General features: G+C 49.5%; 5 protein-coding genes, 12 non-coding genes and 1 pseudogene across 17 annotated transcripts; 16 read left to right on the top strand and 2 right to left on the bottom strand.

Moving 5' to 3' along the window:
- Window positions 1–6398: 6398 nt before the first annotated feature.
- OR6D24 (olfactory receptor family 6 subfamily D member 24) lies at window positions 6399–7340 on the top strand. The gene has a single exon (NM_001391143.1). The coding sequence runs from the start codon at window positions 6399–6401 to the stop codon at window positions 7338–7340; it is 942 nt and encodes a 313-aa protein (NP_001378072.1).
- Window positions 7341–27169: 19829 nt separating this feature from the next.
- Window positions 27170–38860, top strand: OR6D21 (olfactory receptor family 6 subfamily D member 21). Its single transcript, XM_001493698.4, has 4 exons — window positions 27170–27228; window positions 28237–29579; window positions 36385–36466; window positions 37585–38860. The coding sequence occupies exon 2, from the start codon at window positions 28239–28241 to the stop codon at window positions 29235–29237; it is 999 nt and encodes a 332-aa protein (XP_001493748.4). The 5' UTR covers window positions 27170–27228; window positions 28237–28238; the 3' UTR covers window positions 29238–29579; window positions 36385–36466; window positions 37585–38860.
- On the top strand, window positions 37601–41079 carry OR6D18 (olfactory receptor family 6 subfamily D member 18). Its single transcript, XM_001493682.6, has one exon. The coding sequence runs from the start codon at window positions 37624–37626 to the stop codon at window positions 38554–38556; it is 933 nt and encodes a 310-aa protein (XP_001493732.4). The 5' UTR covers window positions 37601–37623; the 3' UTR covers window positions 38557–41079.
- A 20762-nt stretch (window positions 41080–61841) lies between these two features.
- OR6D22 (olfactory receptor family 6 subfamily D member 22) lies at window positions 61842–62804 on the bottom strand. Its single transcript, NM_001391139.1, has one exon. The coding sequence runs from the start codon at window positions 62802–62804 to the stop codon at window positions 61842–61844; it is 963 nt and encodes a 320-aa protein (NP_001378068.1).
- A 12467-nt stretch (window positions 62805–75271) lies between these two features.
- LOC111769817 (5S ribosomal RNA) lies at window positions 75272–75387 on the top strand (annotated as a pseudogene).
- Window positions 75388–77937: 2550 nt separating this feature from the next.
- LOC100061806 (olfactory receptor 6S1-like) lies at window positions 77938–78870 on the bottom strand. Its single transcript, XM_001493617.4, has one exon. The coding sequence runs from the start codon at window positions 78868–78870 to the stop codon at window positions 77938–77940; it is 933 nt and encodes a 310-aa protein (XP_001493667.4).
- Window positions 78871–93231: 14361 nt separating this feature from the next.
- Window positions 93232–93350, top strand: LOC111769789 (5S ribosomal RNA). The gene has a single exon (XR_002802613.1). It is a non-coding gene; the product is annotated as a 5S ribosomal RNA (ribosomal RNA).
- A 4067-nt stretch (window positions 93351–97417) lies between these two features.
- LOC138919150 (5S ribosomal RNA) lies at window positions 97418–97536 on the top strand. Its single transcript, XR_011429111.1, has one exon. It is a non-coding gene; the product is annotated as a 5S ribosomal RNA (ribosomal RNA).
- A 4067-nt stretch (window positions 97537–101603) lies between these two features.
- LOC138919149 (5S ribosomal RNA) lies at window positions 101604–101722 on the top strand. The gene has a single exon (XR_011429110.1). It is a non-coding gene; the product is annotated as a 5S ribosomal RNA (ribosomal RNA).
- A 4065-nt stretch (window positions 101723–105787) lies between these two features.
- On the top strand, window positions 105788–105906 carry LOC138919148 (5S ribosomal RNA). The gene has a single exon (XR_011429109.1). It is a non-coding gene; the product is annotated as a 5S ribosomal RNA (ribosomal RNA).
- Window positions 105907–109970: 4064 nt separating this feature from the next.
- LOC138919147 (5S ribosomal RNA) lies at window positions 109971–110089 on the top strand. Its single transcript, XR_011429106.1, has one exon. It is a non-coding gene; the product is annotated as a 5S ribosomal RNA (ribosomal RNA).
- A 4066-nt stretch (window positions 110090–114155) lies between these two features.
- LOC138919145 (5S ribosomal RNA) lies at window positions 114156–114274 on the top strand. The gene has a single exon (XR_011429104.1). It is a non-coding gene; the product is annotated as a 5S ribosomal RNA (ribosomal RNA).
- Window positions 114275–118341: 4067 nt separating this feature from the next.
- Window positions 118342–118460, top strand: LOC138919144 (5S ribosomal RNA). The gene has a single exon (XR_011429103.1). It is a non-coding gene; the product is annotated as a 5S ribosomal RNA (ribosomal RNA).
- A 4065-nt stretch (window positions 118461–122525) lies between these two features.
- LOC138919114 (5S ribosomal RNA) lies at window positions 122526–122644 on the top strand. Its single transcript, XR_011429046.1, has one exon. It is a non-coding gene; the product is annotated as a 5S ribosomal RNA (ribosomal RNA).
- Window positions 122645–126708: 4064 nt separating this feature from the next.
- On the top strand, window positions 126709–126827 carry LOC138919143 (5S ribosomal RNA). The gene has a single exon (XR_011429102.1). It is a non-coding gene; the product is annotated as a 5S ribosomal RNA (ribosomal RNA).
- A 4066-nt stretch (window positions 126828–130893) lies between these two features.
- LOC138919142 (5S ribosomal RNA) lies at window positions 130894–131012 on the top strand. The gene has a single exon (XR_011429101.1). It is a non-coding gene; the product is annotated as a 5S ribosomal RNA (ribosomal RNA).
- A 4065-nt stretch (window positions 131013–135077) lies between these two features.
- Window positions 135078–135196, top strand: LOC138919141 (5S ribosomal RNA). Its single transcript, XR_011429100.1, has one exon. It is a non-coding gene; the product is annotated as a 5S ribosomal RNA (ribosomal RNA).
- Window positions 135197–139256: 4060 nt separating this feature from the next.
- LOC138919140 (5S ribosomal RNA) lies at window positions 139257–139375 on the top strand. The gene has a single exon (XR_011429099.1). It is a non-coding gene; the product is annotated as a 5S ribosomal RNA (ribosomal RNA).
- Window positions 139376–141437: the final 2062 nt, after the last annotated feature.

Genomic DNA, 141437 nt, shown 5'->3' with positions numbered 1-141437 from the left:
TAAGAAATAGTTCAGAGAAACGCCGTATACCCTTTATCTAGTTTCCTCCAACAATAAGAGCGTGAAAACTACAGTACAGTATCACGACCCAGATATTGACGTTGATACGGTCAAGAAATAGAACACTTAGAACCACGGGGATCCCTCATGTTGTCCTTTTATAGTCACTCCCATTTCTTTCTCAACCTACCCCCTCCTTAGCCCCTGTCAGCCACTAATCAGTTCTCCATTTTTACAATTTTATCATTTCAAGAATATTATATAAGTAGAATCAAATAATATGTAAGCTTTTGAGAATGGTTCTTTTTCACTAAGCACAATTCTCTGGGGACGTATGCAAGTTGTGTGTATATCAATAATTCATTCTTTTTCATTATTAAGTAGTATTTCACAGTGTGGATGTACCATAGTTTGTTTAACCATTCACCCATTGAAGGTGATCTGGGTTGTTTCCAGTGTTTAGTTATTACAAATAAAGCTACTGTAAACATTTGTGTGCAACTTTTTGTTGGAACATAGGTTTTCATTTCTCTGGAATAAATGCCCAGGAGAACAATTGCTGGGTTGCATAAGAGTTGCATGTTTAGTTTTTAAAGAAGCTGTCAAGTGTTTTCTAGAGTGTCTGTACCATTTTACATCATCTTACATCCCTAGCTGCAATGTGTGAGAGATCCAGTGTGTCCAGATCCTCACCAGCAGTTGGTACTGTTGCTATTTTCTATTTTAGTCATTTTGATAAGTGTGTGGTTGTATCTCACTATGGTCTCAATTTCCATTTCCCTAATAGCTAGTGATGAACATCTTTTCTTGTGCTTCCTTGATATACAAATATCCACTTCAGTGAATTTTCTCTTCATTTTCTAATTAGATTGTTTTTTATTCTTTAGTTTTGAGAGTGTTTAAAAATTTGTTCTAGATGCTAATCCTTTGTCAGAGATGTTATTTCCAAACACTTTCTCCAATTCTGTAGCTTTTCTTTTAATGCACTTAAAAAGGTCTTTCATGGAGCAAAAGTTAATAATTTTGATGAAGTTTAATGTGTCAGTTTTTCATTTTGTAGATTTTGCTGTTGGTGTCGTCTAAGGACTCTTTGCCTAGTTCTAAATATTGAAGATTTTCTCATATTATTTATAAAAGTTTTATAGTTTCATGTTGTACATTTAAGTCCATGAATTATTTTGTGTTAATTTTTGTATCAAGTGTAAGACTTAGGTGGCAATTAATTTTTTTTAAAATTAGCATTTTAAAACAGCAGCATTTGTTGAAAAGGCTCTTTCCTCCATTGGGTTACTCTTGCATCTTTGTCAAAAATCACTTGAGCAGATTTGTGTGGGTCTATTTCTGGGTTCTCTATTCTGTTCCATCGATCTATGTGGCCACATTGACCCATCAATCCACTAATATTGTGCAGTCTTTATTACTGTAGCTATATAATAAGTCTTGAAATGAAATCCTCCCATGTAATGCTTCTTTTTAAAAATCACTTTAGGTATTATGTATCTTATGCCTTTCCATATAAATTTTAGAATAAACCTCTCTATATTTATAAAAGATCTTCGTGGAATTTTGATAAGAACTATGTTAAACTTGGACATTTATCTGGGAAGAATTGACACTTTTAGTATGTCGAATTTTCAAATACGTAAATGTGGTATGTCCCTCTATTATTTAGATCATCTTTGATTTTTTTTTTTGGAGGAAGATTAGCCCTGAGCTAACATCTGCCACCAATCCTCTTCTTTTTGCTGAGGAAGACTGGCCCTGAGCTAACATCCGTGCCCATCTTCCTCTACTTTATATATAGGCTGCCTGCCACAGCATGGCTTGACAAGCCATGCATAGGTCCACACCGGGATCCAAATCAGTGAACTCTGAGCTGCCAAAGCGGAACATGTGAACTTAACCACTGCGCCACTGGGCCAGCCCCTTCTTTGATTTCTTTCACTAGTATTTCGTAGTTTTCAGTACATAAGTTCTGCACATATTTTGTTAGATTCACACTGAAACATTTAAATTTTTCTTTGTTGAGGAAGATTAGCCCTGAGCTAACATCTGCCACCAATCCTCCTCTTTTTGCTGAGGAAGACTGGCCCTGAGCTAACATCCGTACCCATCCTCCTCCACCTCATATGTGGGATGCCTGCCACAGCATGGCTTGCCAAGAGGTGCTGTGTTGGCACCTGGGATCCGAACCTGCGAACGCCAGGCTGCCAAAGTGGAATGTGCAAACTTAACCACTGTGCCACCGGGCCAGCCTTTGAAGCATTTAATTTTTATTGAGTGATTTTAAACAGTATTGTACTTTTAGTTTCTATGTCCACATGTTCGTTGCTAGTATATAGAAATGCAGTTGATTTTTTGTATATTGATTTTGTATCATGCAATCTCACTAAACTCACTTATTTGTCTCAGGAGCTTATAAACTTTTTTGTAAGTTCCTTGCGATTTTCCAGATAGTCATGTCATCTGCAGATGGGGACAGTTTTATTTCTTCTTTTGGTCTGTATGTGGTTTCTTTTTTTTTCTTGTCTTATTGCACTGGTTAGACTTCCAGAACTCTATTGAATAAGGGTAGTGAGTGTATATCTTTGCCTTGTTCCTAGTCTCAGGGAAAAGCATTCAATGTTTTACTATTAAGTATAATGTTAGCTGTGGGTTTTTTTATAGATGCTTCTTAGCAAGTTGAGTAAATTACCTTGTATTCTTATTTTTCTGAGAGTTTTAACAGGTGTTGAATTTTGACAAATACTTTTCTGCATACAATGATATGATCATGTGAATTTTCTTCTTTAGCCTCTTAATGTGATGGATTGCATAGATTGATTTTCAAATATTGAACCAGTTTTGCATGTCTGGAATAAGCCTCACTTTTCTTTTTGGTGATTTTGTGCTAAGGATTTTTGCATCTGTATTCATGAGGGACATTTGCCTCTAATTTTCTTTATGTGCTGTCTTTGTCTTGTTTTTGTATCAGGGCAGGCTACGATCTAAGTTATGTCCCCCCAAATTCATATACTGAAGCCCTAACCCTTCACACATATCTATATATTGGATATAGGGCATCTAAGGAGGTGATTAAGGTTAAATGAGATCACAATGGTAGAGCTTTGATTAAATAGAACTGGTGACCATATAGGAAGAGGTAGAGAGCCAGCCCTGATGGCATAGCGGCTAAAGTTCAGCGTGCTCCACTTCAGGGACCTGCTTCACTTCCCAGGTGTGGAACCACACCATTTGTCTGTCAGGAGCCATGCTGTGGTGGCAGCTCACATAGAAGAACTGGAAGAATTTACAACTACACACACAACTATGTAGTGGGGCTTTGGTTGGGGGGAAGGTAGAAAAAGGAGGAAGATTGGCAACAGATGTTAGCTTAGAGCAAATCTTCCCCTACTCACAAAAAGTAAGGTACCTTTATTCTGAACTCTTAAAAGCAAACGTTGCCTTGCATTAAAAAAAAAAAAAAGGTAGAGACACCAGAGTTCTCTCTCTCTACCACATGAGGACATAGCAAGAAGATGGCCATTTACCAGCTAGGAAGGGAGCTCTCACCAGAACCTGAGCATAGATGATGTGATCAGTATATATTCTACAGGCACTTGAAAAGAATGTGAATTCTTTGTCCTTGGGTAGCATGTTCTATAACTGTTGGTTAGAGCCTGTTGGTTGATGGTGGTGTTGAGTTCTTCTATATCCTTATTGATTTTCTGTCTGCTTGTTCTATCAGTTATTGAGAGAGTGATGGTGAAGTCTCCAAATATAATTGTTGATTTGTCCTTTATTTTCCTTTCAGTTCTATGAGTTTTTGCTTTACATATTTTGCAGCTCTGTTATTTGGTGCACATATTTAGCATTGCTTTGTCTTCCTGGTGGATTGATCCTTTCCTCATTGTATAATGTTCCTCTCTGACTTTGGCAATTTTCTTTCATCTGTAGTCTACTTTGCCTGATATGACCACTCCTGCCCTCATCTGATAGATATTTGCATGAAAAATATTTTCCCATCCTTTTACTTTCAAATTGCCTATATTGGCATATTGAAAGTGAGTGTTCATAGACATTGCATAGTTGGATCATAATTTTTAATCTACGTTATCAATATATGTTTTAATTGGTGTATCTAAACCATTCGCATTTAACCTAATAACGTAATTTTTGATGTCTTAGGGCTTAAGCTGGCCATTTTATGTTTTACTTTCTGTTTGTTTTTCATTTCCCTGGTTTTTTTTTTCCCCGTGCATTCATGTGGATTACTTGAACTTTTTTAGAATTCCATTTTGATTTACCTATAATGCTGGTGTTCTTTGGCACTGCTTTGGCAGAAAAGGGAGAACTTCACCTTATTACCACCAGGTGGGGGTCCAAATTCCCCGATTGACTTGTCAACTTCACTTTAGTAATCTAATCCAAATAGAGACTTCATAAACTCTGGTAGGATTATATGTGCTCCACTTTGAAGATTTTCAGGGAGGACAATGCAGACATTTAGGATTCCATATTATTAGATTTGCATACATAAAGATAGAGTAACTATGGTGTTTGTATTATAATTTTCCATTTCCAACAATGCCCACTTGGCAGCCACCAAGTCTCCGAGAGGGACATTGATCTCTAGATGGCCTTATTATATCTTTTAATGAGGCCTGATGTGTTTGGGGTCTGCTTACTGGTCCTAGTGGATCCTGATTGGTGTTAAGAGACAGTCCAATATGAACTATATGATGGGGAAAATTAACTTCACTTTCATCTCTGCTCCCAATGACGTGTGCATTCTCCCCAATCTGGAGAGGTGAGGGAGTTGTAATGCATTCTATCTGCCCTGCAATGCATGTCAGAAAAATACTGTGTACAAGGGACCAGTGTGATTGAGGAAGGTATTGTCTCCCACCATTCCTTGTAGCATTTACCCAACAAGAAGGGTTTCCTGCTGGTGGTGGCTCCTGCAGGAGTAGACTGGGAGTCTGGGGACCCTGGGGCCTGCAAGCAGGGTATGAAAGCATTTTGAGATTCCAAGAGAAATCACTCCCAGAGTCCAGTAGAACTTTGTGGGCAGTATGTGCTCTTCTTTCTTTCCCAGGATTTCATCAGGCAAGATTGCCATGGCGCTATCACTTCAATTTATCTCAACTTTGGAAAGCTCTGCATTCTTATGAAGAAGGATGCTTAGTAGCCACGGTGCATATGTTGAAATTTCTCTGAGACAAATCAGGGTCCTCTCAAATGCCGTTGTTTCTTTCTTTTATTTTTTTACATTTCTAATTGCCTAGATGAGCATTTTGGTTTGTTCGAAGAGTGAAAAAGAAGAGGACAGTGTTCTGGTTACTGGGAGCTGCATCTGGGTGAGAACATGGCAATTTTGGGTAATTTTGCTGTTCATTTTATTGTAAACTGAATCAGAGTCTGTTCCTCTTCAAGCTAATCTTGCTTACTAAAAGAGTGGGGGTTTGGCTAAATCAACAGCCAATTCAGAGATGTGAGGTGAACTCTAGTTGACCAGAGTGACAAGGGCTCACATAAGAGAAGTTTGTGGATTTAAAGAGTGAAAGAGGATATTTTATTTAGGTGGACAAAGGGAGGAGAGAATGAATCAGAATATAATTTGTGGGGTTAAGGCATGCAACCCCTCTTTCTATCCTCAGGCTGGTGTTCCTTAAATATAGGGACTGAAAGGGTCAAAAGACAGAGATTCCCCCCTAGACGGACCACTTGACACACAGGGGAGGGAAGATTCTCTTCTACTGAGTGGTCTCAAGCTCTGTGGCAAATGGCCTGGACTGGGTCTCCCACAATCTGATTAGAGTCCATCTGCTACTCTTCTAACCTAACTCACTGTAGAGGGCTGTCACTAGAGCCACAGGAAGTTCTGCCACAAGTGATTTTATGTCCTCAAATATGGGTGACAAATCTTAAAGATAACACAGAGGAATATTTTTCTTGTGAGATGACAGAATCCATGATCATAAGTTTGGTTTTAAGGCTACAGTTTTCCCTTTGCAATATTCACCTTGTGGATGCATGATAGAAGTGGTATCTTACCAGGAATGGGTTGCATGATCAGATATATAACTAAAAGAAGGACATTTTTTCCTGCTTGGCAATAGACTACATAGGAAAATGACTAACACTGTGAAAATTACATTATCCTTTATGAAAACCTGGAGGCATAGCACAGTTCTTATTTATCCAGGATTTTAGGCCGTATTTAACATAAACATAATCAAAGATAAATATCGCTTATTTTTATTTAATAATGGGCATAAACTACAATAAAATATAATGTTTAAAATAATAAAGTCCAGTCACCATGCCTATACTATTTTATAAGTTTAATAAAATAGAGTTCTCCGTTTTTTAGTCATGACAGCCTGCAAAATAGCACAAAGACAGTTGATTGAAAAATGGAAAAGTCAATGATAGGGGATGCAAGAAACAGGACAGCAGTCCAAGAATTCACCCTGGAGGGCTTTCCATCTGTCCAACCCCTTGGGAAGGTTCTCTTCCTGGTGCATCTGCTGGCATACCTGGCCTCCATCATGGGAAACACACTCATAATCACCATCACTTGGGCTGACCATCGCCTCCAGACACCCATGTACTTCTTCAGCAGTTTCTCCTTTTGTGAATGCTGTTTCATAACCACTGTTATTCCTAAGTTGCTGGCCATGTATCTGTCAGGGAGGAAATCAATTTCCTTTGCTGCCTGCTTCACACAAGCCTTTGTCTTTCTTTTCGTGGGGACAACCATTTTCTTCCTCATGGCTATATTATCCCTGGATCGGTACCTGGCCATTTGCAAACCTCTGTATTACCCGACTGTCATGAACCCAAGGATGTGTTTCCTCCTGGTCACTGCCTGCTTTGGATTCTTCCTCATGGTGGTTCCAGTTATTTTGCTTTCCCAGTCATCCTTCTGTGGCCCCCATGTCATCCCTCACTTCTTCTGTGATTTTGGGCCCTTAACTAAGCTCTCCTGTTCTGATACCAGAGCTATTGAAATGTTGGCCTTTGTCTTTGTTTCATTTACCATTTTAACACCCCTTATAATAACCATCATTGCATACAGCAACATAGCAGTCACAATCACGCGTCTTCCATCAGCCAAAGAGCGACAGAAAGCTTTCTTCACCTGTTCATCTCACCTCATTGTCCTCTCTCTGATGTACAGCAGCTGTGTTCTGATATATATGAAACCAAAGCAAACAACCTCGCTGGACTCCAACAGAGAGGCTGCACTTGTGGACATAGTGGTGACCCCGATGCTGAACCCTGTGGTCTACACTCTGCAGAACAAGCAGGTTCACCAGGCTCTCAGGGATGCTCTGTCCAGGGTTAGATTGTAGAGATAGAACACAAACTCTCAGAGGGTGAATGCACCGTCTTCATGTAAGCAATCTCCCTCCTATTTCCAAAATCTACTATATGGACTTACAAATGTGTTTTTAAAGGTTCTGTTTGTTCATTCTTAGAATAGGGCCTAATTTATCTTTCAATCCAATATAGTCCACTATTTGAAAGCTCTAATGTTCTTTCTTATATTGGGATGAATTTTTCTGCCTTGATCTTCTTTTCACTACCTTTAGATCAAAAGCATTCAACACATTTTAATGAAGAGCCTCATATAAATGACTTTGTTTGACGCATGTGGAATCTCAAATTTGGGAAGATGTGGTTTCAAGTATCTACTTGTGGGAAGTGCAAGAGGATGGAGAATGGAATTCACAAGTATTAGGAATATCAAATTGGTTCATGGATAGATATGACATGGTCCTTATATTGAGTTTTGAAGGACACACCAATACATAACTGTCATGGTATTAATAATTAGTAAAATTACTTGTAGCGACTCAATATAATTGTTTTCAATATGACTATTCTGTATATAAATAGAATAGGAATGTTTAAATTTAGTTCCCACTATGATGAAAACATATAAATGCCTCAGGTTCAATCTGAAATTTCCCATTGGTTTTCCTGGTTTTCCAGGTTGATTTTAGTACCGAAGACCCGAAGATGAAGCACCACAAGAAAGAAGCATTATAAGTTGTGGAAAAATGAATTAAATAGTTAAGATTGTTTCCCTACTACAAGAAAAATGTAAAGGAATTGGGGGAGGGAAATTTAATCAGAGTTGGAAAGAAGTCTTATTGTGAATGTAAAGTCTCTTCAAATGAAGCTACAAACAAGTGTCTTCATTTGTGGAATGAGAGGTTTGATGTGCTAACCGCTGGATGTCCTTTGTTAGTACTAATGACACTATTGCTACCTCATGTGACACATGAGGTACACTATAATGGAACTAAATTTAAGCCTGACAGAGAGAAGACAACGGGATGTTTTAATGGAAAAATTACAACTGTAACCTAGTTTTCCAAGATTTTCGTAGGAAATGATAGATTTGGAGACAAAGTGCTGTGAGAAAATCCCTGGAGCGGGAGGTTGCTTGGCATGGTCGGTTAATGGCTATTATCATGCTTTGCTCTGACCACGTTATTCTGTGATTGCAGGAATGGTAAATGGCTGTGTTGTGAAGATTTGGGCACATAGTTATGTAAGAATTAGACTCGATTTTACTCAACTGACAGAACACATTTTGTCCACCCTATGTATATATAACAATTTCCATGTATTTTTTGTGTAGGCTTGTCTCTTTTTCTGACATTTGGGATACATTCTTTGCTTAAGGTATCACATTGTCAATGATTTTTTCCCCAGAATGCCCTGTGAACTGTGTGGTTATTGGCAACAGGGTCTCCCCATAGGAGTACACAGGGCAGTGGAGGTTGGTGAGAGCAGCTGGGCTCAGGGCGTGCAGGCGCACACCTAGGGGGTTTGGGAGAAGGTGAGCCCACTTGTGCAGGCTAGTGACAGGAGCCAGGTCTGAATCTGGGCCCATACACACCTGTTAATATTCAAAATATATAAGAAACTAATGCAAATCAATTACAACAAAACCCCAAATAATCCAAATATAATAATGGGCAAAGAACCTGAATGGACATTTTTCCAAAGAAAACATTCAAATGACTGTTTTAAGAAAGTAGTGAATACAAAATGTTCAACGTCATTAATCATCAGGGAAATGCAAATCAAAACCACAATGAGATATGAGTTCACACCTGTTAGAATGGCTCTTATGAAAAAATCAAGAGACAAGAAGTATTGGTGAGGATGTGGAGAAAAGGGAACCTTTGTATCCTGTTGATGTGAATGTAAAATTGGAGCAGCTGCTATGGAAAATAGCATGGAGGGTCCTCAAAAAATAAAAAATAGAACTACCATATGATCCAACAATCCAACTTCTGGGTGTATATCCAAAGGAATTGAAGTCCAGATATTAAAGAGACATCTGCACTCTCTTGTTCACTGCAACATTGTTCATCATAGGCAAGATATAGGAACAATCTTTGTGTCTATCAATGAATGAATGGATAAAGGAAATGTAGTATATACATCCATGGAATATTATTGAGCATTAAAACACAAGGAAATTCTGAAATATATGACAACATGGATGGATGTGGAGGATGTTGTACCTAGTAAAATAAGCCAGACACAGAAAGACAAGTACTAAATGATCTCACTTTAATGAGGAATCTAAAATATTCAAACACATAGGACCAGAGTTAGAATAGTGGTTACTGGGGGTTGGGAGATGTGTAAACGGGGAGGTGTCAATCAAAGTATGCGAAGTTTCAGTACTGCCAGATGCATAAGTTCTGCAGGTCTGCTGTACAACATTCACCCTATTGCTATACTACTGTATTGTATAGTTAAGATTTTCTAAAAGATAGATCTTACATTATATGCTCTTACCACAAAACTTGATTGTGACGATGGTTTTGTGAGTGTGTACTCATCTCCAATCTCAACAAGTTGTATGCATTAAATCAGTACAGCTTTTTGTATGTCAGTCATACCTCAATCAAGTGGCTTTAAAAAAGCAAATTTCACTTCTCTGAGTCAAAAACTACATGTCTCAGATGAAAATTTTATTGGATGGGGTGAATAGAATGTTAGACATTGCAGATGAAAGATGAGTAAATTTGGAGATATAGTTATAGAAACCTTTAAAAATAAAAGACACAAAGACAAAAATAATCCACTTAAAACTGAAAGGAGTGTCAGTGTAGTATGGGAGAAATCAAGCAACCAAACGTGCATAGAGTTAGATTTTGGATGGAAAAGTGTATGTGTGTAGGGACGACGACAAAAACTACTTAAGGAAATAGTGGCCAAAATTTTTCTAGGTTTCATGAAAACAGCATCAATAGCCTCAGCATAACGCAAACACTAGAAACATGAAAAGACTGATAGCAAAGCAAATAACAATCAACTTGCTTAAAGCCAGTGATAAAGAGAAAATCTTCAAAGCAGCCAGAAGAAACAAAGACACGTTTCATACAGAGGAAGAAAGATAAAGATAATAAAGATTTCTCTTTGAAAATAAGGCAGTGAGACTACAATGGCACAATTTCTAAAGGACTCTGAATAAAGATCTGCCAATCTAGAATTCTATACTCATGAAAATATCTTTAAAAAATGAAGGCATACCACAGTTAAAAGAATTAATCACCAGCAAGTCTACAGAATAATAATTGGTAAAGTCAGTCCTCCTAAGAGAAAGAAAATTAGACCAGATGGAAATACGGAGCTATGCAAAGGAATGAAGAGCAGGAGACACAGTAAGTAGCTGGGTCGGTGTATAAGATTTTTTTAAATTATTTAAGTTTCTTTGAAAGACAATTGACTCTGTCAAAAAAAATAGTAACAAGGCATTGTGGGGTTTATAACATATGTATAAGGAAAATCTACGACAAGAATAGCATAAAGGCTGACAAGGCGGAAATGGAAGTATTTTATTATAATTTTCTTATATTATATGTGAAGTGGTAAAATCTCACTGAAGATAGGCGGTGACAAGTAAAATAGTTAGACTATAAGCCCTAAGGCAATCACTAAAATAAAAATCAGGGTTATAGCTAAGAAGCCCACGAAGGTGATCAAATGGAATCATCGCAATGCAGCAGTAGGAAACTTCTGGGCTGATGAATATTTTCATTATAATCATTGTGGTGGTGATTTTACAACTGTTTAAATATGTCAAAACTTATCAAAGTGTACACTTGAAATATGTCCATTTTATTGTATGTCAAAGATCCTTCAGTAAAGCTGTTTAAAAGACAATAAAGCTAATTACAATGGAATATTTAAAATGCTTGATTAATTCAAAGGAAGAAAGGAGAAAATAAGGAATATATAATGCTGGGGACAAATAGAAGGAAACGTCAAGACTGTAGAGTTAAACCTAACTTTACAATAATGAGATTAAATGTAAATGGACTAAGCACTCAAATTACAATAGAGAGAGAGATTACAATATTAGGTAAAAAGGAAGACATTGCTATGAACTGGTTATAAGAATAACGTTTAAATACACAGACCAAGTAGAAATTTCAAACAAACATCAACTTGTGTAACTATAGTAATATGCACAAAAATAGACTTCACAGACAAGTGTATTTTCAGAGATAGGTAAATCTATAGTGATAAAGAGATGAAACCATCAAGAAGACATAATGTACATATACATGCACACAATGATAGAGCTTAAAAATACAAGAAAGAACTAAAAGGAAAAATAAGAAACAAAATCCACAATGATAGTTGGAGGTTTTTTAAAATTTTATTTTATTTATTTTTTAATGAGGTTACAATAGTTTACAACACTGAAATTTCCGTTGTACATCATTTGTCAGTCATCTTGTAAGTGCACCCATTCACCTTTTGTGCCCACTTCCTATCCCCTTAGCCCTGGTAACTACTAATCTGTTCTCTTTGTCCATGTGTTTGATTATCTTCCACATATTTGTGGAATCATACAGAGTTTGTCTTTCTCGATATGGCTTATTTTGCTTAACATAATCGCCTAAATATCCATCCATGTTGTTGTGAATGGGACGATTTTATCAGTTTTTGTGGCTGAGTAGTATTCCATTGTATATATATACACCACATCTTCTTTATCCAGTCATCAGTTGATGGGCACTTAGGTTGCTTCCATGTCTTGGCTATTGTGAATAATGCTGCAGTGAACATAGGGGTGTGTGAGTCTCTTTGAATTGCTGATTTCAAGTTCTTTGGATAGATACTCAGTAGTGGGATAGCTGGGTGGTATGGCAGTTCCATTATTAATTTTTTGAGAAATCTCCATACTGTTTTCCATAGTGGCTGCACCAGTTTGCATTCCCACAAGCAGTGTATGAGGGTTCCTTTTACTCCACACCCTCTCCAACATTTGTTATTATTTGTCTTGGTGATTATAACCATTCTAACTTGTGTAAGATGATATCTTAGTATAGTTTTGATTTGTATTTCCCTGATGATCATTGATGATGAGCATCTTTTCATGTGCCAATTTGCCATCTGTATATCTTCTTTGAAGAAATGTCTGTTCATATGCCCTGCCCATTTTTGATCAGGTTGTTTGATTTTTTTTTTTGTAGTTGGAGGTTTTAACACCATAATTTCAGTAAATAATAGAAGAAAAAGGCCAAAAAAATCAGTAATTATATAGAAGATTTGTATGATTCTATCAACTAAGTGGACTTAACTGATAATTTTAGATTATTACATTCAGCATCTACAGAGTGCACATTCTTGTCATGTGCTCATGGAAATTTCACCAAGATTGATTTTATGCTGACTTGTAAAACAAATCTCAAAACATTTCAAAAGACTGAAAATATACAGAATATATTCTGCAACCACAATTGAATTAAATAAGAAAGCAATAACAATAATTTATCCAGAAAATTTCTCAATACTTGGATATAAGCAACACATTTCTAAATAACCCTTGGACTATAGAAAATACTACTAAGGAGATTGGAAAATATTTTGGATACAAAAAAATGAAAACACAATGTATTAAAATTTGTGGAATGCAGGCTAAAGCCATGCTTAGAGGGAAATTTATAGCATTAATGCTCATATTAGAAAAAAAGTTATAAAATGAATCATTTAAGTTTACAACTTTAAAATGTAGGAAAAGAAAAGGAAATTATACCCAAAGTATGCATAAAAATGTGAATTCATGTAAAAATGAAAGCACACAAATATGAATCAATGAAATCAAAAGCAAGTAAAAAATGTTAACAAAGCAAAAGTTTATTCTTTGAAATGACTCATAGCATTGTTACACTCAGCAAGACTGATCAAGAAAAAAGATATCATGCAATATTTGTCTTTTTCTGACTTTTTCACTTCGCACACTTTTCCTTAGAACCATGGATGTTGATGTGAATAGCAAGATTTCCTTCTTTCTCATGGCTGAGTAGTATTCCATTGTAATATACATAGACAGAGAACATCTTCTTTATCAATTCATCAGTTGATGGACACTTAGGTTGCTTCTCTAGCTTGACCATTGTGAGTGATAAACATGAAAGTGCGGGTACATCTTCCATATCTTGTTTTCATTTCCTTTGAGTATATACCCAGAAGTGAAATTCCTGGATCACATGGTAGTTCTATTTTTAACTGTCGGAGGAGGCTTCATATTATTTTCCACAGTGGCTGAACCAATTTACAGAGAATGCCTCCAATTAAATATGACTTACAAGACCAAGTGTTGGTGAGAAGGTGGAGCACTTTGAATTCTCATGCATTGCTGCTGAGAGCCTAAATCTAATTTTGGAAGCTGTTTTGCAATTTCTTATAGTGTTATGACCTATCCTATAATTAATTCAGTACTTTCACTCCAAGTTATATACTCAGGAGAAGTGAATGCTATGTCTTCAAAAACACTTATACAAGAATATTTACAGTAGCTTTATTCATAGTAGCCCTAAACTGGAAAGGACACAAATGTCCTTCAATGTAACAATGGAAGACTGTGGTGTACATGTATAATGAACTAATACTGTGCAATGTAAAAGAATAAATCATTGACATCAGGATGTCAGCAACATGGCTGAGTGAGCTGTTCCCTTTGTCTCTCCCCCTTTTGAACTACAACTAAATGGACACTCGCTGACCAACGGAGGAAGCCCACACAGCACAACAGGATGTCTGAGGGACACGTGAAGCTATACATCTGAGGGTGGATGGTCTGGCCCCCTAGGAAGTGGTGGAGATAGATGAGCACACACTGAACTCCCCCAGTAGCCCCATGCATGCACACAAATGCTTTCCAACCTGGTGCAAGCACCTGGAAAGAGGGAACACACAGTGGGGTGACCATAAGAGGAGGATGGGGTAACACTTAGCCCGCATTCATGGTCACTCTCCTGCTTAGAGAGGGAGCCAACTGTGCCCCTGTGCCATAAAGGAGCAGTCAAAGCCAAGGTCCCAACAGGGAAGACCCGCCTGCCAGCTCAGTGGCCTGTTGACTGAGGATCATTAACAGGGACCTCAGCAGATTTCTGCACTGGGGCAAACACTTCCCAGGCCCCTGTGAATGTTCACAGTGGCACTTCCAAAGAGGGAACGTGTCCCAGGTGGCTTCAGGAATAGGCACGGTGGGTTTGAGCCCACTGGTAATCACTTTATGGCTGGGAGGGGTAGCCCAGAGCACCCCTGAGGCACCAAAATGTGGCCCTAGCCTAGCAAGGAAGATCCACCCAACAAGGACAGTCCACACAGTGCCTGAACACATCCCAGGCTGAGGCAAGCACCATAATACCCCCACAGCTTCCAGCAGATGGAGTGGGACCAGAAACACTGCTCCTTCTCCCTCCTAGCAGTAACAGAGGGAATGTGCATCCTAAGAATACCACAAATACCCCCCAACAAAAGAATAGTTCATCAAACACCATGAGAAATTGCAGCAACAATTCAGACCAGAAGGAAAATGACAATTCCCCAGAAACCAACACTGAAGACACAGAAACATACAACCTAAATGACAGAGAATTCAACATAGCCATCATAAGGAAACTCAACAACTTACCAGAAAACACGGAAAGACAATTCAAGGAGCTCAGCAATAAAATGAATCTCTTCACCAAAGAGTTTGAAACTATAAAAAAAAAATCAAGCAGAAATTCTGGCTATGAAAAACACAATTAATGAACTAAATAATAATCTAGAATCATTAATAAATAGAGTTGATCTTATAGAGGAAAGAATTAGTCTTCCTGAGGATAAAAATGTAACAATTTTACAGGTGGAGGAGGAGACAGAACTAAGATTTTTAAAAAATGAAGGAATTCATTGAGAAATATCCAACTCAATTAGGAAAAGCAACATAAGGATTATAGGTATCCCAAAGGGAGAAGCGAGGGAGAAAGGAGCAGAGAGCTTGTTCAAAGAAATACTTGCTGAGAACTTCCCAAACATGGCTATGGTTTCAGATTTACAGATAAATGAATTAATTGAATGCCCAACTTTATCAAAGTAAAAAGACCCTCTCCAAGGCATATAATAGTAAAAATGGCCATAAGTTTGGGATAAAGAAAGAATATTAGGAGCAGCAAGGCAGAAGAAACTAACCTATGAAGGAAACCCTATCAGGCTTTCAGCAGATTTCTCAGCAGAAACCCTACAAGCTAGGAGAGAACGGAATGACATATTCAAAATACTGAAAGACAGAAAGTTTCAGCCAAGAATACTCTATGCAGCAAAACTTTCCTTTAGATACAATGGAGAAATAAAAGCTTTCCCAGATAAACAAAAGCTAAGGGAATTCATCGCCACTAGACCTCCCCTGCAAGAAATAATTAAAGATGCCCTCATACTGGCAACAAAAAGGCAAAGGTCTACAAAGCTCTGAGCAAGGAGATAAATAGACAGACATGATCAGAAACCTGTAGCTCTCTACTAGAACAGGGAGGCAAAGGCTCAAATACAACTTAAAAAAGAAAGGGAAAGAAAGCATCAAAAGTAATGTTAGACACTTCAATCTAGCCACAAACTCACAAAATTAAAAACAGAACAATATGTAACAGGAGTTACTCAGAAGGGGAGAAGAAAGGGAAGGAACCTGCTTAGGTTAACAGAGATAAGAGGCTATAAGAAAATAGACTATCACATCCCCAATATCTTTCATACAATCCTCATGGTAACCACTAAACAAAGAATCAGAGCAGAACCACAATTCACAAAATGAGAGAGAACTGAGAAAATCTCCTCAGAAAACCACCAAAATGAAATGGCAGTCAAAAATACAAAGGAAGAGAAACAGTGGAAACAGAACAACCAGAAAACAAGAGATAAAATGGCAGCATTAAACCCTCATATAATGATAATCTCTCTAAATGTAAATGGACTGAACTCTCCAATCAAAAGACACAGAGTAGCTGGAGGGATTAAAAAACAGGACCCAACAATATACGGCCTCCAGGAAATGGACCTCAGCTACAAAGACAAACATAGGCTTAGAATGAAGGGATGGAAGACAATACTCCAAGCTAATAGCCAAGAAAAGAAAGCAGGTGTTGCCATACTTTTATCAGACAAAGCAGACTTCAAGCTGAAAAACACAGTGAGTGATAAAGTGGGGCCGTATTTAATGATAAAAGTGACATTCCATCAAGAGGACATAACACTTATTAATATATATTCACCTAACACAAGTGCACCAAAATACATAGAGCAATTATTAACAGATCTACAGGGAGAAGTTAACAGCAACAAAATAATAGTAGGGGACCTCAAGACCTCACTTACTTCAATGGACAGATCATCCAGACACCTAGTCAACAAAGAAATAGTAAATTTAAATGAAACACTTGACCAGATAGACTTAATAGCCATATATAGAGCCTTCCATCCAAAACCAGCACAATATACATTCTTCTCAAGTGTCCGTGGAACATTCTCAAAGATAGACCATATGTTGGGTAACAAGGCAAGCCTCAATAAATTCAAGAAGATTGAAATCATCCCAACCATCTTTTCTGACCACAATGCTATGAAGCTAGAAATCAACTACAAGAACAAAACTGGGAAAGTCAGAAATATGTGGAGACTAAACAACATGCTATTGAACAACCATTGGATCATTGAAGAAATCAAAGAGGAAATTAAAAAATACCTGGAGACAAACAAAAATGAAAATACAACATACCAACTCTTATGGGATGCAGCAAAAGCAGTCAAAAGAGGAAAATTCATAGCAATACAGGCCCACTTCAACAAGCAAGAAAAATCTCAAATAAGTAATCTTAAAGTGCACCTAACAGAGCTAGAAAAAGAACAGACAAAGCCCAAAGTCAGCAGGAGGGCAATAATAAAAATCAGAGCAGAAATAAATGATATAGAGACCAAAAACCAGTAAAAAGGATCAAGGAAACTAAGAGCTGTTTCTTTGAGAAGATAGATAAAATTGACAAACCCTTAGCCAGACTAACCAAGAAAAAAGAGAGAAGGCTCAAATAAATAAAATTAGAAATGAAAGAGGAGAAATTACTGCCAAAATACAAAGGATTATAAGGGAATACTATGAAAAACTATATGCCTGAAAATTTGATAACCTAGAAGAAATGATGAATTCCTAGACTGATACAACCTCCCAAAACTGAATCAAGAAGAAACAGAGAATCTAAACAGAGCAATCACAAGTACAGAGATTGAAACAGCAATCAAAAACATGCCAAAAAACAAAAGTCCAGAACCAGATGGCTTCTCTGGAGAATTCTACTAAACATTCAAAGAAGATTTAGTACCTATTCTTCTCAAACTATTCTGAAAAACTGAAGAAAATGGAACACTTCCTAACACATTCTATGAGGCCACATTACCCTGTACCAAAACCAGACAAGGACAACACAAAGAAGGAAAACTACAGGCCAATGCCACTGATGGACTTAGCTGTAAAAATCCTAGCAAAATATTGGAAAACCAAATACAGCAATACATTAAAAGAATCATACACCACGGTCAAGTGGGATTAATTCCAGGATGCAGGGATGGTTCAACATCTGCAAATCAATGTGATACACCACATTAACAAAATGAGAAATAAAAATCACATGATCATCTCAATAGATGCAGACAAAGCATTTGACAAGATCCAACATCTATTTATGATAAAAACTCTCAATAAAATGGGTATCGAAGGAAAGTACTTCAACATAATAAAGGCCATATATGACAAACCCACTGCATCATACTTAATGGTGAAAAACTGAAAGCCATCCCTCTGAGAACAGGAACAAGGCAAGGGTGCCCACTCTCACCACTCGTATTCAACATAGTCCTGGAGGTATTGACCAGAGAAATTAGGCTAGAAAAAGAAATAAAAGGAATCCAAATTGGAAAGGAAGAAGTGAAACTTTTTCTATTTGCAGATGATATGATTCTATATATAGAAAACCCTAAAGAATCCACCAGAAAACTGCTAGAAATAATCAACAACTACAGCAAAGTTGCAGGGTACAAAATCAATTGCATTCCTATACACTAACAATGAACTAGCAGAAAAAGAAATCAAGAATACAATCCCAGTTACAATTACAACAAGAAGAATAAAATACCTAGGAATAAATGTAACCAAAGAGGTGAAAGACCTGTACACTGAAAACTATAAGTCATTACTGAAAGAAATTGAAGAAGACATAAAGAAATGGAAAGATATTCCGTGTTCACGGGCCAGAAGAATAAACGTAATAAAAATGTCCATACTACGTAAAGCAATCTACAGATAAAATGCCATCCCAATCAGTATTCCAATGACATTCTTCACAGAAATAGAACAAAGAATCCAAATATTTATATTGAACAACAAAAGACTCCGAATAGCCAAGGAAGTCCTGAGAAAAAAGAATAAAGCTGGAGGCATCACAATTCCTGACTTCAAAACATGCTACAAAGCTATAGTTATCAAAACAGCATGGTACTGGTACAAAAACAGACAAACAGATCAATGGATTAGAATTGAAAGCCCAGAAATAAAACTACACATCTATGGACAGTTAAGCTTTGACAAAGGAACCAAGAACATACAATGGAGAAAGGAAAGTCCCTTCAATAAATGGTGCTGGGAAAACTGGACAGCTACCTGCAAAACTGTGAAAGTAGACCATTATCTTGAACCATATGGAAAAATTTACTCCGAATAGATTAGAGATTTGCATGTAAGAACTGAAACCATAAAAATCCTAGAAGAAAATATAGGCAGTACACTCTTTGATATTGGTCTTAGCCACATCTTTTTGAATCCATGTCTACTTGGGTAAGGGAAACAAAAGAAAAAGTTAACAAATGGGACTACATTGGACTAAAAAGCTTCTACAAAGCAAAGGAAACCATCAACAAAATGGAAAGACAACCCACCAACTGGGAGAAAATATTTGCAAATCATTTATCAGATAAGGGGTTGATTTCCAAAGTATATAAAGAACTCTCACAACTCAACAAAAAAAACCCCACAAACAACTCGATCAAAAAATGGGCAGAGAATATGAACAGACTTTTTTCAAAGGAAGATATACAGATGGCCAACAGGCACATGAAAAGATGCTCAACGTCACTAATCACTAGGGAAATGCAAATCAAAACTTCAATGAGATATCACCTTACACCAGTCAGGATGGCTGTAATTACCAAGACCAAAAACTAATGTTGGAGAGGATGTGGAGAAAAGGAAACACTCATACACTGCTGGTGGGAATGCAAACTTGTGCAGCCACTATAGAAAACAGTATGGATATTCTTCAAAAAATTAAAAATTGAAATACCATATGACCCAGCTATCCCACTACTGGGTATCTACCCAAACAACTTGAAATCAACAAACCAAAGTTACATATGTACCCCTATGTTCATTGCAGCACTATTCACCATAGCCAAGACATGGGAACAATCCAAGTGCCCATCAACTGATTATGGGATAAAGAAGATGTGGTATATATATACAATGGAATACTACTCAGCCATAAAAAAAAGACAAAATCATCCCATTTGCAACAACGTGGATGGACATGGAGGGTATTAAGCTAAGCGAAATAAGCCACACTGAGAAAGACAAACACCAGATTATTTCACTTATATGTGGAATATAAACAAACACATGGACAAAGAAAATAGTCCCACGGTTAGTAGGGGAAGAGGGGTGGAGGGTTGGCACAGAGGGTGAAGGGGAGCACCTATGTGGTGACAGACAAGAAATAATGTACAACCGAAATTTCACAATGATATAAAGTATTATGAATCTCAATTAAAGAAATTTTAAAAAAGAATAAATCATTGCTACACGAAACAGCATGGATAACTCTGTGAAAAATGTTGAGGGAAAGGAAGCCAGAGAAAAAGAATTTCTAGAACTGGCAAAAGTACGTTTCGATGATCAAATTCAAAATAGTTGTTATCTCTTGGTGTGGGCTATTGACTGGTAAGGGGCACAAGGAAACTTATGATGAGATGAAAATGTTTTAGTTTAGTTCGTGTAGTGGTTACATGGCTATTTATATGTGTAAAACATTATTGATCTGTACAATTAAAATTTGTGCATTTTACAGTATGGAAATTATATCTCAGTAAAGAAAATACCAGGTTAAAACAAAAAATAAGAGCAAAGAATTTCATTGTAAAACGTCTTTCTGTTGCTTAAGGCTGTCTTTCTCGGCATATATAATTCGGGCTTTTACAACTGTAGGGCAGTCACGCCAAATCTACCTTTGGAGACTTTCACAGAAGACAGTGTAAACTATTGAGAATGATAGTAGTTTGTTACTATATGCAGTGAAACGGTAATTACGATATATTTCTGCTGGAATTTCCTATTTTCCAAATATGTACAATTAAATGTCCCCTGGGACTCTGTAGTCATTTTAATTCCTGCTCCTTTTTTTTCATAGTCCTCTAGTGAATTCTGAATGTTCCAGAGGTTTGTCCTTTTGGACCTGTGTGTCCTCACTGGTGAGGGTACATACGCCTGTGGTAAATATATCATAAAGGCATTTGAATGTATTCTCATTTGTGACTGTGATGGTCCTCACCTACTCTGAAAGGTGGGGAACAACTGGTTGATGGGAAAGTGACTAACAATAAGGTCCATGAGCAAAAAAATTGAGCTTTGTTGTCTCTTCTTTCTGACTCTTCTGGGATAGATACACAACCAACCAAGTTTGATGTTCACGATGGACATTGTGAACAATGGTGGTGTCATTGTGTCCCACAGAATGGATATAAACATGTTCAGGAATTCTAAATAGTAACATCAGAAACAGTAGTGCATATTTGGGACAGTTTGTATTTTCTTAAAAGTCTAGGATTTACCAGTCAGATTGTCATGGGGGAAAACTATGAGTGTTAATCCTAGAGAGTTGGGACATCTCTGTCTTCCTTGAAAAAAATAACTTTAATAATTTCCTATTAACAAGACATAGGCATCCATTGATTTTTTAATAGGTGAAAGAAAGGTACATCTCAGTTAAAAGTGTTTCCTTTTCCTTTAGCCTGGGAGAAGGATCCCGATTAGTTGGAAGAAAAGCAAAGCACATTATCAAAGAAGCTGTTTCCTGTGAGCTGCTTCTGGGTGAGGACTTGATCATGAGGATGACTTGTAATTAACCAGGCAAATATTTAAACCAGAGACTGGTTATGTCTAAGCTTGTGTTGTGGATCATGCCTAGTGAAAATAATAGCTTTGGTCAATCAAAGAATTAAGTAAAATGCAGGTTAATTATGGCGACATTCACTAGAGCACTGATGTCTGCAATGTCACATGGCAAAGGGCACAGGTATGTAGTTATTACAGGGAAGGACTAAAGAACTGTAAAAGAAATTCCAATCTGCCATGCCAACCCTCTTTGGGATGTGATAGGTGACAGCTGCCTTATGTCGCCTCTGCTTTTGCCCCAAGTGAAATCCACAAAGAATAAGTGAAAAAAGAGAATTCTTTATCTAAGAAAGTGGGAGGAATTTGGTAGTTTTCTAGTGGATGGAAGAGGGAATCTTGAGGGGGGTGAGAAAAGGGATATGAAAAAGAAAGATAATCAAAGACAGGGAAAGAGAAAGAATATGGTGGAAGTGATGCGGCGTGACATCCAAGTCTATGTAAAAAAGGCAACCTAGCTTCTGCCTGGTTCCCTCTCTTGGGACATTCACTCTGAGGCTACTCTGAAGCCACCATGGTGAGAGATCACCTAGAGGAACTGCATAGAGACAGAGAGAGATGCTGGAGGATTCCCAGCTCTTTGAATCTTTTAGCTCAAGTACCAGACATGTGAGTCAGGAAAGCTTTGAAAGATGCTAGCCCTGAATAGTCTGAATGGAACTGCAGGTGAACCTGAGTGGGAACCACCCAGCTGAGCCCTGTCAACTCCCAGGACAATGAGAAACAAAAGTAATAAGTAATTGTTTTTGTTTTGATACCACTAAAATTTGGGCTGGTTTGTTGGCAGCCAAAGATTCAAGGTGATATTTTACAGAAGAATGATTCTTGGACTTTTAAGAACATGTGCTAAGGGGAATGAATTTATTTTTATTTCAATCTAAAAGAAAGCGCAGGAGGAATATACAGTAAAATATATTCCAAATACATTCATTATCTGCAATTTTTAATTAAAATTTTATTTTGGGCTCAAATTTTTATTTGTATATTCACATACAATTGTAAGAAATAGTACAGAGAGATGCCGTATACCCTTTATCTAGTTTCCCCAATAGTAAGAGCTTGAAAATTACAGTATAATATCACAACCAAGATATTGACATTGACACAGTCAAGATACAGAACATTTCCAACCATAGGGATCCCTCATGTTGCTGTTTTAACATGCTTTAATCCCTTTCCTTACCACCGTCAACCACTAATCTGTTCTCCATTTCAATGATTTTATCCTTTCAAGAATGTTACATAACTAGAATCAAACAATATATAAGCTTTTGGGAATTGTTTTTTCACTCAGCATAATTCTCTGGGGACTTATGCAAGTTGTGTGTGTATCAATAATTCATTTCTCTTTACTGCTAAATAGTATTCCATGGTATGGATGTACCATAGTTTGGTTAACCCTTCACCCATTGAAGGTGATCTGGGTTGTTTCCTGTTTTTAGTTATTAAAAACAAAGCTGCTGTAGACATTTATGCACAACTTTTTGTTGGAACATAGGTTTTCATTTCTCTGGAATAAATGCCCAGGAGAACAATTGCTGGGTTGTTTGATAGTTGCATGTTTAATTTTTGGAGAAGCTGTCAAAATGTTTTCTAGAGTGTCTGTACCATTTTGCGTTCTTTTACATCCCTAGCTATAATGTAGGAGAGACCCAGTGTCTCCAAATCCTCACCAGTATTTGTTTTTTTTGCTATTTTCCGTTTTAGTCATTTGTATAAATATGTAGTTGTATATCATTGTAGTCTTTTTCTTGGTAAATTCCTTGGGATTTTCCCGATATTCATGTCATCTGCAAATAGGGACAGTTTCACTTTTTCTTTTGATCTGTGTGTCTTTTATTTCCTTTCCTTGTCGTATTGCACTGGCTAGACTTCCAGTACACTACTGAATAAGAATAGTGAGTGTATATCCTTGCCTTGTCCCTAATCTCAGGGGGAAAGCATTCAGTGTGTCTCTATTAAGTAGAATGTTAGCTGTGGGTTTTTGTAGGTGCTTTTTAGCAAGTTTAGTGAGTTAGCTTGTATTTGTATTTTTCAGAGAGTTTTAACAGGTGTTGAATTTTTACAAATACATTTCTGCGTACAATGACGTATCTGAATTTTCTTCTTTAGCCGCTTAATGTGGTGGATTGCATAGATTGATGTTCAAATATTGAATGAGCCTTGCATCTCTGGAATAACCTTCGATTCGTCATGGTGTATAACTCTTTGTATATATTACTGAACTCTTTTGCTAATTTTTGTTGAGGATTTTTGCATCTACGTTCATGAAGGACATTGGCCTGTAATTTTCTTTATGTACTGTCTTTGTCTGGTTTTGGTATCAGGGCACGCTATGAACTAAATTGTGTCCCCCCAAAATTCGTATGTTGAAGCCCTAACCCCCCACAAGTCTATCTTGGATATAGGGCACTTAAGGAGGTGATTAAGGTTAAATGAGGTCATAAGAGTAGGGCTTTGTTTAAATAGAACTAGTGCCCATATAAGAAGAGGTGGGGTCACCAGAGTTATCTCTCTCTGCCACATGGGGACATTGCAAGAGGGTAGCCATCTGCAAGCCAGTAAGGGAGCTCTTGCCAGAACCTAAGCGTAGTCGATGTGATCAGTTTATATTTTACAGGTACTTGAAAAGAATGTGAATTCTTTGTCGTTGAGTGGAGTGTTCTACAGTTGTTGGTTAGAGCCTGTTGGTTGATGGTGTTTTTGAGTTCTTCTATATCCTTACTGATTTTCTGTCTACTTGTTCTATCAATTGTTGAGAGAGTGATGGTGAAGTCTGCAAATATGTGTGTTGATTTGTCTTCTTCTCCTTTCAGTTCTATCGGTTTTCACTTTACATATTTTGCAGCTCTGTTATTTGGTGCACACATTTCAAATTGCTATGTCTTTCTGATGGACTGATCCTTTCATCATTGTGTAATGGTCCTCTCTGACTGATATTTTCTTTGCTCTGTAGTCTACTTTTTCCGATATTACCATAACCACTCATGCCCTCATCTGATAGATATTTGTATTAAAAATATTTTCCTGTTCTTTTATTTTCAAACTGCCTATATTGTTATATTGAAAGTGAGTGTTTGTAGACATCACATGGTTGGATTATATTTTTTAATCCACTTTATCAATATGTCTTTTAATTGGCTTATCTAGACTATTCACAATTAATCTAATAATGGTAATTTTTTATTCCTTAGGGCTTAAGTCTACCATTTTATGTATTGTTTTCTGTTTATTTTCATTTCTCTGTTTTTTTCCCCTGAATTCATGTGGGTTACTCGAAATGTTTTTATAATTCCATTTTATCTATAATTCTTTTTTTTTTTTTTTAAATCCCTCCCTCTCTCTCTTTTTTTTTTTTTTTTAAAGATTTTATTTTTTCCTTTTTCTCCCCAAAGCCCCCCAGTACATAGTTGTATATTCTTCGTTGTGGGTCCTTCTAGTTGTGGCATGTGGGACGCTGCCTCAGCGTGGTCTGATGAGCAGTGCCATGTCCCCGCCCAGGATTCGAACCAACGAAACACTGGGCCGCCTGCAGCGGAGCGCGCGAACTTAACCACTCGGCCACGGGGCCAGCCCCTATCTATAATTCTTTTGAGCATATCTCTTTGCCTAGCATTTTTAGTGGTTGTTGAAGATACGATTTTCTTTCTATTTAGAGAACTTCCTTTGGCCATTCTTTTAGGATAGGTTTGCTGGTGACAAATTCTCTTTGTTTTCCTTCATGTGAGGATGTTTTTATTTCCCCTTCATTCCTGAAAGATATTTTCACTGGATATAGGATTCTAGATATAGGGCTCTATATATTGACAGTTGTTTCTTTTCAGCACTTAAAAATATTATACTATTTCTTTCTGGCCGCCATGGTTTCTGATGAGAAATCTACTGTCATTGAGTTGTTCTTTCCCACGGGTAATGTATTGTTTCTTTCTTGTTGCTTTCAAAATTTTTCTTGTCTTTAATTACCAGAAGTTTGAATATGATGTTTCTTGGTGTGCACCTCTTTGGATTTTTCTTATTTGGAATTGTCTCTGTTTCTTGAATCTGTGTGTTACATTGTTTGACAAATTTGAGCAGTTTTCAGCCTTGTTTCTCCAAGTCCTTTTTCAACCTCGCTCTGTTTCTCCTCTTTTTCAGACTCCAGTGGCATGAATGTTAGCTCTTTTGTTGTAGTTCCACAGGTCCATGAGGCTGTATCTGTTGTTTTTAGTCTACTTTCTTTTTTTTGTTCAGTCTGGGTACTTTCTATTGTTCTATCTTCCAGTTCATTGATTTTTCCCTCTACCCCCTCATTCTGCTTTTGAGAGCTCATCCATTGACTTTTTAAAAAATTTCATTATTGTATTTTTCAGCTGCAAAATTTCCATTTGGTTCTTCTTTATGTCTTCTATTTTTGGGGTGAAAATTTCTATCTTTAAAATTTATTTCAAGCACATTTGTTATTGCTCATTGGAGCATTTTTAAGAGGGTGCTTTAAACTGTCATATTATTCTAATATCTGTCATTTTGATTTTGGTGATTGATTGATAGTTTTTTTTTTCATTCAAGTTGAAGTTTCCTTGTTCTTGGTATGACAGGTTATTATCCAGTGAAACCTGAACATTTTGGGTGTTATTTTATAAGAATAACTCTTATTTAAAGTTTGTGCTTTATCTGGTGTTCTTTGGCACTGCTCTGGCAGAATAAATGAGAGCTTCACCTTATTACCACGAGATGTGGGTTAAGGTTCCCAACTTGACCTGTCAACCACACCTTAGTAACATAATGTAATTTGAGACTTCATAAAGGCTGGGAGAGTTGTATGTACTGCACTTTGAAGATTTTCGTGGAGGACAATACAGACATTTTGGAGTCCATATTATTATAATCATAATGAAAGAATAACCATAATGATTGTATTATAATTTTCTATTTCCAACAATACCCAATTGGCAGCCACCAGGGGTCCTAGAGGGACATTGATCTCTAGATGAACTTGTTCTTCTAATGAGGTCTGGTGTGTCTGGGGTCTGCCTACTGGTCCTAGTGGATCCTGATTGGTGTCAAGAGACAGTCCAATATGAAATATATGATGGGTAAAGTTAATTTCACTTTCATCTCTGCTCCCAATGACATCTGAGTTCTCCCCAATCTGGAGAGGTAAGGGAGTGGTAATGCATTCTACTTGCCCTGCAATGCATGTCAGTAAAATACTGTGTCAAAGGGACCAGTTTGATTGAGGAGGCTATTGTCTCTGACCATGTCCTGAAGAATTTTCCCTGCTGGTGGTGTGGCTCATGCAGAAGTAGGCTGGGAGTCTGGGGACCCTGGAGCCTGCAAAGAGGGTATGAAAGCTTTTTGAGATTCCAAGTGAAATCACTCTCAGACACCAGTAGAACTTTGTGGGCAGTATGTGCTCTCCTTTCTTTCCCAGGATTTCATCAGGCAAGATTGCCATGGAGCCATAACTTCAGTTTATCTCAATTGTGTAAAGCTCTGCATTATTATGAAGGATGCTTAGCAGCCACGGTGCACATCTTGAACTTTTTTCTGGGACCAATCAGGGTCATCTCAAATGCAAGCATTTCTTTCTTTCCTTTTTTTTGTTTTACATTTGTAACTGCCTAGACCAGCATCTTGGTTCGTTGGAAGAGTGAAAAAGAAGAGGACAGAGCTCTGGTTGCTGCATCTGGGTGAGTGCGTAGCCTTAGTGTGATTGGATATTTTTGCTATTAATTTACTGTAAACTGAAGAAGAGTCTGTTCCTCTTCAAGCTGGTGTCACATTCTAAAAGAGTGGGCGTTTGGCCAAATCAGACAGCAAATTCAGAGATCAGAGACAGAAACACTAGTTAACCAGAGTGACAAAGGCTCACATAAGATAAGTCTATGGATTTAAAGGGTGAAAGAGAATATTTAGTTTAGGTAGCAAATAAGAGAGAGAGTGAATTAGAAAATAATTGCTGGAGCCAAGGCATGCAATCCCTCTTTCTATCCTCAGGCTGGTGTCCCTTATGTATAGGGACTGAAAGGGTCACAAGACAGAGATTCTCCCTTAGACGGACCACTTGGCACAGATTGGAGGCAAGATTCTCCTCTCCTGCTGACTGGTCTCAAGCTCAGTAGGAAAATGGCCTGGGCTGGGAGTCCTTCTGCTATTCTTCTAATCTAACTCACTTTAGAAGGCTGTCGCTGGAGCCTCAGGAAATTCTCCCACAAGTGATTTTTTGACCTCAAATATAAATGACAAATCCTAAAGATATCATGTGGGAATATTTTTTGTGAGACGATAGGCTCCATGACCATAAGTTTTTTTTAAGGCTACAGTCGTCCCTTTGCAATATGCACCTTGTGATGTATGATTCAAGTGGTATCTTACCGGAAATATGTTGCGTGATCAGATTATAAATAGAAGAAGGACTTTTTTCTCTGCTTGGCAATAGACTACATAGGAAAATGACTAACACTGTTAAAATTATATTATCTTTTATGAAAACTTGGAGTCATATGCACCGTTCTTATTTATCTAGGATTTGAGGCTACATTTAACATAAACATATTCAAAGATAAAAATCACTTATTTTTACTTAATCCTGGGCAAAAACTACACATAAAATATAATATTTAAAATAATAAACTAATGTAGTCACCATGCCTACACTATTTTATAGGTTTAATAAAATAAGAGTTTTCATTTTTCAGTCATGACATTCTGCAAAATAGCTCAAAGAGAGTTGATTGAAGAAATGGAAAAGTCAATGACGGGAGATGCAAGAAACAGGACAGCAGTCCAGGAATTCACCCTGGAGGGCTTTCCATCTGTCCAGCCCCTTGGGAAGGTTCTCTTCCTGGTGCATCTGCTGGCGTACCTGGCCTCCATCATGGGAAACACACTCATAATCACCATCACTTGGGCTGACCATCGCCTCCAGACACCTATGTATTTCTTCCTCAGCAGTTTCTCCTTTTGTGAATGCTGTTTCATAACCACTGTTATTCCTAAGTTGCTGGCCATGTATCTGTCAGGGAGGAAATCAATTTCCTTTGCTGCCTGCTTCACACAAGCCTTTGTCTTTCTTTTCGTGGGGACAACCATTTTCTTCCTCATGGCTGTATTATCCCTGGATCGGTACCTGGCCATTTGCAAACCTCTGTATTACCTGACCGTCATGAACCCAAGGATGTGTTTCCTCCTGGTCATTATCTGCTTGGCTTTGGGATTCTTCCTCATGGTGGTTCCAGTTATTTTGCTTTCCCAGTCATCCTTCTGTGGCCCCCATGTCATCCCTCACTTCTTCTGTGATTTTGGGCCCTTGACTAAGCTCTCCTGTTCTGATACCAGATCTATTGAAATGTTAGCCTTTGCCATGGATTCATTTGTCCTTTTGACATCACTTATCATAACCATCATTGCATACAGCAACATAGTATTCTCAATCGTGTGTCTCCCATCAGCCAAAGAGCGACAGAAAGCTTTCTTCACCTGTTCATCTCACCTCATTGTCCTCTCTCTGATGTACAGCAGCTGTATTCTGATATATATGAAACCAAAGCAAACAACCTCGCTGGATTCCAACAGAGAGGCTGCACTTATGAACACAGTGGTGACCCCGCTGCTGAACCCTGTCGTCTATACTCTGCGGAACAAGCAGGTTCACCAGGCTCTGAGGGATGCTTTGTCCAGGATTAGATTGCAGAGATAGAACACAGACTCTCAGAAGGAGAATGCATCTTCTTCATATAAAGCAATCTCCCTCCTATTTATGGAATCCCCTATATGGACTTACAAATGTGGTTTTAAAGATTCTGCTTGTTTATTCTTCAAATAGGGGCTAATTTATCTTACAATCCAGTATAGTCCACTATTTGAAAGCTCTAATATTCTTCTTTAGATTGAGATGCAAATGTCTTCCTGGAGCTTCTATTTACTAGTTTTAGATCAATAGCATTCAACACATTTAATGAAGAACCTCATGTACACGAATTTGTTTGACGCATGTGGAATCTCAAAGTTGAGAAGTTGTGGTTTCAAGCGTCTACTTGTGGTAAGTGCAAGAGGATGGGGGATGAAATTCACAAGTATTAGGAATGTCAAATTGGTTCAAGGATAGACGTAACATGGTCGGTACACTGAGTTTTGGAGGACACATACATACATAACTGTCACGATGTTAATAAAATTACTTACAGTGACTCACTACAATTGTTTACAATGACTATTCTGTATATAATTGAATATAAATCTTTAAATCTAGTTCCCACTATGATGAAAACATGTAAATGTCTGTAGTTTAAATTGAATGTTCCCGTTGGTTTTACTGGTATACAGGTTGATTTCAGTACCGAAGACCTAAAAGCAAAGTACCTAAGGTAGAGAAGCATTATAAGTTCTGGAAGAAGGAATTGAATAGTTAAGATTGTTTCCATAGTACAAAAAAAAATTTAAAGGAATGCCAGGGGGAATCTAATCATGGTGAAAAGAAGTCTGAGTGTGAATGTACAGTTTCCAATGAGTGTATAATCAAGTGTCTCCATTTGTGGAATGAGAGGTTTGATGCGCTAATCTCTGGGTGTCCATTGTTGGTACTAATGACACTATTGCTACCTCATATGACCCATGAGGCCCACTTTAATGGAACTACAATTTGTCTGGCAAGGAGAAGATGATGGGATGTTTTAATGGAAAAATTACAACTGTAACCTAGTTTTTCAAGATTTTGATAGGAAATGATAGATTTGGAGACAAAGTGCTGTGAGAAAATCCCTGGAGTGGGAGGTTGCTTGGCATGGTTGGTTAATGGCTATTATCATGCTTTGCTCTGACCACATTATTCTGTGACTGCAGGAATGATAAATGGCTGTGTTGTGAAGATTTTGGGCACACAATTATGTGAGAATTAGACTCAACTCGACTCAACTAACAGAACACATTTTGTCCATCTTGTGCATACATAACAATTTCCGTATATTTTTTGTGTAGGCTTGTCTCTTTTCCTGACATTTGGGATACTTTCTTTGCTTAAGGTATCACATTGTCAATATATCTTTCCCCAGAATGACCTATGAACTGTGCGGTTATTGGCAGCAGGGTCTCCCCATAGGAGTACACAGGGCAGTGGAGGCTGATGACAGCAGCTGGGCTGGGGGCGTGCAGGTGCATACCTAGGGGGTTTTGGGGAAGGTGAGCCCGGTTGTGCAGGCTAGTAACAGGAGCCAGGTCTCAATCTGGGCCCATACGCAGCTGTTAATATTCAAAATATATAAGGAACCAATGCAAATAAATTACAACAAAACCCCAAATAATCCAAATATAATAATAGGCAAAGAACTCGAATAGATACTTTTCCAAAGAAAACATTCAAATGGCCAAGAAATAGTGAATAAAAAATGTTCAACATCATTAATCATCAGGGAAATGCAAATCAAAACCACAATGAAATATGAGTTCACACCTATTAGAATTGCCATTATGAAAAAAATCAAGAGACAAGAAGTATTGGTGAGGATGCGGAGAAAAGGGAACCTTTGTAGCCTGTTGATGTGAATGTAAATTGGAGCAGCCACTATGGAAAGTAGAATGGAGGGTTCTCAAAAAATAGAACTACCATATGATCCAACAATCCAACTTCTGGGTGTATATCCAAAGGAATTGAAGTCCAGATGTTGAAGAGATCTGCACTCTCATCTTCATTGCAGCATTGTTCATAATAGGCAAGATATACAAACAATCTAAGTGTCTATTGATGGATGAATGGGTAAAGAAACTTTGGTATATTACTGAGTTTTAAAAAGGAAGGAAATCCTGAAATATGTGACAACATGGATGTACGTGGAGGACATTGTACTAAGTCAAATAGGCCAGATGCAGAAAGACAAATAGTACATGATCTCACTTTCATGAGGAATCTAAAATATTCAAACACGCAGGACCAGAGTTAGAATAGTGGTTACCAGGGGTTGGGAGGAGACAGAAAGGGGGAGGTGTCAATCAAAGTATGCAAAGTTTCAGTACTGCAGCATCAATAACTCTGCAGGTCTGCTGTACAACACAGGCCCTTTTGTTACACCACTGTATTGTATAGTTAAGATTTTGCTAAAAGGGTAGATCCTACATTACGTGCGCTTACCACAAATCTTGATTGTGACGATGGTTTTGTGAGTGTGTACACATCTCCAATCTCATCAAGTTGTATGCATTAAATCAGTACAGCCTTTTGAATGTCAACCATACTTCAGTAAAGTGACTTTAAAAAAGCAAATTGCACTTCTCTGAGTCTACTTATGTCTCAGACGAAAGTTTTATTGGATGGGATGAATAGGATGTTAGACATTGCAGATGAAAGATGAGTAAACTTGAAGATATGGTTATAGAAACCTTTAAAAATAAAACACACAATGAAAAAAATAATCCACCTAAAACTGAAAGAAGCATCAGTGTAGTGTGGGACAAATCAAGCAAGCCAGCACGCATAGAGCTAGATTTCTGATGGAAGAGTGCGTGTGTGGAGGGGGATAACAAAAAGGACTTAAGGAAACAGTGGCCAAAATTTTTCCAGATTTCATGAAAACAGCATCAAAAACTTCAGCATAACCCAAGCACTAGAAACATGAAAAAATCATGACATCAAGGCATACAACAATCAAATTGCTCAAAGCCAGTGACAAAGAGAAAATCTTCAAAGTAGCCAGAAGAAAAAAAGACACGTTTCATACAGAGGAACAAAGATAAAGATAACAAAGATTTCTCTTTGAAAATAAGTAAGTGAGAATACAATGGCACAATTCTTAAAGGACTGTGAATAAAAATCTGCCAACCTAGAATTCTATATTCATGAAAATATCTTTAAAAAAGGAAGGCATACAAAAGAAAAAAGAGTCAATCACCAGCAAATCCACAGAATAATAGTTGGTAAAGTCAGTCATCCCAAAAGAAAGAAAATTAGACCAGATGGAAATATGGATCTATGCAAAGGAATGAAGAGCAACAGACAGTAACTAGCTTGGTAGGCATATAAGATATTTTTCAAGTTATTTGAATTTCTTTGAAAGATAATTGACTCTGTCAACAACAATAGTAACAAGACACTGTGGGGCTTATAACATATGTATAAGGAAAACGTATGACAAGATTTGCATGAAGGCTGATAGGCTAGAAATGGAAGTATTTTATTATAGTTTTCTTATATGTGAAGTGGTAAAATATCACTGAAGGTAGACAAGTAAAACAGTTATACTATAAACTCTGAGGCAATCACTGAAATAAAAATCAGAGTTATAGCTAAGAAGCCCACAAAGGTGATAAAATAGAATCATCACAATAGGACAGTAGGAAACATTTGGGCTGATGAATATTTTCACTATAATCATTGTGGTGGTGATTTTACAACTGTTTAAATATGTCAAAACTTATCAGATTGTACGCTTGAAATATATTCATTTTATTGGATATTAATGATCCCTCAGTAAAGCTGTTTAAAAGACAATAAAGCTGATTACAGTGGAATATTAAAAATGCTTGATTAATTCAAAGGAAGAAAGGAGAAAATAAGGAATATATAATGCTGGGGACAAATAGAAGGAAACGTCAAGACTGTAGAGTTAAACCTAACTTTACAATAATGAGATTAAATGTAAATGGACTAAGCACTCAAATTACAACAGAGAGAGAGATTACAATATTAGGTAAAAAGGAAGACATTGCTATGAGCTGGTTATAAGAATAACGTTTAAATACAAAGACAGAGTAGAAATTTCACACAAACATCAAGCTTGTGTAACTATAGTAATATATACAAAAATAGACTTCACAGCCAAGTGTATTTTCAGAGAAAGAGGTAAATTTACAGTGATAAAGGGATGAAACTATCAAGAAGACATAATGTACATATACGTGCATACAATGAAAGAGCTTAAGAATACTTGAAAGAACTAAAAGGAGAAATAATAAAAAATCCACAATGATAGTTGGAGCTTTTAACACCATAATTTCAGTAAATAATAGAACAAAAAGGCCCCCCAAAATCAGTAATTGTATAGAAGATTTGTACGATTCTATCAACTAAGTGGACATAACTGATAATCTTAGATCATTACATTAAGCATCTACAGAGTGAACATTCTTGTCAGGTGCACATGGAAATTTCACCAAGATCGATTTTATGCTGAGTTGTAAAACAAACCTCAAAACATTTCAAAAGACCAAAAATATACAGAATATGTTCTGCAATCATGATTGAATTAAATAAGAAAGCAATAATTTATCTAGAAAATTTCTCAATACTTGGATATAAGCCATACATTTCTAAATAGAGCATGGATTATAGAAACTATTGCTAAGGAAATTTGAAGATATCTTGGCCACACAAAAATGAAAACACAACATATTAAAATTTGTGGAATGCAACCTAAAGCCATGCTTAGAGGGAAATTTATAGCATTAATGCACATATTAGAACAAACAAAGGTATAAAATGAATCATTTAAGTTTCCAACTTTAAAATGTAGGAGATGAAAAGGAAATAACACCCAAAGTATGCATAAATATACAAATTCACATAAATATGAAAGCACATAGATATGAATCAATGAAGTCAAAAGCAAATAATATATTAACAAAACAAATTTGATTCTTCAAAATGACTCATAAAATTGTTCAACTCTTAGCAGGACTGATCAAGAAAAAAGATATCATACAGTATTTGTCTTTCTCTAACTTTTTCCTCTTAGCATATTGTCCTTTAGAACCATGGATGTTGTTGCAAATGGCAAGATTTCCTTCTTTCTCATGGCTGAATAATATTCCATTTTAATATATATAGACAGAGAACATCTTTTTCAATTAATCGGTTGACAGACACTTAAGTTACTTCTCTATTTTGACTATTGTGAGTAATGCTGTGATAAACATGAAAGTGCAGATACATCTTCCATATCCTGTTTCACTTCCTTTGAGTACATACCCAGAAGTGAAATTGCTGGATCATATGGTAGTTCTATTTTTAACTTTTTGAGGAACCTCCATATGTTTTCTGTAGAGGTTAAACCAATTTACAGAGAATGCCTCTGATTAAAAACGACTTACAAGACCAAATGTTGGTGAGAATGCAGAGCACATTGAATTCCCATGCACTGCTGCTGACAGTCTAAATGCAATTTTGGAAGCTCTTTTGCAATTTCTTATAGTGTTAAGACCTATGTTACAATTAATTCAGTACTTTCACACCAAGTTATATACTCAGGAGAAATGAATGCTATGTTTTAAAAAACACTTATACCAGAATATTCACAGTAGCTTTATTAATAGTAACCCTGAGCTGGAAAGGATATGAATGTCCTTCAATAGAAGAATGGAAACCTGTGGTGTACATGTATAATGGACTACTACTGTGCAGTATAAAATAATAAATCATTGACAGATGAAACAGCATGGATAACTCTGGGAAACATGTTGAGGGGGAAAGAAAAGCCAGAGAAAAGGAATTTCCAGAACTGGCAAAAGTAAATTTTGACAATCAAATTCAAAATAGTTGTTTTCACTTGGTGTGGGCAATTAACTGGTAAGGGGCACAAGGAAACATGATGAGATGAAAATGTTTTCCAGTTTGATTTGTGTAGTGGTTACATGGCTATTTATATGTGCAAAAAATTATTGATCTGTACAATTAAAATTTGCATTTTACAGCATTGAAATTATACCTCAATAAAGAAAATACCAGGTTAAAACGAAAAATAAGAGCAAAGAATTTCATTGTAAAATGTCTTTCTGTTGCCTAAGGCTGTCTTTCTCACATATGTAATTCGGGCTTTTACAACTGTAGGGCAGTCACTCCAAATCTACCTTTGACGACTTTCGCAGAAGACTGTGTAGATTATCGAGAATGATGGTAGTTTGTTAGCATATGCAGGGAAATGGTAATTACGATATATTTCTGGCGGAATTCCCTATTTCCAAACGTGAGCAATTAAATGTCCCGTGGGACTCTGTTGTGATTTTAGTTCCTGCTCCCTCTTTTCATAGTCCTCTAATGAGTTCTGAATGTTCCAGAGGTTTGTCCTATGGGACCTTGTGTGTCTTCAGTGGTGATGGTAAATAAACCTGTGGTAAACATATCATAAGGGAATTTGAATGTATTCTCATTTATGACTCCAATAATCCTCACCTACTCTGAAAGGTGGGGAGCAACTGGTTGATGGGAAAGTGGCTCACAACAAGGTCCACGAACAAAGAAACTGACCTTTGTTGTCTCTTCTTTCTGACGATCTTCTGGGACAGATACACAACCAACCAAGTCTGATGTTCATGATAGACGGTGTCATTGTGTCCCATAGAATGGATTTAAATACATTCAGGAATTCTAAATAGTAACATCAGCAGAACCTAGTGCATATTTGGGATAGTTTTTTTTTTTTTAAAGATTTTTTTTATTTTTTCCTTTTTCTCCCCAAAGCCCCCTGGTACATAGTTGTGTATTCTTCGTTGTGGGTTCTTCTAGTTGTGGCATGTGGGACGCTGCCTCAGCGTGGTCTGATGAGCAGTGCCATGTCCGGGCCCAGGATTCGAACTAACGAAACACTGGGCCGCCTGCAGCGGAGCGTGCGAACTTAACCACTCGGCCACGGGGCCAGCCCCTAGTTTGTATTTTCTTAATGGTCTAGGATTTATCAGTCGTATTGTCATGGGGGAAACTATGAGTCTTAATCCTAGAGAGTTTGTACATCTGTCTTCCTTGAAAAAAAAATAGCCTTGATAATTTCCTATTAATTTAAGACATAAGGCATCCATTGGTTTTTTAACAGGTCAAAGAAAGGTACACCTCAACTAAAAGTGTTCTTTCTTTCTTTTTCCTTTAGCCTGGGAGAAACATCCTGGTCTATTGGAAGAAAAGAAAAGCTTGTTATCAAAGAAGCTCTGTTTTCTGTGAGCTGCTTCTGGGTGAGGACTTGATCATGGGGACGACTTGTGGTCTAACCAGTCAAATATTTAAACCGGAGACTGGTTATGTGTAAGCTTGTGTTCTGGATCATGCATAGGTAAAGTAATAGGTTTGGTCAATCAAACAATTAAGTAAAATGCAAGTTTATCATGGAGACTTATTCACTAGAGCACTGATATCCAACAGATGCCCAAACCCCTTCCAGAGATTGTGAATCAGTTCATCTGGTTTCTAGTAAGACATTGGCATTTTTTTTTTTGAGTGAATGTTCCTCTAGTGATTGCAATGGGAATACAGGTGTAATTCTACCACACCAAAATCTTCCCATATAACAAGAATATTCCCAGAAAAAAGAATGTTGAAGGATAATTTATGACTAACAGCAGAAGGACACACTTCCATCCTGCTAGGCTGGTAGAGTGAGAGCGAGACTGATTCACCCATTAAAAGTTTATTCATTGAGTCTGACCAACCAAGTCACGTGACCATTTTTTCCCCCATCTTTAGACGTGGTTTCTCTTAAACTCATGGACTGGGTAGTTATGAGATACTATGAAATACCTTTCCTGTTCACTCTAGGGTTTTGGCTGAATAACTCAGGCTGAATGGACTTCAGGAAAATAACTGGTTTGGAACATGGTAATAGCAAATGGCTACTTCACAGCTTTTTTATGTTTTCTATTTCCAGAGGGCTAAGGTCAGTGCTTATGAGGACTGCATACATTGCATGTCATACCTGAAGTATAGAAATTAACACTGTGACCCTTTGAAGAAATATTTTCTGTGGGATGACAGCCTCCATTGTTATCTGTTAGCTGAATCAGTTGTCTGCAAACAATAATTTTCATTTTGCATCGTTTAGCTCATGGATTAGTATTCAAAGATACCATTTTCCAAAAAAGTTAAGTTGCACATTAAAACTTATTTTCAAAAGCAAAAAATAAACCTTCACTCTTTACAGCATAATAATAGGAAAAATTCAGAATCATTTATTATAAAATATTTTAAAAATATAAAATGGTTCTTCATTCAGAATTGTAGCTGCAAGTAGTGTTTTTTAAAAGAATTCTTCAATTAAATTCTTTATTCTTTGGTGATAGTATTTTCTGCCTCACAGATCAAACAGTTGATGACAGACAGAGAGACAGAAGTAACTATGGAGGTGAAGAATGAGACAACAATTCAGGAATTCGTTCTGGAGGGGTTTCCTGCCGTCCAGCACCTGGGGAAGTTTCTTTTCCTGGTGCACCTGCTGGCGTACCTGGCCTCCATCACGGGAAACATGGTGATAATCACCATCACCTGGGTTGACCATCGCCTCCAGACGCCAATGTATATTTTCCTCAGCACTTTCTCCTTCTGTGAAAGCTGTTTTATCACCACAGTTATTCCTACCCTGCTCTCCATCTTTCTTTCAGGAAGGCAGACAATTCCCTTTACTGCTTGTCTCACACAAGCCTTTGCTTTTCTATTTCTTGGGTCAATAATTTTCTTCCTCATGGCTGTGATGTCCTTGGATCGACACCTGGCCATCTGCAAGCCTCTGCGCTACCCAACCGTCATGAACTTGAGGGTTAGTTTCCTCCTGGTTTTCTTTTGCTATACTTTGTCCTTTATCTTCATCACTGGACTGCTGGTCCAGGTTTCCCAGTTATCCTTCTGTGGCCCCAATGTCATCTCTCATTTCTTCTGTGACCTTGGCGCCTTAATTCACCTCTCCTGTTCTGACACCAGATCTGTTGAAATATATATCTTCTTCCTTGCTTTACTTGTGATTCTGATAGCCCTCATTTTAACCTTCATTGCATACAGCAACATAATAGTCACAATCGTGCGTCTCCCGTCAGCCAAGGAGCGACAGAAAGCTTTTTCCACCTGCTTATCTCACCTCATTGTCCTCTCTCTGATGTATGGCAGCTGTGTCTTTACATATGTGAAACCAAAGCAAACGAACCGGCTGGATTCGAACAGGGAGGCTGCCCTTGTGAACACGGTGGTGACCCTGCTGCTGAACCCTGTCATCTACACTCTGCAAAACAAGCAGATCCACCAGGCTCTGAGGAAGACTCTGTCCAGGATGAGACTGTAGGAATAGAGTCATAGAGCTTTGGAGGGTAAATGGATCTTCTTGCTCTTCTAGTTCAGTTTCCTCTATAGAATCTCTGTGTATGGTGATCTACTTTATGCTCATTTTCAGCTAGATGGGGACTATCTCATTTTGCAATTCAATACCTTCTACAATTTGAAAACTCAGATGAGTTATCTACATTGTGATGAGCAATATCTTCTTTGCTTTTTCTATTCATTGATCTTATATGAATTCAATTCAAACAATATTTATGGAGAGCCTAGTATACAAGTCTTTAAGCTAAGAATAAAAAAATTGCCAACCAGATTTAATAATTGCTGTTCACGATACATTCTTATGCTCAGTTTTCTGATACATAAGAAAAGTAGATAGAAACCCTTATTTACCATTTTATTTATTCAAGGTTTGACATTTCAGAAACAAGTTGTTTCTGAAAACTACATAAAATCATCATACAATAGCCTTGTGAAGATTAATGGTATTTCATTAATTGTATCTGTTTATATAAATGAATCAGCAGTGAGCTCGCTAAGTTCTCCCTTTGAGTCTTGATTTTAGAGGTATGAAGAGCTCAGTGTAACTCCAGGAGGTTAAGATGGTCCTTTCATTTTATCCTCTTCCAGCTGTACCAAATGTTGCTAATAAAATTGCCTTTAACTCTTTCTTGAAACATCAACAAAATGCAGAACTTTTAAATTTACGCTTTTTTTTCTGTAATTGATATTGCCAAGTCTTGGGTCCAACAGGTGTCTGAAATTTAGGTGGTCCCAGTACCAAATTCTCTCCTTCCACATTAGAGATTTTTTTTCTCCTTTATGTGACTTTAGGTGTAGGAGTTGCCAGTGTCTTCCAGGTTAAGCTAAATTTTAGTTGACATTTTATGCAGCCAAAACTAACAGAAGTCATAATCAGAAAAGTTTAAAAGGAAAATGAATGTATTAATAATAAAAAAGTGGCTTAGAATTGAGTCAGTTATGGTGTCTACAGACTCATTAAGGAAGTGGCTCCCACCTGATGACAATCAGCCCTGGGGGGAAGTATGCCCTGTCACGTCTGACACAGCGTGTGCACGGTGTGTATTTGATTTTTAGTACGTCTGATTCGAGTGCGTATTTTCCTTTCCTGTTTGTTTTGAGAATTAATTATGTTTAAGGCATAATCTGATTAGGAAGGATTTGACACTGTCCAAAGAGTGTTGAGTGATTTAGATTTTTATGTCTGGAAATGGTTTGATTAAACACTGTTGTAGGAGTTATGTCTTCCAAGGACAGCTATGTCTATGTCTCTCCTTTCTCCAGAAAAGAGGTTAGATAAATAATTTCTGAGCCTAATATAAAGGTAGGGAAGTCCTGAGGGTTCTCTGTGTTGGTTTCTGTGCATTAGATAAAACAGCCACCACTGCCAGTCTTCACAGCCTGACCTCGTGGACCCGACTAGTGCAGGAGTTGGACCTCACCAATCAGCCCAGCCAGAGATTCTGGGTACCTCTCATCCCTTTTTGCTTGTCCAAACTGCTGTCTTTGTTGTAGTGTGCCCAGGAGACTAAGGTGTGCCAAGTCCTGTTAGTGCTCTGAGACAGGTGAGATAGAAGCCAGTCCCTCTAGCAGCTAGAAAAGTTGAGGTGCTACGTGCATGGTCCAATTCCTTATCTCCTCTGGGAGAAGCTGAGAGCTGGAGTTTATCACCTTCTCCCTCTGCACTGAGGTGGAAGAGGATCTGTGGCAAATGCCCACACTCTCCTTCAGACCACACACTCATTTAAACTGTTGCTTTACTCTCTGTTGCCCCCAACCGCCTCATGAATGTTGCAGCATATTGGCTTTCAGAGACAGGCTGGTTAGTGGAGGCTTGGTTCTGAGGAGCTGCAGAAGTGCCCACTCACTCATTCAGACTCCCAGGAGAGTAGTGTTTCCAGTCTGGCAGCTCCCAGATGCAGGCTACCTACAAGCCAGACCCTCAGGCAGCAGCTGGAGAAGTTAGGACTTCAGATGTGCAGTCTAACCCTCTCCAGGAGAAGCTGAGAGCTGGTGTTTTTCCATGCACAGTCTAGGCTGATACAGGGGGAATAGCTGTGGGAGGTGGTCGGGTTCCCATTAATACTGGTTTTTTTTATTTTAGTGGACTAGCAAGTGCTGGGCCTTCTCAGCTCCTAGAAATAGGCAAGATAGGAGACACTTCCTCCAGTGACAAGCCTATAAATGGGCTGATGTGTGGTCCAAATGCTGTGCTCCTCAGGGAAAAACTGGGAGTTCCCACTTGATTGTAAGGTGCTGTGCTGGCAGCAGGGTATACGGTGAGACTGCGTCTCAACTTTTCCTACCCATTTTGATGTGGCTATTTTCTCATTTGCCTGATGTGTAGGAGTCTCTCAGCTAGTTTCTGGGTTTCTTTGAGAGGGGGTTCATCTGTGTGTAGCTGTTTATTCAATGTGTCTGCGGGAGGAGCGAGAGTCAGGAGTCTCCTATTCTGCCATTTGGCTGACATCCTGTATCCAGTTTTCATCTATTGCAAATAAAGCTTCTCTAAACACTCATGTACAGATTTTTGTATGAAGACAAGCTTTCATTTCTCTGGGATAAATAGCTAAGAATGCAATTACTGGGATGTATGGTAGTTGCATGTTTAGTTTTATAAGAATCTGACAAACTGTTTTCCAGAGTGGCTGTACCATTTTACATTCCCACTAGCAGGGCATTAGTGACCAAGTTTCTTTGCATTCTCATTAGCACTTGGCATTACTGGTTTTCTTTCACTACAGCTAGAAATTAAACATCCATTTTTTAAAGATCAGGAATGTACTTCATTTTATGAAACATCATCACTTGAACCTCGCAAACTATTTTTTCAATCAAAATTTTTATAGAAATGATTGTAGGTTCACCTACAATTGTAATAAATAGGGAGATATGTGTACACTTCGTCCATTTTCCACCAATGAGAACATTTTGCAGAACTATAGTTTAATATCACAATCAGGATATTCACTAATACAATCCATCGATCATTTTCAGATTCCTTCAGTGTTACTTGTCCTCATATGTGTGTGTTTACCTCTATATGGTTTTATCACATGTCTAGGTTCATCTATCTACCACCACAGTCAAGATGCTGGACAGTTCCAACACCTCCAAGATCCCTCCTGTGCCTTGTACAGCTACACTCACTTCACCCTCCCAACCTCCCACCTCAGAGCAACTATTTTGTTTTAGAAATGGATGACTATTTTGTCATCCATTTCTAAAATGTTCTCATTTCAAAACTGTTATACAAATGGAATCATATGATGTGTAACCTTTGAGATTTTTTTTTTGTTTTACTTAGCATGGTTCCCTAGAGATTCATCTAAACCATTGCACATATGAATATTTCATCCTTTTTTATTGCTGAGTAGTATGCAGTGGTGGGGATGGTATGGTGTGTTTAACCATTCACCTGGTAAAGGACGTGTGGGCTGATGCCTGTTTTTGGCTATTACAAATAAAGCTGCTGTGAACTTTCATGCTTGTGTACAGGCTTCTGTGTGAACATAGGTTTTCATTTCTTTGGGATAAATACCCAAGAGTACAGTTATTTGGTTGTATTGTAGTTGCATGATTAGTTTTATGAGAAACTGTCAAACGGTTTTTGAGCGTGCCTGTACCATTTTATATACCCACCAGCAATTTATGGGGAATCCAGTTTCTCTGCAACTTTAAAAATATTTGGTGTTATCACTATGTTTTTTGCCATTCTGTTAAGTGTGTAGTGATGTGTCTCTGTTGTTTAATTTGCATTTCCCTGGTGACTAATGATGTTGAACATCTTCCATTTGCTTATGTGGCATTTGTATATCCTTTTACATGAAATGTCCGTCCATGTCTTTTGCCCATATTCCAATTGGATTTGCTTTTCTGTTGAGTTTTGAGGGTTCTTTCTGTATTCTAGATATTATTCTTTTGTCAAAAATCTGAGTTGCAAATACTTTTTCCCAGCCTACAGCTGGTCTTATCCTCTTCACATGGACTTTTACAGAGCAAAAGTTTTCAATTTTGATTAAGTCTAATTTACCAATTTTTCCTTTTATGGACCATACTTTTTGGTGCCTAGTGTAAGAAACCTTGGCCCAGCCCTAGTCCTGAAGATTTCCTCTTATCGTTTTTTGAAAAATTTTTATAGCTTGTGTTTGATGTTTAATTCTGTGATCCATTTTGAGTTAGTTTTTGCATAAGTTGTCAGACTTAGGCTGAGATTTTCTTTTCTTTTCTTTTCCTTTTTTGCCTATGGACGTGTAGCCCCATTTATTGAAAAAGTTATTTTTCCTCCACGGAATTACTTTTGCAACTTCGTAAAAAATCAGTTGGGCATAATTGTATAGGTCTATTTCTGGTTTATCTATTCTGTTCCACTGATCTATGTGTTTATCCTTCCACCAGTGCCACATTGTCTTGATTACTGTAACTAAATAATAAGACGATAGTGAGCAGTAATTGTCATTACTCCTACCTTCTTCCTTTTTCAAGATTTTAAAAATCTCTCATACAGCCTGTGCTTTCTATATAAATTTTAGGATAAGTTTGTCTATGTCGATAAAAACTTTGCTGGGATTTTGTTAGAAACTGCATGAAACCTGTTGATCAATTTGGAGAGAACTGACGTCTTTACTGTGTTGAGTCTTCCAATTCATGAACACTGTATGTTTCCCCATTTACTCAGACTTCTTTGATTTTTTTCCTTACAATTGTACAGTTTTCCACACATAGTTTTTGTACATACTTTGTTAGATTTATGCCTAAGTATTTAATTTCCTTTGGAGTTACTGTAAATAGTAACGTGTTTTTAATTTAGGTTTCCATAAGTTTATTGTTAGTATATAAAAATGTGATTGGTTTTTTGTGTTGATTTTGCAACCTGTGACATTGACGAAATCACTTATTACTTCTAGGAGATTTTTGTAGGTTGCTTGGGGTTTTCTATGTAGATGTTCATATCATCTGCTAATAGGGACAGTTTATTTCTTTCTTTCCAATCTGTATACATTTTATTTCCTTTTCTTGCCTTACCACAGTGGCTAGAACTTGCAGAGTCATCTTGTTCCCTATCTTAGAGGGAAGCGCTTAACCTTAAGTATGATGTTACCTCTACGTTTTTGTAGATGCTCTTTATCAAAGTGAAGTTGTTACCCTCTACTCCTAGCTAGCTGAAAGTTTACTTTTGTTTTTTTTATCAAGAGTGGGTGAAGAAGATCAAATCCCTGCTCAATTCTGATGAAGCCACTAGAAGTGTGGGTTTTCTGTTGGTGTTTAGCTGGAAGAAGGTTGGTACTGACAAAAATTCTTCTGACATTCAGACACTCTTCTCCTGGTCCTTTGGCTGGGTGGAGGAGGATTTATTTTTGGAGGGATTTTTAAAAATCTGTACCTACTGCCAGTTCTGAGTTAGAGGCTTCCACATCATCCTGTCTGGGATATATAAAAGGCAGTAAAGAAACTGAGGGAAATGCCTGCCATGCTGCTCCTCAAGTCCCATGGTCCCTAGGCAGTCCACCGTCTTCTTTCTATCTCTCAGAATCTTCCTATGTTATTTGTTGTGTTATGTCCAAGGTATTTTAATTTAAGGAAGGAAGACATGGGGGAAATGGGGTTACTCCACCTAGGTGGAAAAAGAAGTCCTTGATGAACTCCTTTGAAGTCAAAGTTATTTTGGAGTGAAAGACATTTCTTTGTGAAAGAGATTCTTCATATGGAAGCCCACGTAAATTGAGGTAAAGGATTAATTCACATAAGAAATGTCATATTATTACTATGTATATAATATGGACAAAAGTTATGAATATCTGGAGAAATAAACTAAGTAGTAAAAGAAAATTCAGCGTATTGGTTTGAATTACCCCATAAGGAGACCCAGAAGCAAGGATTTGAAGAAAGTAGTTGATTTGAGAGTTGATTTCATGAAACACCAGTGGGATGGAGGGAAAGTGATATAGTGAAAAGAATTGTGTATTATCAAGACAGTTACCATTCTGGGATTCTGGAGCCCAGTCTCACTGTGGAATTTTGGGTGGTAGTGTGGAACACACTTTAGAGTTATTCAAACCAAGAAGAAAAGAAGATTGGTGTGTATATAGAAATTCTTCACCATCGTTGATTGAGGATTACTTGTGGGAGCTTTCATTCTCCAGCACTTCTGCCTTGTCTCATGCGTGGAAAAACATACTCTCACAGCCAGAAGATACTGCTCTGGCAGAGTTTGCAATAGTTTGCAGTAAAAACCTACAGGTTGCCTGTCTAGTTGCATACCAAGGTAATATGGGTGGGGTTCTAGCAGGGTCTTCTTCAATCCACCCATTCCACTAATTAGATTTACTTGGCCACCACCTTAAGTTCGCCCTGTCCTATTACTTATTCTTCAATGTAGTGGTTGGTCACATTTTTTAAAGTGAAAACCTGACTTAAACAAAAGGGTAAATGGGTAATCTACAAGTCCCTCCTGCTCCCATTGGTCCCAAGGTCAAATAAATATTCCATCATGTCCTTCCATCATCATCCATCCTAGATTTTTCCTTCACCCTTGGCCAGCATGACTGCTGGCTTAGTTATCTTTCCATCTAGGGTAATATAGACTTTCATACCTGAGGGATTTGGGGCCCTGATTATCATGCCTTTAATAGATCATGGTCATGGGTGCTGTAATTTAATTTCTAAATTTATTACCATGGAAATAACAAGAGGCATTGTAATGAATCCTGTTAGTTCCAGATGTATTTCTTCCTCTGTTATAGTGTAGAAACCCTATCTAATGTTAATCAGGGTCAATTATCGTTGCCTATATATACTAACACCTTTCAACTCTTTTTCCCTGCTAGCCTATTGTCATAAGGTGTCCAAAATGAATAGGTTTAGTGGATTCCTTACTGGGTTCCCTTGTAGAAGCGTTCCATTACCACCCCCATCTAGAGAAATAGGATCTCTATTGCAGCAGAGCCTAAAATTGTGATGACTGGAAACAAAATCCCAAAATGAGTCAATCGATGAAATGGTAAGAGTAGCCACTCTTTCTTCCACCCCTTTGGTTTCAGATTAATACATTGTAGCTGTCAGGAACCAGAACCTCATAATTTCCAATGGTTCAAATATAGCTATATGTACAAGGACAGGGTGTCATCCTCAAGCTGGCAAATAGTATAGCCTCGTTTCAGAACCCTAAGGGTCTATGCTGTATCTCTCTTACTGGGACTAACTGATATTCCACATGGGGTCTTTATCTACCATTGACATATCTAGTGCCATGGGATCTGCTGAGTCATCTGCCACAAACAGATTTGCACCCTGAGCATTCTGCAGAGTTTTCTCTTACTTTGGTCCCACTGCAAGACAACAGCCTCTGAGTCACCTGCTAGATGGGTTAGGGCAGTATTTCCAATTGTGGTGTATATTTCTTCCCAAATCTTAAGAGTCTTACCAAATATTATGTATCCTTCCTAGTGGGAGATGGTACAAGTGCAATATCTTGTCTTTTACTTTGGAAGGGATGTCACAGCATGCTCCAAAACACTCAATTTCACAAATGTTGCAGACTTCTTAATCTTTCTACATTTATATCCCACTCTCTGGTATGCGTTTATCTTGGTAGGACATCCAGAATAATTGCTACCTCCTGCTCACAAGATCCAGTTGATATGTCAGCAATATTGTGAACCTATGTGATATTCTGAAGGATAGTAAGATGATAAAATTCTTTGAACTTTGTTTTGCCAGAGGGCAAGAGAGTTAAGACAGTCCCGGATTAAGAATGTGAATATGTACTGCTGCCTGTCTCAGCGTATTTAAGTGCTCTTTTGATCTCCTTTCCTGATGGGAATTGAAAAGAATACATTTGCCAGATCCATGACCTCATACCAAACGCCGTAGGCTATGTTATCTATTCTAGAAGAGGACCACACAGTAGCTGCAATTGCAACTAAAAGCTGATTAAGTTTATGGAAGTCAGCTCTCACATACCATGCTATAGCTGGCTTTTGTGGGATAAAAGTTGGTGAATTAAACAGGGAAACTGGAGATCTTGCATTCTTTAAATACTTGAAATTGGCATTAATTCTGAAATTCCACACAGGATATGGTATTGCTTCTGGTTTACTCTCTTGACTGGTGACTGAGGGCAGGGTTAAGTGATTCCTGTTAGCCTTGAACATAAGTTTTGTTTTACAAACCAAGAACTATTATGAAGATTCCATCAGTTGCTAAGTATATTCATTCCAACCAGGCACAATGGCAGAAGAATGACCACACGGTAGGTCTGCACATCCACCAGCGTCCTGTGAAACAGACTTAGGGTATGACTCCATTTATCACCACTTTCATTGGGGAGCGGAGGAGTAGAGGATACTCTGAGGGAATTTTGGATACTATATTCAACAGTTCTCAAAAGATGTGGATGTTTGCTCTTTCCCAAGTTTATAGCCACTCATATAAATGGTTATAGGTTTCTTTAAGGAAATATTGGGGGATTAATAAGTGTATATACTTGCCAGGGCATTGTAGGGTCTTTCTTCAGGGGAAACTGGCTTCTCTCTCAATCAATGGGTTCTAGGTCTGAGGACTAAATTAGACTTGGGAAATGGTGACACATTATGCTTCTTCATATGGCAGCTGAAACAGGGTTTTGCTAATTTCCTCTTGTATTTCAGTTAGATAAGTCAAGTAATACCCTCACTGGTTGCCCATCTATCTTGTTCTTAGGAACACAGTCATTTACCGGGCACAGCCACAGATCCCTTCAGGTAAAGAATTCTTGGCTTCTATTTATGCCTTGATATCCATTATGGTAATTACATCTATCTTGCCTGTGATGGTTATGTGCTCCCAGTTGGCCATGGCTCTAATGGAATCCTCTAGATTCATCGATATTAATGAGCCCAGTGCCATAGCAGCATCTTAATGATGACCCTGGCCTATGAAGAACAGCCACACTCGTGGGAGAGGGGCACTGTTTTACATTTTGCAAATTATTATCTGACTTACGACAGCTGGATTCTAGTATCTGCTTCTGAATTCCATCTGTTGCAATATCACACAGCATGGAGCATCTGGGAAAACCAGCTGTACACTTCTGAGAGAATGAGAGTGAAAAGACAGATTACATCTTAGTATCTGTTCTGAAAATAGTTTTGACCTTGTGGACCCCCTAGATGAGTCTCAGGAGCTTCCAGGGATACTCAGACCACACTCGTGAACCAGTGTTCTAACCAAATACACAGAGCATAGCCGTGCCATGTCTCCACAATGGATCTTAGCTGTTCTGGGATTGCCTTCTATGTTCATGGCTTCAGGTGGACGGTAAGGGCTTTGTTGCAATGAATGCCTCCATCCACTCCTGCTATGCCAGACAGACAGCTGCTATAACCATCCAGATTGGCCATGTGTCCAGTTCCCCAGTGAACAAAAGCTTTGCCACATTGAGACTCATGATCTGTCTTCTCCACAGTCCAGATCTGTCCACAAGGACACTGGGGATATGCTCTCTTAAAGATGTCATTTTAGGACATTACAGACCAGAATGCTAAGACGTAGGACATTAAAAAAAATAAAAACCTCAAAAACTGATGTTGGCTCTTCAAAAATAGTGGTTGTTCCTCATCTCCCACTTTAATAATTCATCTTTTGTTCTTTCATTAATCCCGGGAATTACTTCAAGTTGAATAGTGGAAGATAGATGCAATTGAAAAGTGGGGTTTTCCCTAAGTTACAGAAAAGGGATAAATACTGTCAAAGTAAAGATAATTACAATATAGAAGATAAGCTAGAGATAAGAAAGGAATTCCAGAAGAGGCTGAAGATTTGAAGAAGAAGAAAAAAAAGGGAGTCAGAAACGGAGAAGTGACTAGAGTAAAACATGCTCTGAAAATGATGGTGTGAATGGATAAATTGCAATAATGCCAGAAGACTGGGTTTGAATTAGTAACTACAGCCTGTTCCTCACTAATTACTACATTCCTGATTTAAATCATAAGAAGACTACCTGCAGATGTTAGAGTTTAGATCAAACACAAGGTTCATAAGAAAATAATTTATCTGTACTTTTACCTATATAGTATTATGTGGTATTTTGTAGACCCTAGGGTAATTATGACTAATCTCCTTTGAAGATGTCACAAGGACAATATAGACTTTAAAAAAAATTGTAGTAGGGGCTGGCCCCGTGGCTGAGTGGTTAAGTTCGCGTGCTCTGCTGCAGGCGGCCCAGTGTTTCGTTGGTTCGAATCCTGGGTGCGGACATGGCACTGCTCATCAAACCACGCTGAGGCAGCGTCCCACATGCCACAACTAGAAGGACCCACAACGAAGAATATACAACTATGTACCAGGGGGCTTTGGGGAGAAAAAGGAAAAAATAAAATCTTTTAAAAAAAAATTGTAGTATACTTGACATACAATGTTATATTAGTTTCAAGTGTACAATATGGTGATTTGACATTTATATACATTATGAAGTGATCACCATGACAATTCTAGTAACAATCTTTACCATACAAAGTTATTACAATATTGTTGACTATATTCCCTATGCAGTATATTACATCCCTGTGACTTATTTATTTTATAACTGGAAGTTTGCACCCCTTAATCACCTATTTTGCCCACCCTCCCACCTCCCTCTCCTCTGGAGACCACCAGTTTGTTCTTTGCATCTATGAGTGTGTTTCTGTTTTGTTTGTTCATTTGCTTTGATTTTTACATTCCCCATACAGGTGAAATCATACGATATGTGTCTTTCTCTGTTTGACGTATTTCACTTAGCAGAATACCCTCCAGGTCCATCCATGTTCTTACAGATGGCAAGATTTCATTCTTTTTCATGGGTGAGTAATATTCCATTGTATATATGTACCACATCTTTTTCATCTGTTGATTGACACTTAGGTTGCTTCCATATCTTGGCTATTGTAAATAATGCTGCAATGAACATAGGAGTGCATATATCTTTTTGAATTAGTGGTTTTATTTTCTCCAGATAAACACCCAGAAGTGGAATGACTGGATCATATGGTAGTTTTATTTTTAATTTTTTGAGGAACTTCTATACTGTCTTCTATAGTGGCTGCACCAATTTACATTCCACCAACAGTGAACAAGTGTTCTCTTTTCTCCACATCCTTGCTAGCACTTTGTTGTGTTTTTGATAATACCCATTCTGACAAGGGCCAGGTATATATCATTGTGGTTTTGATTTCCATTTCCTTGATGGCTGGTGATGTTGAGCATCTTGTCATGTGCCTTCATCTGTATGTCTTCTTTAGAATGATGTCTATTCAGATCCTCTGTCCATTTTTTAGTCAGATTCCTTTTTTGATATTGAATTGTGTGATTTCTTTGTATATTTTATATATTAACCCCTTATTATATATATCATTTGCAAATATCTTCTTTCATTCAGTAGGTTGCCTTTTCATTTTGTTGATGATTTCCTTTGCTGTGCAAAAGCTTTTTAATTTCATCTAGTCCCATTTGTTTATTTTTGCTTTTGTGCCTTTGCCTTTGGAGACAGACCCAAAAAAATATTGCTAAAACTGATGTCAAAAAGCTGACTACCTATGTTTTCTTCTAGGAATTTTATAGTTTTGGGTCTTGGTTTAAGTCTTTAATCCATTTGAGTTTATTTTTGTATATGGTATATGAAAGTGGACCAGTTTCATTCTTTTGCATGTGTCTGTCCAACACCATTGGACAGATGTTGTTTCCTAACACCATTTATTGAAGAAACCGTCTTTTCCCCATTGTATATTCTTTCCTCCTTTGTCATAGATTAACTGACAATATAAGCACGGGTTTATTTCTGGCCTCTCTATTCTGTTACATTGACCTAGGTGTCTACTTTTGTGCCAGTACCATACAGTTTTGATTACTATAGCTGTGTAGTATAGTTTGAAGTCAGGGAGCATGAGACAACACAGACCTTTGAAAGCACATATTACACAATTTCATTCATTCACATTTCCTACAATTCATTCACTGATTGTTATGACAATTTTATGTTTCCGACAATAACCAATTAAATTCCTCAGAGACATGTAGTATATTTGGCCCCTATTCAATTATATTCTAAGTTCTCCTAATGAGTTCTAGGTATCTTTGAGGTTTGCTCATAATTCTGTTGCATCAATTATTAATGAATTCCAAGAAGCATTTAAAGAAAAATTAACATCAATTCTTCACGAACTTTCAAAAATATAAGAGGAAAGAACACTTCCCAACTCTTTCTATGAGGTCAATATTACCTTGATATCAAGACCCAACAAAAATATCACAAGAAAAGAAAACTCCACACCAATATCCCTTATGAATGGAGAGAGAGAAATTCTCAATAAAATGCCAGTAAACCAAATTCAGCAACAAATTAAAAAAGATGGTATACAACGACCAAGTGAGGTTTATCCAAGTAATGCAAGGTTGGTTCAACATATAAAAAATCAATCAATGTAATACAACATATTAGTCAGCCCTGGTGGTAGTGGTTAATATTCAGCAGTCTGACCGCTGCGGTCCAGGTTCATTTCCAGGTCGGGGAACCACACCACCAGTCTGTTTTTTGTCATACTGTGGTGGCTGCATGTTGCTGTGATGCCAAAAACTATGCCACCAGTATTTCAAATACCAGTAGTGTCATCCCTGGACATGTTTGAGTGGAACTTCCAGATTAATAAAGTCTAACAAGAAGGACCTGGCCACCCACTTCCAAAAATTTGCCCATGAAAACACTATGAATAGCAGCAGAGCATTGTCTGATATAGCACCAGAAGGTGAGAGCACTGTGCAAAAAGACCTGGCACCCTTCCCCTCTGCTGTGTGTGTCGCTATGCTATATACAGTCACTGTGAGTCAGAATCCACTGAATGGCACTAGCAACAAAAATACACCCAATAGAATAAAGGACAGAAAGCACATGATGATCTCAATAGATGCAGAAAGAGCATTTAACAAAATCTAACCTTGTCATGATAAAAATATTTGAAAAACTTAGAAGGGAAATTCCCCAACTTGATAAAGGGTGTCTATTAAAAGTGACTAGATAATATTATGCTTAATAAGGAAGGGCTGCATACTTCTTCCCTAAGATCAGAAACAAGACAGGATGTTGGCTCTAGCCACTTTTATTTAACATCATACTAGAAGTTCTAACAAGGACAATTAGGCAAGAAAAAGAAATACGAGACATTCAGATTGGAAAAGAAGAGTAAAACTATGTCTTTTTGCAGATTCATGATCTTGTACATAGAAAATTTTAAGGAATCCACAAGAAACCTATGAAAGCTAATAAATGTGTTCCACTAGGTTTCCAAATAAAGGATCAAGATACAAAAATAAGTTGCATTTCTATACACTAGCAATAAAGAATACAAAATTGAAATTAAGAAAAAAATTCCATTGACAACAGCATCAAAAAGAATAAGATACTTAGGAATAAATTTAACCAGGGAAGTGAAAGGCTTGAACACTCTGGAAAAGATAAAACATCATTGAAAGAAATTAAAGAAGACCTAAATAAATTGAAAGACATCCCATATTCACGGATTAGAAGACTTAATATTGTTACTCTAGCATCACTCCCCAAAGCAATCTACAGATACAATGCAATCCCTCTCAAAATTCCGGCTACCTTGTTTTGCATAAATGGACAATGATATGTAAATGCAAGGTAGCCAGAATAGCCAAAACAGAGTTGGAAGACGAAGTTCCTGATATCAGAACTTACTATAACGTGACAGTAATCAAGCCTGTATGGTTCTGGAATAAGGATAGACATATAAATCAATGGAATATAAACGAAATTCCAGAAAGAAGCCTTTAAATTTATGGTCAATTAATCTTTGGTAGGGTACCAAGATAATTCAGTGGGAAAGTATAGTCTTTTCCATACATGCTGCTGGGGCAATGGATATCTACTTGCAAAAAAATGAATTTGGACCCCCACATCACACCATATACAAAAATTAACTCAAAATGGATTAAAGACCTAAATTAAGATCCAAAATTATAAAATTCTTAGAAGAAAATATTGGTGTAAATCTGCGTGACCTTGGATTAGGCAAAGATTTCTTAGATATGACACCAATAGAGCAAGTAACAAAAGAAAAACAGATACACTGAACTTCACCAAAATTAAAAATTTTGTGCTTCAAAGGACACAGCCAAGAAAGTGAAGAGGCAATGCACAAAGTGAGAGAAAATATTTGCAAATTGTAAATCTGATGAGACTTGTATCTATAATATTTAAATGACTCTTACAACTCAGTAATAAAACCACAAATAACTCAACTAAAAATGAGCAGAGAAGCTGAATAGACATTTTTCTAAAGAACATCTGCAAATGGCCAATAGTCACTGGAAAAGGTGCTCAACATTTTTAGTCAGTAGAGAAATGCAAATCCAAACCACAATCAGTTGCCACTTCACACCTACTAGCACAACTATGACTTAAAAATATCAAAAATGGCAAGCATTGGCAAGGATATGGAGAAACTGGAATCCTCCTACACTGCTGGTGGATATGTAAAATGGTGCAGCTTCTTTGGAAAACAGTTTGCAGTACCTAATAGAATTAACAAAATTAACATCAATTCAGCTTTTAGATTTATACTGATGAAAAATGAAAACATATGTCTGCACAAAAACTTGTATACAGATACTCATAGCAGCATCATGCAAAGTAGTTAAAGAATGGAAACAACCCAAATGTCTATCAATGGATGAATGGAAAAACAAACTGTGGTACGTGAGGGGTAAGGATATACTGGTGTAGGTGAAGAATGCGGCAACTGTGCAGGAATTCACCCTGGAGGGATCTCCTGCTGTCTGGCACTTGGAGAAGTTCCACTGCTTGGTGCATCTGCTCAAGCAGCTGGCCTCCATCACTGAAAATGCACTCATAATCACTATCACCTGGGCTAACCACTACCCCTTTGTTGAGGTGTAATTATAGCACACATTTTTGTGTACCGTTTGAGGGCTTTTGACAACTATATACACCTTATGTAACCACGACCCCATTCAAGATACACAACGTTTTCATCACCAGGAAAAGTTCTTTGGTTCCCGTTGTTCGCCAACCCCTACCCCAATGCTCAGCCCCTGGCAATCAATGATTAGTTTTGCCTTTTCTAGAATTTCACATAAATGAAATAGAGTGTGCATGCATTCATGCCTATTTTGTTTGTTTTTTTAAAGATTGACATGTGAGCTAACAACTGTTGCCAATCTTTTTTTTTTCCTTTCTGCTTTTTATCCCCAAATCCCCCCAGTACGTAGTTGTATATTTTAGTTGTGGGTCCTTCTAGCTGTGGCATGTGGGACGCCGCCTCAGCTTGGCCTGATGAGTGGTGCCATGTCCGCCCCCAGGATCCGAAACAGCGAAACCCTGGGCAGCCATCGCGGAACACGTGAACTTAACCACTCGGCCACGGGGCCGGCCCACTGCCTATTTTGTTTCACTCAATGTAATGTTTTTGAGATTCATCCATTTCATTGTGTCAGTAGTTCATTTTATTTTTTATGACTAAATAGAATTTCATTATCTGGTTAGGCCACCATTCATCTTTTGATGGACAATTGAGTTGTTTTTGTTTCTGGCTATTACAGATAAAGCTGTTATAAACACCGTATACAACTGTGGACATACATTTTCATTGCTCTTATGTCAATACCTAGATATGGGATTGATAAGTCATATGGAAAATGTATGTTCAATTTTATCAGAAACTGCCAAACTGTTTTCCAAGCGATTTCATTATTTTATATTCCCACCTGCAATTTGTTGGAATTCCAGTTGCTCCATACCTTTGCTAATCCTGGGTCTTAGCTATATTTTTAATTTTAGCAATTCCAGCAGTTTATTACAATTTTTAAATTTATAAGCTAAGAAAAACAATTTTTCCTTATATATAGCAGATTATACTTTAGAATCTCTCAGAAAAATCATTAGAAAGTGACAGTAAAATTGAGATTTCCTGTATTTGTTTCTGACTGCCTGCTGCATACAGAAGGAAGCATTAACTTTGACTCTCAGAATGGTATGCTTGTGCTTTTATATGTGCTGTCTTCAAATTCCCAGGCCGCTGAGGATGGACTGGGTCAATAACAAAATGAAGGAGAAATTGTAGGATATATTTTAGGAAACTGAAGAATTTGGTAGCAAAGCATAAATTTCAAATAATTTTGAACAGTCCAGTTACTATTTTATCTCCAATTATTTATTTTCTGATTCTCACTTTTGGTCTAGTTAAAACCTAACCTTTATTTACCTTTCCGAATCCTCCATAGTAATTGATCTGTTTGCCCTTCAATGCTGATAGAACTCATTTGGTCAATGGGTTGTAACGATGCTGATGAACTGACAATGATGATGACAATGATGGAGTAGCAGGGCATGAGAGCTCCCTCTACAGGCCTTCTGGTTTCCAATTTTAGTTGAGGTTTCCTTTATTAATTTTAACATGTAATTGATTTCCCCCTTAATACATAAATGGATAGTAAGGCATAGAATAACTATTTACCGGAGTTGTATGTGGTCACTCAGAACTCTACTTTCTATGCAACATCTGTATTTAATTATTCCTACAATGAATGTTTGGCTTAGGTTTTCATAATGTTGAGAATTAGTATTAGAGTGAATATTACCCAGACATCCTGTTGGTATCTCCTGTTGGTACCTTTCCTATTTACCATAATGGGACAACTATAACAGGATCCCTGTTTTCCTTTTCACTAACCATATCTGATTCTCAGAAATTGATGACTGACGTTAAACATGAGTTGTGTATGTATTCCTGAGATCTGCAGTGGGTATATACTGGATCCATCAAGGATTTACTGTCTTAAAATACTGCACTCTAACATAGGACCTTTGACTTTTGAAGCATTTCTACCCATTTATTATTCTGTAATTTTAGTTCCGTAAGGTGTTAAATAATATGGGAAGCAGTGTTTGCTATGAGACACATTCCTCTCTAGTTGGAGAGCTTTGGTGAGGGTCTTCGAGGATCTTCTTTTATTCACTGTAATATGACAACCAGTCAGAGAGGAGAGGGCAGGGCGCGATTTGGGCCCAGGTTAACTTTATAAAATTTTCTCTTCAGCTTTTGTCTTTTCTTAATAGGATATCTTAAGCATTTCTCATTATTACTATGGTATTAAATGCTTGCATAACACCTTGTCATGTTTAGGCAATTATTCAGCTAAATATTCTACAGCTGTAACTTGTTACAGGCCATGGCTAAGTTGCCATGTGATGAAGATATTCTTTGATGGCATTAGGGCAGGGAACAGACCACTACCTTGGCCAGGACACTTTCTCCTTTCAGTTAACTTCTTGGGGAATATCTGCATAAAGTCTGGGTAAAACAAGATTACTGACTAAATTCTCTGCTGCTCATTTAATGCCTGTTAAAGCCAGACAGACCTTTAAAATAATGAGAAAACTATAATCTATATTCAATTATCACAATCCCCAACCAGTCTTCTATAAGCACAGTAAAAATGGTTCTGTATAAATAATAATGTTAGGGTATAAAATACTTAAAACTTTTGCTCCATGATTCCAAAACACTAACGTGATTCTTGACAAACTGTTTCTTTCTCTGCATTAACATGGCCTTTAAGAAAGAAAATTCTAAAAACCATACCACTCTCTTGTCATCCTGTGGCTTTTCAAACATTCATATTCATATTTGAATTTGAGCCTCTCCTTACATATACTTTTGTTTTAATGTTGTATTGAGTTTTGCAGTTACAAATATTATATTTCCCACATAAATATCAGTTGGCAAGTTTTTTAATGGATATGTTCTGTGAAGTTTAATTACTAACACCAAGGGTTTTTCTACCAGCAAGAAGTTCTGCAGGGCGTGCCTATAAAGGCTGAAGTTGGTTTAATAGGTACATGTCCACATACCAGGGCACCACAAACCCTGCATGTGTCAGACTGTGTCCTCTGTTGTCCTTCATATTCTTCTACATCGGTGTTTATGCATCAGAGACTGCTGTAATGACATTCAACAAGCAACATGGAAGAAGACGTTCAGGAAAATATGGAGGAAAACTCAAATTTATGCAGAGACTAATGAGATGCAACCACAGAGACTTTCTATAACAGGAATTCTTTACACTACAAAGAGCAAAAAACTGTTTCCTTGCACGTGCCCACTGTCCATATTAAAGAATGAAGACGACAATAATTTAAAAATAATTTTAAAATCAGATATTGTACAGTTCACATTCTCTATTCAAAACATACAAAGACTAGAAATTAGTAAGTTTTATAAACAATACTTTACTTTCCAACTAAAATCCCTTCCTATACAACTTCAGTCAAAGAGGGATTTGAAATTGCCCCTATAGAAAATTAAACATTTTATTCTTCTGGGATTTACCCTCCTGGGAGTTCTAATTGCACCTCTCCTTTCATCTTACCTTTGGTTTTATGCTTTACTTGCTTTTAAAAAAATCTAACCTTGATTTGCTCACTAAGATTCTTGGAATTCTTTTCCTGCTTTGAATCTAGGGATGTCTGAGCCCATCATCATCATCACCATCATCATCATCATCATCATTGCAAACAAGCACATTGCTCTGCTAAATCCCATTGTTTAAATTGCATTACTTGTATTAATTATTCAGTCCTCATTTTATTTCACAGATGAGGAAACAAAGGCACACTTTGTTTAGGATGGAGGATCGTTTTGATTATTTCGTGGGAACCAATGTTAAGAATTTAACGAAGAGATGGTGTATGTGAATGAAACTTTATAATTCCTAGCCCTCATAAATGTTTATAATTGATTTTCACATTTGTTAAAAGCTGAATGGCTACAGAATTCTACATTGAAAATCATTCACCCAAGTTTAAATGCCTCATTGCGTTTCCTTCCAATATCAAAAGCTGCTAAAGAAGTTGATACATAGATTTCTGTAGTCTTTTGTAGTGATTTTACTTATTTTTTATCTGGAAAAATTTAAGATCTCTTTATATTTGGTGTCTGTAAATTGTATAATGCCATGCCTCGATGCAAGTCTTTTTTATTTATTGAGCTGTCCCTATAGACAATTTAGAAATTGTATTGTGTTTGTGCACTTAATGATTTCTTCCCTTCTTTTTTCTATGTTCTTTCTTCCTTAGTCCCTAATAGGCAGAATTTGGACATTCTGGACCTATGATTTATGTCCTCTGTCTATTCCCACATATTTTCTATCTCTTTTTGTATTTCACTTTCTGAATCCTCTCCATTTGCTTATCTGCCAACAATTCTAATGAACTATTTCTTTCAGCGATTATATTTTAATTTATAAAATCATTCCTTTTTTGGATTGTTTATTTTTTATCATAGTTCAATGATGTTTTTAGGATGCAATATTATCTTTAAGCCCACAATGCTGGACTTTGATTGCTTTTCACTTTCTTTTTCCAGGGAGAGATAGGCAGCAGCATTTGTTTCCACTCCCTTCTATCCTCTAGATCACTCCAGCTGGAATCCTTGGAACTACATCTTAGAGAATCCCTTACCAGCAGTGTTCCAGATTCAACCCACTAATGAAGAGCATTGTGTGATAGCTGGAAGGTGGAAGGAAAACAGAGCCGTTATTATTCCCCTAGAAATGTTTGGTGTGTGGGCAGCAAGGAAAATAGTATCAAAGGATTGAAGGCTGGAGAACACCATGGGCTTGTGGCAAAACATTTATTAAAACTATAGACTCCAGTTACTCAGAATGCCTCCCACATCCCCACTGCAGCCACAGTGATCTTGTGTAAACCTGGCCATGCTGTTTCAGTGTTTTAACACTAATAAGTGTCCCCTGTTGCCCTCAGGATAAATTTAAAATAGCATCCACATATCTTCCTATTTTGGCCCCTGAAAGTCTATCTACTTCCCTTCAAGTACCGAAAAACTCTCCTCCTGCACATGGTATATGACATCACTTATAACTTAGACTCTGGTTACGTCTTCAGTTCCACTTTTTCTAATTCTTTTCCATCCCACCTTCACCTGTAAGCATGAAAGGATGCTGCAGGGTGTTATAATGCCATGCTTCACAAATGCTGTTGACCAACATGAAATTCCCCCCACTTTCATTGTCCAAATGGAAAATTCCTGTGTTTTCCCAAATCACCTTTTCTATAAAGTCTCCAAAATCTATAAAGAACTCATACAACTCAATAACAAAAAAAACACAATCCAATTAAAAAATTGGCAGAGGAACTGAATAGACATTTTCCCAAAGAAGACATATACATGGCCAATAGGTACATGAAAAGATGCTCAACATCACTAAAGGAAATGCAAACATCACTAAGGGAAGTGCAAATCAAAACCACAACGAGATATCATCTCATACTTCTTTGGATGGGTAATCCAGAAAAACCCACAAAGGATAAGAAGTGTGGACAAGAATGTGGAGAAAAGAGAACCCTGTATGCTGTTGATGAGAGTGTAAATTGGTGTGGCCACTATGGAAAACAACATAGAATTTCCTCAAAAAATTCACAATAGGCTTACCATTTGATGCAGCAATCCCATTTCTGAGTATATATCCAAAGGAATTGAACTATGGATCTCAAAGAGATATCTTCACTACCATGTTTCTTGCAGCATTATTCACAATATCTAGGCTATGGAAATAATCTAAATTCCATCTATAGAAGAATGCATAAGGAAAATGTAAATAAATATAAAGGAATATTATTCAGCCTTAAAAAAGGAATCCTTCTGTTTGTGACAACGAGGATGTACATGGAGGACATCATTCTTAATAAAATAAGCCAGATGGAGAAAGACAAACATTACGTGAGCTCACTTATGTGTGGAATCTAATCAAACACATAGAAGCAGAGAGTAGAACGGTAGTTGTCAGGAGCTGGGGAGGGGGAAAAAGGGAAGTGTTGATCAAGGGTAACATTTCAGTCATACAACATAAGTTTTGGAGATCTGTACAACTTAGGGCATATGGTTAACAATACTCTACTTAAAAATTTGCTAAGAGGGTAGACCTTATATTCTGTGCTCTTACCATATAAGAAAAGAAAAACAACAAAGGAGGCAGGAAGAAACTTTTGAGGTGATAGATAGGTTTATGGCATCGATGGTGATGAAAGTTTCATGGGTGTATACTTAGCTCCAAACATATCAAGTTGTTTACATTAAATATCTACAACTTTTTGTATATCAATCATATTTCAATAAAGTGGTTTAATAAAATAATGATTGGAAGTATCTTCAACATAGAAACATCTCAGGGGATTAGCCTCAATAAAATGTTTTACAGCACCAGAATCTAGTGCATTTATCTCCACATCTGGGTTTGTCTTTCACTGGGTACCACCTATGGCTGGCAATGACCAGCCTAGATTCATGGATTCAGTTTTAAATTTGTGGTCTTCATTATTCTATTTGTCAAGCTCATCCTCCAGTCATAGTCTATCTTAAAGTCATATAGAGTGCATTTGATTAATTCTTGTGTGATCAATTATTATCAAATCTTGATTAAAACCTTGAAGAGGCTCACACTGTTTTCAGTAGTTTGACCATGATGCCTTGATTTGTTCCTACAGTTGCTGAACCTTAATCACTTCAGTACACTTTTCAGCAGTTCATCTCTCAGGAAAGCCCATTCTTTCCACATTTCTGCAGCATCAGGATGTTACAGGATGCTATCCCCATGAATCACTTTCAAGAGGACCCTAGGGTTTATCTGGCTCAATCTCCACATTTTATGGATAAAGTGACTTAAGTGTTTTGGCAAGTTGGTCAGTTAGTTGCAGGCAGCACCAGATTTAGAACTTGGGCTTGTCCGATGCAAAATGGTTCAGAGTCTACTATTGGCCACTTTGAGTTCCATTCCCACTGCCACGTCCCTAAACCATCATTAAGTCTCTCTCTCAATTTATATAACAGTGTCTTTATCCACTTTCCTACTGTGATATTGGCTTTCCCAATAGTTTTCATACAAAGTCCACAGCTACGTTCAATAATATGTAGCTAATCATAACATGTCTGTGACTTTTTAAAGCACATTGATACTTCTTCATTGTCAGTAAGATGAAATCTGAACTGTGGAATAAGATCTTCAAGGTCAAGTATGATCCAATCATGGTGTGGCACCCGTTTCACAAGGTGTATTTGTGGTTAATTAACCTCAGAGTTTGGGTTAAAAAACAAACACAAGAAAAACTGTGTTAATCTTTTTAGAAAAAAAAAAAAGACAGATTTCTACCCTGGAAATAGAATATCAAAGTGTACAAGAGCTAAGGATTGAGATAATTGAAATTTCAGGTTTAAAGTAGATTAGATTATCAATCAGAAGATAATCTTGTAGTTGATAACACAAGTCCACCACGAAAATATGTTTGATTTGCTTAATTTATTTTCATTAGTAATATGAGTAGACAAGCAAATAACTTAGATTCCATCACCCTGAATCTTTGGAAGAAATCATACTTATTCCATATCTATATGACTTCTTCCAAAGATTCACAGTCCCTTCCCGTGATAGACACACACATTCAGTAGTAACAGCTTTAGGATAAAGGCGAACTATAAAAATGCACCATACATCTGAGGGGCTGGAGCTAGAATAAATAATTTAGAAAAATAGGAGTATTGGTCAGCTCTGGGTTGCTGTAGGTATTACCGCTCCATAGAGAATGGTTCAAGATCGAAACAGTTCTATTTCTCTCCAGCAGAGGAGTGATGCATAGATGTGTAGCTAAGCCACGGGCCAAGAACAGCAATTAAGAGCCCATCTGATGCAAACCATATATATCCCAGGTGAAGAGTGCTATGACCATTATTTCCTTGGTCTAGGTGTGGAGAGAATGTGGACCTGAGCATTGCTACTATTTCCATCGGTTCCTTCATTAGCACAAGCTAATATAAAATCTTTCATCATTTAAATTGTTTAAATGCCTTTTGGTCAATACTTATTAGTTCTCTTGAACCATGTGTGTGACTAGAGAGAAGTGAAATAAAAAGAGAAGAAATTACTAAATTTTAAAAATTTCAACACATTGTTTAAATCAGAGGGAAGAATATAAATTCATTAAAAGATTTTGCAATTAAAGTCAATTATGATAAATATGTGGAATGTTCAGGGAGAGGATAGTTATCCATAGCAAGGCATAATGTGGCCTTGAAAAAAATAGAGATTTCCATTTTGCTTAGGATGTGCCAACAGAGGTCAAATGAGGTCTGCCAGAGACTCTCCACTGCCGGAATAAAGATATATGGTTCTCTGAAGCCTTCCACTCCAAGGTCATGTGACTTTCTTTTATCTTGATATTTTGATTCTGCACATAGTCTCCCTCAGAGCCTGGTGGACCTGCTTGTTCCGCAGAGTGTAGATGACAGGGTTCAGGAGCGGGGTCAACACTGTGTTCACAAGGGCAGCTCCCCTGTTGGATTCCAACCTGTTTGTTTGCTTTGGTTTCACATATATAAAGACACAGCTGCCATACATCAGAGAGAGGACAATGAGGTGAGAGGAGCAGGTGGAGAAAGCCTTCCGTCGCTCCTTGGCTGATGGGAGACAGACGATTGTGACTACTATGTTGCTGTACGCAATGATGGTTATGATGAGGGATGCCAAAAGGATACAGGAAGTGAGGACAAAAACCAACATTTCAACAGATCTAGTGTCAGAACAGGAAAGATGGATTAGGGGGCCGAGGTCACAGAAGAAGTGAGGGATGACATGGGGACCACAGAAGGATAACTGGGAAACCTTCACCACCAGAACAGTGATGAGAGTCAAGCCCAAAGCAATGCAGGCAGCGACCAGGAGGAGGCTAGTCCTCAGGTTCATGATGGTCGGGTAATGCAGAGGCTTGCAAATGGCCACGTACCGATCCACAGACATCACTGCCATGAGGAGGAAACCTGCTGCTCCCAGAAATATGAAGACAAACGCTTGTATGAAACAAGCAGGAAAGGAAATTGTTTGCCGGACTAAAAGAAAGATGACCAGCAACTTAGGAATAACAGAACTTGTGAAACAACACTCACCGATTGAGAAAATGCTGAGGAAAAAGTACATAGGTGTCTGGAGCCGGGAGTCCACACAGGTGATGGTGACTATGACAACATTGCCTGTGAGAGATGCCAGGTACGCCAGCAGGTGCACCATGAAGAGGACCTTTCCCACGTGCTGGACAACAGGAAACCCCTCCAAGGTGAATTCTTGGACACTTGTCCCATTCTCCATTTCCATAGGCATCTCTTTCCACAGCAGCATCACCTGCTGGTCTTAACCTACAATAAAGAGATGACAGCCAGCACAGAAGTTTAGGCAAGCACAAGATCAAGTTACTTTCTACCCGACAAGGGGGCTAAGCAGATAGGAAAGTGGTCCAGTAAGTTGATTCTTGAATTAGAAGGACCTGAGTTCAATCCTGAGTTCTAACTGCTGAAAAGTTAGTTAACCTTTGTAAACTTCACTTTCACTCTCTGTAAAATGAAGATGACAGGGTCTACCTGTTCATGTTCTTGTGAGAAATGAGTAAGATAAAGCATGTAACTCACTTGGCAAATGATACCAATGTTTCCTATGTGTTCCTCAAAGTCTAATTGGAATATTATGATCATTAATATAGTCTTAAATATAGCTTGAGCAGCAAAGAGTGTTATTAAAGTTTTTATAATGATAAAACTTTCTATTTTGCTTTACAATATTATTCATTTGTAAATAAACATAACTAATATCAGTAACATTCTCTTTTAATATTCTTTTAAAAACATGGAAGAAATTCTATGGTGCAAATCATCACCAACATTATCATCATCTGTTGAAGACAGTACTAACATTTCGTACCATGCTGGTCACTGAAAATCGGTATTCCTACTCCTCCCCACAATAATCATGAGTGCTAGATTGCCTCTATACCTCCCTTTACTGAAGCAGAAGTTGAGGCATAGGAAGGTAGGGTCACAAGGCTGGGACTTTAGCTAGATCTGCCCAAACCCAAAGCCCATGCTGTTTCCAAATGCTGTGGCAAAGTATTTAAAAATGGGAACAAATTTATTGTTGATGATCTCTCAACCTTAAGTGAAAGTTTAGTTTGTTTATCTTATTTTTTTCTGTCCTTCAGTTAATATCATTGATGAATTACTGACCTACGGAATGACACAGGCCTTAGAGCTGATCGGCTTTAGCACAACCATTTTGTAGAAGAGGCTGGAGACCAGAGACCTTGGAGAGCTCAATAATAAGCTGTAAATCCAGGATTTACTTCACTTTCCTGAGGCTCCAGGCTGCCATGCATGAGAGATGGGGAATGACAGGAGTTCACAGATTAGCTCACTTAGGAAGGATATTCTGCGAACATGGCACCCATGAAATCACTCTTACGTCAAAGCTCAGTGAACATTCTCCTGTTTTTGGTCCCCTCAATAAATCACTTCTCCAATGTATTTGGCTTGAGCATCTCAACACCAAGCTGCAGGTCTGCAGGGCGGGATGTATCTCTCTTACTAACCTGCCATGGGCCAAGTTCTCTGAAGTGCTGCTCATGCAACCAAACTGCTCACCCCTGCGTGGCACTGCCCACAGGGCATCCTGAAGGAGCCTCTGCTTCTGTTCCAGTAGACAGCAGTGGGCCAACCAAGCTACCCCAGTCCCTGATGCCAGGCACACGCACGAGTCCCCTCATGGGGAGCAGGACTTCCTCCTCTTACAGCTAGTATCTTCCAGGAAATAGAGCTTACTTTGTGCACAGGGGAAAGGAGAGGAAAAGGAAATATTTGTCACACCCTATTTTCCCAGAGTGGGGTGAATATGCACCCCATGTTCCCAGTGTCCCTGGGTGCAAAGTCATGTTTTAAAGCCCAGAAAGTTTCATACTGCAACAAGGCTACATGGCAGTTTGGCCACTGAATCCCCAAAAGGAGCAGATAGATAAAATAAAACAACGACATTTCACTGGCCCCAATTCTGGGCTACAGCTTGACTCCAGGACTACTCAGGGTTTTGATGAAATGTCTGGCTCTGCATCCCACAGTGGGTAAATGCCCACCTCACATGAAATGTTGCTGCCGACCTACTCTACCTGCTCACAGGAGCAGGCAGCTTCTCCTGAGTGCAGCCCTCGATCTGCTGAGAAAAGGCTCCTTCTGCTGGAGTTCTCCACTGTCATGGGCGCATCTGCTCCAAGATACGCTCTATTGCACTATGCTCCTCCATCATACCCTCACCTTCCCATGTGGAGAAGCATCCTTGCTCTACTGAATCACTGTCGAGCAGCTCCCAACATGCAGGTCTCAGGCTTCTGTGGTAGTCTTCCCACAAGACTGTGTGTGGTACCAAGCAGGATGTACCCAGCCAGTGAGCAGAGAGGGCAGGCTCCCAAACCTCATTAAGAGCTGAGGGGATGGGCACAAAGTAAAGGCAGCGCTGGTGCCCTGGGGGGCAGTTAATTGGTCACTGTTGAGAACAAGAGTTACTGACACAACCCTTATATTTGTCCTTTAATTGTCTGTGGTGGAAATTGGCTCCCACATGTCCAGGCTGTCCTCTGCCAAGATTTTTCAAAGAAATTATGCGACTTAATTTCCCAAGTGTTTCTAAAATCCCAATTTGAATGTTGCTACCGATTCGAGGGAAAAGCCAGACCAAAAGTTTCTACATGTGATGTGTGCACTGAGGCCAGAGCGTAGAGGTTAAGAGAACAGATTTCATTGTGAGAAAGAGCTGGATTACACCATGGCTGTTCTCACCTTTTGGGCAAGACACTGGTTTTTGAGGAATGAGATGAGGAACTCCATCTTCCTCTCTCAAACATTCTTCATGCCTGCACCAACATTGTGATTCTTTTCATTGAATATTTTTGTCTGAAGAATATCTTTGTTTCCATTCCCAATCTCCCTGAAAAAGAGAAGCATGCATTTCCCCCTCTTCAGGGAAGGATAGGGAATAATTAGGTGGTTTCTGTGACATCTCTAACCTGGCCCGCCCCTCTGTTTTTAAAAGAATGTGGGGAGCAGCTACCCAGAATCCTTCTAGATGCAGAAGAGGAAGGAAGAGAAGTGGGCACCAGGGTGGAGAAGCTGTTACCCTAGCAACCACTGGCTTGGAAGGCTGCTTGTCCTCCTGGGTACCTCAGCTGGGCTGAGCAGCAGGAGTGATCCCTGTTTCTATGGCCTCTGGCTTCTCGTTGAAAGCCAAGGAAGGAGACAAAATTCCCAAAATATATTTTCAGGCAGCCTGGGATACGTGGCAGCTGAATGGAGATCTGTTCTGCCTCAATATGTCCTCACCAGTGATGATCGCACAAAGTCAGGCAAATATCATAAACTTTCCCAAGTATTCATGTGGCTCCCACCGTCCTACAAACAAAATCATTTCTGTAACATCAGTCCATAGACACACTCTGCTTTCAATCCATGCCAAACCTGGACCACATGCTCATATTCTCAGTTGGAAGTTAGGGAAAACATGGGAGATGAGTTACAGATACTGGAGCAAAGTGAGACCATAAAGACTACTGCCCAGATAAAGGCTCAATTGCATAGGATTCTTTTAATTTTATTCAGTGGCAGCTTCATGGTACAGAAATACCTGTGCCACCTGAGCAAATCCCAACGCCAACACTGGGAGCAGAGTGGGCTGGCATATATTTTGGTGACAGGCTTATAAAGGGGAAACTCAGATGGGGTGAACTAACTATACCATGCATCTAGCCTAAGGGGTGCTGACCTGGTACCAAGAAATATTTCAAAGCTTCCTTTGTCTATAGTTACTTTTTCTGCATAGTGCCTTCACAGCTCTCCAATACCCAGTATTTCTTTGTGCTTTTCAATGATACCTTGAGATTTTGTTTATTTGTGAAATTTTTCAGTATTCCTTGTGCTTTGAGGATTTATTAGCTTGTTAATGAAAGAGATAGCTCTTAAAGTTGTGTTTGTGATTATCTAGCCATGGAGACAAAAAAGCAAACATCAGCTTGTGGCTTTTCCTCTGTGGCAGAATTTTACGTTTACCACTCTGTCCCTGTGCCACTCCTGAAAAATTAGACTACACCAATGTTCAGAATTTGGATAATAAGCATATTTTGGTTTAAAATGTACCTGGTTAATATGATCTGTTCATAGAAAGGTTTGGATGTCTTGTATTATATCCCTAAGTAAGAAGGCTAAGTAGGGCCTAAGGAAAGGGCAATCCTGTCACCCATGATATTGTGGCAGAGAGACTAGCGGATGCTAAGTTGAACAGGAAATGGGGATTGGGATGGGGAGAAGCAGTGTCAGCAGCCCGAACACCAGTCTGAGGGCGGAGTTGCTGTAATACTGATAATACTTTGAGAACCAAACTGTTTCTTCATGAAATTTCCATAAAAAGAAGCCAACAATCCCTAAGGGGGCCCAGAACACGTGAGTTCTGATCCAGAGGGCTCGTTAATATCATACCCAATACCATCCACCCTGTGAGGGAAAGCATATTAGTGTAAGTATCTTCCAACCTGGGACCAGGAGGGAAAGCTGAAGGTATCAGATAATAATGAGATCTGAATTTCTTATTTTGTTTTTTATTCAAGCAAGGGAAAAAGAAATATTTTCTTTTTTAATGAAGCTCCCACTATAGAATGATTAAGAGGAATACTGTGGATGGGATAGGAAGAGGTGGAAAAAGCCATCTGTAAATCTCAAAAGAAGCTATGTTGTAAGATTCTGCACCTTCACTTTTATTACTTTCCTGGTGGGATTTCTTGGGTTTGTCTCACCTTTGATGTGTGGAGGCTCAAGGTTTTGGGGAGAACACGTGTGGTTTTAAGTGGTGTCCTTAGTACCAAAATTCCTAAGCACCTTCATCTCAAGACCTTTCCAGCATGAAATGGTGAATGTGACGTTTTGCAAGGTCAAGATTTGACACAAAGTATAGAAGACCCCCCAATAAAATTTCTGACAACAAACTCCTTTGAAATGGGGGCGAAGTTCACATAAGTTCATGCCTCTCCTGATGACACCCTCACAGCTTATTATGTGATATAGTGTTTTACTGTTATGGGAAGGGATCCTTCTTAGATGAGAAGATGAAAGATGTGCAGTGGAGAGAGAAAACTAATTTATATAATCTCCTTTAGGAAATGTGATCCTTTTGGCTGGGCTTGAGACATCACCTCACCAATTAGCGTTATATTGAGGTGTGACATGAAGTCAGTTTCTGAGATTCCTAAGACTCGGTAAACCAGATTGATCTCTTTCCACACATATAAATGTGGGGATCTCAGGGTGATCAGACCTGTTTGTGTAGGTGTTAGGGAGATGTTTCCTAGAATTATAACACCATCAGATTCAGTCTTCTTCGCCAGATCTTGTCACTGCTTGGAGGCAAAACTCTTGAGAAGAATTCTCAGGAAACAGAGGAGACAAACTGAAATTCTTCAACTTCCTAAAGAGACTGGAATGCTCAATTTCGGCAGAGGTAGCTATGCCTCTTCTTCCTTATGTGGAGGTCAAGTCATCCACAAGGCAGGGAAGGAAAGGCACCAGTGCAGGCACCGTGGGGGAGCCCGTGCTCAGGCTGATCAGGAGGCACACTGCCAGGTCGAGCACATTCTTTTGAGGAATGGGGACAGTGCAGGCACAGTGGGGGACCCCGTGCTCAGGCTGATCAGGAGGCACACTGCCGGGGTAAGCAAGTGCCATGTCCTCAGAAGTCTGGCTTCTTCTGGCAGTGTGCCTCACCTTTGTGCATCAAGTCTGCTGATGGGGGAAGGCACATCCAGGCAAAACTAGAGGAGCTGGGTGGGCTCAGTTCTGCTTTCTCCTCACACATATTTAGTTTGACTCTTTGTTTTGAAAAGAATGGAAATCCAATGAACTTCAGTCAATGAGGGGGTTTTATTTCATGTGTGGCATCTCATTCATAGAAACCCTCAAAGGAGAGCCATAGTAGGCCTAGTGCTCATGGCCAGTGAATGTGGAAAAGGTTCTAGGTTCAAGGCAGCTCTAAGAACTTCAGAATCTTGGCTTTTGGATCATCCATCCACTGCTCTCCCATTAACACACTAGCCACATTCTTCATGTGTGCAACTTTGCAGCATTCTACCAAATGATGTTCTCTATACTCTTGATTTCTATCCCTCTATCACTTCAGTGACATGGGGTCCATAGTGGCTGTGATGCTTTCTTGTGGTACATCTCAGTGCTTCATTTAAGAGAGAAAAGATACAAATTTTCCCCTCCTCCAAAAGTATGAAAAGGGTTAATAAAATAATTTCCAAAACATTTTATGAAGTAGAATATTGTCTTTTTCTCCCAGCTTTGTTGAGATATAAATGACATATAACATTGTGTAAGTTTCGGTGTAAAAAGGAATGATTTAATACACATATATGTGACAAAAAATATTCCACAATAAGAGTAGTTAACACATCCTTCACCTCACATCATTACTATTTTGTCGTCATGGCAAGAACATTAAAACTACTCTTATAGTAACTTTCAAGTACGCAAAACAGTATTATTAACCATAGTCGCAATGCTGTCCCTTAGATCCTCAGAACTTACTCATCTTATAATGGAGAGTTGGTACCCTTTGACCAACATCTACCCATTTACCCCACCCCTCAGCCCCTCGCAACCACCAGTACTATACTTTACATCTCCTGGACTTACTAGTTTATAATTGTCAGTTTGTACCTTTTGACTGCCTTCACACATTTCTCCAACTCCCCCACCACATGCAGCACCTTGTGACTACCAATCTGTTTGTTATACCCATACATTCTGTTTTTGCTTTTGTTTTTTCTTTTGGATTCCACATATAAGTGAGATCACACAGTATTTGTCTTTCTCTGTCTGACTTATTTCACTTAGCATAATGCCCTCAAGGTCCATCCGTGTTGTCACAAATAGCAGGATTCCTTTTATAAGGTTGAATAATATTCCACTGTGTATATATATACCATGTTTTCTTTATCCATCCATCACTTGATGGAACCTTAGATTGTTTCCATATCTGGGCTCTTGTAAATAATGCTGCAGTGAACACGAGGGTGCAGATATCTTTCTGAGATAGTGATTTCAATTCCATTGGACACATACCCAGAAGTGGGATTGCTGGATCATATGGTAGTTCGATTTTTAATGTTTGAGGAAACTCCATAGTGTGTTCCATAATGGCTGCACCAATTTACATTCCCATCAGCTGTAGCCAAGGGATCCCTTTTCTCCACCCTATGGCCAACACTTATCTCTTATCTGATGCATAATAGCCATCCTAAGAAGCATGAGGTATCTCATTGTGGTTTTGAGTTTCATCCCTGATGATGAGTGATGTTGAGCACTTTTTCATGGCCTTGTTGGCCATTTGCATGTCTTCTTTGGAAAATCACTCTTCAGATTCTTTGCCCTTTTTTTAATCGGGTTGTTTGGTTTTTTTGCTATTGAGTTATATGAGTTCCTTACATATCTTGGTCATTAAACCCTTATCAGATATATGGCTGGCAAATATTTTCTTCCATTCGGTAGGTTGCCTTTTCATTTTGTTGATTGTTTCCTTTGCTGTGCAGAAGCTTTTTAGTTTGATGAGTCCCACTTGTTTCTTTTTGCTTTTGTTGCTTGTGCTTTTGCTGTCATATCCAAAAATCATCACCAAGACCAATATCAAGGAGCTTTTACCCTCTGTTTTCTACTAGGAGTTTTATGGTTTCAGGTGTTGTGTTTAAGTCTTTAATTCATTTTGAGTTGATTTTGTAAGTGGTGTAGGATAAAGGTCCACTTTCATTCTTTTGCTGTGGACATCAGTTAGCACAACATCATTTACTGAAGAGACTTTTCCTTCCCCATTGTGTATGTTTGGCACCCTTGTCATAGAGTATTTGACTGTATATATGTGGGTTTATTTTTGGACTCTCTATTCTGTTCCATTGGTCTATGTGTCTATTTTTATGCCAGTACCTACTGTTTTGATTACTACAGCTTTGTCATGTAGTTTGACATCAGGAGATGTGATGCCTCCACCTTTGTTCTTCTTTCTCAAGATCGTTTAGGCTATTCATGGTTCCGTACAAATTTGAGGATTGCTTTTCTATGTCTGTGAAAAATACTGTTGGAACCTTGATAGGGACTGCATTGGCTCTGTAGATCATTTTGGGCTGTATGGACATTTTCACAGTATGAATTCTTTCAATCCAGGCACATGGAATATCTTTCTATTTTTCTGTCTTTAATTTCTTTCATCATTGTCTCACTGTTTTCACCGTTCATGTCTTTCACCTCCCTGGTTATATTTATTTCTAGGTATTTTATTCTTTTTGATGCTACTGTAAATGGATTTTTTTCAATTTCATTTTCAGTTCACTCATTGCTAGTGTATAGAAAAACATTTGATTTATGTATTTTAATTTTATAACCTATAAAGCTGCCAAACTCATTGACTAATTCTAATTACTTTGCATGTGAGTGTGTGGTTGTGTGTAGGTGTGTGTGTATTCCTTTTATGCAAGATCATGTCATATGAGAATAGAGATAGTTTTACCTCTTATTCATCTGTCTAGATGCCTTTGATTTCTTTTTCTTGCCTAATTGCCTGGGCCAGAACCTCCAGTACAAGGTTGAATGGAAGTAGTGAAAGCAGGCATCCTTTCTTGTTTCTGATTTAAGGGGTAAGCATCTAGCCTTTCATAATTAAGTTTAATGTTAGCTGTGGTATTCTCATTGATGCCCTTTACCAAATTGAGAAAGTTCGTTTTATTCTTGTTGTTTTCTAGTGTTTTTATCATGAAAATATGTTTGGAGTTTTTTAACTGCTGTTCTTCTGACATCAATTGACTTTTCATTTTTTCTCCTATATTCTATATATTCCTATGTTACTTTAACTGATTTTCAGTGAAGCTGTCCTTCCAAAGCCTACTTGGTCATGGTGTATACCACTATTGTTTTTAAACTTGCTCTGTTCAGTGCTAGTATTTTTTCTGAGAATATTTGTAACTGTATTCCTAAGATTAATATCTTTAGTTTTCTTATCATGTCTTTTTCTGGTTTGGTTTCAGGGTAAAACTAGCCTCATAAAATGGGTTGTGAAATGTTCCCTCACTTCTAATTTTTGGGAAAGTTTGTAAAGAATTGGTGTTAATGCTTCCTTGAATGTGTGGTAGTAGTCAGTGAGGAAGGCTTCTGGGTTGGGCTTTTCTTCGTGGGTGGTTTTTTGATTACTGATTCGATCTTTTCATTTGTTATAGGTCTATTCAGATTGTCTATTTCTTCTTGAGTCAGTTTTGGTGGCTTGTGTTTTTCCAGGAATTTGTCCATTTCTCTTAGTTATGTAATTCTTTGGTGCGCAGTTGTTCATGGAATTTCCTTATAATCATTCTTATTTTTGTAAGGTCAGTGCTGATGTCCCTCTTTCCTTCCTGATTTTAGACACCTGCGTCTCGTCTCTCCCCCCAACCCCTCAATCAATCTCGCTCTCATTATTTTAGTGGAAGGTTTCTTAGTTGTGTTGATCATTTCCAAGACCAACTTTTGGTTTAATTGATTTTCTCTGTGAATTTCCATCCTCTATTTCATTCTTGCCACTTTGCTCTTATTTCCTTCCTTCTGTTGTTTTAAGTTAGTTTTCTCTTCTTTTGATAGTGTCTTAAGGTGAAGTTTAGTTTATTTATTTGAGATCTTTCTTCATTCTTCATGTAGGTGTTTGCAGCTATAAAATTCTCTCTAAGTAGTGCTTTAGCTGCATCCCATAATTTTTACTATGTTGCATCATTTTCATTCACCGCAAAGTATTTTCTGATTTCCCTTGTGATTTCTTCTTTGACCTATTGGTTTTTTAGGAATGTATTGTTTAAGTTCCACATATTTTTGAATTCCCCAATGCCATCACTGGATTGGATTTATGACTGCCATTTTACTTCTTATTTTGTATAAGTCTCATGTCTTTCTTTTTTTCTGTTTCTCCTCTACTACTTTCTTTTCCATTAAGTGAATATTTTCTAATGTGATATGTTAACTCTTTTAATCATTTTTTGCTATATTTTGAGTTTTCTTAGTGTTTGCTATCGGGTTTACAATATATGTTTTACCTATCACAATCTACCTCAGATTTATACAAATTTAATTCCAGTGAGATATAGAAAAGTTACTCCCACATAGGCCTATTCTCCTCCCCTCTTTTGTCCGGTTACTGTTATACATATTATGCTTTTGTAATACATGTATTACAAACCTAAAAATATATTTTTATAATCATTACTTTAATTTTGTCTTTTTTTTTTTTTGAGTAAGATTAGCCCTGAGCTCTCATCTGCCCCCAATCCTCCTTTTTCTGCTGAGAAAGATTAGCCCCGAGCTAACATTAGTGCCCATCTTCCTCTGACTTGTATGTGGGATGCCTGCCACAGCATGGCTTGATATGTGGTGCATAGGTCTACAGTCTGGATCCCAACCAGTGAACCCCGGACCACTGAAGCAGAATGTGGGAATTTAACCACTATCTCATCAGCTGGCCCCTATTTTATGTCTTTTAAAGAAACTGAGAGAAGAAAGAAGAGTATGTCTATATTTACAGAATTTGTTATGTTAACCTTATTTACTTTTTCTGGCTTTCTTCACTTCCTTTGTAGGTTTGAATTGCATCTGGTGTCGTTTCCTTCCTCCTTTACAGTTTTTCTCCTGCCAACATCCTTTGTGCTGTTATTGTAAAATATGCTACATTTGTACGTAAGTCTATCAAATACAATTTTATATGTATATACATACAGACAATGCAATTGCCTTTTAAATCAGTTAAGAGAAGAAAAGAGAAAAATGTACAATTGTCCTTAAGTGTACTGTCTTTCATAATTATCTATATAATTACATTTACTGGTCCTCTTTGTTTTTCTGAGTGGGTTCAAATTATTCTCTGATGTAACTTGCTTCATGCTGAAGCATTTTCTTTAGTGTTTCTTTTAAGGTTGGCCTGCTGGCAAAGAATTCTCTCAGTTGTAGTAATCTGGGAATTCTTTATATCACCTTCATCTTTGAAAGGTAGTTTTGCTGGATATAAGGCTCTTTTTGCTATTGTGGTAAAAATACATAAAATAAATGTATCATTTTTCTTTACTTCATTCAGTTTTCTAGTAATTGCATTTTAGAAAAGTGCTTTTTATTGTGGTAAAATGTATATAACATAAAATTCACTTCCATTTTAGTGACTTTTAGGCATACAGTTCAGCAGCATTAAGTACATCATAATGTTTTGCTACTGTCACCACTGCCCATCTCCAGAACTTTCTCATCTTCCCAAACTGAAACTCTGTACCCATGAAACATTAACTCTCCATTCCCTGCTATCTGCAGCCACCAATGCATTTTTTATCTTTATGAATATGACTACTCTAGGTAGCTCATATACATGAATCATACAATAATTGTCCATTTCTGTCTGGCTTATTTCACTTAGCATAATGTTCAACATGTTTCATCCATATTGTATCATTTCTCATTTCATTCCTTTTTAAGGCTGACCAATATTCCATTATATGTACCACATTTTGTTTATCCGTTTATCCACTGATGAACACTAGGGTTGTTTCCAACTTTTGGCTATTGTGAATAATGCTGCTATGAACATTGGTGTAAAACCAATGTTGGTGTAAAATATCTGTTTAAGCCCCTGATTTTAATTTTCTTCTGGTGTATACCCATAAGGAAAAAGGCTGGATCATATGGCATTCAGTGTTAAATTATTTGAGAAACCGCTATACTGTTTTCCACAGTGGCTGCAACATTTTACCTTTCCACCAGCAGCGCAGAAGTGTTCTGATTTCTCCAGCTCCCCACCAACACTGTTATTTTATGTCGTTTTCATAATAGCCATCCTAAGGAGTCTGAGTGTATCTCATTGCAATTTTGATTTGCATTTCCATAGCGCTTGCTAATGTGAAGTATCTTTTCACCTACTTATTGGCCATTTGTATATCTTACCGGGAGAAATTTGATTTAATCCCTTTCCACAGTTTTGACTACTGTGGTTAAATTTTTTCTTGTTAAATTGTAGGAGTCCATATAATCTCGATATTAATCCCTTATATACATGATCTGCAAACATTTTCTCTCATTGCATGGGTTGTCTCTTCACTATGTGGACAGTGTTCTTTAATGCAGAATGTTTTGTGCATAAAAAAAAGCTTTGCATTTTGATCGTCTTGTTTAACTATTTTCTTTCATTGCCTCTGCTTTTGGTTTGATACTCCAGAAATTGATGTCAAATCCAATGTCATGAGAGGCCCTCTGGTCGCACTGGTGGCTCCAGGTGGGTTTGGGCAAGTTGGGGCCGGGCCAGAGCGGCGGGGCCAGGGCAACTGTTGGGAGGCTCCTCTGGCAGAAGAGGACTCTGAGGAGCAGGAGCCGGGTTCCCAAAGACCTTCTGGCACGACGCCTCGGGCCACGTGCCCCCGCGCAGCCCAATCACCTACGATCGATCACCGGATCCAGCAGGCAGAGAGCCTGGAGAGCCCCTATACTTGCTCCCTGTCCAGTTACCACCCCTCTCCCCGTGCCCTCGTGCCCTAGGACTCCTGAGCTCTGGGTGCGCAGCGGGGCAGCGCACCCCAGGGTTTGGCGGCTGGCTGGTCGCGGTGGGGGCGGGAGGCTGTAGCAGGCAGGCGGCAGGCGGCGGAGCGCAGGCGCAAGGGGCACCGGTGGCTGGGGCGCGTCACACAGGCCTGGGGCTCTCCATAACCCGGGGCAAGGAGACACCACGGGGCTTCTTTAGTGGCTAACGTCTACTGCGCTACCACCCTGAATGCGCCTGTTCTCGTCCAATCGGAAGTTAAGCAGGTGGGGCCTGGCTAGTACTTGGATGGGAGACCACCGGGGAATACCCGGTGCTGTAGGCTTTCGCCTCCTGCTTGTGGTTCCCTCCTGTTTTGCAACCGCCCCCAACCAGGGTCCCTCCACACAGCTCTGGTCCCCACCCCAACCCGCTTATGCCCTCGGCTGTCCCCACCCCACCCCGGCCGCTGTCCAGCTGCTTAAAAATTTTCTAGGAGGGTAGAGCTTATCTGGAGTGCTCTTACCACATAAGGAAAAAGACAGCAAAGGGGCGGCAAGAAACTTTTCGAGGTGATAGACAGGTTTATGGCATTGATAGTAATGATAGATTCTTGGATGTGTACTTACCTCCAAACATACCAAGTCTTATACATTAAATATCTACAAGTTTTTGTATGCCAATCATACTTCTATAAAGTACTTTAAAAAGTTATGATTGGAAGTGTCTTCAACGTAGATCTAGCTCAGGGGATTTTTCTCAATAAAATGTTTTACACTAGTAGAATCTAGTGCATTTATCTCCACATCAGGGTTTGTCTTTCCCTGGGTACCATCTGTGGCTGGCCATGTCCAGCCTGGATTCATAGATTCAGTTATGAATTTGTGGTCTTCATTATTCTATTTGTCAAGCTCACGCTTCAATCACAGTGTATCTTAAATTAATATAGAGTTCACATGATTGGCTTATGTGTAATCAATTATTCTCAAGTCTTGATTAAAACCTTGAAGAGGCTCACCCTCCATAGTTCAACTCTCCAGGTAGCCCATTATTTCCATGTTCTGCAGCATCATGATCTTACACCCATGAGCCATTTTCAAGAGGATCCTAGGGCTTATCTGCCTCAATCTCCACATTTTATGGATAAGGTGATTTAAGTGTTTTGGGAAGTTGGTCAGTTAGTTGAAGGCAGCACCAGACTTAGAACCCAGGGCTTGTCCAAGGCAAAATGGCTCAGCGTCTGGGGCTGGCCCCGTGGCTGAGTGGTTAAGTTCGCGCGCTCTGCTGCAGGCATCCCAGTGTTTCGTTGGTTCGAATCCTGGGCGCGGACATGGCACTGCTCATCAGACCACGCTGAGGCAGCGTCCCACATGCCGCAACTAGAAGAACCCACAACGAAGAATATACAACTATGTACCGGGGGGCTTTGGAGAGAAAAAGGAAATAATAAAAAATCTTTAAAAAAAAAAAATGGTTCAGCGTCTGCTATTGGTCCCTTTGAGTTCCATTCCCACTGCCACTTCCCTAAACCATCGTAACAGTCTCTTTATCTACTTTCTTACTCTGCTCTTGGCTTTTCCAATCTTTTTGATAAAATGTCCACATCTATGTACAATAATACATAGCTAATCATAACACATCTGTGATTTTCTAGACGTTGTTGATAATTCTTCACTGTCAATAAGATGAAATCTAAACTTTGTAATAGGACTTGCAAGGCCAAGAATGATCCAATCATGGTGTGGAACATATTTCATAAAATGTATTTGTGATTAATTAACTCAGAGTTTGGGTTAAGAAACAAACACAAGAAACATTGAGTTAATCTTTTTAGAGGCATTCCTCTGAAGCAGCAAAGACACATTTCTACCCTGGAAATAGGAGGTCAAAATGCACAAAGGCTAAGGATTGAGATAATGGAAATTTGGGGTTAGAATAGATTACACTATCAATTAGAAGATAACCTTGTAGTTGACAACACAGGTCCACCAGGAAAAAGTGTTTGAGTCGCTTAAATTGTTATGATCAGTAATATGAAGTAGATAAGCAAATAACTTAGATTCCATCACCTTGAGTCTTTGAAAGAAATCATACTCTTTCCATATCTGTATGATTTCTTCCAGAGATTCATGGTTCCTTCCCCTAATAGACACACATGCAGTAGTAACAGCTTTAGGATAAGAAGCAATTATAAATATGCACCATGCATCTGAGGGGCTGGAGCTAGAATAAATAATTTAGAAAAATAGGAGTATTGGTCAGCTGTGGGATGCTTTAGGTTTTACCTCTCCTTAGAGAATGGTCCAATATGGAAACATTTCTATTTCTCTCCCGCAGGGGGAATGATGCATAAATGTGTAGCTACAACAAGGGCCAAAAACAGCAATTAGGAGCCCATCTGATGCAAACCATTTATATTCCAGGTGAAGGGTGCTATGACTATTATTTCCTTGTGCTAGGTGAGGAGGGGATGTGGACCTGAGCATTGTTACTATTTCCATTGGTTCCTTCATAACCACAACCTAATAAACAGTCTTCCATTATTTAAATTAATTAAATGTTTTTTATTAAATAGTTATTTGTCCTCTTGAACCACATGTATGGCTAGAGAGAAGTAAAATAAAAGAGTATAAATTACTAAGTTTTAAAAATTTCGACACATTCTTTAAATCAGAGGGGAGCATATAAATTCAGCAAAGCATTTTGCAATTAAAATAAATTGTTGTCAACATATGGAATATTTAGGGAGAGGTATGATTTCGCCTTGCAAATGCAGATTTCCATTTTTCTAAGAATGTGCAAACAAACACTGGGAACACTGTGGAGAGCTGCATTGGCTGGAATAAACATACGTGGTTCTCTGAAGACTTCCACTCCAAGGTCCTGTGACTTTATTTTATTTTGATATTTTGATTCTGCACATCATCTCTCTCAGAGCCTGGTGGACCTGCTTGTTCCGCAGAGTGTAGATGACAGGGTTCAGGAGCGGAGTCACCACTGTGGTCACAAGGGCAGCTCCCCTGTTAGATTCCAGCCTATTTGTTTGCTTTGGTTTCACATATATAAAGACACAGCTGCCATACATCAGAGAGAGGACAATGAGGTGAGAGGAGCAGGTGGAGAAAGCCTTCCGTCGCTCCTTGGCTGATGGGAGGCAGATGATGGTGACTACTATGTTGCTGTACGCAATGATGGTTATGATGAGGGATGTCAAAAGGATACACAAAGCGAGGACAAAAGTCAAGGTTTCAACAGATGTGGTGTCAGAACAGGAGAGATGGATCAGGGGGCCAAGATCACAGAAGAAGTGAGGGATGACATGGGGACTACAGAAGGATAACTGGGAAACCTTCACCACCAGACCAGTGATGAGGGTCAATCCCAAAGCAATGCAGGCAGTGACCAGGAGGAGGCTAGTCCTCAGGTTCATGATGGTCGGGTAATGCAGAGGCTTGCAAATGGCCACGTACCGATCCACAGACATCACTGCCATGAGGAGGAAACCTGCTGCTCCCAGAAATAAGAAGACAAAAGCTTGTATGAAACAGGCAGGAAAGGAAATCGTTTGCGGGCCTAAAAGAAAGATGACCAGCAACTTAGGAATAACAGAACTTGTGACACAACACTCAGTGAATGAGAAGATGCTGAGGAAAAAGTACATAGGTGTCTGGAGCCGGGAGTCCGCACAGGTGATGGTGACTACGACCACATTGCCTGTGAGGGAAGCCAGGTACGCCAGCAGGTGCACCATGAAGAGGACCTTTCCCACGTGCTGGACAGCAGGAAACCCCTCCAAGGTGAATTCTTGGACCATTGTCCCATTCCCCATTTCTGTGGTCATCTCTTTCCTTTGCGGCATCACCTGCTGGTCTTAACCTACAGTAAAGAGATCACAGCTGGCTCTGAAGTTTTAGGCGAACAGAAGATCAAGTTATTTGACTACCTGAGAATGTGGCTAGGCAAGTAGCAAAGTGGTCCAGCGAATTGTTTCTTGACTCGGAAGCACCTCAGTTCAATACTAATCTCTAACCCCTGAGACAGGTCATCTTTCGAAAGGTAGTTAACCTTTCTAAACTTCACTTTCTCCCTCCGTACAATGAAGGTAATAAGATCTACCTGTTCATGGTCTTGCGCGAAATAAGTAAGATAAAGCAAGTAACTCACTTGGCATGGGATGCCAATGTTTCCTATGTGTTCCTCAAAGTCTAATTGGAATATTATGATCATTAAGATGCTCCTGTATCTAGCTTGATCACTAGACAGTGGTACTAAAATTTTCTTAGTTATAAAACTTTCATTTGTTTTTCAATATTATCAATTTGTAAATAAACATAACAGTAATATAGGCAATATTCTCTTTGAATATTCTTTTTAAAACATGCAACAAATTCTCTGGTCCAGGTCATCATCAACATCATCATCATCGTCATCATCATCATTAGTTGAGAACTTTACTCAACTTGGTCCTGTGCTGCTCACTGAAATTCAGTATTTCTTTCCTCCCCACAATAATCATGAGGGTTTGGTTGCCCCTACCCCCTCTTCTACTGAAGCAGAAATTGAGGCATAGAAAGGTAAGGTCACAAGGCTGGGACTTTTGCTACATCTGGCCAAATTGCAAGCCCCTGCTGTTTCTAAATGATGTGACAAAATATTTTAAAATAGGAACAAAGATTTTGTTGCTGATCTCTCAACTTTAAATGAAAGGTTAGCTTTATTTACCTTACTTTTTGTATCCTTAAGTTAATATCATTGATGAATTACTGACCTACAGAATGACACAGGCCCTAGAGTTGATTAGCTTTAGCACAATCATTTTGTAGAAGAGGCTGGAGACCAGAGACATTGGGGAGCTCAATAACAGCGTATAAGTTGTCAATCCAGGACTTACTCCACTTTCCTGAGCTCCATGCTGGCGTGTAAGAGGGATGGGGAGTGACAGGAGTCACAGATTAGCTCTCTTAGGAAGGATATTCTGGGAAGATGGCCCCCATGCACTCACTCTTACATCAAAGCCCAATGAACGCTCTCCTTCTCCCTTCAGTTCACTCAAAAAATCACTTCACCATGTTGGGCTCTCTTATCTCAACACCAAGCTGAAGGTCTGCAGTGTGAAATGTGTCTCTCTCACTAACCTGCCATGAACCAAGTTCTCCAAAGTGCTGCTCATGCAACCAGAGTCCTCACCTCTGTGTGACAATGCCAAGAGGGCAGCCTGAAGGGGCCTCTGCCTCTGCTCCAGTTGACAGCAGTGGGCCCACGGAGCTACCCCATTCCCTGAAGCCAGGAACATGCACAAGTCAACTCACTGGGGCATGACTTCCTCCTCTTGTAACTGTTCTCTTCCAGGAAATCAAGAGCTTCCTGTGGACTCAGGGGAAAGGGGAGTAAAAGGAAACTCATTTGTCACAGCCTGTTTTCCCACAGTGGGGTGAATATGGACCCCATATTCCCAGTGTCCCTGGCTGCAAAGCCCTGTTTTAAAGCCCAGAATGTTTCATACCACAACAAGGCTACATGGCAGTCTTAACCACTGAATCCCCACAAAATAGGAGGCAGAATTAAACAACCACATTTCACTGGCCCCGATTCTGGACAAGAACTTGACTCCAGGACTACTCAGGGTTTTGATGAAAGGTCTGGCTCTGCATCCCACAGTGGGTAAATGCCCACCTCACATGCAACGTTGCTGCCCACCTACTCTACCTGCTCACAGGAGCAGGCAGCTTCTCCTGAGTGCAGCCCTCGATCTGCTGAGAAAAGGCTCCTTCTGCTGGAGTTCTCCACTGTCATGGGCGCATCTGCTCCAAGATACGCTCTATTGCACTATGCTCCTCCATCATACCCTCACCTTCCCATGTGGAGAAGCATCCTTGCTCTACTGAATCACTGTCGAGCAGCTCCCAACATGCAGGTCTCAGGCTTCTGTGGTAGTCTTCCCACAAGACTGTGTGTGGTTACCAAGCAGGATGTGCCCAGCCAGTGAGCAGAGAGGGCAGGCTCCCAAACCTCATTAAGAGCTGAGGGGATGGGCACAAAGTAAAGGCAGGGTTGGAACCCTGGGGGCAGTTAATTGGTCACTGTTGAGAACAAGAGTTACTGACACAACCCTTATATTTATCTTTCGATTGTCTGTGGTGGAAATTGGCTCCCACATGTCCAGGCTGTCCTCTGCCAAGATTTTTCAAAGAAATTATGCGACTTAATTTCCCAAGTGTTTCTAAAATCCCAATTTGAATGTTGCTACTGATTCGAGGGAAAAGCCAGACCAAAAGTTTCTACATGTGATGTGTGCACTGAGGCCAGAGCATAGAGGTTAAGAGAACAGATTTCATTGTGAGAAAGAGCTGGATTACACCATGGCTGTTCTCACCTTTTGGGCAAGACACTGGTTTTTGAGGAATGAGATGAGGAAATCCATCTTCCTCTCTCAAACATTCTTCATGCCTCCGCCAACATTATGATTCTTTTCATTGAATATTTTTGTCTGAAGAATATCTTTGTTTCCATTCCCAATCTCCCTGAAAAAGAGAAGCATGCATTTCCCCCTCTTCAGGGAAGGATAGGGAATAATTAGGTGGTTTCTGTGACGTCTCTAACCTGGCCCGTCCCTCTATTTTTAAAAAAACCTCGGAAGTAGCTCTCCAGATTCCTACTAGGATCTTCTTGCAGAAGAGGAAGGAAGAGAAGTGGGCACCAGGGTGGAGAAGCTGTTACCCTAGCAACCACTGGCTTGGAAGGCTGCTTGTCCTCCTGGGTACGTCAGCTGGGCTGAGCGGCAGGAATGATCCATGTTTCTACGGCCTCTGGCTTCTCGTTGAAAGCCAAGGAAGGAGACGAAATTCCCAAAATATATTTTCGGGCAACCTTGGATATGTGGTAGCTGAATGGAGATCTGTTCTGCCTCAATATTTCCTCACCAGTAATGATCGCGCAAAGTCAAGGCAAATGTTATAAAATTTCCCAAATATTCATGTGGCTCCCACGGTCCTACAAATAGACAAAATCATTTCTGTAACATCTGTCCATCCACACACTCTGCTTTCAATCCATGCCAAACCTGGACTGAATGGTCATATTCTCAGTTGGAAGTTAGGGAAAACATGGGAGATGAATTACAGAAACTGGAGCAAAGTGAGACCATAAAGACTACTGCCCAGATAAAGGCCCATTTGCATAGGATTCTTTTAATTTTATTCAGTGCCAGCTTCATGGTGCAGAAATACCTGTGCCACCTGAGCAAGTCCCAATGCCAAGACTGGGAGGAGAGAGGACTGGCATGTATTTGGTGAAAGGCTTACAAAGGGGAAGCTCAGATGGGGTGAACTAACTATATCATGCATCTAGCCTAAGGGGTGCTGACCTGGCACCAAGAAATATTTCAAAGCTTCCTTTGTCTATATTTCTCTTTTCTGGATAGTGCCTTCACAGCTCTCCAATACCCAGTATTTCTTTGTGCTTTTCAATGACACCTTGAGATTTCGTTTGTGAAATTTTTCAGTATTCCTTGTGCTTTGAGGATTTATTAGCTTGTTAATGAAAGAGATAGCTCTTAAAGTTGTGTTTCTGATTATCTAACAACGGAGACAAAAAGCAAACATCAGCTTGTGACTTTCCCTCTGCAGCATATTGTTATGCTTACCACTCTGTCCCTGTGCCACTTTTCAAAAATTAGGCTACACTAATATTCAGAATTTATATAATAAGCATATTTTGGTTTAAAATGTACCTGATTAATATGATCTGTTCATCGAAAAGTTTCGATGTCTTGTATTATATGCCTTAGTAAGAAGACTAAGTAGGGCCTAATGAAAGGTCAATCCTATCACCCATGATATTGTGGGTGATATTGTGAGAGAGACTAGCGGATGCTAAGTTGAACAGGAAATGGGGATTGGGATGGGGAGAAGCAGTGTCAGCAGCCCGAACACCAGTCTGACGGTGGAGTTGCTGTAAAACTGATAATACGTTGAGAACCAAACTAACTCTTCATGAAATTTCCATAAAAAGAAGCCAACAATCCCAATGGGGACCCAGAACACATGAGTTCTGATCCAGAGGGCTCGTTAATATCATACCCAATACCATCCACCATGTGAGGGAAAGCATATTAGTGTAAGTATCTTCCAACCTGGGACCAGGAGGGAAAGATGAGGTATAAGATAATTTATGAGATCTGAATTTCTTATTTTGTTTTTTATTCAAGCAAGGGAAAAAGAAATAGTTTCTTTTTTAATGAAGCTCCCACTATAGAATGATTAAGAGGAATACTGTGGATGGGATAGGAAGAGGTGGAAAAAGCCATCTGTAAATCTCAAAAGAAGCTATGTTGTAAGATTCTGCACCTTCACTTTTATTACTTTCCTGGTGGGATTTCCTGGGTTTGTCTCACCTTTGATGTGTGGAGGCTCAAGGTTTTGGGGAGAACACGTGTGGTTTTAAGTGGTGTCCTTAGTACCAAAATTCCTAAGCACCTTCATCTCAAGACCTTTCCAGCATGAAATGGTGAATGTGACGTTTTGCAAGGTCAAGATTTGACACAAAGTATTGAAGACCCCCCAATAAAATTTGCAACAACAAACTCCTTTGAAATGGGGGTGAAGTTCACATAAGTTCATGCCTCTCCTGATGACACCCTCACAGCTTATTATGTGATACAGTGTTTTACTGTTATGGGAAGGGATCCTTCTTAGATGAGAAGATGAAAGATGTGCAGTGGAGAGAGAAAACTAATTTATATAATCTCCTTTAGGAAATGCGATCCTTTTGGCTGGGCTTGAGACATCACCTCACCAATTAGCGTTATATAGAGGTGTGACATGAAGTCAGTTTCTGAGATTCCTAAGACTCGGTAAACCAGATTGATCTCTTTCCACACATATAAATGTGGGGATCTCAGGGTGATCAGACCTGTTTGTGCAGGTGTTAGGGAGATGTTTCCTAGAATTATAACACCATCAGATTCAGTCTTCTTCGCCAGATCTTGTCACTGCTTGGAGGCAAAACTCCTGAGAAGAATTCTCAGGAAACAGAGGAGACAAACTGAAATTCCTCAACCTCCTAAAGGGACTGGAATGCTCAATTTCGGCAGAGGTAGCTATCTGCCTCTTCTTCCTTATGTGGAGGTCAGGCCATCCACAAGGCAGGGAAGGAAAGGCACCAGTGCAGGCACCGTGGGGGAGCCCGTGCTCAGGCTGATGAGAGGCACACTGCCAGGGTAAGCAAGTGCTGTATCCTCAGAAGTCTGGCTTCTTCTGGCAGTGTGCCTCCCCTTTGTACATCAGGTCTGCTGATAGGGGAAGATACATCCAAGGAAAAACAGAGGAGCTGGGTGGGCTCCGTTCTGCTTTCTTCTCACATTCATCTTAGTTTGACTCTGTTTGGAAAAGAATGGAAATCCACTTAACCTCAGTCATTGAGGGGGTCTTATTTTACGAGTGGCATCTCATTCATAGAAACCCTGAAACCAGAGTCACAGTAGGCCTGGTCCTCATGGATAGTGAAGGAGGAGAAGGTTGTAGGTGTAAGACAGCTCTCAGAACTTCAGAATCTCGGCTTTTGGATCATCCATCCACTGCTCTCCCACTCTACAACACTACTCTCAACACTCTAGCCACCTTCTTCATGTCTCCAACTTTGCATCTTTCTGCCAAATATGTTCTCTATACTCTTAATTTCTATCCCTGTATCACTTTAGTGACATGGGGTCCATAGTGGCTGTGATGCTTTTGTGTGGTACATCTCAGTGTTTCATTTAAGAGAGAAACAACACAAATCTTCCACTCTTCCAAAAGGTATGAAAAGAGTTAATAAAATAATTTCCAAAACATTTTATGAAGTAGGATATTGTCTTTTCCCCTCAGGTTTATTGAGATATAATTGACATACAACATTATGTAAGTTTAAGGTGAAAAAAGGGATGATATGATACACATGTATATGACAAAAAGTATTCCACAATAAGTGTAGTTAACACATCCTTCACCTCACATCGTTACCATTTTGTTGTCATGGTAGGAACATTAAAACTACTCTTATAGCAACTTTCAAGTATGCAATACAGTATATTATTAGCCATAGTCGCAATGCTGTCCCTTAGATACTCAGAACTTACTCATCTTATAACGGAAAGTTGATACCCTTTGACCAACATCTACCCATTTACCCCTCCCCTCAGCCCCTGGCAACCACCGATCCACTCTCTGTTTCTATGAGTTCAATGTTTTTAAATTCCACTAGTAAATGAGAACATATAGTAATTGTCTTTCTCTGCCTTATTTTACTTAGCAAAATCCTCTCAAGATCTACCTACATTGTTAAAATGGCCAGATTTCCAACTTTTTAAAAGTTGAATAGTAGTCCATTTGATATCTATCTACCTAACTACCTATCTACACAGGCATTTTATTTCTTTCCTTGTCTTTAATAGTCACCACACTATAATTTACATCTCCAGGACTTATTTATTTTATAATTGTCAGTTTGTAGCTTTTGACTGCCTTCACACAATTCTCCAACTCCCCCACCACATGCAGCATCTCGTGACTACCAATCTGTTTGTTATATCCATACATTCTGTTTTTGCTTTTGTTTTTTCTTTTGGATTCCACATATAAGTGAGATCACACAGTATTTGTCTTTCTCTGTCTGACTTATTTCACTTAGCATAATGCCCTCAAGGTCCATCCGTGTTGTCACAAATAGCAGGATTCCTTTTATAAGGTTGAATAATATTCCACTGTGTATATATATATACCATGTTTTCCTTACCCATCCATCACTTGATGGACACTTAGGTTGTTTCCATATCTGGGCTTTTGTAAATAATGCTGCAGTGAACACGAGGGTGCAGATATCTTTCTGAGATAGTGATTTCAATTCCATTGGACACATACCTAGAAGTGGGATTGCTGGATCATATGGTAGTTCGATTTTTAATGTTTGAGGAAACTCCATAGTGTGTTCCATAATGGCTGCACCAATATACATTCCCATCAGCTGTACCCAAAGGCTTCCTTTTCTCCACACCCTGGCCAACACTTATCTCTTGTTTGTTGCATAAGAAGCATCCTAAGAAGCATGAGGTATCTCATTGTGGTTTTGAGTTTCATCCCTGATGATTAGTGATGTTGAGCACTTTTTCATGGCCTTGTTGGCCATTTGTATGTCTTCTTTGGGAAACGACTGTTCAGAATCTTTGCCCTTTCTTTAATTGAGTTGTGGTTTTTTTGCTGTTCAGTTGTATGAGTTGCTTATGTATTTTGGGTATTAAACCCTTATTGGAGATATTGTCGGCAAATATTTTCTTCCATTCGGTAGGTTGCCTTTTCATTTTGTTGATTGTTTCCTTTGCTGTGCAGAAGCTTTTTAGTTTGATGAGTCCCACTTGTTTAATTTTGCTTCTGTTGCTTGTGCTTTGCTGTCATATCCAAAAAGCATCACCAAGACCAATATCAAGGAGCTTTTACCCTCTGTTTTCTTCTAGGAGTTTTACGGTTTCAGGTCTTGTGTTTAAGTCTTTAATCCATTTTGAGTTGATTTTGTAAATGGTGTAGGATAAGGGCCCACTTTCATTCTCTTGCTGTGGATATCAGTTAGCCCAACATCATTTACTGAAGAGACTTTTCTTTCCCCATTGTGTATGCTTGGCACCCTTGTCATAGAGTATTTGACTGTATATATGTGGGTTTATTTTTGGACTCTCTATTCTGTTCCATTGGTCTATGTGTCTATTTTTATGCCAGTACCTACTGTTTTGATTACTACAGCTTTGTCATGTAGTTTGACATCAGGAGGTGTGATGCCTCCACCTTTGTTCTTCTTTCTCAAGATCGTTTAGGCTATTCATGGTTCCATACAAATTTGAGGATTGCTTTTCTATGTCTGTGAAAAATACTGTTGGAACGTTGATAGGGACTGCATTGGCTCTGTAGATCATTTTGGGCTGTATGGACATTTTCACAATATGAAATCTTCCAATCCAAGGATATGGAGTATCTTTCCATTTTTTTGTGTCTTTAATTTCTTTCATCATTATCTCATAGTTTTCAGAGTACATGTCTTTCACCTCCCTGGTTATGTTTATTTCTAGGTATTTTATTCTTTTTGATGCTACTGTAAATGGAATCGTTTTGATTTAATTTTCAGTTCGCTCATTGCTAGTGTATAGAAAAACATTTGATCTATGTATTTTAATTTTATAACCTACAAAGTTGCCAAACTCATTGGATAATTCTAATTACTTTGCATGTGAGTGTGTGTGCGGGTTTGTGTGTATGTGTGCATGTATTCCTTTTATGCAAGACTATGTCACTGAGACTAGAGATAGTTTTACTTCTTATTCATCTGTCTAGATGCCTTTGCTTTCTTTTTCTTGCCCAATTGCCTTTGCCAAAACCTCCAGTACAAGGTTGAATGGAAGTGATGAAAGCAGGCATCCTTTCTTGTTTCTGATTTAAGGGGTAAGCATCTAGCCTTTCATAATTAAGTTTAATGTTAGCTGTGGTATTTTCATAGGTGCCCTTTACCAAATTGAGAAAGTTCCTTTTATTCCTGTTGTTTTCTTAGTGTTTTTACCATGATAATGTGTTTGGAGTTTCTTAAATGCTTTGTTTCTGACATCAATTGAGACATCATTTTTTCTCCCGTATTCGATTAATATGGAATGTTACTTTACTGATTTTCAGTGAAGCTGTCCTTCCAAAGCCTATTTGGTCGTGGTGTATACCACTGTTGTTTTTAAACTTGCTCTGTTCAGTGTCAGTATTTTTTCTGAGACTATTTGTGACTGTATTCCTAAGAGATATTGACCTTTAGTTTTCTTATTATGTCTTTTTCTGGTTTGGTTTCAGGGTAAAACCAGCCTCATAAAATGGGTTGTGAAATGTTCCCTCACTTCTACTTTTTGGGAAAGTTTGTTAAGAATTGGCATTAATACTTCCTTGAATGTTTGGTAGTAGCCAGTGGTGAAGGCTTCTGGGTTGGGCTTTTCTTTGTCGGTAGTTTTTTGATTCTTGATTCAATCTTTTCACTTGTTATAGGTCTATTCAGATTGTCTGTTGCTTCTTAAGTCAGTTTTGGCGGCTTGGGTTTTTCCAGGAATTTGTTCATTTCTCTAAGTTATGTAATTCGTTGGCATGCAGTTGTTCATGGAATTTCCTTATAATCATTCTTATTTTTGTCAGAACAGTGCTGATGTCCCTCTTTCCTTCCTGATTTTAGACACCTGCGTCTCGTCTCTCCCCCAACACCTCAATGATCAATCTCGCTCTCATTATTTTAGCTGAAGTTTCTCAGTTGTGTTCATCTTTTCAAAGACCAACTTTTGGTTTAATTGATTTTCCCTATCAATTTTCATCCTCTGTTTCATTCTTGTCCACTTTGCTCTTATTTCCTTCCTTCTGTTGTTTTAAGTTAGCTTTCTCTTCTTTTGATAGTGCCTTGAGGTGAAGTTTAGTTTATTTATTTGAGATTTTTCTTCGTTTTTAATATTAGTGTTTACAGCTCTAAAATTCCCTCTATGTAGTGCTTTGGCTGCATCTCATAAGTTTTGGTATGATGTATCATTTTCATCTCAAGGCATTTTCTGATTTCCCTTGTGATTTCTTCTTTGACCTATTGGTTATTTAGGAATGTATTGTTTAAGTTCCACATATTTTTGAATTCCCCAGCACCATCACTGGATTGGATTTATGGCTGCCATTTTACTCCTTATTTTCTATAAGTCTTATGTCTTTTTTTTTTTTTTCCTGTTTCTCCTACACTGTTTTCTTTTCCGTTAAGTGAATGTTTTCTAATATAACATTTTAATTCTGTTAATGATTTTTTGCTATATTATGAGTTATTTTCCTAGTGATTGCTGTAGGGTTTATAATATAAGTTTCACCTATTAGAATCTACTTCAGATTTATGCAAATTTAATTCTAGGGTGATATAGAAAATTACTCCCACATAGGCCTATTCCCTTTCCCTCTTTTGTCTTATTTCTGTTATATATATTATGCCTTTGCAATATATGTATTATAAACCTGACAATATATTGTTATAATCATTACTTTCATTTTTTCTTTTTTGTGTGTGTCGAAGACTAGCCCTGAGCTAACATCTGTGCCCATCTTTGTCGGATTCATGTGTGGGACTCCTGCCACAGCATGGCTTGATATGGCATATGTAGGTCTGCGCCCTGGATCCCTAGCAGTGAACTCCCGGCCACCAAAGCAGAACATGTGAACTTAACCACTAGCCACTGGCTGGCCCCAGTTTTATATCTTTTAAAGAAGTTGAGAGAAGAAAGAAGAGTATGTATATATTTATAGAATTTGTTATGTTAACCTTCTTATTTATTATTTCTGGCTTTCTTCACTTCCTTTGTAGATTTGAATTGCATCTGGTGTCGTTTCTTTGCTCCAATATAGGTTTTCTCCTGCCAACATCCTTTGTGCTGTTAGTGTAAAATACATTGCATTTGTATATAAGTCCATCAAATACAATTATATATATATATATATATATATATATATATGCAATTGCCATTTAAATCAGTTAAGAGAAGAAAAGAAGAAAACATACAATTGTCATGAAGTGTACTGTCTTTTATAATTACCTGTATTATTACACTTACTGGTCCTCTTTGTTTTTATGAGTGGGTTCAGATTATTCTCTGATGTTACTTGCTTCATGCTGAAGAGTTTCTTTAGTGTTTCTTTTAAGGTTGGCCTGCTGGCAAAGAATTCTCTCAATTATAGTCATCTGGGAATGTCATTATTTCATCTTCATCTTTGAAAGGTAGTTTTTCTGGATATAGGTTCTTTTAATTATTGTGGTAGAAATACATAAAATAAATGTATCTTTTTTCTTTATTTCATTCAGTTTTCTAGTAATTGTATTTTAGAAAAGTGTTTTTTATTGTGGTAAATGTGTATAACATAAAATTCACTCCCATTTAAGTGATTTTTAGGCGTACAGTTCAGCAGCATTAAGTACATCATAATGTTTTGCTACTGTCACACTTTCCATCTCCAGAACTTTCTCATCTTCCCAAACTGAAACTCTGTGCCCATGAAACATTAATTCTCCATTCCCTGCTATCTGCAGCCACCAATTTATTTTTTGTCATCATGAATTTGACTACTCTAGGTAGCTTGTATATGTGAATCATACAATATTTGTCCTTTTCTGTCTGGTTTATTTCACTTGGCATAAAGTTGTACATGTTTCATCCGTATTATATGATTTCTAATTTGATTTCTTTTTAAGGCTGAATAATATTCCATTGTATGTAGCACATTTTGTTTATCCATTTATCCACTGATGAAGCCTTGGGTTATTTCCAACTTTTGCCTATAGTGAATAATGCTGCCATGAACATTGGTGTAAAATAAATGTTGCTGTAAAGTATATGTTTAAGTCACTGCTTTTATTTTTATTTTTTGGTGTGTACCCATAAGTAGAATGGCGGGATCATATGACAATTGGATGTTTAATTTTTTGAGAAATTGCCGTACTATTTTCCACAGTGGCTGTAACATTTTACATTTCCACCAGCAATGCACAAGTGTTCTGAATTCTCCAGATCCTAACCAACATTGTTATTTTATGTGGTTTTGATAATAGCCATTTTAAGGGGTATGAGGGGTATCTAACTGCGGTTTTGACTTGCATTTCCCTAGTGCTTACTAATGTTAAGCCTCTTTTCACCTACTTATTGGTGATCTGATAATCCTACTGGGAGAAATTTCTATTTAAGCCCTTTCCACACTTTTGAATAGTGTGGTTAATTTTTTTCGTGTTAAATTGTAGCTGTTCTTCATGTCATCTGGATATTAATCCCTTATCATATATATGATGCGTAAAAATTTTCTGTCATTTCATGGGTTGTCTCTTCACTATGTTCACAGCGTTATTTAATGCTCAAAGTTTGTCCACAAAATAAAAGTTTTGAAACGTGATCAAGTCTAGCATAATTATTTTTCTTTTATTGCCTATTCTTTTGGGATGATATTCCAGAAATAAATGTCAACTCCAATGTCATGAGGAACCCTCTGGGGACACTTGTGGCTCCGTGTGGGTTTCAGCGACTCTGAGCCAGGCCTTGGCGGTGGAAGCAGACAAATCTCTGGTTGGCAGGCTCCTGGGTAGAAAGGGTACAAAGAGAAGCGCCAGCACTGGGCGCTGACACACCGATGTGACGACGAGGAGATGCTCCCAACGCTGGGCAACATGACCACAAGCAGTACGATATACTGAAACCCACTGCTGAGTCCAGCAAAAAGGCAGGGGGCATGAGGCTATCAGGAGATGGGTGTGAGACTGCCTAGTCTTAGGTCCCGCTACTAAACCTACCAGAAAGCCAGAGGTCTTCTGTGAAATGTGAGGGGAGAAGGCAAGGGTAACAAAGGACTTCCATGGCCCCATGGTACAGGACAGCTATCACTGCCAGAGGTGTCCCCCTCCCCATCAAATCTCTGTCACAAGGTGACCTTCCCAGTGGGACTGAGGGAGGGCCCCAGGGCCCAAACACTGCACATGGGAAGAACAGCATCAGGCCAGCGATACAACGGGGTCCGGTGGGGAAAGCCCTGCGGCACACGACCCTGAAGCCGAGAGGTCTCGAGACAGGGAGAGCCGGGACGTCGGCAGGCACCGACGGGCCTTCGGACGCGACTCTTCCTCCCCGTCGTCACACCGTGCTGCTCCTCCCTCCGTCCTGGGCGCGAGCGCGCTCTTGGGAAAACGGAGGCGCCTTCGTCGGTGACCTAGCGGGCGGGAGATCCCGGGCAACGTCCCCAGCGGCACTTGAGCAGAACGGGGACGCTGCGGTCGGTCGTCGGGGAGGGGCTTCTACATGTCTGGTAGATGGAGCTGCTTTCTCGTGCCAAGTTCTCTGGGCCCTGACTTTTCTGCCTGCTCCTTCTATCACCTCAGTAAGGTCGGGGGTGCCCGGCAGAAAGAGGAAAAGAGCCAGAGTGAAGAAGCGGAGAGAAAGGAACACACAAACCCGGACGCACACACACACAGGCACACAGACACACAGGCGCGCGCGCGCGCGTGCGCGCACACACACACACACACACACACACGCCTACACACCCACTCGCACAACACGCACATGCACACGCAAGCGCAGACAGAGCGCGCCAGCGAGCTCCGGTGCCTGTCTGTGGTTCCTGGGCGATGGCGGGGCAGCGATGCCGGGAGCCCGGGACTCCTGAGAGCCTGTCTGCGCGGCCTAGGGCCCCAGGGGTGATCGCCAGCCCCGGGGCCCCTGCCTCCTGGCCCGGGCCCAGCTCCAGCACCACCGCCCTCCTGGGGGGGAAGCGAGCTCTTGGGCAGAGCCTCTCTGGGTCAGGGTGGGTGTCTGTCTAGGTCCGTGTCTTGGATCCTCTCCGTGTCGCCGTTTCTCTGTTTCTCCGTGTCTCTGTCTCTGTCTCTGTCTCTGGGTCTCTGGGCTGGCGCCAGCAGGAGCTGTCCAGGGTCCCCGCGAGGGGCGGGTTGGGGGCGGGGTGCCGGTCTCCTGGGCGGCGCTGGCGGGGGGAAGGGTGGCCGCCCCGCCTCCCCGCGCCCTCAGGGGCAGCGCGGCGGGCTTCCGCTGACGCCCTCTGGTCGCGCCGGTGGCTCCGCCTGGGTTTGGGCAAGTCGGGGCCCGGCCGGCGCCGCAGAGGTCAGGGCTCCCGCTGGGAGGCCCCTCGGGCCGGAGGGGACTCAGAGGAGCACGGGCCCGGCGGCCCGACGCCCCGACGCCTCGGGCCAAGTGCCCCGCGCCCCCCACCTCCCAGCAGCCGCATCTCCTGCGACCCATCGCCGGATCCGAGCGGCCAGGGCGGCCTGGAGTGTTCCCGGGCCGCGAGGGGAGAGCGCCCAGCCAGGCGCCCCGCCCCCATCCCCGCCCCCACCACCCCTCGTTTCCCACCGCCGCCCGCCCCGCCCCGCCTCCTCGCACCCCGGGCTGCTCCAGGCCTCCGCGCCCTGGGAGGGCAGCAGGGCGGGGCAGCGCAGGGTTTGGCTGGCCCGCTGGCCGCGCCCGAGGCGGCCGCGGCGGGAGGCAGCAGCGGGAGGAAGGCGGCAGGCCGAGCGCGGGCGCAGGGGGCGCCGGCGGCGGCGGGTGCGCGTCACAGAGGCCTGGGCGCGCGCGCGAGCCGCGGGCCGGGCGACGCGGCGCGGCTTCTTAGGGGCGCCGGCGGCAGGCGCCAGCGTCTACGGCCATACCACCCTGAACGCGCCCGATCTCGTCTGATCTCGGAAGCTAAGCAGGGTCGGGCCTGGTTAGTACTTGGATGGGAGACCGCCTGGGAATACCGGGTGCTGTAGGCTTTTGCCTCCCTCGCCTTTTGCCGCCTCCGGCCTCCGTCCTCCGCGGACGCCCCCCACCCCTCCAGCCAGCCCTCCCCCACCCCCCCCCGCCACCCTCCGCACCGCGGGCCCGCCGGCGCCGCCCATGGGCAGGGCCCAACCCCTCCCCGCCACAGCCCAACCCTTCCAGCTCGCGGCCCCACCCGAACCCAGGGCCAATCGGGGCCAGCCCGGCGGGACCGGGACCGGGACCGGGACCGGGACCCCGACGCCGCACACGCCGCCCGCCGGCTCCCTCTGGCCTCGGCCTCTTCCCACCCGCTCGGCTCCCGCTCCGGTGACACCCCAGCCCTTCCCTCGGCGCTCCGCCCCCGCCGCCCCAGCCGCCGGGTAGAGTCGTCCTGTCAGGTGGAACGGATTCCACGGCGGTGCCGGGAGGCCCAAACGGGTCCCAAAGCGACCAGCCCCGCCCACCGAGGAAAGACACCTGGTCAGGCTTTTCCAGACACCGCCCGCTTCTCCAAGGACAGGGCGGACTGGGTTAGAGAGGCGCGTCTCGGGCACCTCACCCAAGACGGGATGGCTTCTGCCTTTGCTGGCGTCTGTGCCGCTGCAGGTCATCTTCTAAAACCTGGTACCCGCTCGCTTGTCCTTGAGAGGCTCATTCACAATCAACACTCCTTTCCCGACCTAAGTTTGTCCCTGTCAGTTTGTCTCGCTTTTCCTTCCAGAAGCCCCCTTCCCGGGGTGGGGGGGAGGGGGGGAGGTGGTGGGGGGGTAGGGGGGTGGGTGGGTCTGAGTTTCAAGCTCCACCTGACTGGGATCCCATTCTGCTTTCGCCTTCGGGCGGTCCTGCCTCGCTTGGAAACGCTGCTACGTTGCTCCTGGTGGATGAGCTTGCGTTCGTTTTGAGTTTGAGAACGCTGGATGCAAAGATGAGGAGTCTTGATGGCTGAGGCTTTTGGTGTCCCCTCACTCGGGGGCCTCCCTCTCTTCCCGCCTCCCCCCGCCTCCCCACCCACCCCCTCACACCCGACCCCTACCACCCCAGGGCCCCGGCCGGGCCCCGCCCCTCCAGGCCGCATCTGTCAGAGGGAGTTGAAAAGCCTCCTGACAGGACACGTCCTCCCTCAGCAGCCAGCCCTTCCTGGCTCCCTGGCTTCAGCTTTCCGTTCGCGTGGCTCGGGCAGCCTTTCGCATCTTCTTTGCACCTGCCTGTGTTTGCAACAGAGGACCGTGGCCAAGGGATCCAGGAAACCGGGAGGAGAGCTGGCTTCCGGGGAGGCGAATGGGAAGGACAGGGAGGCAGAGAGGGAGCCTTGCCTCAGAGAACGGACTTTGAACCCCCGAAGGGAAAAGTCCTCCAGATAAACCACGTCTTCCCCACCGAATCCAAGAGCCATACTCGCTCGCTGTGGAAAAATGGGGACATCCCGGTCAAAGCAGGACGAGAGAGGACCCAAAGCTCCCTCCTCTCCCCGTTCAGCCATCGTCGTCCTGGGAGGGAGTCTCTCCGCGGTTCGCTTCTCCTGCCGGCCCCGTTTCCCCTCCTGCCAACCCAGCGCCTCTATCGCCTGCTCCTCGCTTCCTCGGGCTGCGGGCTGCGGGCTGCGGGCTGCGGGCTGCGGGCTGCGGGATGGGGGGGGAGGGGCGGTGCGCGTCGCTCCCTGCCAGCTCGTGCCCGGGGTGGTTCTGACGGGTCCCCGGATCTGATCTCCGAGGAGCACCTTCTGCGGGGAGAAGCGGGACTGCGTCCCTGTCAGTTTCCCGGAGCGCGGGACCGGAGCCTTGCCCCGAAACGCAGGCTCGGGAGACCGAAGTCCTGAGCTGAAACCCAAGGGCCGCCGTCTCCCGCGAGTGACGTGCCCTCCCTGAGCTGCGCTTTCCTCATCTGGTGCGAGGGGGTCCTGGAGTTCGTGCCTCCTTGCGGGGGCGAGTGCTGGTGAGAACGCAAGCGGGAAACACGGAGCGGACCGCTCAGCACGGAGCGCGGCCTCGGTGGGGGCCCGGGCCTCGGCCGCCGTCCTTCCCCACGAGCCTACTTCTTGCCGCCGAGGCTCATCCAGCACCCAGGGATCGATCGCCTGGCTGCTTCCGGCCAGACACTCTCCTAGGTGCTGGCCACCCAGCAGCCGAGAACGCGGGTGCCAATCTCGGCCTCCGGGGCGTTCGCCTCCTCGCCTCTGGGGCCGCAAGACCAGCGGTGTGCCTACGCATGCCGGCGAGAGGTGGCAGAACCTGACGAGGACACGTGCCGTGGAAAATGGAGAGCTTGGCGCCCCGGAGGGCCTCGTCGGACGTCTGTGGATGGCCGTCGCTCTCTTTGCCGAAGCCCGCCCCCTGCCCGTCTTCTCTCCGTCCCAGGGTCCCCTTTCCAGTGGGACGCAAGAAGGCCCACAGGGCCCAAACGCTGGAGACGGGCAGCGCACACAGCGCGCCCTGGGTCCCGGGGGGTGCGGCGGGAAAGCCTTGCGGCACAGAACCCTGAAGCCCAGAGGTCTCGAGACAGGGAGAGCCGGGACGTCGGCAGGCACCGACGGGCCTTCGGACGCGACTCTTCCTCCCCGTCGTCACACCGTGCTGCTCCTCCCTCCGTCCTGGGCGCGAGCGCGCTCTTGGGAAAACGGAGGCGCCTTCGTCGGTGACCTAGCGGGCGGGAGATCCCGGGCAACGTCCCCAGCGGCACTTGAGCAGAACGGGGACGCTGCGGTCGGTCGTCGGGGAGGGGCTTCTACATGTCTGGTAGATGGAGCTGCTTTCTCGTGCCAAGTTCTCTGGGCCCTGACTTTTCTGCCTGCTCCTTCTATCACCTCAGTAAGGTCGGGGGTGCCCGGCAGAAAGAGGAAAAGAGCCAGAGTGAAGAAGCGGAGAGAAAGGAACACGCAAACCCGGACGCGCACACACACAGGCACACAGACACACAGGCGCGCGCGCGCGCGCACACACACACACACACACACACACGCCTACACACCCACTCGCACAACACGCACACGCACACGCACACGCACACGCAAGCGCAGACAGAGCGCGCCAGCGAGCTCCGGTGCCTGTCTGTGGTTCCTGGGCGATGGCGGGGCAGCGATGCCGGGAGCCCGGGACTCCTGAGAGCCTGTCTGCGCGGCCTAGGGCCCCAGGGGTGATCGCCAGCCCCGGGGCCCCTGCCTCCTGGCCCGGGCCCAGCTCCAGCACCACCGCCCTCCTGGGGGGGAAGCGAGCTCTTGGGCAGAGCCTCTCTGGGTCAGGGTGGGTGTCTGTCTAGGTCCGTGTCTTGGATCCTCTCCGTGTCGCCGTTTCTCTGTTTCTCCGTGTCTCTGTCTCTGTCTCTGTCTCTGGGTCTCTGGGCTGGCGCCAGCAGGAGCTGTCCAGGGTCCCCGCGAGGGGCGGGTTGGGGGCGGGGTGCCGGTCTCCTGGGCGGCGCTGGCGGGGGGAAGGGTGGCCGCCCCGCCTCCCCGCGCCCTCAGGGGCAGCGCGGCGGGCTTCCGCTGACGCCCTCTGGTCGCGCCGGTGGCTCCGCCTGGGTTTGGGCAAGTCGGGGCCCGGCCGGCGCCGCAGAGGTCAGGGCTCCCGCTGGGAGGCCCCTCGGGCCGGAGGGGACTCAGAGGAGCACGGGCCCGGCGGCCCGACGCCCCGACGCCTCGGGCCAAGTGCCCCGCGCCCCCCACCTCCCAGCAGCCGCATCTCCTGCGACCCATCGCCGGATCCGAGCGGCCAGGGCGGCCTGGAGTGTTCCCGGGCCGCGAGGGGAGAGCGCCCAGCCAGGCGCCCCGCCCCCATCCCCGCCCCCACCACCCCTCGTTTCCCACCGCCGCCCGCCCCGCCCCGCCTCCTCGCACCCCGGGCTGCTCCAGGCCTCCGCGCCCTGGGAGGGCAGCAGGGCGGGGCAGCGCAGGGTTTGGCTGGCCCGCTGGCCGCGCCCGAGGCGGCCGCGGCGGGAGGCAGCAGCGGGAGGAAGGCGGCAGGCCGAGCGCGGGCGCAGGGGGCGCCGGCGGCGGCGGGTGCGCGTCACAGAGGCCTGGGCGCGCGCGCGAGCCGCGGGCCGGGCGACGCGGCGCGGCTTCTTAGGGGCGCCGGCGGCAGGCGCCAGCGTCTACGGCCATACCACCCTGAACGCGCCCGATCTCGTCTGATCTCGGAAGCTAAGCAGGGTCGGGCCTGGTTAGTACTTGGATGGGAGACCGCCTGGGAATACCGGGTGCTGTAGGCTTTTGCCTCCCTCGCCTTTTGCCGCCTCCGGCCTCCGTCCTCCGCGGACGCCCCCCACCCCTCCAGCCAGCCCTCCCCCACCCCCCCCCGCCACCCTCCGCACCGCGGGCCCGCCGGCGCCGCCCATGGGCAGGGCCCAACCCCTCCCCGCCACAGCCCAACCCTTCCAGCTCGCGGCCCCACCCGAACCCAGGGCCAATCGGGGCCAGCCCGGCGGGACCGGGACCGGGACCGGGACCGGGACCCCGACGCCGCACACGCCGCCCGCCGGCTCCCTCTGGCCTCGGCCTCTTCCCACCCGCTCGGCTCCCGCTCCGGTGACACCCCAGCCCTTCCCTCGGCGCTCCGCCCCCGCCGCCCCAGCCGCCGGGTAGAGTCGTCCTGTCAGGTGGAACGGATTCCACGGCGGTGCCGGGAGGCCCAAACGGGTCCCAAAGCGACCAGCCCCGCCCACCGAGGAAAGACACCTGGTCAGGCTTTTCCAGACACCGCCCGCTTCTCCAAGGACAGGGCGGACTGGGTTAGAGAGGCGCGTCTCGGGCACCTCACCCAAGACGGGATGGCTTCTGCCTTTGCTGGCGTCTGTGCCGCTGCAGGTCATCTTCTAAAACCTGGTACCCGCTCGCTTGTCCTTGAGAGGCTCATTCACAATCAACACTCCTTTCCCGACCTAAGTTTGTCCCTGTCAGTTTGTCTCGCTTTTCCTTCCAGAAGCCCCCTTCCCGGGGTGGGGGGGAGGGGGGGAGGTGGTGGGGGGGTAGGGGGGTGGGTGGGTCTGAGTTTCAAGCTCCACCTGACTGGGATCCCATTCTGCTTTCGCCTTCGGGCGGTCCTGCCTCGCTTGGAAACGCTGCTACGTTGCTCCTGGTGGATGAGCTTGCGTTCGTTTTGAGTTTGAGAACGCTGGATGCAAAGATGAGGAGTCTTGATGGCTGAGGCTTTTGGTGTCCCCTCACTCGGGGGCCTCCCTCTCTTCCCGCCTCCCCCCGCCTCCCCACCCACCCCCTCACACCCGACCCCTACCACCCCAGGGCCCCGGCCGGGCCCCGCCCCTCCAGGCCGCATCTGTCAGAGGGAGTTGAAAAGCCTCCTGACAGGACACGTCCTCCCTCAGCAGCCAGCCCTTCCTGGCTCCCTGGCTTCAGCTTTCCGTTCGCGTGGCTCGGGCAGCCTTTCGCATCTTCTTTGCACCTGCCTGTGTTTGCAACAGAGGACCGTGGCCAAGGGATCCAGGAAACCGGGAGGAGAGCTGGCTTCCGGGGAGGCGAATGGGAAGGACAGGGAGGCAGAGAGGGAGCCTTGCCTCAGAGAACGGACTTTGAACCCCCGAAGGGAAAAGTCCTCCAGATAAACCACGTCTTCCCCACCGAATCCAAGAGCCATACTCGCTCGCTGTGGAAAAATGGGGACATCCCGGTCAAAGCAGGACGAGAGAGGACCCAAAGCTCCCTCCTCTCCCCGTTCAGCCATCGTCGTCCTGGGAGGGAGTCTCTCCGCGGTTCGCTTCTCCTGCCGGCCCCGTTTCCCCTCCTGCCAACCCAGCGCCTCTATCGCCTGCTCCTCGCTTCCTCGGGCTGCGGGCTGCGGGCTGCGGGCTGCGGGCTGCGGGCTGCGGGATGGGGGGGGAGGGGCGGTGCGCGTCGCTCCCTGCCAGCTCGTGCCCGGGGTGGTTCTGACGGGTCCCCGGATCTGATCTCCGAGGAGCACCTTCTGCGGGGAGAAGCGGGACTGCGTCCCTGTCAGTTTCCCGGAGCGCGGGACCGGAGCCTTGCCCCGAAACGCAGGCTCGGGAGACCGAAGTCCTGAGCTGAAACCCAAGGGCCGCCGTCTCCCGCGAGTGACGTGCCCTCCCTGAGCTGCGCTTTCCTCATCTGGTGCGAGGGGGTCCTGGAGTTCGTGCCTCCTTGCGGGGGCGAGTGCTGGTGAGAACGCAAGCGGGAAACACGGAGCGGACCGCTCAGCACGGAGCGCGGCCTCGGTGGGGGCCCGGGCCTCGGCCGCCGTCCTTCCCCACGAGCCTACTTCTTGCCGCCGAGGCTCATCCAGCACCCAGGGATCGATCGCCTGGCTGCTTCCGGCCAGACACTCTCCTAGGTGCTGGCCACCCAGCAGCCGAGAACGCGGGTGCCAATCTCGGCCTCCGGGGCGTTCGCCTCCTCGCCTCTGGGGCCGCAAGACCAGCGGTGTGCCTACGCATGCCGGCGAGAGGTGGCAGAACCTGACGAGGACACGTGCCGTGGAAAATGGAGAGCTTGGCGCCCCGGAGGGCCTCGTCGGACGTCTGTGGATGGCCGTCGCTCTCTTTGCCGAAGCCCGCCCCCTGCCCGTCTTCTCTCCGTCCCAGGGTCCCCTTTCCAGTGGGACGCAAGAAGGCCCACAGGGCCCAAACGCTGGAGACGGGCAGCGCACACAGCGCGCCCTGGGTCCCGGGGGGTGCGGCGGGAAAGCCTTGCGGCACAGAACCCTGAAGCCCAGAGGTCTCGAGACAGGGAGAGCCGGGACGTCGGCAGGCACCGACGGGCCTTCGGACGCGACTCTTCCTCCCCGTCGTCACACCGTGCTGCTCCTCCCTCCGTCCTGGGCGCGAGCGCGCTCTTGGGAAAACGGAGGCGCCTTCGTCGGTGACCTAGCGGGCGGGAGATCCCGGGCAACGTCCCCAGCGGCACTTGAGCAGAACGGGGACGCTGCGGTCGGTCGTCGGGGAGGGGCTTCTACATGTCTGGTAGATGGAGCTGCTTTCTCGTGCCAAGTTCTCTGGGCCCTGACTTTTCTGCCTGCTCCTTCTATCACCTCAGTAAGGTCGGGGGTGCCCGGCAGAAAGAGGAAAAGAGCCAGAGTGAAGAAGCGGAGAGAAAGGAACACGCAAACCCGGACGCGCACACACACAGGCACACAGACACACAGGCGCGCGCGCGCGCGCACACACACACACACACACACACACGCCTACACACCCACTCGCACAACACGCACACGCACACGCACACGCACACGCAAGCGCAGACAGAGCGCGCCAGCGAGCTCCGGTGCCTGTCTGTGGTTCCTGGGCGATGGCGGGGCAGCGATGCCGGGAGCCCGGGACTCCTGAGAGCCTGTCTGCGCGGCCTAGGGCCCCAGGGGTGATCGCCAGCCCCGGGGCCCCTGCCTCCTGGCCCGGGCCCAGCTCCAGCACCACCGCCCTCCTGGGGGGGAAGCGAGCTCTTGGGCAGAGCCTCTCTGGGTCAGGGTGGGTGTCTGTCTAGGTCCGTGTCTTGGATCCTCTCCGTGTCGCCGTTTCTCTGTTTCTCCGTGTCTCTGTCTCTGTCTCTGTCTCTGGGTCTCTGGGCTGGCGCCAGCAGGAGCTGTCCAGGGTCCCCGCGAGGGGCGGGTTGGGGGCGGGGTGCCGGTCTCCTGGGCGGCGCTGGCGGGGGGAAGGGTGGCCGCCCCGCCTCCCCGCGCCCTCAGGGGCAGCGCGGCGGGCTTCCGCTGACGCCCTCTGGTCGCGCCGGTGGCTCCGCCTGGGTTTGGGCAAGTCGGGGCCCGGCCGGCGCCGCAGAGGTCAGGGCTCCCGCTGGGAGGCCCCTCGGGCCGGAGGGGACTCAGAGGAGCACGGGCCCGGCGGCCCGACGCCCCGACGCCTCGGGCCAAGTGCCCCGCGCCCCCCACCTCCCAGCAGCCGCATCTCCTGCGACCCATCGCCGGATCCGAGCGGCCAGGGCGGCCTGGAGTGTTCCCGGGCCGCGAGGGGAGAGCGCCCAGCCAGGCGCCCCGCCCCCATCCCCGCCCCCACCACCCCTCGTTTCCCACCGCCGCCCGCCCCGCCCCGCCTCCTCGCACCCCGGGCTGCTCCAGGCCTCCGCGCCCTGGGAGGGCAGCAGGGCGGGGCAGCGCAGGGTTTGGCTGGCCCGCTGGCCGCGCCCGAGGCGGCCGCGGCGGGAGGCAGCAGCGGGAGGAAGGCGGCAGGCCGAGCGCGGGCGCAGGGGGCGCCGGCGGCGGCGGGTGCGCGTCACAGAGGCCTGGGCGCGCGCGCGAGCCGCGGGCCGGGCGACGCGGCGCGGCTTCTTAGGGGCGCCGGCGGCAGGCGCCAGCGTCTACGGCCATACCACCCTGAACGCGCCCGATCTCGTCTGATCTCGGAAGCTAAGCAGGGTCGGGCCTGGTTAGTACTTGGATGGGAGACCGCCTGGGAATACCGGGTGCTGTAGGCTTTTGCCTCCCTCGCCTTTTGCCGCCTCCGGCCTCCGTCCTCCGCGGACGCCCCCCACCCCTCCAGCCAGCCCTCCCCCACCCCCCCCCGCCACCCTCCGCACCGCGGGCCCGCCGGCGCCGCCCATGGGCAGGGCCCAACCCCTCCCCGCCACAGCCCAACCCTTCCAGCTCGCGGCCCCACCCGAACCCAGGGCCAATCGGGGCCAGCCCGGCGGGACCGGGACCGGGACCGGGACCGGGACCCCGACGCCGCACACGCCGCCCGCCGGCTCCCTCTGGCCTCGGCCTCTTCCCACCCGCTCGGCTCCCGCTCCGGTGACACCCCAGCCCTTCCCTCGGCGCCCCGCCCCCGCCGCCCCAGCCGCCGGGTAGAGTCGTCCTGTCAGGTGGAACGGATTCCACGGCGGTGCCGGGAGGCCCAAACGGGTCCCAAAGCGACCAGCCCCGCCCACCGAGGAAAGACACCTGGTCAGGCTTTTCCAGACACCGCCCGCTTCTCCAAGGACAGGGCGGACTGGGTTAGAGAGGCGCGTCTCGGGCACCTCACCCAAGACGGGATGGCTTCTGCCTTTGCTGGCGTCTGTGCCGCTGCAGGTCATCTTCTAAAACCTGGTACCCGCTCGCTTGTCCTTGAGAGGCTCATTCACAATCAACACTCCTTTCCCGACCTAAGTTTGTCCCTGTCAGTTTGTCTCGCTTTTCCTTCCAGAAGCCCCCTTCCCGGGGTGGGGGGGAGGGGGGGAGGTGGTGGGGGGGTAGGGGGGTGGGTGGGTCTGAGTTTCAAGCTCCACCTGACTGGGATCCCATTCTGCTTTCGCCTTCGGGCGGTCCTGCCTCGCTTGGAAACGCTGCTACGTTGCTCCTGGTGGATGAGCTTGCGTTCGTTTTGAGTTTGAGAACGCTGGATGCAAAGATGAGGAGTCTTGATGGCTGAGGCTTTTGGTGTCCCCTCACTCGGGGGCCTCCCTCTCTTCCCGCCTCCCCCCGCCTCCCCACCCACCCCCTCACACCCGACCCCTACCACCCCAGGGCCCCGGCCGGGCCCCGCCCCTCCAGGCCGCATCTGTCAGAGGGAGTTGAAAAGCCTCCTGACAGGACACGTCCTCCCTCAGCAGCCAGCCCTTCCTGGCTCCCTGGCTTCAGCTTTCCGTTCGCGTGGCTCGGGCAGCCTTTCGCATCTTCTTTGCACCTGCCTGTGTTTGCAACAGAGGACCGTGGCCAAGGGATCCAGGAAACCGGGAGGAGAGCTGGCTTCCGGGGAGGCGAATGGGAAGGACAGGGAGGCAGAGAGGGAGCCTTGCCTCAGAGAACGGACTTTGAACCCCCGAAGGGAAAAGTCCTCCAGATAAACCACGTCTTCCCCACCGAATCCAAGAGCCATACTCGCTCGCTGTGGAAAAATGGGGACATCCCGGTCAAAGCAGGACGAGAGAGGACCCAAAGCTCCCTCCTCTCCCCGTTCAGCCATCGTCGTCCTGGGAGGGAGTCTCTCCGCGGTTCGCTTCTCCTGCCGGCCCCGTTTCCCCTCCTGCCAACCCAGCGCCTCTATCGCCTGCTCCTCGCTTCCTCGGGCTGCGGGCTGCGGGCTGCGGGCTGCGGGCTGCGGGCTGCGGGATGGGGGGGGAGGGGCGGTGCGCGTCGCTCCCTGCCAGCTCGTGCCCGGGGTGGTTCTGACGGGTCCCCGGATCTGATCTCCGAGGAGCACCTTCTGCGGGGAGAAGCGGGACTGCGTCCCTGTCAGTTTCCCGGAGCGCGGGACCGGAGCCTTGCCCCGAAACGCAGGCTCGGGAGACCGAAGTCCTGAGCTGAAACCCAAGGGCCGCCGTCTCCCGCGAGTGACGTGCCCTCCCTGAGCTGCGCTTTCCTCATCTGGTGCGAGGGGGTCCTGGAGTTCGTGCCTCCTTGCGGGGGCGAGTGCTGGTGAGAACGCAAGCGGGAAACACGGAGCGGACCGCTCAGCACGGAGCGCGGCCTCGGTGGGGGCCCGGGCCTCGGCCGCCGTCCTTCCCCACGAGCCTACTTCTTGCCGCCGAGGCTCATCCAGCACCCAGGGATCGATCGCCTGGCTGCTTCCGGCCAGACACTCTCCTAGGTGCTGGCCACCCAGCAGCCGAGAACGCGGGTGCCAATCTCGGCCTCCGGGGCGTTCGCCTCCTCGCCTCTGGGGCCGCAAGACCAGCGGTGTGCCTACGCATGCCGGCGAGAGGTGGCAGAACCTGACGAGGACACGTGCCGTGGAAAATGGAGAGCTTGGCGCCCCGGAGGGCCTCGTCGGACGTCTGTGGATGGCCGTCGCTCTCTTTGCCGAAGCCCGCCCCCTGCCCGTCTTCTCTCCGTCCCAGGGTCCCCTTTCCAGTGGGACGCAAGAAGGCCCACAGGGCCCAAACGCTGGAGACGGGCAGCGCACACAGCGCGCCCTGGGTCCCGGGGGGTGCGGCGGGAAAGCCTTGCGGCACAGAACCCTGAAGCCCAGAGGTCTCGAGACAGGGAGAGCCGGGACGTCGGCAGGCACCGACGGGCCTTCGGACGCGACTCTTCCTCCCCGTCGTCACACCGTGCTGCTCCTCCCTCCGTCCTGGGCGCGAGCGCGCTCTTGGGAAAACGGAGGCGCCTTCGTCGGTGACCTAGCGGGCGGGAGATCCCGGGCAACGTCCCCAGCGGCACTTGAGCAGAACGGGGACGCTGCGGTCGGTCGTCGGGGAGGGGCTTCTACATGTCTGGTAGATGGAGCTGCTTTCTCGTGCCAAGTTCTCTGGGCCCTGACTTTTCTGCCTGCTCCTTCTATCACCTCAGTAAGGTCGGGGGTGCCCGGCAGAAAGAGGAAAAGAGCCAGAGTGAAGAAGCGGAGAGAAAGGAACACGCAAACCCGGACGCGCACACACACAGGCACACAGACACACAGGCGCGCGCGCGCGCGCACACACACACACACACACACACGCCTACACACCCACTCGCACAACACGCACACGCACACGCACACGCACACGCAAGCGCAGACAGAGCGCGCCAGCGAGCTCCGGTGCCTGTCTGTGGTTCCTGGGCGATGGCGGGGCAGCGATGCCGGGAGCCCGGGACTCCTGAGAGCCTGTCTGCGCGGCCTAGGGCCCCAGGGGTGATCGCCAGCCCCGGGGCCCCTGCCTCCTGGCCCGGGCCCAGCTCCAGCACCACCGCCCTCCTGGGGGGGAAGCGAGCTCTTGGGCAGAGCCTCTCTGGGTCAGGGTGGGTGTCTGTCTAGGTCCGTGTCTTGGATCCTCTCCGTGTCGCCGTTTCTCTGTTTCTCCGTGTCTCTGTCTCTGTCTCTGTCTCTGGGTCTCTGGGCTGGCGCCAGCAGGAGCTGTCCAGGGTCCCCGCGAGGGGCGGGTTGGGGGCGGGGTGCCGGTCTCCTGGGCGGCGCTGGCGGGGGGAAGGGTGGCCGCCCCGCCTCCCCGCGCCCTCAGGGGCAGCGCGGCGGGCTTCCGCTGACGCCCTCTGGTCGCGCCGGTGGCTCCGCCTGGGTTTGGGCAAGTCGGGGCCCGGCCGGCGCCGCAGAGGTCAGGGCTCCCGCTGGGAGGCCCCTCGGGCCGGAGGGGACTCAGAGGAGCACGGGCCCGGCGGCCCGACGCCCCGACGCCTCGGGCCAAGTGCCCCGCGCCCCCCACCTCCCAGCAGCCGCATCTCCTGCGACCCATCGCCGGATCCGAGCGGCCAGGGCGGCCTGGAGTGTTCCCGGGCCGCGAGGGGAGAGCGCCCAGCCAGGCGCCCCGCCCCCATCCCCGCCCCCACCACCCCTCGTTTCCCACCGCCGCCCGCCCCGCCCCGCCTCCTCGCACCCCGGGCTGCTCCAGGCCTCCGCGCCCTGGGAGGGCAGCAGGGCGGGGCAGCGCAGGGTTTGGCTGGCCCGCTGGCCGCGCCCGAGGCGGCCGCGGCGGGAGGCAGCAGCGGGAGGAAGGCGGCAGGCCGAGCGCGGGCGCAGGGGGCGCCGGCGGCGGCGGGTGCGCGTCACAGAGGCCTGGGCGCGCGCGCGAGCCGCGGGCCGGGCGACGCGGCGCGGCTTCTTAGGGGCGCCGGCGGCAGGCGCCAGCGTCTACGGCCATACCACCCTGAACGCGCCCGATCTCGTCTGATCTCGGAAGCTAAGCAGGGTCGGGCCTGGTTAGTACTTGGATGGGAGACCGCCTGGGAATACCGGGTGCTGTAGGCTTTTGCCTCCCTCGCCTTTTGCCGCCTCCGGCCTCCGTCCTCCGCGGACGCCCCCCACCCCTCCAGCCAGCCCTCCCCCACCCCCCCCGCCACCCTCCGCACCGCGGGCCCGCCGGCGCCGCCCATGGGCAGGGCCCAACCCCTCCCCGCCACAGCCCAACCCTTCCAGCTCGCGGCCCCACCCGAACCCAGGGCCAATCGGGGCCAGCCCGGCGGGACCGGGACCGGGACCGGGACCGGGACCCCGACGCCGCACACGCCGCCCGCCGGCTCCCTCTGGCCTCGGCCTCTTCCCACCCGCTCGGCTCCCGCTCCGGTGACACCCCAGCCCTTCCCTCGGCGCCCCGCCCCCGCCGCCCCAGCCGCCGGGTAGAGTCGTCCTGTCAGGTGGAACGGATTCCACGGCGGTGCCGGGAGGCCCAAACGGGTCCCAAAGCGACCAGCCCCGCCCACCGAGGAAAGACACCTGGTCAGGCTTTTCCAGACACCGCCCGCTTCTCCAAGGACAGGGCGGACTGGGTTAGAGAGGCGCGTCTCGGGCACCTCACCCAAGACGGGATGGCTTCTGCCTTTGCTGGCGTCTGTGCCGCTGCAGGTCATCTTCTAAAACCTGGTACCCGCTCGCTTGTCCTTGAGAGGCTCATTCACAATCAACACTCCTTTCCCGACCTAAGTTTGTCCCTGTCAGTTTGTCTCGCTTTTCCTTCCAGAAGCCCCCTTCCCGGGGTGGGGGGGAGGGGGGGAGGTGGTGGGGGGGTAGGGGGGTGGGTGGGTCTGAGTTTCAAGCTCCACCTGACTGGGATCCCATTCTGCTTTCGCCTTCGGGCGGTCCTGCCTCGCTTGGAAACGCTGCTACGTTGCTCCTGGTGGATGAGCTTGCGTTCGTTTTGAGTTTGAGAACGCTGGATGCAAAGATGAGGAGTCTTGATGGCTGAGGCTTTTGGTGTCCCCTCACTCGGGGGCCTCCCTCTCTTCCCGCCTCCCCCCGCCTCCCCACCCACCCCCTCACACCCGACCCCTACCACCCCAGGGCCCCGGCCGGGCCCCGCCCCTCCAGGCCGCATCTGTCAGAGGGAGTTGAAAAGCCTCCTGACAGGACACGTCCTCCCTCAGCAGCCAGCCCTTCCTGGCTCCCTGGCTTCAGCTTTCCGTTCGCGTGGCTCGGGCAGCCTTTCGCATCTTCTTTGCACCTGCCTGTGTTTGCAACAGAGGACCGTGGCCAAGGGATCCAGGAAACCGGGAGGAGAGCTGGCTTCCGGGGAGGCGAATGGGAAGGACAGGGAGGCAGAGAGGGAGCCTTGCCTCAGAGAACGGACTTTGAACCCCCGAAGGGAAAAGTCCTCCAGATAAACCACGTCTTCCCCACCGAATCCAAGAGCCATACTCGCTCGCTGTGGAAAAATGGGGACATCCCGGTCAAAGCAGGACGAGAGAGGACCCAAAGCTCCCTCCTCTCCCCGTTCAGCCATCGTCGTCCTGGGAGGGAGTCTCTCCGCGGTTCGCTTCTCCTGCCGGCCCCGTTTCCCCTCCTGCCAACCCAGCGCCTCTATCGCCTGCTCCTCGCTTCCTCGGGCTGCGGGCTGCGGGCTGCGGGCTGCGGGCTGCGGGCTGCGGGATGGGGGGGGAGGGGCGGTGCGCGTCGCTCCCTGCCAGCTCGTGCCCGGGGTGGTTCTGACGGGTCCCCGGATCTGATCTCCGAGGAGCACCTTCTGCGGGGAGAAGCGGGACTGCGTCCCTGTCAGTTTCCCGGAGCGCGGGACCGGAGCCTTGCCCCGAAACGCAGGCTCGGGAGACCGAAGTCCTGAGCTGAAACCCAAGGGCCGCCGTCTCCCGCGAGTGACGTGCCCTCCCTGAGCTGCGCTTTCCTCATCTGGTGCGAGGGGGTCCTGGAGTTCGTGCCTCCTTGCGGGGGCGAGTGCTGGTGAGAACGCAAGCGGGAAACACGGAGCGGACCGCTCAGCACGGAGCGCGGCCTCGGTGGGGGCCCGGGCCTCGGCCGCCGTCCTTCCCCACGAGCCTACTTCTTGCCGCCGAGGCTCATCCAGCACCCAGGGATCGATCGCCTGGCTGCTTCCGGCCAGACACTCTCCTAGGTGCTGGCCACCCAGCAGCCGAGAACGCGGGTGCCAATCTCGGCCTCCGGGGCGTTCGCCTCCTCGCCTCTGGGGCCGCAAGACCAGCGGTGTGCCTACGCATGCCGGCGAGAGGTGGCAGAACCTGACGAGGACACGTGCCGTGGAAAATGGAGAGCTTGGCGCCCCGGAGGGCCTCGTCGGACGTCTGTGGATGGCCGTCGCTCTCTTTGCCGAAGCCCGCCCCCTGCCCGTCTTCTCTCCGTCCCAGGGTCCCCTTTCCAGTGGGACGCAAGAAGGCCCACAGGGCCCAAACGCTGGAGACGGGCAGCGCACACAGCGCGCCCTGGGTCCCGGGGGGTGCGGCGGGAAAGCCTTGCGGCACAGAACCCTGAAGCCCAGAGGTCTCGAGACAGGGAGAGCCGGGACGTCGGCAGGCACCGACGGGCCTTCGGACGCGACTCTTCCTCCCCGTCGTCACACCGTGCTGCTCCTCCCTCCGTCCTGGGCGCGAGCGCGCTCTTGGGAAAACGGAGGCGCCTTCGTCGGTGACCTAGCGGGCGGGAGATCCCGGGCAACGTCCCCAGCGGCACTTGAGCAGAACGGGGACGCTGCGGTCGGTCGTCGGGGAGGGGCTTCTACATGTCTGGTAGATGGAGCTGCTTTCTCGTGCCAAGTTCTCTGGGCCCTGACTTTTCTGCCTGCTCCTTCTATCACCTCAGTAAGGTCGGGGGTGCCCGGCAGAAAGAGGAAAAGAGCCAGAGTGAAGAAGCGGAGAGAAAGGAACACGCAAACCCGGACGCGCACACACACAGGCACACAGACACACAGGCGCGCGCGCGCGCGCACACACACACACACACACACACGCCTACACACCCACTCGCACAACACGCACACGCACACGCACACGCACACGCAAGCGCAGACAGAGCGCGCCAGCGAGCTCCGGTGCCTGTCTGTGGTTCCTGGGCGATGGCGGGGCAGCGATGCCGGGAGCCCGGGACTCCTGAGAGCCTGTCTGCGCGGCCTAGGGCCCCAGGGGTGATCGCCAGCCCCGGGGCCCCTGCCTCCTGGCCCGGGCCCAGCTCCAGCACCACCGCCCTCCTGGGGGGGAAGCGAGCTCTTGGGCAGAGCCTCTCTGGGTCAGGGTGGGTGTCTGTCTAGGTCCGTGTCTTGGATCCTCTCCGTGTCGCCGTTTCTCTGTTTCTCCGTGTCTCTGTCTCTGTCTCTGTCTCTGGGTCTCTGGGCTGGCGCCAGCAGGAGCTGTCCAGGGTCCCCGCGAGGGGCGGGTTGGGGGCGGGGTGCCGGTCTCCTGGGCGGCGCTGGCGGGGGGAAGGGTGGCCGCCCCGCCTCCCCGCGCCCTCAGGGGCAGCGCGGCGGGCTTCCGCTGACGCCCTCTGGTCGCGCCGGTGGCTCCGCCTGGGTTTGGGCAAGTCGGGGCCCGGCCGGCGCCGCAGAGGTCAGGGCTCCCGCTGGGAGGCCCCTCGGGCCGGAGGGGACTCAGAGGAGCACGGGCCCGGCGGCCCGACGCCCCGACGCCTCGGGCCAAGTGCCCCGCGCCCCCCACCTCCCAGCAGCCGCATCTCCTGCGACCCATCGCCGGATCCGAGCGGCCAGGGCGGCCTGGAGTGTTCCCGGGCCGCGAGGGGAGAGCGCCCAGCCAGGCGCCCCGCCCCCATCCCCGCCCCCACCACCCCTCGTTTCCCACCGCCGCCCGCCCCGCCCCGCCTCCTCGCACCCCGGGCTGCTCCAGGCCTCCGCGCCCTGGGAGGGCAGCAGGGCGGGGCAGCGCAGGGTTTGGCTGGCCCGCTGGCCGCGCCCGAGGCGGCCGCGGCGGGAGGCAGCAGCGGGAGGAAGGCGGCAGGCCGAGCGCGGGCGCAGGGGGCGCCGGCGGCGGCGGGTGCGCGTCACAGAGGCCTGGGCGCGCGCGCGAGCCGCGGGCCGGGCGACGCGGCGCGGCTTCTTAGGGGCGCCGGCGGCAGGCGCCAGCGTCTACGGCCATACCACCCTGAACGCGCCCGATCTCGTCTGATCTCGGAAGCTAAGCAGGGTCGGGCCTGGTTAGTACTTGGATGGGAGACCGCCTGGGAATACCGGGTGCTGTAGGCTTTTGCCTCCCTCGCCTTTTGCCGCCTCCGGCCTCCGTCCTCCGCGGACGCCCCCCACCCCTCCAGCCAGCCCTCCCCCACCCCCCCCGCCACCCTCCGCACCGCGGGCCCGCCGGCGCCGCCCATGGGCAGGGCCCAACCCCTCCCCGCCACAGCCCAACCCTTCCAGCTCGCGGCCCCACCCGAACCCAGGGCCAATCGGGGCCAGCCCGGCGGGACCGGGACCGGGACCGGGACCGGGACCCCGACGCCGCACACGCCGCCCGCCGGCTCCCTCTGGCCTCGGCCTCTTCCCACCCGCTCGGCTCCCGCTCCGGTGACACCCCAGCCCTTCCCTCGGCGCCCCGCCCCCGCCGCCCCAGCCGCCGGGTAGAGTCGTCCTGTCAGGTGGAACGGATTCCACGGCGGTGCCGGGAGGCCCAAACGGGTCCCAAAGCGACCAGCCCCGCCCACCGAGGAAAGACACCTGGTCAGGCTTTTCCAGACACCGCCCGCTTCTCCAAGGACAGGGCGGACTGGGTTAGAGAGGCGCGTCTCGGGCACCTCACCCAAGACGGGATGGCTTCTGCCTTTGCTGGCGTCTGTGCCGCTGCAGGTCATCTTCTAAAACCTGGTACCCGCTCGCTTGTCCTTGAGAGGCTCATTCACAATCAACACTCCTTTCCCGACCTAAGTTTGTCCCTGTCAGTTTGTCTCGCTTTTCCTTCCAGAAGCCCCCTTCCCGGGGTGGGGGGGAGGGGGGGAGGTGGTGGGGGGGTAGGGGGGTGGGTGGGTCTGAGTTTCAAGCTCCACCTGACTGGGATCCCATTCTGCTTTCGCCTTCGGGCGGTCCTGCCTCGCTTGGAAACGCTGCTACGTTGCTCCTGGTGGATGAGCTTGCGTTCGTTTTGAGTTTGAGAACGCTGGATGCAAAGATGAGGAGTCTTGATGGCTGAGGCTTTTGGTGTCCCCTCACTCGGGGGCCTCCCTCTCTTCCCGCCTCCCCCCGCCTCCCCACCCACCCCCTCACACCCGACCCCTACCACCCCAGGGCCCCGGCCGGGCCCCGCCCCTCCAGGCCGCATCTGTCAGAGGGAGTTGAAAAGCCTCCTGACAGGACACGTCCTCCCTCAGCAGCCAGCCCTTCCTGGCTCCCTGGCTTCAGCTTTCCGTTCGCGTGGCTCGGGCAGCCTTTCGCATCTTCTTTGCACCTGCCTGTGTTTGCAACAGAGGACCGTGGCCAAGGGATCCAGGAAACCGGGAGGAGAGCTGGCTTCCGGGGAGGCGAATGGGAAGGACAGGGAGGCAGAGAGGGAGCCTTGCCTCAGAGAACGGACTTTGAACCCCCGAAGGGAAAAGTCCTCCAGATAAACCACGTCTTCCCCACCGAATCCAAGAGCCATACTCGCTCGCTGTGGAAAAATGGGGACATCCCGGTCAAAGCAGGACGAGAGAGGACCCAAAGCTCCCTCCTCTCCCCGTTCAGCCATCGTCGTCCTGGGAGGGAGTCTCTCCGCGGTTCGCTTCTCCTGCCGGCCCCGTTTCCCCTCCTGCCAACCCAGCGCCTCTATCGCCTGCTCCTCGCTTCCTCGGGCTGCGGGCTGCGGGCTGCGGGCTGCGGGCTGCGGGCTGCGGGATGGGGGGGGAGGGGCGGTGCGCGTCGCTCCCTGCCAGCTCGTGCCCGGGGTGGTTCTGACGGGTCCCCGGATCTGATCTCCGAGGAGCACCTTCTGCGGGGAGAAGCGGGACTGCGTCCCTGTCAGTTTCCCGGAGCGCGGGACCGGAGCCTTGCCCCGAAACGCAGGCTCGGGAGACCGAAGTCCTGAGCTGAAACCCAAGGGCCGCCGTCTCCCGCGAGTGACGTGCCCTCCCTGAGCTGCGCTTTCCTCATCTGGTGCGAGGGGGTCCTGGAGTTCGTGCCTCCTTGCGGGGGCGAGTGCTGGTGAGAACGCAAGCGGGAAACACGGAGCGGACCGCTCAGCACGGAGCGCGGCCTCGGTGGGGGCCCGGGCCTCGGCCGCCGTCCTTCCCCACGAGCCTACTTCTTGCCGCCGAGGCTCATCCAGCACCCAGGGATCGATCGCCTGGCTGCTTCCGGCCAGACACTCTCCTAGGTGCTGGCCACCCAGCAGCCGAGAACGCGGGTGCCAATCTCGGCCTCCGGGGCGTTCGCCTCCTCGCCTCTGGGGCCGCAAGACCAGCGGTGTGCCTACGCATGCCGGCGAGAGGTGGCAGAACCTGACGAGGACACGTGCCGTGGAAAATGGAGAGCTTGGCGCCCCGGAGGGCCTCGTCGGACGTCTGTGGATGGCCGTCGCTCTCTTTGCCGAAGCCCGCCCCCTGCCCGTCTTCTCTCCGTCCCAGGGTCCCCTTTCCAGTGGGACGCAAGAAGGCCCACAGGGCCCAAACGCTGGAGACGGGCAGCGCACACAGCGCGCCCTGGGTCCCGGGGGGTGCGGCGGGAAAGCCTTGCGGCACAGAACCCTGAAGCCCAGAGGTCTCGAGACAGGGAGAGCCGGGACGTCGGCAGGCACCGACGGGCCTTCGGACGCGACTCTTCCTCCCCGTCGTCACACCGTGCTGCTCCTCCCTCCGTCCTGGGCGCGAGCGCGCTCTTGGGAAAACGGAGGCGCCTTCGTCGGTGACCTAGCGGGCGGGAGATCCCGGGCAACGTCCCCAGCGGCACTTGAGCAGAACGGGGACGCTGCGGTCGGTCGTCGGGGAGGGGCTTCTACATGTCTGGTAGATGGAGCTGCTTTCTCGTGCCAAGTTCTCTGGGCCCTGACTTTTCTGCCTGCTCCTTCTATCACCTCAGTAAGGTCGGGGGTGCCCGGCAGAAAGAGGAAAAGAGCCAGAGTGAAGAAGCGGAGAGAAAGGAACACGCAAACCCGGACGCGCACACACACAGGCACACAGACACACAGGCGCGCGCGCGCGCGCACACACACACACACACACACACACGCCTACACACCCACTCGCACAACACGCACACGCACACGCACACGCACACGCAAGCGCAGACAGAGCGCGCCAGCGAGCTCCGGTGCCTGTCTGTGGTTCCTGGGCGATGGCGGGGCAGCGATGCCGGGAGCCCGGGACTCCTGAGAGCCTGTCTGCGCGGCCTAGGGCCCCAGGGGTGATCGCCAGCCCCGGGGCCCCTGCCTCCTGGCCCGGGCCCAGCTCCAGCACCACCGCCCTCCTGGGGGGGAAGCGAGCTCTTGGGCAGAGCCTCTCTGGGTCAGGGTGGGTGTCTGTCTAGGTCCGTGTCTTGGATCCTCTCCGTGTCGCCGTTTCTCTGTTTCTCCGTGTCTCTGTCTCTGTCTCTGTCTCTGGGTCTCTGGGCTGGCGCCAGCAGGAGCTGTCCAGGGTCCCCGCGAGGGGCGGGTTGGGGGCGGGGTGCCGGTCTCCTGGGCGGCGCTGGCGGGGGGAAGGGTGGCCGCCCCGCCTCCCCGCGCCCTCAGGGGCAGCGCGGCGGGCTTCCGCTGACGCCCTCTGGTCGCGCCGGTGGCTCCGCCTGGGTTTGGGCAAGTCGGGGCCCGGCCGGCGCCGCAGAGGTCAGGGCTCCCGCTGGGAGGCCCCTCGGGCCGGAGGGGACTCAGAGGAGCACGGGCCCGGCGGCCCGACGCCCCGACGCCTCGGGCCAAGTGCCCCGCGCCCCCCACCTCCCAGCAGCCGCATCTCCTGCGACCCATCGCCGGATCCGAGCGGCCAGGGCGGCCTGGAGTGTTCCCGGGCCGCGAGGGGAGAGCGCCCAGCCAGGCGCCCCGCCCCCATCCCCGCCCCCACCACCCCTCGTTTCCCACCGCCGCCCGCCCCGCCCCGCCTCCTCGCACCCCGGGCTGCTCCAGGCCTCCGCGCCCTGGGAGGGCAGCAGGGCGGGGCAGCGCAGGGTTTGGCTGGCCCGCTGGCCGCGCCCGAGGCGGCCGCGGCGGGAGGCAGCAGCGGGAGGAAGGCGGCAGGCCGAGCGCGGGCGCAGGGGGCGCCGGCGGCGGCGGGTGCGCGTCACAGAGGCCTGGGCGCGCGCGCGAGCCGCGGGCCGGGCGACGCGGCGCGGCTTCTTAGGGGCGCCGGCGGCAGGCGCCAGCGTCTACGGCCATACCACCCTGAACGCGCCCGATCTCGTCTGATCTCGGAAGCTAAGCAGGGTCGGGCCTGGTTAGTACTTGGATGGGAGACCGCCTGGGAATACCGGGTGCTGTAGGCTTTTGCCTCCCTCGCCTTTTGCCGCCTCCGGCCTCCGTCCTCCGCGGACGCCCCCCACCCCTCCAGCCAGCCCTCCCCCACCCCCCCCCGCCACCCTCCGCACCGCGGGCCCGCCGGCGCCGCCCATGGGCAGGGCCCAACCCCTCCCCGCCACAGCCCAACCCTTCCAGCTCGCGGCCCCACCCGAACCCAGGGCCAATCGGGGCCAGCCCGGCGGGACCGGGACCGGGACCGGGACCGGGACCCCGACGCCGCACACGCCGCCCGCCGGCTCCCTCTGGCCTCGGCCTCTTCCCACCCGCTCGGCTCCCGCTCCGGTGACACCCCAGCCCTTCCCTCGGCGCCCCGCCCCCGCCGCCCCAGCCGCCGGGTAGAGTCGTCCTGTCAGGTGGAACGGATTCCACGGCGGTGCCGGGAGGCCCAAACGGGTCCCAAAGCGACCAGCCCCGCCCACCGAGGAAAGACACCTGGTCAGGCTTTTCCAGACACCGCCCGCTTCTCCAAGGACAGGGCGGACTGGGTTAGAGAGGCGCGTCTCGGGCACCTCACCCAAGACGGGATGGCTTCTGCCTTTGCTGGCGTCTGTGCCGCTGCAGGTCATCTTCTAAAACCTGGTACCCGCTCGCTTGTCCTTGAGAGGCTCATTCACAATCAACACTCCTTTCCCGACCTAAGTTTGTCCCTGTCAGTTTGTCTCGCTTTTCCTTCCAGAAGCCCCCTTCCCGGGGTGGGGGGGAGGGGGGGAGGTGGTGGGGGGGTAGGGGGGTGGGTGGGTCTGAGTTTCAAGCTCCACCTGACTGGGATCCCATTCTGCTTTCGCCTTCGGGCGGTCCTGCCTCGCTTGGAAACGCTGCTACGTTGCTCCTGGTGGATGAGCTTGCGTTCGTTTTGAGTTTGAGAACGCTGGATGCAAAGATGAGGAGTCTTGATGGCTGAGGCTTTTGGTGTCCCCTCACTCGGGGGCCTCCCTCTCTTCCCGCCTCCCCCCGCCTCCCCACCCACCCCCTCACACCCGACCCCTACCACCCCAGGGCCCCGGCCGGGCCCCGCCCCTCCAGGCCGCATCTGTCAGAGGGAGTTGAAAAGCCTCCTGACAGGACACGTCCTCCCTCAGCAGCCAGCCCTTCCTGGCTCCCTGGCTTCAGCTTTCCGTTCGCGTGGCTCGGGCAGCCTTTCGCATCTTCTTTGCACCTGCCTGTGTTTGCAACAGAGGACCGTGGCCAAGGGATCCAGGAAACCGGGAGGAGAGCTGGCTTCCGGGGAGGCGAATGGGAAGGACAGGGAGGCAGAGAGGGAGCCTTGCCTCAGAGAACGGACTTTGAACCCCCGAAGGGAAAAGTCCTCCAGATAAACCACGTCTTCCCCACCGAATCCAAGAGCCATACTCGCTCGCTGTGGAAAAATGGGGACATCCCGGTCAAAGCAGGACGAGAGAGGACCCAAAGCTCCCTCCTCTCCCCGTTCAGCCATCGTCGTCCTGGGAGGGAGTCTCTCCGCGGTTCGCTTCTCCTGCCGGCCCCGTTTCCCCTCCTGCCAACCCAGCGCCTCTATCGCCTGCTCCTCGCTTCCTCGGGCTGCGGGCTGCGGGCTGCGGGCTGCGGGCTGCGGGCTGCGGGATGGGGGGGGAGGGGCGGTGCGCGTCGCTCCCTGCCAGCTCGTGCCCGGGGTGGTTCTGACGGGTCCCCGGATCTGATCTCCGAGGAGCACCTTCTGCGGGGAGAAGCGGGACTGCGTCCCTGTCAGTTTCCCGGAGCGCGGGACCGGAGCCTTGCCCCGAAACGCAGGCTCGGGAGACCGAAGTCCTGAGCTGAAACCCAAGGGCCGCCGTCTCCCGCGAGTGACGTGCCCTCCCTGAGCTGCGCTTTCCTCATCTGGTGCGAGGGGGTCCTGGAGTTCGTGCCTCCTTGCGGGGGCGAGTGCTGGTGAGAACGCAAGCGGGAAACACGGAGCGGACCGCTCAGCACGGAGCGCGGCCTCGGTGGGGGCCCGGGCCTCGGCCGCCGTCCTTCCCCACGAGCCTACTTCTTGCCGCCGAGGCTCATCCAGCACCCAGGGATCGATCGCCTGGCTGCTTCCGGCCAGACACTCTCCTAGGTGCTGGCCACCCAGCAGCCGAGAACGCGGGTGCCAATCTCGGCCTCCGGGGCGTTCGCCTCCTCGCCTCTGGGGCCGCAAGACCAGCGGTGTGCCTACGCATGCCGGCGAGAGGTGGCAGAACCTGACGAGGACACGTGCCGTGGAAAATGGAGAGCTTGGCGCCCCGGAGGGCCTCGTCGGACGTCTGTGGATGGCCGTCGCTCTCTTTGCCGAAGCCCGCCCCCTGCCCGTCTTCTCTCCGTCCCAGGGTCCCCTTTCCAGTGGGACGCAAGAAGGCCCACAGGGCCCAAACGCTGGAGACGGGCAGCGCACACAGCGCGCCCTGGGTCCCGGGGGGTGCGGCGGGAAAGCCTTGCGGCACAGAACCCTGAAGCCCAGAGGTCTCGAGACAGGGAGAGCCGGGACGTCGGCAGGCACCGACGGGCCTTCGGACGCGACTCTTCCTCCCCGTCGTCACACCGTGCTGCTCCTCCCTCCGTCCTGGGCGCGAGCGCGCTCTTGGGAAAACGGAGGCGCCTTCGTCGGTGACCTAGCGGGCGGGAGATCCCGGGCAACGTCCCCAGCGGCACTTGAGCAGAACGGGGACGCTGCGGTCGGTCGTCGGGGAGGGGCTTCTACATGTCTGGTAGATGGAGCTGCTTTCTCGTGCCAAGTTCTCTGGGCCCTGACTTTTCTGCCTGCTCCTTCTATCACCTCAGTAAGGTCGGGGGTGCCCGGCAGAAAGAGGAAAAGAGCCAGAGTGAAGAAGCGGAGAGAAAGGAACACGCAAACCCGGACGCGCACACACACAGGCACACAGACACACAGGCGCGCGCGCGCGCGCACACACACACACACACACACACACGCCTACACACCCACTCGCACAACACGCACACGCACACGCACACGCACACGCAAGCGCAGACAGAGCGCGCCAGCGAGCTCCGGTGCCTGTCTGTGGTTCCTGGGCGATGGCGGGGCAGCGATGCCGGGAGCCCGGGACTCCTGAGAGCCTGTCTGCGCGGCCTAGGGCCCCAGGGGTGATCGCCAGCCCCGGGGCCCCTGCCTCCTGGCCCGGGCCCAGCTCCAGCACCACCGCCCTCCTGGGGGGGAAGCGAGCTCTTGGGCAGAGCCTCTCTGGGTCAGGGTGGGTGTCTGTCTAGGTCCGTGTCTTGGATCCTCTCCGTGTCGCCGTTTCTCTGTTTCTCCGTGTCTCTGTCTCTGTCTCTGTCTCTGGGTCTCTGGGCTGGCGCCAGCAGGAGCTGTCCAGGGTCCCCGCGAGGGGCGGGTTGGGGGCGGGGTGCCGGTCTCCTGGGCGGCGCTGGCGGGGGGAAGGGTGGCCGCCCCGCCTCCCCGCGCCCTCAGGGGCAGCGCGGCGGGCTTCCGCTGACGCCCTCTGGTCGCGCCGGTGGCTCCGCCTGGGTTTGGGCAAGTCGGGGCCCGGCCGGCGCCGCAGAGGTCAGGGCTCCCGCTGGGAGGCCCCTCGGGCCGGAGGGGACTCAGAGGAGCACGGGCCCGGCGGCCCGACGCCCCGACGCCTCGGGCCAAGTGCCCCGCGCCCCCCACCTCCCAGCAGCCGCATCTCCTGCGACCCATCGCCGGATCCGAGCGGCCAGGGCGGCCTGGAGTGTTCCCGGGCCGCGAGGGGAGAGCGCCCAGCCAGGCGCCCCGCCCCCATCCCCGCCCCCACCACCCCTCGTTTCCCACCGCCGCCCGCCCCGCCCCGCCTCCTCGCACCCCGGGCTGCTCCAGGCCTCCGCGCCCTGGGAGGGCAGCAGGGCGGGGCAGCGCAGGGTTTGGCTGGCCCGCTGGCCGCGCCCGAGGCGGCCGCGGCGGGAGGCAGCAGCGGGAGGAAGGCGGCAGGCCGAGCGCGGGCGCAGGGGGCGCCGGCGGCGGCGGGTGCGCGTCACAGAGGCCTGGGCGCGCGCGCGAGCCGCGGGCCGGGCGACGCGGCGCGGCTTCTTAGGGGCGCCGGCGGCAGGCGCCAGCGTCTACGGCCATACCACCCTGAACGCGCCCGATCTCGTCTGATCTCGGAAGCTAAGCAGGGTCGGGCCTGGTTAGTACTTGGATGGGAGACCGCCTGGGAATACCGGGTGCTGTAGGCTTTTGCCTCCCTCGCCTTTTGCCGCCTCCGGCCTCCGTCCTCCGCGGACGCCCCCCACCCCTCCAGCCAGCCCTCCCCCACCCCCCCCCGCCACCCTCCGCACCGCGGGCCCGCCGGCGCCGCCCATGGGCAGGGCCCAACCCCTCCCCGCCACAGCCCAACCCTTCCAGCTCGCGGCCCCACCCGAACCCAGGGCCAATCGGGGCCAGCCCGGCGGGACCGGGACCGGGACCGGGACCGGGACCCCGACGCCGCACACGCCGCCCGCCGGCTCCCTCTGGCCTCGGCCTCTTCCCACCCGCTCGGCTCCCGCTCCGGTGACACCCCAGCCCTTCCCTCGGCGCCCCGCCCCCGCCGCCCCAGCCGCCGGGTAGAGTCGTCCTGTCAGGTGGAACGGATTCCACGGCGGTGCCGGGAGGCCCAAACGGGTCCCAAAGCGACCAGCCCCGCCCACCGAGGAAAGACACCTGGTCAGGCTTTTCCAGACACCGCCCGCTTCTCCAAGGACAGGGCGGACTGGGTTAGAGAGGCGCGTCTCGGGCACCTCACCCAAGACGGGATGGCTTCTGCCTTTGCTGGCGTCTGTGCCGCTGCAGGTCATCTTCTAAAACCTGGTACCCGCTCGCTTGTCCTTGAGAGGCTCATTCACAATCAACACTCCTTTCCCGACCTAAGTTTGTCCCTGTCAGTTTGTCTCGCTTTTCCTTCCAGAAGCCCCCTTCCCGGGGTGGGGGGGAGGGGGGGAGGTGGTGGGGGGGTAGGGGGGTGGGTGGGTCTGAGTTTCAAGCTCCACCTGACTGGGATCCCATTCTGCTTTCGCCTTCGGGCGGTCCTGCCTCGCTTGGAAACGCTGCTACGTTGCTCCTGGTGGATGAGCTTGCGTTCGTTTTGAGTTTGAGAACGCTGGATGCAAAGATGAGGAGTCTTGATGGCTGAGGCTTTTGGTGTCCCCTCACTCGGGGGCCTCCCTCTCTTCCCGCCTCCCCCCGCCTCCCCACCCACCCCCTCACACCCGACCCCTACCACCCCAGGGCCCCGGCCGGGCCCCGCCCCTCCAGGCCGCATCTGTCAGAGGGAGTTGAAAAGCCTCCTGACAGGACACGTCCTCCCTCAGCAGCCAGCCCTTCCTGGCTCCCTGGCTTCAGCTTTCCGTTCGCGTGGCTCGGGCAGCCTTTCGCATCTTCTTTGCACCTGCCTGTGTTTGCAACAGAGGACCGTGGCCAAGGGATCCAGGAAACCGGGAGGAGAGCTGGCTTCCGGGGAGGCGAATGGGAAGGACAGGGAGGCAGAGAGGGAGCCTTGCCTCAGAGAACGGACTTTGAACCCCCGAAGGGAAAAGTCCTCCAGATAAACCACGTCTTCCCCACCGAATCCAAGAGCCATACTCGCTCGCTGTGGAAAAATGGGGACATCCCGGTCAAAGCAGGACGAGAGAGGACCCAAAGCTCCCTCCTCTCCCCGTTCAGCCATCGTCGTCCTGGGAGGGAGTCTCTCCGCGGTTCGCTTCTCCTGCCGGCCCCGTTTCCCCTCCTGCCAACCCAGCGCCTCTATCGCCTGCTCCTCGCTTCCTCGGGCTGCGGGCTGCGGGCTGCGGGCTGCGGGCTGCGGGCTGCGGGATGGGGGGGGAGGGGCGGTGCGCGTCGCTCCCTGCCAGCTCGTGCCCGGGGTGGTTCTGACGGGTCCCCGGATCTGATCTCCGAGGAGCACCTTCTGCGGGGAGAAGCGGGACTGCGTCCCTGTCAGTTTCCCGGAGCGCGGGACCGGAGCCTTGCCCCGAAACGCAGGCTCGGGAGACCGAAGTCCTGAGCTGAAACCCAAGGGCCGCCGTCTCCCGCGAGTGACGTGCCCTCCCTGAGCTGCGCTTTCCTCATCTGGTGCGAGGGGGTCCTGGAGTTCGTGCCTCCTTGCGGGGGCGAGTGCTGGTGAGAACGCAAGCGGGAAACACGGAGCGGACCGCTCAGCACGGAGCGCGGCCTCGGTGGGGGCCCGGGCCTCGGCCGCCGTCCTTCCCCACGAGCCTACTTCTTGCCGCCGAGGCTCATCCAGCACCCAGGGATCGATCGCCTGGCTGCTTCCGGCCAGACACTCTCCTAGGTGCTGGCCACCCAGCAGCCGAGAACGCGGGTGCCAATCTCGGCCTCCGGGGCGTTCGCCTCCTCGCCTCTGGGGCCGCAAGACCAGCGGTGTGCCTACGCATGCCGGCGAGAGGTGGCAGAACCTGACGAGGACACGTGCCGTGGAAAATGGAGAGCTTGGCGCCCCGGAGGGCCTCGTCGGACGTCTGTGGATGGCCGTCGCTCTCTTTGCCGAAGCCCGCCCCCTGCCCGTCTTCTCTCCGTCCCAGGGTCCCCTTTCCAGTGGGACGCAAGAAGGCCCACAGGGCCCAAACGCTGGAGACGGGCAGCGCACACAGCGCGCCCTGGGTCCCGGGGGGTGCGGCGGGAAAGCCTTGCGGCACAGAACCCTGAAGCCCAGAGGTCTCGAGACAGGGAGAGCCGGGACGTCGGCAGGCACCGACGGGCCTTCGGACGCGACTCTTCCTCCCCGTCGTCACACCGTGCTGCTCCTCCCTCCGTCCTGGGCGCGAGCGCGCTCTTGGGAAAACGGAGGCGCCTTCGTCGGTGACCTAGCGGGCGGGAGATCCCGGGCAACGTCCCCAGCGGCACTTGAGCAGAACGGGGACGCTGCGGTCGGTCGTCGGGGAGGGGCTTCTACATGTCTGGTAGATGGAGCTGCTTTCTCGTGCCAAGTTCTCTGGGCCCTGACTTTTCTGCCTGCTCCTTCTATCACCTCAGTAAGGTCGGGGGTGCCCGGCAGAAAGAGGAAAAGAGCCAGAGTGAAGAAGCGGAGAGAAAGGAACACGCAAACCCGGACGCGCACACACACAGGCACACAGACACACAGGCGCGCGCGCGCGCGCACACACACACACACACACACACGCCTACACACCCACTCGCACAACACGCACACGCACACGCACACGCACACGCAAGCGCAGACAGAGCGCGCCAGCGAGCTCCGGTGCCTGTCTGTGGTTCCTGGGCGATGGCGGGGCAGCGATGCCGGGAGCCCGGGACTCCTGAGAGCCTGTCTGCGCGGCCTAGGGCCCCAGGGGTGATCGCCAGCCCCGGGGCCCCTGCCTCCTGGCCCGGGCCCAGCTCCAGCACCACCGCCCTCCTGGGGGGGAAGCGAGCTCTTGGGCAGAGCCTCTCTGGGTCAGGGTGGGTGTCTGTCTAGGTCCGTGTCTTGGATCCTCTCCGTGTCGCCGTTTCTCTGTTTCTCCGTGTCTCTGTCTCTGTCTCTGTCTCTGGGTCTCTGGGCTGGCGCCAGCAGGAGCTGTCCAGGGTCCCCGCGAGGGGCGGGTTGGGGGCGGGGTGCCGGTCTCCTGGGCGGCGCTGGCGGGGGGAAGGGTGGCCGCCCCGCCTCCCCGCGCCCTCAGGGGCAGCGCGGCGGGCTTCCGCTGACGCCCTCTGGTCGCGCCGGTGGCTCCGCCTGGGTTTGGGCAAGTCGGGGCCCGGCCGGCGCCGCAGAGGTCAGGGCTCCCGCTGGGAGGCCCCTCGGGCCGGAGGGGACTCAGAGGAGCACGGGCCCGGCGGCCCGACGCCCCGACGCCTCGGGCCAAGTGCCCCGCGCCCCCCACCTCCCAGCAGCCGCATCTCCTGCGACCCATCGCCGGATCCGAGCGGCCAGGGCGGCCTGGAGTGTTCCCGGGCCGCGAGGGGAGAGCGCCCAGCCAGGCGCCCCGCCCCCATCCCCGCCCCCACCACCCCTCGTTTCCCACCGCCGCCCGCCCCGCCCCGCCTCCTCGCACCCCGGGCTGCTCCAGGCCTCCGCGCCCTGGGAGGGCAGCAGGGCGGGGCAGCGCAGGGTTTGGCTGGCCCGCTGGCCGCGCCCGAGGCGGCCGCGGCGGGAGGCAGCAGCGGGAGGAAGGCGGCAGGCCGAGCGCGGGCGCAGGGGGCGCCGGCGGCGGCGGGTGCGCGTCACAGAGGCCTGGGCGCGCGCGCGAGCCGCGGGCCGGGCGACGCGGCGCGGCTTCTTAGGGGCGCCGGCGGCAGGCGCCAGCGTCTACGGCCATACCACCCTGAACGCGCCCGATCCCGTCTGATCTCGGAAGCTAAGCAGGGTCGGGCCTGGTTAGTACTTGGATGGGAGACCGCCTGGGAATACCGGGTGCTGTAGGCTTTTGCCTCCCTCGCCTTTTGCCGCCTCCGGCCTCCGTCCTCCGCGGACGCCCCCCACCCCTCCAGCCAGCCCTCCCCCACCCCCCCCGCCACCCTCCGCACCGCGGGCCCGCCGGCGCCGCCCATGGGCAGGGCCCAACCCCTCCCCGCCACAGCCCAACCCTTCCAGCTCGCGGCCCCACCCGAACCCAGGGCCAATCGGGGCCAGCCCGGCGGGACCGGGACCGGGACCGGGACCGGGACCCCGACGCCGCACACGCCGCCCGCCGGCTCCCTCTGGCCTCGGCCTCTTCCCACCCGCTCGGCTCCCGCTCCGGTGACACCCCAGCCCTTCCCTCGGCGCCCCGCCCCCGCCGCCCCAGCCGCCGGGTAGAGTCGTCCTGTCAGGTGGAACGGATTCCACGGCGGTGCCGGGAGGCCCAAACGGGTCCCAAAGCGACCAGCCCCGCCCACCGAGGAAAGACACCTGGTCAGGCTTTTCCAGACACCGCCCGCTTCTCCAAGGACAGGGCGGACTGGGTTAGAGAGGCGCGTCTCGGGCACCTCACCCAAGACGGGATGGCTTCTGCCTTTGCTGGCGTCTGTGCCGCTGCAGGTCATCTTCTAAAACCTGGTACCCGCTCGCTTGTCCTTGAGAGGCTCATTCACAATCAACACTCCTTTCCCGACCTAAGTTTGTCCCTGTCAGTTTGTCTCGCTTTTCCTTCCAGAAGCCCCCTTCCCGGGGTGGGGGGGAGGGGGGGAGGTGGTGGGGGGGTAGGGGGGTGGGTGGGTCTGAGTTTCAAGCTCCACCTGACTGGGATCCCATTCTGCTTTCGCCTTCGGGCGGTCCTGCCTCGCTTGGAAACGCTGCTACGTTGCTCCTGGTGGATGAGCTTGCGTTCGTTTTGAGTTTGAGAACGCTGGATGCAAAGATGAGGAGTCTTGATGGCTGAGGCTTTTGGTGTCCCCTCACTCGGGGGCCTCCCTCTCTTCCCGCCTCCCCCCGCCTCCCCACCCACCCCCTCACACCCGACCCCTACCACCCCAGGGCCCCGGCCGGGCCCCGCCCCTCCAGGCCGCATCTGTCAGAGGGAGTTGAAAAGCCTCCTGACAGGACACGTCCTCCCTCAGCAGCCAGCCCTTCCTGGCTCCCTGGCTTCAGCTTTCCGTTCGCGTGGCTCGGGCAGCCTTTCGCATCTTCTTTGCACCTGCCTGTGTTTGCAACAGAGGACCGTGGCCAAGGGATCCAGGAAACCGGGAGGAGAGCTGGCTTCCGGGGAGGCGAATGGGAAGGACAGGGAGGCAGAGAGGGAGCCTTGCCTCAGAGAACGGACTTTGAACCCCCGAAGGGAAAAGTCCTCCAGATAAACCACGTCTTCCCCACCGAATCCAAGAGCCATACTCGCTCGCTGTGGAAAAATGGGGACATCCCGGTCAAAGCAGGACGAGAGAGGACCCAAAGCTCCCTCCTCTCCCCGTTCAGCCATCGTCGTCCTGGGAGGGAGTCTCTCCGCGGTTCGCTTCTCCTGCCGGCCCCGTTTCCCCTCCTGCCAACCCAGCGCCTCTATCGCCTGCTCCTCGCTTCCTCGGGCTGCGGGCTGCGGGCTGCGGGCTGCGGGCTGCGGGCTGCGGGATGGGGGGGGAGGGGCGGTGCGCGTCGCTCCCTGCCAGCTCGTGCCCGGGGTGGTTCTGACGGGTCCCCGGATCTGATCTCCGAGGAGCACCTTCTGCGGGGAGAAGCGGGACTGCGTCCCTGTCAGTTTCCCGGAGCGCGGGACCGGAGCCTTGCCCCGAAACGCAGGCTCGGGAGACCGAAGTCCTGAGCTGAAACCCAAGGGCCGCCGTCTCCCGCGAGTGACGTGCCCTCCCTGAGCTGCGCTTTCCTCATCTGGTGCGAGGGGGTCCTGGAGTTCGTGCCTCCTTGCGGGGGCGAGTGCTGGTGAGAACGCAAGCGGGAAACACGGAGCGGACCGCTCAGCACGGAGCGCGGCCTCGGTGGGGGCCCGGGCCTCGGCCGCCGTCCTTCCCCACGAGCCTACTTCTTGCCGCCGAGGCTCATCCAGCACCCAGGGATCGATCGCCTGGCTGCTTCCGGCCAGACACTCTCCTAGGTGCTGGCCACCCAGCAGCCGAGAACGCGGGTGCCAATCTCGGCCTCCGGGGCGTTCGCCTCCTCGCCTCTGGGGCCGCAAGACCAGCGGTGTGCCTACGCATGCCGGCGAGAGGTGGCAGAACCTGACGAGGACACGTGCCGTGGAAAATGGAGAGCTTGGCGCCCCGGAGGGCCTCGTCGGACGTCTGTGGATGGCCGTCGCTCTCTTTGCCGAAGCCCGCCCCCTGCCCGTCTTCTCTCCGTCCCAGGGTCCCCTTTCCAGTGGGACGCAAGAAGGCCCACAGGGCCCAAACGCTGGAGACGGGCAGCGCACACAGCGCGCCCTGGGTCCCGGGGGGTGCGGCGGGAAAGCCTTGCGGCACAGAACCCTGAAGCCCAGAGGTCTCGAGACAGGGAGAGCCGGGACGTCGGCAGGCACCGACGGGCCTTCGGACGCGACTCTTCCTCCCCGTCGTCACACCGTGCTGCTCCTCCCTCCGTCCTGGGCGCGAGCGCGCTCTTGGGAAAACGGAGGCGCCTTCGTCGGTGACCTAGCGGGCGGGAGATCCCGGGCAACGTCCCCAGCGGCACTTGAGCAGAACGGGGACGCTGCGGTCGGTCGTCGGGGAGGGGCTTCTACATGTCTGGTAGATGGAGCTGCTTTCTCGTGCCAAGTTCTCTGGGCCCTGACTTTTCTGCCTGCTCCTTCTATCACCTCAGTAAGGTCGGGGGTGCCCGGCAGAAAGAGGAAAAGAGCCAGAGTGAAGAAGCGGAGAGAAAGGAACACGCAAACCCGGACGCGCACACACACAGGCACACAGACACACAGGCGCGCGCGCGCGCGCACACACACACACACACACACACGCCTACACACCCACTCGCACAACACGCACACGCACACGCACACGCACACGCAAGCGCAGACAGAGCGCGCCAGCGAGCTCCGGTGCCTGTCTGTGGTTCCTGGGCGATGGCGGGGCAGCGATGCCGGGAGCCCGGGACTCCTGAGAGCCTGTCTGCGCGGCCTAGGGCCCCAGGGGTGATCGCCAGCCCCGGGGCCCCTGCCTCCTGGCCCGGGCCCAGCTCCAGCACCACCGCCCTCCTGGGGGGGAAGCGAGCTCTTGGGCAGAGCCTCTCTGGGTCAGGGTGGGTGTCTGTCTAGGTCCGTGTCTTGGATCCTCTCCGTGTCGCCGTTTCTCTGTTTCTCCGTGTCTCTGTCTCTGTCTCTGTCTCTGGGTCTCTGGGCTGGCGCCAGCAGGAGCTGTCCAGGGTCCCCGCGAGGGGCGGGTTGGGGGCGGGGTGCCGGTCTCCTGGGCGGCGCTGGCGGGGGGAAGGGTGGCCGCCCCGCCTCCCCGCGCCCTCAGGGGCAGCGCGGCGGGCTTCCGCTGACGCCCTCTGGTCGCGCCGGTGGCTCCGCCTGGGTTTGGGCAAGTCGGGGCCCGGCCGGCGCCGCAGAGGTCAGGGCTCCCGCTGGGAGGCCCCTCGGGCCGGAGGGGACTCAGAGGAGCACGGGCCCGGCGGCCCGACGCCCCGACGCCTCGGGCCAAGTGCCCCGCGCCCCCCACCTCCCAGCAGCCGCATCTCCTGCGACCCATCGCCGGATCCGAGCGGCCAGGGCGGCCTGGAGTGTTCCCGGGCCGCGAGGGGAGAGCGCCCAGCCAGGCGCCCCGCCCCCATCCCCGCCCCCACCACCCCTCGTTTCCCACCGCCGCCCGCCCCGCCCCGCCTCCTCGCACCCCGGGCTGCTCCAGGCCTCCGCGCCCTGGGAGGGCAGCAGGGCGGGGCAGCGCAGGGTTTGGCTGGCCCGCTGGCCGCGCCCGAGGCGGCCGCGGCGGGAGGCAGCAGCGGGAGGAAGGCGGCAGGCCGAGCGCGGGCGCAGGGGGCGCCGGCGGCGGCGGGTGCGCGTCACAGAGGCCTGGGCGCGCGCGCGAGCCGCGGGCCGGGCGACGCGGCGCGGCTTCTTAGGGGCGCCGGCGGCAGGCGCCAGCGTCTACGGCCATACCACCCTGAACGCGCCCGATCTCGTCTGATCTCGGAAGCTAAGCAGGGTCGGGCCTGGTTAGTACTTGGATGGGAGACCGCCTGGGAATACCGGGTGCTGTAGGCTTTTGCCTCCCTCGCCTTTTGCCGCCTCCGGCCTCCGTCCTCCGCGGACGCCCCCCACCCCTCCAGCCAGCCCTCCCCCACCCCCCCCGCCACCCTCCGCACCGCGGGCCCGCCGGCGCCGCCCATGGGCAGGGCCCAACCCCTCCCCGCCACAGCCCAACCCTTCCAGCTCGCGGCCCCACCCGAACCCAGGGCCAATCGGGGCCAGCCCGGCGGGACCGGGACCGGGACCGGGACCGGGACCCCGACGCCGCACACGCCGCCCGCCGGCTCCCTCTGGCCTCGGCCTCTTCCCACCCGCTCGGCTCCCGCTCCGGTGACACCCCAGCCCTTCCCTCGGCGCCCCGCCCCCGCCGCCCCAGCCGCCGGGTAGAGTCGTCCTGTCAGGTGGAACGGATTCCACGGCGGTGCCGGGAGGCCCAAACGGGTCCCAAAGCGACCAGCCCCGCCCACCGAGGAAAGACACCTGGTCAGGCTTTTCCAGACACCGCCCGCTTCTCCAAGGACAGGGCGGACTGGGTTAGAGAGGCGCGTCTCGGGCACCTCACCCAAGACGGGATGGCTTCTGCCTTTGCTGGCGTCTGTGCCGCTGCAGGTCATCTTCTAAAACCTGGTACCCGCTCGCTTGTCCTTGAGAGGCTCATTCACAATCAACACTCCTTTCCCGACCTAAGTTTGTCCCTGTCAGTTTGTCTCGCTTTTCCTTCCAGAAGCCCCCTTCCCGGGGTGGGGGGGAGGGGGGGAGGTGGTGGGGGGGTAGGGGGGTGGGTGGGTCTGAGTTTCAAGCTCCACCTGACTGGGATCCCATTCTGCTTTCGCCTTCGGGCGGTCCTGCCTCGCTTGGAAACGCTGCTACGTTGCTCCTGGTGGATGAGCTTGCGTTCGTTTTGAGTTTGAGAACGCTGGATGCAAAGATGAGGAGTCTTGATGGCTGAGGCTTTTGGTGTCCCCTCACTCGGGGGCCTCCCTCTCTTCCCGCCTCCCCCCGCCTCCCCACCCACCCCCTCACACCCGACCCCTACCACCCCAGGGCCCCGGCCGGGCCCCGCCCCTCCAGGCCGCATCTGTCAGAGGGAGTTGAAAAGCCTCCTGACAGGACACGTCCTCCCTCAGCAGCCAGCCCTTCCTGGCTCCCTGGCTTCAGCTTTCCGTTCGCGTGGCTCGGGCAGCCTTTCGCATCTTCTTTGCACCTGCCTGTGTTTGCAACAGAGGACCGTGGCCAAGGGATCCAGGAAACCGGGAGGAGAGCTGGCTTCCGGGGAGGCGAATGGGAAGGACAGGGAGGCAGAGAGGGAGCCTTGCCTCAGAGAACGGACTTTGAACCCCCGAAGGGAAAAGTCCTCCAGATAAACCACGTCTTCCCCACCGAATCCAAGAGCCATACTCGCTCGCTGTGGAAAAATGGGGACATCCCGGTCAAAGCAGGACGAGAGAGGACCCAAAGCTCCCTCCTCTCCCCGTTCAGCCATCGTCGTCCTGGGAGGGAGTCTCTCCGCGGTTCGCTTCTCCTGCCGGCCCCGTTTCCCCTCCTGCCAACCCAGCGCCTCTATCGCCTGCTCCTCGCTTCCTCGGGCTGCGGGCTGCGGGCTGCGGGCTGCGGGCTGCGGGCTGCGGGATGGGGGGGGAGGGGCGGTGCGCGTCGCTCCCTGCCAGCTCGTGCCCGGGGTGGTTCTGACGGGTCCCCGGATCTGATCTCCGAGGAGCACCTTCTGCGGGGAGAAGCGGGACTGCGTCCCTGTCAGTTTCCCGGAGCGCGGGACCGGAGCCTTGCCCCGAAACGCAGGCTCGGGAGACCGAAGTCCTGAGCTGAAACCCAAGGGCCGCCGTCTCCCGCGAGTGACGTGCCCTCCCTGAGCTGCGCTTTCCTCATCTGGTGCGAGGGGGTCCTGGAGTTCGTGCCTCCTTGCGGGGGCGAGTGCTGGTGAGAACGCAAGCGGGAAACACGGAGCGGACCGCTCAGCACGGAGCGCGGCCTCGGTGGGGGCCCGGGCCTCGGCCGCCGTCCTTCCCCACGAGCCTACTTCTTGCCGCCGAGGCTCATCCAGCACCCAGGGATCGATCGCCTGGCTGCTTCCGGCCAGACACTCTCCTAGGTGCTGGCCACCCAGCAGCCGAGAACGCGGGTGCCAATCTCGGCCTCCGGGGCGTTCGCCTCCTCGCCTCTGGGGCCGCAAGACCAGCGGTGTGCCTACGCATGCCGGCGAGAGGTGGCAGAACCTGACGAGGACACGTGCCGTGGAAAATGGAGAGCTTGGCGCCCCGGAGGGCCTCGTCGGACGTCTGTGGATGGCCGTCGCTCTCTTTGCCGAAGCCCGCCCCCTGCCCGTCTTCTCTCCGTCCCAGGGTCCCCTTTCCAGTGGGACGCAAGAAGGCCCACAGGGCCCAAACGCTGGAGACGGGCAGCGCACACAGCGCGCCCTGGGTCCCGGGGGGTGCGGCGGGAAAGCCTTGCGGCACAGAACCCTGAAGCCCAGAGGTCTCGAGACAGGGAGAGCCGGGACGTCGGCAGGCACCGACGGGCCTTCGGACGCGACTCTTCCTCCCCGTCGTCACACCGTGCTGCTCCTCCCTCCGTCCTGGGCGCGAGCGCGCTCTTGGGAAAACGGAGGCGCCTTCGTCGGTGACCTAGCGGGCGGGAGATCCCGGGCAACGTCCCCAGCGGCACTTGAGCAGAACGGGGACGCTGCGGTCGGTCGTCGGGGAGGGGCTTCTACATGTCTGGTAGATGGAGCTGCTTTCTCGTGCCAAGTTCTCTGGGCCCTGACTTTTCTGCCTGCTCCTTCTATCACCTCAGTAAGGTCGGGGGTGCCCGGCAGAAAGAGGAAAAGAGCCAGAGTGAAGAAGCGGAGAGAAAGGAACACGCAAACCCGGACGCGCACACACACAGGCACACAGACACACAGGCGCGCGCGCGCGCGCACACACACACACACACACACACACGCCTACACACCCACTCGCACAACACGCACACGCACACGCACACGCACACGCAAGCGCAGACAGAGCGCGCCAGCGAGCTCCGGTGCCTGTCTGTGGTTCCTGGGCGATGGCGGGGCAGCGATGCCGGGAGCCCGGGACTCCTGAGAGCCTGTCTGCGCGGCCTAGGGCCCCAGGGGTGATCGCCAGCCCCGGGGCCCCTGCCTCCTGGCCCGGGCCCAGCTCCAGCACCACCGCCCTCCTGGGGGGGAAGCGAGCTCTTGGGCAGAGCCTCTCTGGGTCAGGGTGGGTGTCTGTCTAGGTCCGTGTCTTGGATCCTCTCCGTGTCGCCGTTTCTCTGTTTCTCCGTGTCTCTGTCTCTGTCTCTGTCTCTGGGTCTCTGGGCTGGCGCCAGCAGGAGCTGTCCAGGGTCCCCGCGAGGGGCGGGTTGGGGGCGGGGTGCCGGTCTCCTGGGCGGCGCTGGCGGGGGGAAGGGTGGCCGCCCCGCCTCCCCGCGCCCTCAGGGGCAGCGCGGCGGGCTTCCGCTGACGCCCTCTGGTCGCGCCGGTGGCTCCGCCTGGGTTTGGGCAAGTCGGGGCCCGGCCGGCGCCGCAGAGGTCAGGGCTCCCGCTGGGAGGCCCCTCGGGCCGGAGGGGACTCAGAGGAGCACGGGCCCGGCGGCCCGACGCCCCGACGCCTCGGGCCAAGTGCCCCGCGCCCCCCACCTCCCAGCAGCCGCATCTCCTGCGACCCATCGCCGGATCCGAGCGGCCAGGGCGGCCTGGAGTGTTCCCGGGCCGCGAGGGGAGAGCGCCCAGCCAGGCGCCCCGCCCCCATCCCCGCCCCCACCACCCCTCGTTTCCCACCGCCGCCCGCCCCGCCCCGCCTCCTCGCACCCCGGGCTGCTCCAGGCCTCCGCGCCCTGGGAGGGCAGCAGGGCGGGGCAGCGCAGGGTTTGGCTGGCCCGCTGGCCGCGCCCGAGGCGGCCGCGGCGGGAGGCAGCAGCGGGAGGAAGGCGGCAGGCCGAGCGCGGGCGCAGGGGGCGCCGGCGGCGGCGGGTGCGCGTCACAGAGGCCTGGGCGCGCGCGCGAGCCGCGGGCCGGGCGACGCGGCGCGGCTTCTTAGGGGCGCCGGCGGCAGGCGCCAGCGTCTACGGCCATACCACCCTGAACGCGCCCGATCTCGTCTGATCTCGGAAGCTAAGCAGGGTCGGGCCTGGTTAGTACTTGGATGGGAGACCGCCTGGGAATACCGGGTGCTGTAGGCTTTTGCCTCCCTCGCCTTTTGCCGCCTCCGGCCTCCGTCCTCCGCGGACGCCCCCCACCCCTCCAGCCAGCCCTCCCCCACCCCCCCCCGCCACCCTCCGCACCGCGGGCCCGCCGGCGCCGCCCATGGGCAGGGCCCAACCCCTCCCCGCCACAGCCCAACCCTTCCAGCTCGCGGCCCCACCCGAACCCAGGGCCAATCGGGGCCAGCCCGGCGGGACCGGGACCGGGACCGGGACCGGGACCCCGACGCCGCACACGCCGCCCGCCGGCTCCCTCTGGCCTCGGCCTCTTCCCACCCGCTCGGCTCCCGCTCCGGTGACACCCCAGCCCTTCCCTCGGCGCCCCGCCCCCGCCGCCCCAGCCGCCGGGTAGAGTCGTCCTGTCAGGTGGAACGGATTCCACGGCGGTGCCGGGAGGCCCAAACGGGTCCCAAAGCGACCAGCCCCGCCCACCGAGGAAAGACACCTGGTCAGGCTTTTCCAGACACCGCCCGCTTCTCCAAGGACAGGGCGGACTGGGTTAGAGAGGCGCGTCTCGGGCACCTCACCCAAGACGGGATGGCTTCTGCCTTTGCTGGCGTCTGTGCCGCTGCAGGTCATCTTCTAAAACCTGGTACCCGCTCGCTTGTCCTTGAGAGGCTCATTCACAATCAACACTCCTTTCCCGACCTAAGTTTGTCCCTGTCAGTTTGTCTCGCTTTTCCTTCCAGAAGCCCCCTTCCCGGGGTGGGGGGGAGGGGGGGAGGTGGTGGGGGGGTAGGGGGGTGGGTGGGTCTGAGTTTCAAGCTCCACCTGACTGGGATCCCATTCTGCTTTCGCCTTCGGGCGGTCCTGCCTCGCTTGGAAACGCTGCTACGTTGCTCCTGGTGGATGAGCTTGCGTTCGTTTTGAGTTTGAGAACGCTGGATGCAAAGATGAGGAGTCTTGATGGCTGAGGCTTTTGGTGTCCCCTCACTCGGGGGCCTCCCTCTCTTCCCGCCTCCCCCCGCCTCCCCACCCACCCCCTCACACCCGACCCCTACCACCCCAGGGCCCCGGCCGGGCCCCGCCCCTCCAGGCCGCATCTGTCAGAGGGAGTTGAAAAGCCTCCTGACAGGACACGTCCTCCCTCAGCAGCCAGCCCTTCCTGGCTCCCTGGCTTCAGCTTTCCGTTCGCGTGGCTCGGGCAGCCTTTCGCATCTTCTTTGCACCTGCCTGTGTTTGCAACAGAGGACCGTGGCCAAGGGATCCAGGAAACCGGGAGGAGAGCTGGCTTCCGGGGAGGCGAATGGGAAGGACAGGGAGGCAGAGAGGGAGCCTTGCCTCAGAGAACGGACTTTGAACCCCCGAAGGGAAAAGTCCTCCAGATAAACCACGTCTTCCCCACCGAATCCAAGAGCCATACTCGCTCGCTGTGGAAAAATGGGGACATCCCGGTCAAAGCAGGACGAGAGAGGACCCAAAGCTCCCTCCTCTCCCCGTTCAGCCATCGTCGTCCTGGGAGGGAGTCTCTCCGCGGTTCGCTTCTCCTGCCGGCCCCGTTTCCCCTCCTGCCAACCCAGCGCCTCTATCGCCTGCTCCTCGCTTCCTCGGGCTGCGGGCTGCGGGCTGCGGGCTGCGGGCTGCGGGCTGCGGGATGGGGGGGGAGGGGCGGTGCGCGTCGCTCCCTGCCAGCTCGTGCCCGGGGTGGTTCTGACGGGTCCCCGGATCTGATCTCCGAGGAGCACCTTCTGCGGGGAGAAGCGGGACTGCGTCCCTGTCAGTTTCCCGGAGCGCGGGACCGGAGCCTTGCCCCGAAACGCAGGCTCGGGAGACCGAAGTCCTGAGCTGAAACCCAAGGGCCGCCGTCTCCCGCGAGTGACGTGCCCTCCCTGAGCTGCGCTTTCCTCATCTGGTGCGAGGGGGTCCTGGAGTTCGTGCCTCCTTGCGGGGGCGAGTGCTGGTGAGAACGCAAGCGGGAAACACGGAGCGGACCGCTCAGCACGGAGCGCGGCCTCGGTGGGGGCCCGGGCCTCGGCCGCCGTCCTTCCCCACGAGCCTACTTCTTGCCGCCGAGGCTCATCCAGCACCCAGGGATCGATCGCCTGGCTGCTTCCGGCCAGACACTCTCCTAGGTGCTGGCCACCCAGCAGCCGAGAACGCGGGTGCCAATCTCGGCCTCCGGGGCGTTCGCCTCCTCGCCTCTGGGGCCGCAAGACCAGCGGTGTGCCTACGCATGCCGGCGAGAGGTGGCAGAACCTGACGAGGACACGTGCCGTGGAAAATGGAGAGCTTGGCGCCCCGGAGGGCCTCGTCGGACGTCTGTGGATGGCCGTCGCTCTCTTTGCCGAAGCCCGCCCCCTGCCCGTCTTCTCTCCGTCCCAGGGTCCCCTTTCCAGTGGGACGCAAGAAGGCCCACAGGGCCCAAACGCTGGAGACGGGCAGCGCACACAGCGCGCCCTGGGTCCCGGGGGGTGCGGCGGGAAAGCCTTGCGGCACAGAACCCTGAAGCCCAGAGGTCTCGAGACAGGGAGAGCCGGGACGTCGGCAGGCACCGACGGGCCTTCGGACGCGACTCTTCCTCCCCGTCGTCACACCGTGCTGCTCCTCCCTCCGTCCTGGGCGCGAGCGCGCTCTTGGGAAAACGGAGGCGCCTTCGTCGGTGACCTAGCGGGCGGGAGATCCCGGGCAACGTCCCCAGCGGCACTTGAGCAGAACGGGGACGCTGCGGTCGGTCGTCGGGGAGGGGCTTCTACATGTCTGGTAGATGGAGCTGCTTTCTCGTGCCAAGTTCTCTGGGCCCTGACTTTTCTGCCTGCTCCTTCTATCACCTCAGTAAGGTCGGGGGTGCCCGGCAGAAAGAGGAAAAGAGCCAGAGTGAAGAAGCGGAGAGAAAGGAACACGCAAACCCGGACGCGCACACACACAGGCACACAGACACACAGGCGCGCGCGCGCGCGCACACACACACACACACACACACGCCTACACACCCACTCGCACAACACGCACACGCACACGCACACGCACACGCAAGCGCAGACAGAGCGCGCCAGCGAGCTCCGGTGCCTGTCTGTGGTTCCTGGGCGATGGCGGGGCAGCGATGCCGGGAGCCCGGGACTCCTGAGAGCCTGTCTGCGCGGCCTAGGGCCCCAGGGGTGATCGCCAGCCCCGGGGCCCCTGCCTCCTGGCCCGGGCCCAGCTCCAGCACCACCGCCCTCCTGGGGGGGAAGCGAGCTCTTGGGCAGAGCCTCTCTGGGTCAGGGTGGGTGTCTGTCTAGGTCCGTGTCTTGGATCCTCTCCGTGTCGCCGTTTCTCTGTTTCTCCGTGTCTCTGTCTCTGTCTCTGTCTCTGGGTCTCTGGGCTGGCGCCAGCAGGAGCTGTCCAGGGTCCCCGCGAGGGGCGGGTTGGGGGCGGGGTGCCGGTCTCCTGGGCGGCGCTGGCGGGGGGAAGGGTGGCCGCCCCGCCTCCCCGCGCCCTCAGGGGCAGCGCGGCGGGCTTCCGCTGACGCCCTCTGGTCGCGCCGGTGGCTCCGCCTGGGTTTGGGCAAGTCGGGGCCCGGCCGGCGCCGCAGAGGTCAGGGCTCCCGCTGGGAGGCCCCTCGGGCCGGAGGGGACTCAGAGGAGCACGGGCCCGGCGGCCCGACGCCCCGACGCCTCGGGCCAAGTGCCCCGCGCCCCCCACCTCCCAGCAGCCGCATCTCCTGCGACCCATCGCCGGATCCGAGCGGCCAGGGCGGCCTGGAGTGTTCCCGGGCCGCGAGGGGAGAGCGCCCAGCCAGGCGCCCCGCCCCCATCCCCGCCCCCACCACCCCTCGTTTCCCACCGCCGCCCGCCCCGCCCCGCCTCCTCGCACCCCGGGCTGCTCCAGGCCTCCGCGCCCTGGGAGGGCAGCAGGGCGGGGCAGCGCAGGGTTTGGCTGGCCCGCTGGCCGCGCCCGAGGCGGCCGCGGCGGGAGGCAGCAGCGGGAGGAAGGCGGCAGGCCGAGCGCGGGCGCAGGGGGCGCCGGCGGCGGCGGGTGCGCGTCACAGAGGCCTGGGCGCGCGCGCGAGCCGCGGGCCGGGCGACGCGGCGCGGCTTCTTAGGGGCGCCGGCGGCAGGCGCCAGCGTCTACGGCCATACCACCCTGAACGCGCCCGATCTCGTCTGATCTCGGAAGCTAAGCAGGGTCGGGCCTGGTTAGTACTTGGATGGGAGACCGCCTGGGAATACCGGGTGCTGTAGGCTTTTGCCTCCCTCGCCTTTTGCCGCCTCCGGCCTCCGTCCTCCGCGGACGCCCCCCACCCCTCCAGCCAGCCCTCCCCCACCCCCCCCGCCACCCTCCGCACCGCGGGCCCGCCGGCGCCGCCCATGGGCAGGGCCCAACCCCTCCCCGCCACAGCCCAACCCTTCCAGCTCGCGGCCCCACCCGAACCCAGGGCCAATCGGGGCCAGCCCGGCGGGACCGGGACCGGGACCGGGACCGGGACCCCGACGCCGCACACGCCGCCCGCCGGCTCCCTCTGGCCTCGGCCTCTTCCCACCCGCTCGGCTCCCGCTCCGGTGACACCCCAGCCCTTCCCTCGGCGCCCCGCCCCCGCCGCCCCAGCCGCCGGGTAGAGTCGTCCTGTCAGGTGGAACGGATTCCACGGCGGTGCCGGGAGGCCCAAACGGGTCCCAAAGCGACCAGCCCCGCCCACCGAGGAAAGACACCTGGTCAGGCTTTTCCAGACACCGCCCGCTTCTCCAAGGACAGGGCGGACTGGGTTAGAGAGGCGCGTCTCGGGCACCTCACCCAAGACGGGATGGCTTCTGCCTTTGCTGGCGTCTGTGCCGCTGCAGGTCATCTTCTAAAACCTGGTACCCGCTCGCTTGTCCTTGAGAGGCTCATTCACAATCAACACTCCTTTCCCGACCTAAGTTTGTCCCTGTCAGTTTGTCTCGCTTTTCCTTCCAGAAGCCCCCTTCCCGGGGTGGGGGGGAGGGGGGGAGGTGGTGGGGGGGTAGGGGGGTGGGTGGGTCTGAGTTTCAAGCTCCACCTGACTGGGATCCCATTCTGCTTTCGCCTTCGGGCGGTCCTGCCTCGCTTGGAAACGCTGCTACGTTGCTCCTGGTGGATGAGCTTGCGTTCGTTTTGAGTTTGAGAACGCTGGATGCAAAGATGAGGAGTCTTGATGGCTGAGGCTTTTGGTGTCCCCTCACTCGGGGGCCTCCCTCTCTTCCCGCCTCCCCCGCCTCCCCACCCACCCCCTCACACCCGACCCCTACCACCCCAGGGCCCCGGCCGGGCCCCGCCCCTCCAGGCCGCATCTGTCAGAGGGAGTTGAAAAGCCTCCTGACAGGACACGTCCTCCCTCAGCAGCCAGCCCTTCCTGGCTCCCTGGCTTCAGCTTTCCGTTCGCGTGGCTCGGGCAGCCTTTCGCATCTTCTTTGCACCTGCCTGTGTTTGCAACAGAGGACCGTGGCCAAGGGATCCAGGAAACCGGGAGGAGAGCTGGCTTCCGGGGAGGCGAATGGGAAGGACAGGGAGGCAGAGAGGGAGCCTTGCCTCAGAGAACGGACTTTGAACCCCCGAAGGGAAAAGTCCTCCAGATAAACCACGTCTTCCCCACCGAATCCAAGAGCCATACTCGCTCGCTGTGGAAAAATGGGGACATCCCGGTCAAAGCAGGACGAGAGAGGACCCAAAGCTCCCTCCTCTCCCCGTTCAGCCATCGTCGTCCTGGGAGGGAGTCTCTCCGCGGTTCGCTTCTCCTGCCGGCCCCGTTTCCCCTCCTGCCAACCCAGCGCCTCTATCGCCTGCTCCTCGCTTCCTCGGGCTGCGGGCTGCGGGCTGCGGGCTGCGGGCTGCGGGCTGCGGGATGGGGGGGAGGGGCGGTGCGCGTCGCTCCCTGCCAGCTCGTGCCCGGGGTGGTTCTGACGGGTCCCCGGATCTGATCTCCGAGGAGCACCTTCTGCGGGAGAAGCGGGACTGCGTCCCTGTCAGTTTCCCGGAGCGCGGGACCGGAGCCTTGCCCCGAAACGCAGGCTCGGGAGACCGAAGTCCTGAGCTGAAACCCAAGGGCCGCCGTCTCCCGCGAGTGACGTGCCCTCCCTGAGCTGCGCTTTCCTCATCTGGTGCGAGGGGGTCCTGGAGTTCGTGCCTCCTTGCGGGGGCGAGTGCTGGTGAGAACGCAAGCGGGAAACACGGAGCGGACCGCTCAGCACGGAGCGCGGCCTCGGTGGGGGCCCGGGCCTCGGCCGCCGTCCTTCCCCACGAGCCTACTTCTTGCCGCCGAGGCTCATCCAGCACCCAGGGATCGATCGCCTGGCTGCTTCCGGCCAGACACTCTCCTAGGTGCTGGCCACCCAGCAGCCGAGAACGCGGGTGCCAATCTCGGCCTCCGGGGCGTTCGCCTCCTCGCCTCTGGGGCCGCAAGACCAGCGGTGTGCCTACGCATGCCGGCGAGAGGTGGCAGAACCTGACGAGGACACGTGCCGTGGAAAATGGAGAGCTTGGCGCCCCGGAGGGCCTCGTCGGACGTCTGTGGATGGCCGTCGCTCTCTTTGCCGAAGCCCGCCCCCTGCCCGTCTTCTCTCCGTCCCAGGGTCCCCTTTCCAGTGGGACGCAAGAAGGCCCACAGGGCCCAAACGCTGGAGACGGGCAGCGCACACAGCGCGCCCTGGGTCCCGGGGGGTGCGGCGGGAAAGCCTTGCGGCACAGAACCCTGAAGCCCAGAGGTCTCGAGACAGGGAGAGCCGGGACGTCGGCAGGCACCGACGGGCCTTCGGACGCGACTCTTCCTCCCCGTCGTCACACCGTGCTGCTCCTCCCTCCGTCCTGGGCGCGAGCGCGCTCTTGGGAAAACGGAGGCGCCTTCGTCGGTGACCTAGCGGGCGGGAGATCCCGGGCAACGTCCCCAGCGGCACTTGAGCAGAACGGGGACGCTGCGGTCGGTCGTCGGGGAGGGGCTTCTACATGTCTGGTAGATGGAGCTGCTTTCTCGTGCCAAGTTCTCTGGGCCCTGACTTTTCTGCCTGCTCCTTCTATCACCTCAGTAAGGTCGGGGGTGCCCGGCAGAAAGAGGAAAAGAGCCAGAGTGAAGAAGCGGAGAGAAAGGAACACGCAAACCCGGACGCGCACACACACAGGCACACAGACACACAGGCGCGCGCGCGCGCACACACACACACACACACACACACGCCTACACACCCACTCGCACAACACGCACACGCACACGCACACGCACACGCAAGCGCAGACAGAGCGCGCCAGCGAGCTCCGGTGCCTGTCTGTGGTTCCTGGGCGATGGCGGGGCAGCGATGCCGGGAGCCCGGGACTCCTGAGAGCCTGTCTGCGCGGCCTAGGGCCCCAGGGGTGATCGCCAGCCCCGGGGCCCCTGCCTCCTGGCCCGGGCCCAGCTCCAGCACCACCGCCCTCCTGGGGGGGAAGCGAGCTCTTGGGCAGAGCCTCTCTGGGTCAGGGTGGGTGTCTGTCTAGGTCCGTGTCTTGGATCCTCTCCGTGTCGCCGTTTCTCTGTTTCTCCGTGTCTCTGTCTCTGTCTCTGTCTCTGGGTCTCTGGGCTGGCGCCAGCAGGAGCTGTCCGGGGCCCCCGCGGGGGGGGGGTTGGGGGCGGGGTGCCGGTCTCCTGGGCGGCGCTGGCGGGGGGAAGGGTGGCCGCCCCGCCTCCCCGCGCCCTCAGGGGCAGCGCGGCGGGCTTCCGCTGACGCCCTCTGGTCGCGCCGGTGGCTCCGCCTGGGTTTGGGCAAGTCGGGGCCCGGCCGGCGCCGCAGAGGTCAGGGCTCCCGCTGGGAGGCCCCTCGGGCCGGAGGGACTCAGAGGAGCACGGGCCCGGCGGCCCGACGCCCCGACGCCTCGGGCCAAGTGCCCCGCGCCCCCCACCTCCCAGCAGCCGCATCTCCTGCGACCCATCGCCGGATCCGAGCGGCCAGGGCGGCCTGGAGTGTTCCCGGGCCGCGAGGGGAGAGCGCCCAGCCAGGCGCCCCGCCCCCATCCCCGCCCCCACCACCCCTCGTTTCCCACCGCCGCCCGCCCCGCCCCGCCTCCTCGCACCCCGGGCTGCTCCAGGCCTCCGCGCCCTGGGAGGGCAGCAGGGCGGGGCAGCGCAGGGTTTGGCTGGCCCGCTGGCCGCGCCCGAGGCGGCCGCGGCGGGAGGCAGCAGCGGGAGGAAGGCGGCAGGCCGAGCGCGGGCGCAGGGGGCGCCGGCGGCGGCGGGTGCGCGTCACAGAGGCCTGGGCGCGCGCGCGAGCCGCGGGCCGGGCGACGCGGCGCGGCTTCTTAGGGGCGCCGGCGGCAGGCGCCAGCGTCTACGGCCATACCACCCTGAACGCGCCCGATCTCGTCTGATCTCGGAAGCTAAGCAGGGTCGGGCCTGGTTAGTACTTGGATGGGAGACCGCCTGGGAATACCGGGTGCTGTAGGCTTTTGCCTCCCTCGCCTTTTGCCGCCTCCGGCCTCCGTCCTCCGCGGACGCCCCCCACCCCTCCAGCCAGCCCTCCCCCACCCCCCCCCGCCACCCTCCGCACCGCGGGCCCGCCGGCGCCGCCCATGGGCAGGGCCCAACCCCTCCCCGCCACAGCCCAACCCTTCCAGCTCGCGGCCCCACCCGAACCCAGGGCCAATCGGGGCCAGCCCGGCGGGACCGGGACCGGGACCGGGACTGGGACCCCGACGCCGCACACGGCGCCCGCCGGCTCCCTCTGGCCTCGGCCTCTTCCCACCCGCTCGGCTCCCGCTCCGGTGACACCCCAGCCCTTCCCTCGGCGCCCCGCCCCCGCCGCCCCAGCCGCCGGGTAGAGTCGTCCTGTCAGGTGGAACGGATTCCACGGCGGTGCCGGGAGGCCCAAACGGGTCCCAAAGCGACCAGCCCCGCCCACCGAGGAAAGACACCTGGTCAGGCTTTTCCAGACACCGCCCGCTTCTCCAAGGACAGGGCGGACTGGGTTAGAGAGGCGCGTCTCGGGCACCTCACCCAAGACGGGATGGCTTCTGCCTTTGCTGGCGTCTGTGCCGCTGCAGGTCATCTTCTAAAACCTGGTACCCGCTCGCTTGTCCTTGAGAGGCTCATTCACAATCAACACTCCTTTCCCGACCTAAGTTTGTCCCTGTCAGTTTGTCTCGCTTTTTCCTTCCAGAAGCCCCCTTCCCGGGGTGGGGGGGAGGGGGGGAGGTGGTGGGGGGGTAGGGGGGTGGGTGGGTCTGAGTTTCAAGCTCCACCTGACTGGGATCCCATTCTGCTTTCGCCTTCGGGCGGTCCTGCCTCGCTTGGAAACGCTGCTACGTTGCTCCTGGTGGATGAGCTTGCGTTCGTTTTGAGTTTGAGAACGCTGGATGCAAAGATGAGGAGTCTTGATGGCTGAGGCTTTTGGTGTCCCCTCACTCGGGGGCCTCCCTCTCTTCCCGCCTCCCCCCGCCTCCCCACCCACCCCCTCACACCCGACCCCTACCACCCCAGGGCCCCGGCCGGGCCCCGCCCCTCCAGGCCGCATCTGTCAGAGGGAGTTGAAAAGCCTCCTGACAGGACACGTCCTCCCTCAGCAGCCAGCCCTTCCTGGCTCCCTGGCTTCAGCTTTCCGTTCGCGTGGCTCGGGCAGCCTTTCGCATCTTCTTTGCACCTGCCTGTGTTTGCAACAGAGGACCGTGGCCAAGGGATCCAGGAAACCGGGAGGAGAGCTGGCTTCCGGGGAGGCGAATGGGAAGGACAGGGAGGCAGAGAGGGAGCCTTGCCTCAGAGAACGGACTTTGAACCCCCGAAGGGAAAAGTCCTCCAGATAAACCACGTCTTCCCCACCGAATCCAAGAGCCATACTCGCTCGCTGTGGAAAAATGGGGACATCCCGGTCAAAGCAGGACGAGAGAGGACCCAAAGCTCCCTCCTCTCCCCGTTCAGCCATCGTCGTCCTGGGAGGGAGTCTCTCCGCGGTTCGCTTCTCCTGCCGGCCCCGTTTCCCCTCCTGCCAACCCAGCGCCTCTATCGCCTGCTCCTCGCTTCCTCGGGCTGCGGGCTGCGGGCTGCGGGCTGCGGGCTGCGGGCTGCGGGATGGGGGGGGAGGGGCGGTGCGCGTCGCTCCCTGCCAGCTCGTGCCCGGGGTGGTTCTGACGGGTCCCCGGATCTGATCTCCGAGGAGCACCTTCTGCGGGGAGAAGCGGGACTGCGTCCCTGTCAGTTTCCCGGAGCGCGGGACCGGAGCCTTGCCCCGAAACGCAGGCTCGGGAGACCGAAGTCCTGAGCTGAAAACCCAAGGGCCGCCGTCTCCCGCGAGTGACGTGCCCTCCCTGAGCTGCGCTTTCCTCATCTGGTGCGAGGGGGTCCTGGAGTTCGTGCCTCCTTGCGGGGGCGAGTGCTGGTGAGAACGCAAGCGGGAAACACGGAGCGGACCGCTCAGCACGGAGCGCGGCCTCGGTGGGGGCCCGGGCCTCGGCCGCCGTCCTTCCCCACGAGCCTACTTCTTGCCGCCGAGGCTCATCCAGCACCCAGGGATCGAT

The sequence above is a fragment of the Equus caballus genome, chromosome 1 (genome assembly GCF_041296265.1).
Source record: "Equus caballus isolate H_3958 breed thoroughbred chromosome 1, TB-T2T, whole genome shotgun sequence".
Taxonomy (NCBI): domain Eukaryota; kingdom Metazoa; phylum Chordata; class Mammalia; order Perissodactyla; family Equidae; genus Equus; species Equus caballus.
This window is presented reverse-complemented; position numbering and strand designations above follow the sequence as displayed.

Coding starts and splice junctions, on each gene's coding strand:
- OR6D24 (NM_001391143.1), top strand. CDS start 6,399: ATGGAAAAGTCAATGATAGGGGATGCAAGAAACAGGACAGCAGTCCAA.
- LOC100061806 (XM_001493617.4), bottom strand. CDS start 78,870: ATGGGGAATGGGACAATGGTCCAAGAATTCACCTTGGAGGGGTTTCCT.
- OR6D22 (NM_001391139.1), bottom strand. CDS start 62,804: ATGCTGCTGTGGAAAGAGATGCCTATGGAAATGGAGAATGGGACAAGT.
- OR6D18 (XM_001493682.6), top strand. CDS start 37,624: ATGGAGGTGAAGAATGAGACAACAATTCAGGAATTCGTTCTGGAGGGG.
- OR6D21 (XM_001493698.4), top strand. CDS start 28,239: ATGACATTCTGCAAAATAGCTCAAAGAGAGTTGATTGAAGAAATGGAA.